The sequence below is a fragment of the Mytilus edulis genome, chromosome 7, assembly GCF_963676685.1.
Source record: "Mytilus edulis chromosome 7, xbMytEdul2.2, whole genome shotgun sequence".
Lineage (NCBI taxonomy): Eukaryota > Metazoa > Mollusca > Bivalvia > Mytilida > Mytilidae > Mytilus > Mytilus edulis.
Window position 1 is genome coordinate 21248104 of NC_092350.1, and position 121896 is coordinate 21369999.

General features: G+C 32.1%; 8 protein-coding genes across 12 annotated transcripts; 5 read left to right on the forward strand and 3 right to left on the reverse strand.

Moving 5' to 3' along the window:
- Positions 1-17077: 17077 nt before the first annotated feature.
- LOC139481017 (von Willebrand factor A domain-containing protein 7-like) lies at positions 17078-41023 on the reverse strand. Its single transcript, XM_071264041.1, has 19 exons — positions 40728-41023; positions 39930-40052; positions 39573-39684; positions 39139-39239; positions 38789-38977; positions 38159-38410; positions 36239-36358; positions 35039-35263; positions 34257-34363; positions 33198-33348; positions 32332-32405; positions 31258-31408; positions 30747-30916; positions 30057-30165; positions 27254-27446; positions 26458-26521; positions 23001-23206; positions 22339-22483; positions 17078-17340 (listed from the first exon to the last, which is right to left on the reverse strand). The coding sequence occupies exons 1-19, from the start codon at positions 40960-40962 to the stop codon at positions 17125-17127; spliced, it is 2943 nt and encodes a 980-aa protein (XP_071120142.1). The 5' UTR covers positions 40963-41023; the 3' UTR covers positions 17078-17124.
- A 9298-nt stretch (positions 41024-50321) lies between these two features.
- Positions 50322-69838, reverse strand: LOC139481018 (uncharacterized). 5 transcript variants are annotated; one of them, XM_071264043.1, is made up of 5 exons: positions 69716-69739; positions 57849-57918; positions 53853-54023; positions 52095-52464; positions 50322-50831 (listed from the first exon to the last, which is right to left on the reverse strand). In XM_071264043.1, exons 3-5 carry the CDS (start codon positions 54006-54008, stop codon positions 50614-50616), a joined length of 744 nt encoding a protein of 247 aa, XP_071120144.1. In that variant the 5' UTR covers positions 54009-54023; positions 57849-57918; positions 69716-69739; the 3' UTR covers positions 50322-50613. The 5 variants fall into 5 exon arrangements, with proteins under 5 accessions (XP_071120144.1, XP_071120143.1, XP_071120147.1 ...); XM_071264042.1 differs by lacking the exon at positions 69716-69739 and adding an exon at positions 63313-63465; XM_071264046.1 differs by lacking the exon at positions 57849-57918 and having other exon boundaries at positions 69716-69838.
- On the forward strand, positions 58692-60249 carry LOC139482809 (uncharacterized). Its single transcript, XM_071266860.1, has 2 exons — positions 58692-59163; positions 59501-60249. Exons 1-2 carry the CDS (start codon positions 58854-58856, stop codon positions 59503-59505), a joined length of 315 nt encoding a protein of 104 aa, XP_071122961.1. The 5' UTR covers positions 58692-58853; the 3' UTR covers positions 59506-60249.
- A 7231-nt stretch (positions 69839-77069) lies between the features above and the next one.
- LOC139481025 (uncharacterized) lies at positions 77070-79759 on the reverse strand. Its single transcript, XM_071264055.1, has 4 exons — positions 79664-79759; positions 79275-79439; positions 78170-78539; positions 77070-77533 (listed from the first exon to the last, which is right to left on the reverse strand). Exons 1-4 carry the CDS (start codon positions 79715-79717, stop codon positions 77223-77225), a joined length of 900 nt encoding a protein of 299 aa, XP_071120156.1. The 5' UTR covers positions 79718-79759; the 3' UTR covers positions 77070-77222.
- Positions 79760-86113: 6354 nt separating this feature from the next.
- LOC139481026 (uncharacterized) lies at positions 86114-88969 on the forward strand. Its single transcript, XM_071264056.1, has 4 exons — positions 86114-86181; positions 86959-87123; positions 87348-87717; positions 88514-88969. Exons 2-4 carry the CDS (start codon positions 86968-86970, stop codon positions 88816-88818), a joined length of 831 nt encoding a protein of 276 aa, XP_071120157.1. The 5' UTR covers positions 86114-86181; positions 86959-86967; the 3' UTR covers positions 88819-88969.
- A 1597-nt stretch (positions 88970-90566) lies between these two features.
- On the forward strand, positions 90567-93640 carry LOC139481027 (toll-like receptor 4). Its single transcript, XM_071264057.1, has one exon. The coding sequence runs from the start codon at positions 90830-90832 to the stop codon at positions 93341-93343; it is 2514 nt and encodes an 837-aa protein (XP_071120158.1). The 5' UTR covers positions 90567-90829; the 3' UTR covers positions 93344-93640.
- Positions 93641-101604: 7964 nt separating this feature from the next.
- LOC139481028 (uncharacterized) lies at positions 101605-104400 on the forward strand. The gene is made up of 4 exons (XM_071264058.1): positions 101605-101768; positions 102177-102341; positions 103036-103405; positions 103953-104400. The coding sequence occupies exons 2-4, from the start codon at positions 102186-102188 to the stop codon at positions 104255-104257; spliced, it is 831 nt and encodes a 276-aa protein (XP_071120159.1). The 5' UTR covers positions 101605-101768; positions 102177-102185; the 3' UTR covers positions 104258-104400.
- A 4688-nt stretch (positions 104401-109088) lies between these two features.
- On the forward strand, positions 109089-112173 carry LOC139481029 (toll-like receptor 4). Its single transcript, XM_071264059.1, has one exon. It carries the CDS (start codon positions 109374-109376, stop codon positions 111909-111911), a length of 2538 nt encoding a protein of 845 aa, XP_071120160.1. The 5' UTR covers positions 109089-109373; the 3' UTR covers positions 111912-112173.
- Positions 112174-121896: the final 9723 nt, after the last annotated feature.

Consider the following 121896-nt stretch of genomic DNA (forward strand, 5'->3'; position numbering starts at 1 on the left):
TCATTAACTTAGAAAAGGACATTTATGCTTTAGATAATGGTGGCGCATTTAAACTAATTTATTCTACATACACGTATTTGTGTACATAAACCTGTCTTAATTAAACATTAAAAGATAAAAAATAATTTATGAGCTGCTTATGATAAAAAAAAGCACATTTGTGACGTATTGTGCGTACTTTTAAGAATGTATTTCAATTAGGGATATAGCTTAAAATATTCATTTGTTTGATGTTTCTGTACACTTTTCAATTTGCAACTGAGTTACAGTCGGATGAAATATCCTATGCTAGTGCAATATATCTTGATTTATGAAAAAACATGTATTTAGAAACTCGCTGAAGTTGAAATAATCCATTCGAAAATTTAACGAACGCAATCACGAGCTGTTTGACAGTTATGGAAAATCTTTTTCACAGACGACAGATATGCTCCAATCGACGTGATACCAAATTTGATCTACCGAAAAAGACGTGTCCCCAAGTTTTTACTTACTTGAGCAACACAACAGGTGTCACATGTTGAACAGGATCTGCTTATAACATCAGAACACCTGATATAACACAGGGTTTTGTTTGTGTTCGTGCTGCCCAGTCAAATTTTTTTATAAATGTTTGCCGTTTGGTTTTGTGCCAGTTGTTGTCAATTTTTTTTAAATAGATAGATTCTTTGTCATATGTCTTATATTTACAAATCCTTCTATTTCGAAACTTGTGTCGATTTTGTAAAACGAAAAATATAATTCTTGACCATTACTACACATGAAATGAGATATTAATATGCTACAAAAGTACACTTCATGGACAGTACTAGTCGATCAACAATATCGTTATTAGTATCAAATAAGAAGATGTGGTATGATCGCCAATTACACTAGAAACAAAAGTACGATGATGCTAAAAAGCTGTAGGTGATCAAAGGGTATAAAAATGTTACTGTAAAGTATACTATCAAAAGTCCCGCATATAAAATTGCAAAATAATTATATAGCGAAAATTAAAAGATCTAAAAACAGTAAATGGCAATAAATGGAAAACAAGACTTTGATCTAAGGGAGGTGTATCCGTGTATGTAAAGAAAATACGTTCGGAGGACGTGTTTTTCAAAAAATGATCGGCAACTCCACGGGAACCAACTGTGCCCTTCTTTTTTCCAACCTGTTTCTTTCTTCATACGAGGCTGATTTTATGCTTCTTATGTAGAAAGAAAAAAAGTGAGCAGTATCATTAAACAACACTTTCCGCTATATAAATGATATTCTCTCAGTAAATAATTAAAAAATGTGGTGATTATGTTGAACGAATCAATCCTCTTGAACCTATTGAGATAAAGGATACAACAGATACAGGTAAGTATGTCTTATATCTTGACTAACATCTAGAAATTGACAAATAGTGTCGGTTGAAAACAAAACTTACATATTAACTACTGTCGCCTCAACTAACATTACCATTCATAATCCTTAAACATACACATTTTATAAGAATCGCCCCTTTTAACGGCGTTTAATGGACAAATGTCACCTTTTACCCTGCCTGATAATGTTTTTTCCTATTTAATTCAAAAATACACTGAATTAGAACAAAATCGAATGCCAGCATACGTAAAAACAAACTGTAGGTAACAACTGCCATATCCCTGATTTTGATACAGAACATCTTAAGAAAAAATGTGGATTGAACCTGGTTGAATGGCTAGCATATGGCTAGGCAAAAGATATGTTATGATTTTAAAAGGCAAACACAAATTAGTTAACTTAAAAAAGTAATGATAAACTCATTGTCAAATGAGCAAAATATGATCGGAAGACAATGGATGATTTTAAAGATAGAATATCTTAATATTCTTTTAATTGATACAACATATCGTGTCTGTTGTTGACTTGTTGTTATAAAATAAAGGTGTTTAGGGATTCCAACATTTTGTTGTCATACTGAGACTTTTATTTTTTATGAACTAAGTTTTTCTGTTAACAAAAATAAAACGAAAGATACAAAGTTACACATGTCGAATAAGGTAACTCACAAAATTGAAATGTACCGAGCTTGACCAAAACTCAAACATCAGTTTACAAAACACAACATAGAAAACTAAGAATTGAGCAATATGAATCCCACCAAAAACCGGGGATGATCTCATATGTATCGTAACGGTAAGCAAATCATTCACGTGTAGCTCCCGTCGTGTTGCTCGTGTAATCCGTATTTGATTTTAGTCTAATTCGAAAGAACACATGCGTAGTTTCACAATAGGACGGAATTGTGGAAACGACATTAAGAAAATATCAGTCATAATTGGGGAAACAGATATTCCATAACGGTCAAACATGTCGTAATGGGAAACTTTCTAGTTCGATGCATTTGCGTTAAAAACTTTGGTTTTAGTGAACATCATTCGTGCAGTTAGGGTCATCGTCACTTCCGTTCCAATGTTGAGCGAATGGTTGGAAAACTATGATGCTATATTGTACGAATTATTCGGGAAATTGAATTCTCATAATTGACAAACATCACTGCTGTCATTAGGGAATTGTGATTAAGTACCTAAAGAACAAACATTTCTATTTTATCCTCTACAATGACGATCACTTAGACCCCGTTCACACTAGGACATTTTTATCGATTTAAACTAGACCGGTTCACTTTAGATCGGTTAAAGGGCTAATGTGAACGCATTGAATCGATCTTCAATCGGTCTAAACTAAAACACCAAAAGAGGTAGTTTAGTTTGAATCGATCTAAAGTAAACCGATCTTACTTTAGATGTGAACGCAGAGATCGGTTTATACTAGTACGATTGAATCGAAAATAACGTATGCGCATGTAAAGCGGCAAAACTATCTCAGAGGTTAGTTGTTTAACCCATATTTCTCTGTTAAAAGACCTTTAAAACAAACTGGTTAAAATGTTGTCTTCGCCATAGCATAGATTTGCAAAATCTGTGTTTTCTTTTTTATGTTGATTTTTTTCTTTGCAGGAACCGCAGTATTTCCGGCATCGTGTTGTAAATTCGTTGCTACAGTTATTTTTTTCAAAATTAAAGAAAACACTAGTATCAAAATTTTAAATTGTGATTCAAGAGAAACAATAACTTTATCCAATTTTTTTTCCCAAGTGTGTGTATCAGTGTATCAGCACATGAATTTGATAAATCAGTTCTATTTATACACAATGTTTACAGTTTTACGGGCAAAAAGGTTAGATCGATTGCGTTTTTAATTGTAGTGTGAACGCAGTGGTTCATATTAGACCGATAGAAATCGATATGATTAAAGATAATGTGTACGCTAACTGGTTTTATTTAGATCGATTCAAATTAGATCGATAAAAAAAAAGGCTAGTGAGAACCTCGACCAAGGAAATTATGATAGGAAATGAAATATTGTTTTAATGAAGATATTCATACTCCATATGGAGGCGCTGCTGGAATATAGCTATATACAAAATAGATCTCTTGAGGAGTAAAGCTTTGAAAGATAATTTTTAGGGTTATCATGTTGGTTCGTACTTGTTTTGTTTTTCGGACTTTTTCATCTGGGCGTCGCTGGTTGGTCTTGTGTGGACGAAACGCACGTCTGGCGTGTTAAATTTTAAGCCTGGTACCTTTTGTTAGCTATTATTCGTGTGTTTCTCTGTCCTATATATTTTCCCATTTATTTGTATTGTAGTCCTGTCATGTAATGTTATAATTTTAATGTTATAGTTAACATTGCCATAAAAGCAGCTTGACATGCCACGAAACAAGGTTCAACAACCATTTTTCTTTCTAAAAACGTCCTGTACCAAGTCAGGAAAACGGCCATTATTATATTATAGTTATTTCTGTGTGTGTTACATTTTAATGTTGTGTTTCTGTTGTGTCGTAGTTCTCCTCTTATATTTGATGCGTTTCCCTCAGTTTTAGTTTGTAACCCGGATTTGTTTTTTTCTCAATCGATTTATGAATTTCGAACAACGGTATACTACTGTTGCCTTTATTTGCTCCTATGATAATTCTTTTATTCATAATAACTTTAAAATGAAGTGTATTTGGATGAGCTATAGATATAGGAAGATGTGGTATGAGTGCCAATGAGACAACTCTCCATCCAAATATAAAAGTAAATCATTATAGGTCAATGGACGGCCTTCAACACGGAGCCATTGCTCACACCGAACAATAGGCTATAAAGGGCCCCAAAATTACTAGTGTAAAACCATTCAAACGGGAAAACCAACGGTCTAATCTATTTAGAAAACGAAAAACGAGAAACACGTAAAAATTACATAAACAAACGGCAACTACTGTACATCAGATTATATATATTTTAATAAATAAACTCGTTTCTTTTCATACATGTAATACTTCGAAAAGAATGAAACTTAAAATACATGATACTGACACTAGTTTCTTCTACGTTTAAATAAAACAATATTTAAAGGGCATCATCAGCAATAAAAAATATGTCTTTTATATATCTATTTTCGACTACACATAACTAATTGCATTTCTGCCACGTCTATTTATGGTTTAACTTTATCGAAACCCATCAGCACAATACTTAACAAAAACGTTCACACCCACATGTTATTTTAAGGCTATTTTGTCAATTTTATCTAAAAAAATGTCGTTGAAAATAAGCACAAAAAAAATGCACTTCATCATGAGACATGGTAAAATCAAGTTGCAATATAGTTATTTTACTGAAGTATTTAACATAAAAAAAACAACTAGATACAATTCGTCCAAAAGAAGAACGCCATCATAAATTATGTGCAATCTTAATTGGAACCTCAGAAAAATATGAGTAACATTCTTCATGCAAAATTACCATTCATCTCGTTAAAAGAGCTATATTGTTGTATTAAGTATAATTTCTGCAAATTTGAGCTTATCAGAAAAGTAGTAATGCATAGCTGCATTTTATTTTGTCAAATTCAATAGTTGTAGTTGATTTAAGATTTAAGATTCAGACTGCATATTCATTTAACCACTTTAAATATGTTTTACGATCTCGATCATTTGAATATAAGGTTTCATCCTGAGGGGATGACATCAACGTATAATAATATCATTTGTTGGTATCCAGGATTCGATGGTATTTTTTTTTTTTCAATTTGTGTGAAACTAAAAAACTTTAAACGAACCAAGCACTGACACAGTTAGGTTTAAAAAAAACTACTATTAAAATTGTTTCTGTTCTAATTAACTTTGTTGTTTATCTTCAATGTCAGGTCGTACATTAAAGTGACAAAATACCCTTGAAATAACACATGCGTGTGTAAGGTTTTATTTAGTGATACTTTGATTGTCATCCAAGAAAAGAAAACAGACGTTGCAGAAACAAAACTTGTCATTGCTGTCTATATTTCGGTAGGTCAGTGACATTATATAGGACATATTTGTCATTATAAATGACTCTATCGAGTTTCTAAGTGTTTCATTTTTTGATAGAAGATGGAAATTAGCAACCATATAAAGCAATTCATTAAATGTTTAAAACAGCAACATAACAGAATTAGTTATTCAGAAATTGATATATGAAAAAAATAAAATCACAAAAATACTGAACTCCGATGAAAATTCAAAGCGGAAAGTCCTTTATTGCTAAGGTCTTTGGAAACAAAAATAATATATCATAAATAACATTGCAAAAGCGAAAGGTTTTATTTTCATACACTGAGAAGTGATAACATTTGTTTGTGTTATTAAATACAGTCATGATAAGAATGGACTTAAGTTCTTGGTAATCAATCATACAGGTTGTTAGATGTATTTCTACTTTGCATCTATGTGATGAGTTAAGCCATTGTCAACAGATTTTTACAATGCGATGACCGTAAGGCTATTCCAATGTATTGTTGCCAGAGCGATTTTCATTACGTAACTTGACTGGTATGCGATCTATAATCTATAGATAAGCGGACACCATCGAGTGCAAAATAAAATTCCTTTCTTTTTTAAATCCGTACATTAAAATCATTTTCAGATTTAAGATGTAAAATGTTTTCTTTAAGACAAGTTCTTGTGATCATCCACATAAACTTGGGGACATCAGATGTTCAGTAATTCAGTAGTTTGATTATAGTCTGTTCTTATGTTGTACTGTTATATCACTGTCCAAGGTTATGGGAAGGTAAACGCCTTCAAAATAAGTTAACCCCGCCTCATTCTTCATGAGCCTGTCATTCATTTGTTCTCATTTGAATTGTTTCACATTTGTCATTTGTGGATCTATTGTTGTTGATTTCGGTGTCATTGGTCTCTTGTGGAAAGTAGTTTCATTGGCAATCATACCACATCTTTTTATTTTCATATATATGTCTTCGTGTTATTCGAATGAAATCACTTGGCACGAAATATTCGGTACTATCATTCATTTAGATATTTGAAAGACTTGGTAGCTTCTTGTTGTCCGATTTGGGACTAAGGTTCTTGTTGCTCAATTTTTAAATAATTGTAAATTGTGTTGTTGACGGTTGTCTGTCGTTATATATTTTCTTTTTGGTGAACATAGAATTGAGTCGTACGAAGTTAGAAAAAAAGTCGGAAGTTGTCCTTTAACACTTAATCGAGACAACGTTGTTAAATCAATACCCTTTCAATTATGCAAACCGGTGCACATAAATTAAAGGGGACTTAGTGAACGTCAACGAAACACAAAAGCAAACGAGATTAGAAAAGATTAACTGACATTAAACAGACTATTTCGATCGTTTTAAGACTTACAAAAACACAAAATTATCTATATTACAAAACAATAAGACATGACAAAACAAAAATACTATTACGTAAAAAGACAAAAGACGTAGTTCCTGAGAAGGAGGCATGAACACGTGACGAGGTTGCCTAGAATCTCTGCATTCCCGCTTTTAATATCAAAATTATAAATATTGTATTTAATTCAGAGCTACCTTACAATCTTAAACCTATAAAAGTCTACATTATGCAACAAAATATTGTGTGCAGAAATTTTATAATCTGAACAAACTCTTAAAAAAGTAGAAGATATTTTAAACAACAACATATATATAATTGCAAGTAAATCTACATGATATATTTGCTTTTGACTTCATTATTAAGGAATTCAAAATATAGTAACCCGACCTTGATTCGTAAGTCATTAATCTTTGGGAATTCTTCAATATAGGGCAAACAAACAACATTTTAAAAACAAACAAATAAGTCCATAAATCAATCAAAAAGGCAATAAATGTGTCTTAAAAAGTAGACAAATATACACAATACAGGTTTAATTAGTAATTTTGAGCACCTAATAGAATTTTTAATATCTAAGAAAAAAGTCCCCTTATTAAAAAGTTGTAGTTTTAACAAGTTTTCAACCGCAATTGGTACTTAACGTCTGTTTTGTATGCTTTGAATGCCACCCAAAATTGTGTTCTAGTTAAAAATTCATAAAGCATTACACTTATTGAGGTTAAATATATAGAATATTCTGAAAGGCAATATATTTTAACTTTTTTTTTGGCATTAATTTTTACACATATTGATAACCTAATAAAATAATACGTTGTACCAAGATTACATGTAGGATTAACGAAATATAAAAACCAGAGTTTTGAAACACATAACTGTTAAACCCAAAACAGATAATAAAAATCATGCACAATAAAAAAAATAGTGTTAAGTAATAAAAGGTTTAACGACATCGCTTTTCGACAACTAATGTCTCTTTGGTGATGAAACATACCAACACCATAATGTTCAACTAGAATTTTTGTAAACGGTGGTTACTGACAACATTTATTTATTGATTTGAACCGATATAAACAGTCTAACCTGCTTAAGAGACAACCTGTATTAATCAAAAACCGGTGTTAAAAGACCGTCAATTACGTTTCATAAAATTGAACCTGTATTAAAAGACCACCTGTCTTATAAAAGACAACTTTTTTGCTCTCCCTTAAGTGGTCTCTTTAAACAGGTTTGACTGTAACTAATAAATCTACACAATTTTTTATCAAGTAAAACAACATTGACTGTCATGAATGCATTGTCAATTTTATTTTAAGAACATAAACATTTGAACAACCATAGTGTCATACCTATTCATATCGTTTTTGTTTGAAATAAGAAAACAAAATACAATTTATTAATAATGGAAATCATCACAATCATATAGGTTGCACATTCTGTCTATTTTTTTTAACGTTATGGCACCTCTGTCTCTACTGGAAAACGGCAACTGCGTAAAAGATAGATTATATTACGGGTAAAAAAACCCAGAGAAATGTTAACTCAGTGAGACAGTGAAACATCAACACCAAGGAAAGAAAAATAAGCAGTATGAAAGAAAATATCGTCACTTTTGTCATATTTCAAGAAACGATCACTAATAATATGACAAATCTGTATATCGACAGTCTATAACGTTGGATTTAGTAGAGTGATAAGAGCAAGTTAATTCAATTGATATAATTAGAAAAATCATGATTATTTACGAGAAGATGTTTTCTAAATATCTGCAGTTATTGAAAAAATAATATATCTGACAAGAGGTTAGTCGTTGTGATTTTATGAAGTCAAGTCACATTTGATATTTATAACAGAAAAGGAATAACTAGTATATAAGATTAACATAGCTAGCCCACACTTGAATACTAATCACAAGAAGATACATCTTATATTTAGGTCGAACATTGACCTGTTATTGTCACATCTTTGTCCTTCGATCTCTATGGACAGTCCTTATTCTAAAATGTATCTCTTAATGAAAATTGAATCATCAAGAAAACTCAGGCTTATACTATTTATTTGCATGTGCAATTTGTGTATTACAATAGATTCAATTGAACCCTGATTCATCGAAAAATTAAATTTCATTAAACTGTTTGATACGACTTTGTTGTGATGTTGAGCAAAGATAAAAAAAACCCCGATATAAACAGAGAGTATATTACAATCAAACGAATGTCAACTTATTAAAGACTCAGAAATGTTTATCCTCCGGAATTGAAATTTATGGAAACCAAGATATTACACAACATTTCGTTTGAGACAATTTCAACAACGCATAATACATCATTAAGATAACCTAACAGTTGGTGTAATTGCTTCTTAAACTATTAAGCATTTAAATTAAATATAAACCGTCATAATAAAATGTACCAAATCCGGGACTGATATGAACAAGAACAGTTCATTATAATTTATTTAGTTAAACCATGCAAGATGTTTATTAATATTTATTATACTAAAATATATTATATAAAATATTGTGGGCTATAAAGAACAAAATTTCTCCCTACACGCCTCAAAGCGATCGCAAAGGTACTAAAACAAGTTTAAACTGGTTGTTACAAGTCGTGTTAAAATATTTGATAACGATTTTCTTAGATTGACAGAGCACTAGTCAGAATAAGCGAACCTCAAATGTGTGTGTAGATTAACATTTAATGGATATTTATTATATTATTTAGGAAGTGAATCCTCAGTGTAAGCCTTATTATATTCGGAAAAAGTATTTTGTAGAGTTCTTAAGTCAGTATTCATCAGCGATTATTCCTCAGATAAAAATAGGTTATAAGCGTAGTTGAATTAGTTATTTAAGTTTAAAGTATTAGTTCACAAAATGTATATCAGTATATCTACCAACTTTTTGGCCTGCTTTGTCATAGATTAAAACCTCGTGTTTTCTGAGATAATGTATCCGCTTGATTAGTTTTACGTACAGATATCGATAAAAAAAAAGGCAACTTTCAAAATGTAAACACGAATACCATCAACTTAATATTCTCTTTGAAAGATTTAATTTACTTCTTTATCGGCTGCCTCTCTCTTATTAACACATGTTTGCATGAAGAAAATCGATAATACGTTGAGTAAATGAGCTGTCTTGGACAATGTTATGATGTTTTGCAACAACTATAAGGATCCTTTCTATTCGTAAAATGTTCACAGTTCTATGTGCTCGATTCAAAGGTTGGAAGCAATAAATGTAGAAAAAAGAGATGTGGTACGATTGTCAATGGGACAAATCTCCACCAGTGACCATATTAAAAAGTTTAATAAGGTAACAACTGTACGTCACATTACGGCCTTCAACAATGACATGATTTTATACTGCATACTCAGCTATAAAAGACTCAAAAATTACAAATGTTAACCAATTCTTACAAGAAAACCATCGGCCTCATTAAATTTTTATATTTTATGCATACGACAACCACTGAATTACAGGCCCTTGATTTTAGGGATGCACTTACACAATGTGGTGGGGTGTAACATATTTGAAGGCGCCCAATCCCTCCTTCCCATGACCTGATATAGTGGTGTTACAGCACAACATATGAACAAACTGTAAAAATGAGTTGGAAAGGCAACTAAAAGGACGTAACTCGTCAGATCGACAGAACGCTAATCAAAACAAATAACAAAAACACAGACTGAACTTGTCAGAATATTTATACATTCCTGTAATTGAAAAGAGACTATGTACAGATCTGAGAGTACAAGCAGTGTGTTCAATCACAATAACAACTAATAAACATTTCATGTATCTAAGACTAAACTATCAACCAAAACACATCCAACATCCAATGAATTAAGTGTAATTACGTCAATAACAGTCAAATACAATCATTACAGGGCTTTTTATAGGTGTAACGTATTAAGAATAATTCGGTTTTATCAGCTGATGATTGTTAACATTACAATTAATGAATCTCGGGATAAAATCAGGTCATTTATGAAAATATGTGAATTTGTATCAATGATGTTTGAAAATATTTCTTGCGTCTGTTTATATGAGAGAAAAAAAGTCATATGCTTTCGTTATATTAGCTGTCATGTTAACTTCTCGTTAATTGTTTTACCTCAATTTAGTTATCTCTAATGGATTGTTTCACATTTAGTTATGGCAGGGCCTTTTATAGCTTCCTGTTAAGTATGAGTTCTACTCATCGATGAATGCCGTATAGTGCCATATACTTCATTACAACCTCATCATTTTGTTATATTGTGGATATTTGTATCATTAGCAATCACACCACATATATTCATTTTCATATACTAAATCAAAGACAAATCGCAGCTGAAATGAAATCGTTAAACCCTTATGAACGATTCGAAAATACAGCATTGTAATACGAGATGACAGTGTCATAGCCTTTTTTTTCGTCTCTTGAATTTAGTATCGAAAAAAGACCCTGTTTTTTGGAACCGTATGGAATGAAAATTTCGTATAAGATCACATCTTAACAAATAATTCATAGCCAGATGTACTATAAAGTAACAAGTATAAAGATAGCAATGAATGATAAAATATAATTCAAAGAACGCACAGATGTTTTTGAAGTAATTATTACCGATTGTCATTCTGTTGTGCAAATATGCATGATGGCTCCCCATGTATTAAGTTCAGTATTTATTATCAATGGTTGATTTGTTGATTGCTGAAAATATACATGTCATCGACGTTCTTGTCCATTGGTCTTTGGTTGATAGTTGTCATAGCAATCATAAATCATCTCCTTATTTTAGTATAAGCAGGCTAAACCAAACAAAATAAGCTAATGTCCATCTACAACCATTATAATATATATAGATCCTCAATGATTGTTATCATCTGAAGGTTTGTCGGCGGTATCATTATCTTGTATACACATTAAGTGTTGGTGTTCCTCTTGTACTTTTGTTTTCCTCTTATAATGTTCACTTGGTTTTAGTTCGTTACCCGGGTTTGTTTTCTCTTATCGATTTATGACTTTTGAACACTGGTTTAATACTGTTGCCTTTATTTATACGCAGCGAAAGCATTAAATCCCTTATTAAAACCCACTTACTTTGATTTTGACTTTAACCAGGTTACAAATGTTATACATAAAGTGAAACCTGCAGTGTCTTGTTTTTCCTCTCTGAATTGTGAGGTTTGTTTGTTTACAATGTTGATTGGATCCTCAATGCTCTTCAACTTTGTACTTGTTTGGCTTTATAAATATTTTGATTTGAGCGTCACTGATGAGTCTTATGGAGACGAAACGCGCGTCTGGCGTACTAAATTATAATCCTGGTACCTTTGATAACTAATTATAAAGATAATATGCATTTTAAAATACTACAGACTTAGTTATTTGGATTTAATGTTAAGTTAACTGTTGCATTACTTATATGTGTATTAAGCTATATTTAATTTGAGTACATTAAATTCATTTTACAAAAATATTTGAATCAGACATCCTACTTTAATATCAATGTGCATATATAAAAGTGCACTCTCGTTTGAATACAAGCATTTTTACAAATTTTACTAAAGCACTCTCCTTTTGTGATTAATAGCTATAATTAGGAATGTAACATATACATATCAAAATAGTTTGAATATAAATGCCCCTTTTTGTTGAAAATCTGCATATGAATCTACGTAGGATTTAATAAGGAAATACTTTACATGTATGTTCTCATCACTTGTATTATGCAATATTTATTGCGCACTTGTATGACCGATTTTTTGCATTCATAATTTATATAGATGACTAATTAATGACCTTAGTATTTTTTTCAAATTATCCTGCAAATTAATTGTTTTATTAATTATGTAATCTTAAAATAAATACTGTCGTAAACATGGCTAATACCGACCTTACATCACGTACTGAATACTCCAACATAGGGTGGACAAAGAGAGATAACTCATCCTATTTGTTTTAACATCAACATAATTGGAAAAAATACTGAGCATATTATTTCTCTCACTATCAAGTCATGAAGAGTATGGAAAACAGTGAGTTCAACTATTTAAATAGTGTAACTTATCGATATCAACAGCTAACAATTCTAATGAGTGTAACAAGGTATCGGGTCTATGCTGCCATCTTGTCAATAAATAGAGTTTTATGCTACTGTCATACAAGTGAGTGGTTTATCTAGTTATAAAATCCACCACTTTCTACTCACGAAATGCCTGTATTAAGTACTAAATATGACAGTTGCTATCAATTCGTTTGATGTATTTGAGCTTTTGAATTTGTCATTTGATTAGGAACTTTCCGTTTTCAATTTTCCACGGAGATCAGTATTCATGTAATTTAACTTTTTAGATAGTAAATTAACGAAACACATTATGCCAAAATGTTGAAAAACATGCAATATTTGCTAGGATCGAAGAAAAAGATGTGTCTAATCTCCTTATTGCGACAGTTTGGACGATTTCCGAAAATTCAGTTTTTTATTTAACTTAAAATTGAGAATGGAAATGGGGAATGTTTCAAAGAAACAACAACCCGACCATAGTTATTTTTTCGTAGTTTATTAAACAAAAAAGGTGCCAATGTTAAATGTATGAAAAATATAGAGAGGACTTTTTCCTGCCAAATTTTCAATGGCTTATATCTCGAAAATAAGCACACGGACCCTCCATTTTTTTCTACTTTTTTAGTTTCTTTCTTTATATACTATCAATTTATAACAGTCTTTGAAAAAGCTTGTTATCTTTAAACAGAGTAGCGAACATTCTTAATGATATAGATATCAAGATCGAGGAAAGGGCAGTGGTCATTGTTAGTATTAGCTTTATTTAAAGTAAGTTCAACAGGATACATTTCTTTAGTATACATACTGAAGTCGTCATTATTGAGAGCCAAAATATCATTCAAATATCTAAGAGTATTATTAAATTTGTGTATCAGTTGCTGTTTCGATCGGTCTTTGCTGATTTTGGTCATAAATTGTAACTCAAAGCAATACAGAAACAGGTCCGCAATAAGTGGTGCAGTTAGTCTCCATTGGAATTCCGATAACCTGACGATATACGGAATCTCCAAAGCGAAAAAAATGTTATCTAGTAAAAATTCAAGGGCAGATATAGTATCAAAGCATGTCCAATTGACATAGTTTTTTTTTGTTTATTGCTACTAAAAAATGGCCTAAAAGAGTTTGAACATATATATTCACTTTCTGACTTTCTAAATGCCCATTTAATTAGGTGTGTGATTTTTGTCTTAATTATAATGTGAGACAATGTGGTATATAGGGTGAAAAATCAAAACTTTGAACAGATTCAAAATCACCAATATAAACGTGCAATTTATCAAGTACTTCCAACGAGTTCTTGACACTCCAAAAGTAATTAATTCCAATATAGTCGAAGGCCTTATTAGTACAATTTATTGTCAGGTTTTTGATTGAACCAAGTGTACTGGTAAGAAGAATAGACAATTTAGTAGTGGAACCATGGCTTGAAGACGAAATAAATCGATATTTGTAAGGTGTTTTGTGTAGCTTCGAAAGCCAATACATAGTTAGGACTTTCATTGTATTTGGTTCTGCTTGTAAAGCGGTAGCTAAAAGTTTATGTTTGTTACAGATGTCGGTTTCTGAAAATGGAGTCAGTTGGAATGTAGGTGAATTGGTGATTTCTTTTTGCAGAACCTTAATGTAAAATTTACGTCAAACAATAATTATATTATTAGCAGCTTTATCGGCCGGGACAAAAACAATTTCCTTTGCAAATTCTTTTAGTTTAACGAGAAATAAATTTTATTGTGGTTATTGTATAGAGTAAAATGTTCTTTAAAATGTTGAATACGTATATCAACTATGTTCATTACTGAATTAAAAAAAGAGTCCAAAGATTTTTTGTCCTCTTTTTCCCGTTTTATCCATTTCGAACAGTAAGTACGGAGTGAGTCGTGGTTGATATTACGACACTCAACTTGTCAACTGAGCCACTTACGAAGAAAAAACTCACATTATCTTATTTGATAAAATAATTCACAGTAAATTTACTAATTCTTTTGCTGCAACCAAGCACGTTTTGTAGCATACATTTTTATAATTATTGTATCAAAGTAAAAGTAAGAGCTAATTTCTTATATTGTTTAGTCTTTAGTTTTCTATGTTGTGTCTTGTGTACTATTATTAAATTTTGTCGGTTTATCTTTTTTCCATTTTGCCATTGCGTTGTCAGTTTATTTTGATCTATGAGTTTGTATGTCCCTCTGTTATCTTTCGCCCCTCCTTTGTCTTAATCCACTGTTTAGTTTTTCTTTCAAATCACAATATTCCATATATAATCATTGCAAAATCAGACACTATTATTTCCACAAATTGTGAAGCTTGAAAAAAAGTTTCATGACCTTTACTTATACTTAAATTAAAAGTTTAAAAAAAAAGATAAAAAGAAAACGGGATTCTGTCAAGAACGAACACATTCTAAAGTTTATATTCCCAATCTTCCTTAAGTCTTTTTAATTCATGGTTAGGGATCACGACTTCTGAAAAATTAGTGTATTTTACTGAAGTTAAGAGTAAGTGATGTATAAGGTCCAAAGGACTTTATAAATATAAGCCGTGTTAGTGAGTATACTGCGTTTACAAGTCTTCGAATGTAATATTTCCCAGAGGGAAAATGTTAGCAAAACATAACAAGTGAACATTTTCTGATTGCAGATATAAACATACGTTAGAGCGTTTAGTTGTGTAGTTAAGGTACGTAGCTAATACATAGCAATTTTAGATTAGACAAAGTTTTTTTTCGGGAAATGGGAAAAATGCATTGGCCGGAGTGTACTTCAAAATCCATTATTAAAAAAAAACGTTATTAAAGCAGAACAGATAACAGTCCACAAAATACAACACAGAAAACAAAATATTGAGCAATATGACCCTAATAAAAACAGTCCTCCGAACTTAGGAGTACGCAGTTCCTGTTTAACAATACAAAAAAAAAAGAAGGATGGGACAAGTAGAAAATATCCGTTGTCATCAGAAACTCAGATATTCAGCAATGGATAAATCAAAACAAATAATGGTGAAACTGTCAAGAGGCGACTTTATCTTCAACTTCTCTATCAGGAATAACCATGTGTTCAACGCATTACTTGTTAGAAGAAACACTACACGAAGGCAGTCTTAATAAAAAATGCAAGCCCTGGAATATTCAATACCGATTCGTATTAACTTTGCGATGTATATTCCATGCACATGTGCTTTTGGAATGATGCTGGCATGCAGGTGACATGTTTGGCTAGCTAAAAACAAGGTTTAATCCTTAATTTTCTACATAACAATTGCCTTTACCATGTCTGGAATATGACAATTGTTTAGAATTCGTTTGATGTGTTTGAGCTTTTGATTGTGGCATTTAAAAAGTCTTTCCTATTTGAATTTACCTAGTTCGGTATATTTGTTATTTTACTTTCTGGAACATAAAACTGTAAAAGCTGTAATAAATTTCTGTCGTTCATTAGCCAACCCTCGCTTTCAATGTCCAGATTAAAGACAAGATATGACACAAACCTAGACGTAAATAAAATATCATGCATTTCATGTGAACCTTAAGAGTAGACTTTGTTATTTTTTTGTTTGCATAATCTTTAGAAATAGTATAAAGCTATCCAAAATTTAGAAAAAGTTTAACAGAAGTTAAGCTTCTCTTTGATATGTTTGTCAACCAAATTGGGATATCACTTTTGTTAAGATCTTTGACTGACTTTCTAAGTAACCTATTTCAAGACAAACACCAGTATCGTATTTTGTTATGTAGAGTAATAACGTAATTGTTTCAAATATCGAATCAGTTTATATGATTTATGCATTTATTATAAATAGGGGATACAAATAAAACTTACATTATCAGCTTACTACTAATATGAATGTGATCATTTAAATGAAAATAATAGTTTATAAATTTGGTGTGTCAGAACGATTCCCTTTTCTGAATTCTACTTTACCAGGAAAAATCCCAATAAACATATTTTATGCCAAGGATATATCAAAACGTATAAACGTATAAGCGCTTTACAACAAAGAGAGATATTAAAAGAATGGCAAAATATTTATAAGAGAGTAGGGAATATCAGAATAGTAATAACTTCTAAATTTTTCAATCGAGTCTTTATAAAGGTTAGAATTAATCATCTTTAATGGAGCACCACATACTGTGCATGAGCTGATGCATTGAAACTAACCGCTAACCATAAGTGATATGGGCCCAGTGCAAGAGCAGGTAAAGAAAATAACCGATATATGTTTGGTAATATAATAATAAGATCATAGCTGAACTAAGATTTAATATAAAAATATAAATAGCTTTTGTAACATTGTGATCGTAACTGTAAAATCACATACATTTGTGACTAATTTTGTCAACACTTCAATACATAGTTTGAAACATTTGCAAACCTAGTCACTTATTATGGAACTGTTGAAGGTGCGATCTTGGAATTCTTGGTCGAGGATTTTCGACAACATCTTCAGATAAGTCCGTCATCTTCATATTTGAAACTTTAGAAACCACCTTTCCATTTACTTTAACAATGATCAAAATAATACCGACTGTTACCACACAAGCTGCTACCGCTCCACCAATACCATAATAGACGACAGATTTTGAATTTAATGTCTAAAATAATGTTACTAAAATAATTCTATGTGCAGATGTCATTAATATTGGTCCGTCAAAAACAAAACAATTTTTATTGCAAAATAAAGATTGTCGATAGACAGTAATGCAAACACTGTTAACATTTTATAGGGAGGGACACAGAGTAAAACAACAACAGATACATGTATGTATCACAAAGCTCTACTCAATGATATTCATCATGCAAACACTCGACTGAAAGATTATGCCAGAAAATCAGAATTTGTTGTAATGCTAGTGTAATATGTATAACTTAAGAACGGATAGTAAGGTCGTTATATCGAGGAGCGTTTAGTACAGTGATTTTGTCATAATTTGGTTAAGTTGATCATGGATAAGTTATGTAACTTCCCAAAACAATTGCCTCAGTTCTTCTCAAATTAGCAAATGAAAAGCAAATTAAATGTTTGAATCTATATTGTAAGTCAAACTATCTAACTTGAACTTGTTGTTTTTTAAGAAATTAACCAAGGATAACAAGATATCCAAATTGGTTGGTTTGGTTAAACGATTGACATGGTTAAGTTAAGAGTCTAGAAATTCGTCATGGTTTTGGTTACATTTGTCATGGTTTAGATCAAAATTAATACATCTTTGTGGCACCTTAATATTGATGGTTTGTTTGAATACGATTGTGAAAAATTAAAGTAACACAATTTACTAATTGACTAAAGAGGGAAAAAGTCTTTTGACCAAATTAGGTGGGCGTTAGCGACAAAAAGCCCGGGCAAATCGTACATTTATATATATTTTTTATCCCGCGTAACGCATTGCAGGGTCAATAAAAATATTTGGCGTTTGTATTTTCGTCCGTCCGTCTGTGCGTGCATCCGTCCGGTCTCACGTTAAGATTTTTTGCCGGATTTTTTTTATGAAACTTATGTCATATAGATGTTTTTATAACAGTTTTGTTCAAAATTGCATTGTTAACACTCTTAAATGTACAATTCTTGCCAGAATTTTATGGAACTTGCATCATAGATTTATATTAGCAATGTCTTGGATGAATTCAAAAATTAGTGCCGATAAACTTTTTATAGAGTGGTGTCTCTATTTTTGTGATTTTACTTTTTAGAAATATAATTATATTGAGAACTGCCTTTTAGGCGCTCTCATATGTACAATTCATACCCAAATTTTATGAAAGTTGAATTATAGGTTGATATAAGCGATTTTTTGGACTGATTTGAAAATTAGTACCGAAAGATTATTATTTTACTATCTAAAGCTGCGGTCACACCTACCGGATAGCTCTAACGGATGCCGAACTGATGAAAAAAAGATTTCCGTTGACAAAATTTGTATCCGTTCGGTGTCCGTTGGTATATTGACCAAATAAAAGGGATGGGTAACGAATGCCTAGAACGGACACTTACAGGATATGCAACGTACGAGAAACGGAAACGTACCGGACAGAACGCACGTCAAATGTACATCCAAACGGATAAAACGGACACCTAACGAAAGCGTTTCGGATAAAAAAAGATGAACAAGATACTATTAAGCGGAAAATTAAAGTGAGCGATAATCATAACACATATTTTGATGACTAAGCAATGATGTTGCTCACCTCCTTTGTCTTATCCTTCTTATCCTTTCGACAACTACATTTGTAATAGGTTTATATTTGAAACATTTGAATTCAGTCGGACCTGAATAAGAGATGCTCGACCGTGAAGACATGCTCTTACTCCAAGATCCAAGCATGAATAAAAGACATTCATGACACTCAGGAAATACGTTATACGTCCGGTAGAAGAGTGTTGGTGAATTGTCTACCGGACCTCCAACGAATCTATATCGGACAAGTAACGTATACAAAACGGAAACGAAAAGGACGAGTGCAGTACAAAACGGACGTCTACCGGAAGTTGAACGGACATTTCATCCGTTGGATGTCCGTTCAAAGTTTTGAACATGCTTAAAATTTTCCATCGGACATAACGGACGTCGACGGATAAAACTGACGGTAAGCGGACATGAACCAGATATGGACTGACGTCTAACGGACATAAACGGATAGAAAAAAATATCCGTTTGGCATCGATCCGTTCGAGCTATCCGTTTAGGTGTTACCGAGGCTTAACTGTTACGTTTTGCAATTCTAAGTAGACGTTACTAGTATTTCTCCCCGGCTGAATCCACCTACTTAGAAATGATACACGTACTGTTGTGCTTAGTACAAGTGCATTTAACTGTGTACAGCCTTATGTCTGACCCGACAAGGCGAGAATCCACAGACAATAAGATGAATATTGATAGCAGTATTCCATTCTGATAAAACCAAGTGCATATTCTGAATGACATTGTATAAAGTCTAAAGACTGTGATGCACTGGCTGTTGTTTTTTCCTGTACATTATATTTATTTTTTGGTTTTGTTCTTGAAATAAGTCGGGCTGTAAGTTTTCTTATTTGAATTGCAGTATCTTCAATTTTGTCGGAGTCTTTAATTACTTACTAAGAGGTATGATTTTTGTTAATTGTTGAAGGCCGTACGGTGACCTTACATTTACGTCATTTGCTCTACGGTGGATAGTTATCTCATTGGAAATCGTACTGTATTTACTTTTTGTATATTACTATGTGCTTTCTTATGTCATAGTGTATTCAGAATATACCAACTTTAAAAAAAAAATGCTATTATTGAAATTCATTTATTATATATTACTCTAGTGAACGCTTTATATATGCTTGTTCTATAATTATGATAATTATAATGATAAAATCTTAGTTTTACTTTTTTTTATTTTCTTATATGTGTATTTATGCGAGTAAAAGATCATATTTAATATGTAAAACTCAGATCTACTCGTCTGAGTACAAAACAATAACAAAGAAAATAGCGACACTATATCGACTCAAAATAGGATAGAATGGGTTAAACACGAAAACAATTACCAGCGAAAATCTTGTTTAACAGTATTTTGATACTTGTACATAATGTATGTTTATTTTAATCGTTACACTTCCATCATTCACGACAGGATTCACATAACTGAACCATGTCGAACATGAACTTAACCATGACACCGAATTTTCTGTAATCTTAAAATGTGTGCAAATGTAGGCTTTTTTAGGAATAATTGACGGCAGATTTATACCATAACGAAATATGGGATACAACAGACAGTAAAAAAATAACTCTACTTTATGCATTAGCAACGAACAACAACTTATAAATTTTGACATACGCAAGCTTTATTCGGTGTCAAATTATAACTATATGATAACAACGGTAATGTACTAACATATATGCAATAAAAAAAAGATTCTTACCAGCTAGAATTTTTTTTTTTATGTAGGTTCATTTAGCGAAAAATCCGAAAGTTTATAGTGTGTCATTGATTGTCAATAAAAACTCTTAACACAACCATGTCTAACTTAACCAAACTATGACAAAATCACTGTACTAATCGCCCATCGACATGACGACCTCACTACCCGTGTTAAGACTTGAAACTGTACTGTAAAGAACATTTCTTTTATGTGTGAAGCGTTCCTTTCCATTATGCAAAGACTACTTTTTGGTAAGGCCAGAAAAGTTTTAACTCCTTTTCATACTTTAAATCCAGAAGAGCACTTCGGACGCACGAAATTATTAAACGTGTTGCTTTCAATTTTTTACATTACTGGATTGATACCTCTGCTGGTGAACTATCAGTCCCCGAGGGTATCATCAGCTCAGTAGTTAGTATTTCGGTACTGACATGATTTTACAAAGTTTTTTAAAATTGTCCGTTTATAAATTATGAAATTCTTAAGAAACTAAGGTTTCAACTCCCTCAGGTAAAGTTGACTTTAGATGAATTTGGCTATTTATTTTAGGTATTTTTGACATATAGCTCTTCAACGATTTCGGTACGTATACATCCTCGGATTTCAAATGTTTGGCTATTAGCGTTCCTGATGAAGGTAAAACCAGAAAAGCGCTTCCGACGCATGAAATTATTAAACATGTTGTTTTCAAGTTTTTACATCATTGGATCGATACCTCTGCTGGTAGACAATCAGTTCCCGAGGGTATCATCAACTCAGTAGTTAGTATTTCGGTACTGACATGATTTTACAAACTTTTTTAAAATTGTCCGTTTATAAATTATGAAATTCTTAAGAAACTAAGGTTTCAACTCCCTCAGGTAAAGTTGACTTTAGATGAATTTGGCTATTTATTTTAGGTATTTTTGACATATAGCTCTTCAACGATTTCGGTACTTATACATCCTCGGATTTCAAATGTTTGGCTTTTAGCGTTCCTGATGAAGGTAAAACCAGAAAAGCGCTTCGGACGCATGACATTATTAAACATGTTGTTTTCAAGTTTTTACATCATTGGGTCGATATATCTGCTGGTAGACAATCAGTTCCCGAGGGTATCATCAGCTCAGTAGTTAGTATTTCGGTACTGACATGATTTTACAAACTTTTTAAAAATTGTCCGTTTATAAATTTTGAAATTCTTAAGAAACTAAGGTTTCAACTCCCTCAGGTAAAGTTGACTTTAGATGAATTTGGCTATTTATTTTAGGTATTTTTGACATATAGCTCTTCGACGATTTCGGTACTTATTCATCCTCGGATTTCAAATGTTTAGCTTTTAGCGTTCCTGATGAAGGTAAAACCAGAAAAGCGCTCCGGATGCATGCAATTATTAAACGTGTTGTTTTCAAGTTTTTACATCATTGGGTCGATACCTCTGCTATCAGTCCCCGAGGGTATCATCAGCTCAGTAGTTTTGGGAATATTAAACTGATATGTTTGGTTATGGTTTGGACATTTGTCTTTTGTTATAGGCCGCATGATGACCTTTAGTTGTAACTTGTATTCTGGAAAGTATGTTTGCTGTATGTTTGACGTATACCACACATAAACTCATTTACATTCATTATAACATTGAGTACTACTATATTGTTAAGAAAAGAGCATCTATCTAGGTATTTATTTATTATAAGGATATCTCTTAAATTATTCATCATACCTTGGTAACTTCTGTAAGATGAGACTCTTTCACTGGTATTACTGTTGAGAATGAATGCCCATTCGTAAAGTCAAAGGCTTTCTCTGTAACCTCTGAATCACTGTCTGATACAAACCAAGAAAATTTTGGACTGCAACAAGTTCCGCTGGAAAAAAAATAATATTCAGTTTCTTTTCCTAATCTATAAATACAGGCGGTTTCGTGTTGACGTCAATCTGTAACACATTTACACAATAACCAAAATATATGTTATTTACATGAAAATAATCCTGCCGAACTTGTGGCGTTCGTCGTGTTGCTTGCTCACGCTTGGTACAATTTCGGTGATGAGTCACATTTGGTTATGTCACATTTGTTTTTGTGGTTACGACAATTAGAACATACTGGTTTTGTGAAACACAAAGATATCAAATCAGCCTATTCAACTAAAACATAACGGTGTCCTTAAAACATTCGATGAGACGACTTTCCACTTTAAAAATTCCTTCATAGCATCCTTCTAAGAGGCAGCCCTTTATTAAGAACATCATGGTAGGAAACGCAAGCTCGGAGCATGCTTTTAGTGTTCAAATAAGTAATACTGTAAATCGGAGGCACACAAAACAGTGAGTGAATGTCAAACAAGAATAGCGTTAAAAAGCAAATTAAGTTCGAAATCTTACCTAAAAGAAAGGACGAATCTTCCACTGCTATTACTCATTTGTAGATCTAAACGTGGCTTACTATAGTACAAATTCAATGACAATGTTTCAACAATAGCTGTTATATTAATGAGTTCTTTTGAACAGTTGAAATAATTCAGAACAGAAGGAATGCAATCAGAACTTTTATAAGTAATAGTTATGGTTGGCGGAATTTTCGGTTTTACCTGAAAATAATTAGTAAAGACATTTATTTCTTGTAGAATATGGTTGAATTATATGGTAAAGATATTGAAATGTAATTTTGCTTTTCTTGTCTGAGTATGGCTATTTCTAACAATGCACTTAGAAAATGTGCATCAGAGGCGCACAATTTATAATCTGTTTATATATTTTTCTATTCTAAGACAAATAATACGTATACAGTAAATGAATAAAGTAAAAAGATCTTATAAGTAGTTACTACTGTAATCACTAGCTAGTCAACACTGAGGTTGTGAGTTCGAACCCCGCTCGTGTGTGTGCACTCGACTGCAATCATACTTGACTAGGATTGTCAGTTTTCCTATCAAAGGTCGGTGGGTTTCCCCGGGCATTCCGGCTTCTTCCATCAATAAGAACTGGCCGCCACCAAACAGCCCCAAAGAGGTGCTTAAAAGTGGCGTTAATACATCAAAAATCAAATCAAATCTTATATAGCTATAAATTTGTGTAAAACGAAGTATATACGTGATTTGTTACATCTTTTTTTTTAATCATTCGTATTTGATATATTGGAATGTCCAGTCATATAAACTTCGAAACCTGAATTTGAATTTTATTTGTTCTTGACTTTGCACTTCATACGGTTCAAACTTTTTTTTAATGTATAACACTGCCATTTACATATCCTATATGTTTGCAATCCCAATATCTTGTTTCCGATATATCATTTTGTGACTGGGGAAAAAAAGAAAGGGTCGATTATATGTTTCCCTCGACTAGAAAAGAAGATAATTGGGCTGGTTTCACACAACTTTTTTTAATAAAATTTGATTAGAAAAACACAATATGTCAGCCTACATGTATCATTTTATCATCATTAATTAATGTTGTGAAGTCTGTATCATAGACGTCCTCAGACAAACAAAATTTGTCGTTGTCTTCAGCTTTCATCGATTCGTCACTCGTCCGGATATCCCAAAAAGTATTTACCATAAACGTATTGATAAAAAGTTGAAGATCAATATCAATTTCTAAAAATCCATGAAAACTTACAAAATCAAACGTTTGATTTTATATCATCAAATGGAAAACAACTGATTTTCATGACTTGATACAGGTATGTTAACGGACGCCAATCAGAACGCGTTCCCAATGAAGAAACTTTAAAAAATTTGCTCTATTTACACACGAAATTGATAAAGCAGGATTTCTTATTCTTATTTGCTACCCGAATTAACTGAATGTTTTGCTAGGTATGATATGAGAGCTAACATTAAAAACAATCTATATAAAATATAAATCTGTGACTCCGCTGTAAAATAACCAGTAACGATAGATCTGCATTTTCATCAAATCGGAAATTCGTCCGAGGATCACCTACTAGTATTAAGATGGTATGTAGTTTAATAAGCAGCTTATGTTTCTGTCTTTAAAAACAAACTACTTGTGTTACGGAATAGCCTTTGTTATTCTTGCTACTGATTGATTTTGACAGCTTCTAACACATGTTCAGTTTCTACAATGAAAGCTTTTCGTCCTCATTTTATCACCTTATTAAAGGAATTAATTGTAAGAGTCTAATTCAACTTGCGGATTTAAAAAAAAAGTTGCATGTCACATCGAGCTCGTTAGGTTCATCCTGATATTATTCATAAAAACAAACAAGATTATGGAACGTACTAAAAATAATCATTATGGTTTAACAGACAAAAAGAAAATCAATATATGCTGTTGTTCATCTTTGCGTTTAGTTATTTTTGAACGGATATCATTAGGTTTATCTTATGAATAGGACAGCTGCCTTCCATTAGATTCGATGATGAAGATAGCAAAGCGTTTGGTTGTGTCGTATTCTATGGACTGCTCGAATTATGAATTTTAATTCATGAATAGATTAAAAATATTCTGTATAACTGAAATTGAATATTACAAGACCGATTCGTTCTGTATTGGATATGACGTTGCTGTAAAAGATATTTCTAGATATAATAGCCCATTTCAAGGTCTAAGAATGATGGCTTAATGCAGTAGGTTCAGTATTTTTAAATAGAAAAGAAGATATATGATGCAGTTAAGCTAAGAAACTTGAAGTAACATTCTTATACAAACTTGTTAAGGACTTTCGTATAGTTTGGTTCAAGCATGATTTGTTAAATAAATAGCATTTAGTTTGTTGATTCATGACACAAAACTCAAAACACATTTGACAAACCCGAAAGAAAATCCGATTTGTGTTTGCACTGCAGTTGTACATTCGATTGTCACACTAAAGCTTGTAACATACAGAAACAAAACTCTCTTGCTTTTTAATGACTACGAAATTTTTTATGATAATTATATTTCATCAATAATTGATTACCTTATTCTTTTGTTTTTGTCGCCTCATATATCGGTATTTAAAACACATTTTTATTGTACATTGTTCCCTATATATGTTGTTATCCCATTGATCGAGTTCAGAAAAACGAGCGCTTAATGCTCAACTTGTATAGAGTAACATTGCCACTTGTTATTTGAGGGGAAGAGAGGGGGTTGAAATCGGATGGATGATGTTGTCCTTTAAACTGATGAACATTTTTTGTGTACCTTGTACGATTTATAGTAATGTACATTGTATGGACATTAAGTGCATAAAATGACATGAGGACTCCTTGCTACCTTATGTTATTTCTAGTATCAGAAGGTGGTGAATGTCTTTTTGTCCTAAGCTAATGAATAAAAAAATTTCGCGGGGAAGCTATTTTTCACTTCTTAATATAGCAATCGGGGACAGAGAAATATTTATATCAGTTTTGAGTAAATTGTTTGAAAAATTGATATAGGGAAAACATACCTTGCGCACTAACCGCGAGTTCAATTGTGTTTCTTTTTGTTGTATGCGACACTTGGACATGTTACTTCCCCGTATTTATATGCAAACTGTCCGGATAGATTCAGAAAAAATATGAACAAAATCGAGTCATATGAAACATAAAACTCTTTCATTTAAAATAGACATAATGGTTATCAAAGGTACCAGGATAATAATTTAGTATGCCAGACGCGTGTTTCGTATACACAAGACTCACCAGTGACGCTCATATCAAAATGTTTATAAAGCCAAACAAGTACAATGTTGAAGAAAGTACATAAACCTATCATAGGAAGAGTTACTTATGTATAGATATATCGTAGTCAGTTCTTACACTGTGATGACAAGACCTGTTTTATATTACATTATTTTAAATATGAGGTAAAAAGAAATAAATCTGGTTAGGTATTATTTATTGTCTACCATGAATACGGTTTGCAGCTGTTGAATTTCCTTTCCTCCGAGCGAAAGACTTGTTGTTAGTATACTGAAATATGAAATTAACAAACATTCAATTAATATCGTAAACAAACGTATACTCATTGTAACATGAAGGGAAGAAAAATATTAAAATACTTGCCAAGATGATACCAACTACATTTTGGTCTTTTGTGGATAGTTGTCTCATTGGCAATCATATCACATCTTCTTTTTTATACGTAGTATACACATTTAAAAGTGTTTATTATATAAAAGAAGATATGGTATGATTGTCAATGAGATAACCTTTCACAAGAGACAAAATTACATAGTAGTTAATATCTATAGGTAACCATACAGCCTTCAACAATGGACAAAGTATTTACCACAAAGTCACCTATAAACTAACGGTCTGATTCATGTACAAAATAATGAACAAAAATAAAGCAAATGTGATATACAGCAACAAACGACACTGAGTATCAGACATGTGACAGACACATACAGAATGTTTGAAAAAAAATCCCAGTTTACCTGTTGAATAGGAGAAATGACACGTGGTTATGGTAAACAAACTCGATTACAGAATTATAAGCCTGTTAAACGTAAAAGCCTTTTTCTTTTGGGTTTTTAAAATTTTTATTATTTAAAAATTTCCAAAATAGAAGACTTTAAATTATCAAAATCTGAAACAAAGTATATTATTAGTTATTTAGAGCTTTCTTTCATGACTGACAACGTAGCAAGTCCCAATCAAGCAAACAATCTGGTTCTAGCATAAATAAATGCAACATCTTACGTGGTTTTTTGTGTTTTTCGTCCACGAAGATTCAAAGAAACGTTTTTCGACATTCCAGCTCCAACTGTAACAGATAGAGTAGAATCTGTGAATCCTGCAGTGTCAGTAAAGTGAACCTGGTACGTTTCATCAGTAGATCCTGTGTTTGTAACGTTACAGGTAACAGTTGTGTCTTTATCAATATACAGGTTTCCTAAATACAGGAAAGATATGTGATATTAAATACGTCACTTTCAACACTATTTTTTTATATTTAAGAATGGATATACGAGTCTATGTCAATTAGTTTTAAGACAGCTATTTGTATTAAAAAGCATCCCTTGTGTATTTAGGTGGAACATGACGCCTGTTTAGGATTCACAAACTCACCGATATAATTATAAGCCTGTTATTGTTGATGTCATAAACTAACTTACATTCATTGTAACAAAGAGGGACATATGTCGGAACTCATTTTTACATCGTTCATTCTGCATGTTGTTATTCCACTTATCAAGTTTAGGAACTTGAGCGTTGAAGGCTTACCTTGTTTGGAGTAACATCGTCACCTATCTCTAAGTGGTGATAAGTGGTGATTTTGAAGCAGATGAATGATGCGGTTCTTTAAACGTATGCCCAAGTTTTGTATATCTTGCACAATTTAAAGCAATGAAACGTCGCACGCTACTGGTGTTACTTTGGTAAAATCACGTACAAGACACATTCATCTTATTAATTTTTAAACATAAAAATTGATATTATAAAGTGTTGTATATCATTTTAAAGCTTTTAAACTCTTCTTTCAGATTATTGCAATTTTGTATATGTAACAGACCATTTTCATTAATTAAAACTCAATAAAACCTTTATTTTGCAATATGATTTCCTTGTCCCGCGTTACACTTTTAGTTTTGTGAAATTCTGAATACCGTAAACAACACATAAATTTTATTAACAAACAATATAAAAGTTTGTCTAGAACAAGCAATTCATAATTGCGCGATAACGTAATGTCGATTTTGTCTCTCGAAAAGACGGAAATATGAAAAAAAGGGATCAAGATGATACAAATTATGTGTCCCATGCACGAAAGGTTGCCGTAATTTTTGTTAAATTGTCCCAAAAAAGGGAATTCCAGAGCAATCCCCATGTCGAAAGTAAATAATTCTTATACTAGTATTTTGTACAAAGATCACACTTTCGCCTCATGCAATAATCAGGAATTTTTAAAATAAATTCTTATTATTCGAGTTGAATAGCAATGTCCGACATTTTGTCCCCTTCAAACCAAATTAAACGTAGGGTTACGTTTTCTGTTTTTTCATGATGTTTATTTAATACAGTGGCATTCGCTACATAAAAAAAATTATAATGGATAAAAGTACACAAAATTATCTCTATTTTGATATTAAATTCCCATAAATCAAATCTAATATACGAGATATCAGATAAAACTAAAATGTCCGATACAATGTCCCCACATACGATTTTGACGTTATTTAATAAAATATACTTCTAACGTTCCGTCTAATTGTCATTATTGCGGTTTTCACAGACGATTTGGAATACGGCTATTTTATTTTGTTGCTTAATAAGAAAACTTTAAAATTAATGTTTTATGTTGAAGCTCTACCGATTCATAGAGAAGGGGTTGGGAGAGATTTTCTCGCGAAACTGAAGTGTTTTCCGGACTATAATAGTCGGATCCACTATAATACAAATTAATAGAAAAAAAACAGCAATAATAATTATTCCCGCTAATTCCCTTGCATATATTTGTGCAGAACTGACATACTAGATATGCCGTAGTCCTTTCGCCTTGACATTCTGGAGTGCAAAGATGAGTGCATTTGCAGTGCATAGTTTATCCATAAAAAAAAGTAATCGATTACCTTTATAATTAAAATGTATATAAAACAAATGGTTTCAGTTAAAGTTACTTTTTTATTTTTTAATTTGTTAATAAAACAAAAGCTTAACATCTTTTATTTAAGAAAAAACAATTAATCCTTTCTTAGGAAAAAAAATCAATCCTTTAAAATTTATTATAAAAAGCCATCTGAACAACATGCATTCCAACGTTTTTATTTTGGCTTATGTCTTTGAGTGTGTAACGTTAGGTGACACCAGTATCGTGCGACGTGTCAATGCATATCGTATGGACACTATCAGGTATCTAAGTTAAGCCTCTACGATATACATTGCTATAAATTTGAAGGGAGAGAGATGCTGGATGTATCAGGACCTTAGAGACCTCTAAAAACGACTTATCTCTGCCACATATTCAGGTATCCGAATATCCGAAATATGAATATATTATTCATAGAAAGTTTTATATAGGTGAGAACAAAATATCGTACTTAATTTGTCTCTTTAAGTATTATGCACACTACGAAAAGTATGAGATATTGAACTTTTTCTTTCAAATGTAAACCTAAAGAAAGTTTGTATAGATATTTCTGATTTACATCATTGAACTATCATTGCTAAAAGTAAAAAAAAAATTATTTTAAAGTTTTAAAGATTTTTAATCTATTGCAAACTGTGTCGTAGTTCAAAGGACCAATCAATTAGTACAATGTATGTTAAAATATGACGCATAGTTTGTTCAAAAATGAAATTAACATTTTATAAATGCATGCACTAGGAGCGCTTTCCTGCATTAAACCTCGTCAGGAACACTAAATGCCAAATATTTGAAAGAAAATGATATATAAGAACCTAAAGGGTGAAGAGGAATATGAACAAAATGATCTCAGATAATATCAAATGTAGCATGCTTACGTCTTATGTACACTGATATAAATGTTATTTATCTAATTACCGTCACTCTGGATTATTTGAAGGGAGACAGATGCTGGATGTATCAGGTCTTTTGATTGACGCTTGAAAACATTGCCTTTCTCTGTGCCTTCTATTGCTATTTTAAAGGCCTGAAAATGATTGATGTCAGTAAATTGTTGGTTATATCTTAAGACAATTCAAATAATAAAGTGAAACAATAAAACAATCCATAAATCCATAACTCGAAAAATGGCTCTGAAATATTTAACGTTGAAGACTATATGTATTTGCCATACGTGAATCAAAGGTGAAGAGGGTTTATACCTCTAGAAACTTCTTTTATCTCGCAACATTTTCATATCACATATCTGTCTAGTGTGCTAAACCTCGGAATTTCACTACTATTAAATTTATTTTATTTTTTTTATTTTGAGAATTTGATATTGAAAGTCTCTGTTTAATCTATAATTATTTATTTTTAATGCTAGGGACGGTGAAAAGTTTGATATTTTGTATAATCAAGTATGTTTATAAAATTCACTAACTGGAATAAAATTTCATTCCGAAAAGTATATTGTATTTAATCTCAACCCTATAAGCTCATTGGTTTCTTAAGTTAATGATAATATTTTTAATATGTAAGTTATTCTGTTAAATTTTGCAAATCATATCGTGTCTAGTTGTAAAATAATTCCAACATTGAACATATCAAGAAGTTTTACCGTTATACCTTATTAGGAACATTGAATACTGCTATGCCTTTTCTCTTCCTGCCCTGTGGCGATTGAGCCAGACGCATGCGGGTAATTTCTGTTCCTGTTTCATCCAAGAGTATACCATAAACCAGAGAATCACTTGAGCTGAGATCGGTCACTTTCACAACAAGTGTAAGGGTTGATCCTTCAAAAACAAACACTTAAATAATATGTAAGAAAATGATTTCTCTTTTTGATTGATATAGAGCAGCTTTATGAGAAAAAAAACATAAAATCTTTCTTTAAATATACCTACTTGTCTGCCCAACGCTTTGTATGGTCTTTTACTTTAAACCTTATACTTGAAGACATTACTATGATATTCTCATTATGGTATAAAATCTGTTTTTGAATTCAGTAAGACTAATATGTTAATTATTACCCTTTTATTTAATCTACTCGTTCTTTTACAATCAATTAAAAAATCTTTTAAATTGAGCAATACGTTGCATCATGCAGAGACTGGTTCTTTGGTCATGCAATTACCTGCAAGTGGTGTTCCATGAATGGAAAGGATAGCACCGTGTACATCTTCCAGGAACTGGTAAGTAAATTCTATATCACCTTGTTGTTTAACAGTCACTGTCCACGTTTCTGAGTTCATATTTTTCAACATCCAAATTCCTGGCACTGGACTCTGAGCAAGGAAAAAAATCTTTATAAGGATTACAGGAATGTATAAAGTAAACTGGATTAATTATATTATTGATATTGTACAGGTGGATTACCTGTTAAAAATCGTAACTTTTATATTTTTGATGTATTTAAGAAAGCGCAGTTTTACCAATTTATGACATGGTTATGTATTTCCGTTTTAAATTTACTTCGAATTGCAGAATACATGTACTGCATATGGCTCTCGTTGAAATATGTGATGTCACTACAAACATGTTCGATCAGCTGTAACATGTTCATTTTACTCTATAAGAATTATTGATTTTCATAATGTCATTGCATGTACAATTTTTGCCACTATGGTTAGCTTATTTACCAAAAATAACAATAGGTTACAGTTAACAGTTCCACTCTGATTTTACAAAGTATTATTTCATTCTTATTTAGTAAAATTTGTATTTGATTATGTGGTAGTGTGATGCACAGAGTTGAGTTGAGAGCTGTAGCGTATAAAACTAATATAGGCTATTGACCCTCAAAGCAAATGCAGCGTACTAGTGACCTCAAAAGATTTTTTTTTAATAGTCCAGAACTATATAATACTGGCTTTACATAATGTTTGTCACAAATTTCCCTCACAAATTCCTATACGGTTTAAAAGTAACAAAATGAGAAACCGAACGAAAAGATTTTCAGGCTCACAACACTTGTTTCTAGAATAACCTTTATTAGTCAAGACTGAGACCATAAGTTTGGAAAGCCAAAAGTATAAACCGTTCGAGTCCAAACGTTATAAAAAGAATAATCAAAAGCATCGAAGGGTATATTCGCATGAAAGCATAAGATCAGAATGCACAAAACAGTTAGTTTTAGGTGGCATAACGGTAAGTCGATATCGAAAATGTCATTTTTATTCATTATCAATCGATTGACGCTCATACATACCACTATACTCATTATATAAGTGCTTCTTCCTATGTCATTAAAAGAACTTTTACCAGAAAATGTCTCTACTGTCCCTGAAACACACATTTTAGAGGAATGGTAAACAACATAAGGCGGCAGTAGGTTATCGATGTTCAAATCACTGCATAAACATACACAAATCAGGGTAACTAAAAAATATGTTGGAATAACAGGAATCTAAGAGGAGAGAGCCATGTCCGTCGACATGGTAAGCGTCTCCCGCTATGCATTTATATTTAAAACAATAAATGAATTAAAAAAAAAACCTTCAGTCAATTCTATGCTTCCTATGTTTGGTAGTTGAAAACTATACCGAATTGAAACAACAGGCTTTGCATCGATGACAAAAAAATTCATATGTGTACATTTCTGTGTTGATAATTTTGTAGTATTGGTTTTCTTTATTTTGGATCTTTCACTGTTGCATAGATTTTTGATATTTCGTTTTCCTTGCACCAACGTCGCTTCGGTTCTGTTCTAATACGTAATGATAAATATTAAGAATCTAAATCGTTGTCGAAACGAATCTGAAATTACTTTCTAAAACAAATGTTTGGTTTTAAAAGTTACGTGTAATTCTTTGGATTATATCGAAACTGACAATAGTTATTTTAGAATTTCATATTGGCCAAAGTGAAAAAAAGTATTCTGAACCAGCCCTGATATTCCCCAAAACATCATCTTATATCATACAACAATTATCATAAACGGTTGCCATTGAAAAAAAGATATCAAAAGTTAAGATTTTTAAAACTAACATTTGAATGAATATCTACAATCTACAGTCAATTTACAACTGTTGACAATAGTCTACGATCTGAAGACATGATGAATACATTACTTACCTATTGGTTTGTATAGTGCGGAGGAAGGCTTGGAAGATGCATCTTTTATTTCAACAGTAAACGCTGATATATGACTATCAACTGTGATATTAAGGCTCCGACTGGATATCTTTGTTGTGTAAATATTGACATATGTAATAGCCATGTTTTTCTAAAATACATGAAAAGTAATGAAAAAAAAAAAACAAATACAAAAAAATTGAAAACAATATCAATATTAAAAAAATTAGAAATAAAGCGAACTATGACAATTTGATATACATGTATCACGAGTCAAACAGTCATAATACTAGTAATAGAAAAGAAAAGTGGCAAAAGCCAAAGTCGGCATAATTATATCGGGAGGTAGCAAGGATTATTGTTTTTTTAAGTGAGGGCAGTATGTTTGTGTCTCCAAACTTTACATCCAAGACTTTTCGTATTTCGATATAGAAACTTTATAGCTACATTTTGACTTTTTAAATCCTCTTATTCTGACAATTGAACTTATGAAAAAAAGATGTGGTGTGATTGCCAATGAGACAACTCTTTACAAGCGACCAAATGATACAAAAAGTAACAGCTATAGATCACCGTACGACCTTCAATAATGAGCAAAGCCCAAGCAGCATAGTCAGCCATAAAAGGACAAAAAATGAGAAATATAAACCAATTCAGACGAAAAACTAACGTTTTTATTATGCCTTATTCATGTACAAAATATGAACAGAAAACAAAAATGTAACACAACAACAAACGAAAACCACGTAATTACAGGCTCCTGACTTGGGAAAGGTACATACAAACAAAGGCTTAACTCATCATTATGCTTTTCTTAATATATATATAATAATGCTTAGATTTTTTCAATTTCTATATATTTTGCAGGAAAAGATTTCACTATCCTATATTATAAAACAATAATTCTCTTATTGTCCAGACCTTTTTTCCTTCCGCGTAACATATGTTTCCAGAAATGAAATCGTAAAACTTTTCTACATTTGTATAATGTTTTGTTTGTGAAATTCATATATACTCCACTGATAAACATGCATTTTAATTCATTCATAAATAAAATACCTCTAAAAGAGTGTCAAGTGGTTTTGATATATCTCTGTCTTTTACCGGTATGTACGTGCCACCTAAACTTTGAAAGAAATTACCCCATCCTCTCTTCTTGCGATGACCTGTAAAGCAAATGACCAGTCTAATTTGGATATTACATAGTATAAGCCGGTTGGTGTCAAGTATAAAGATGATTTCTCATTGTGAAAAGATTTATTACATAGACTCTTTAAGAGTCTATGTAATAAATCTTTTTACCAAAAACAAAAACCTGAATTTCAAAGCAAATGAAATCATTGAAAGACTGAGTCTTTCAATGATTTCATTTGCTTTGAAATTCAGGTTTTTGTTTTTTTAGGTAAAAAAAAACCGTGTCGCTTTAAAATTTAAAATTCAGTAATGCAGTATACCATCACTTTAAGGTTTAAAAAAAATAAGGATAAGAAGCTAAAAGTACTTTTAATAGCTTCACGTTTCTAACTATCAAAGATATGTCACAAACACCAAATTATTTATATAACAAAACTATTTGTTTGCAGCACACAATTACTAGTACGGTCTTCACATGAACATATGGCTGGTGTAAGTAACTAGTACGGTCTTCACATGAACATATGGCGAGTGTAAGTAACTAGTACGGTCTTCACATGAACATATAGCGGGTGTAAGTAAATCTAGATTTTTTCATATCACAACCCCGCTTTTATAGAATATTGATCATCGGAATAGCTTCTATTCATAATACAGTTAGGATAAACCATGTACACAAAATGTACATAGAATTGATAGATATTTACCTTGAGATTTAGCAATACACCCAAGTGGTTCTCCTCCACTGTTTTGGGTTCCATTTTTCGAAGGTGAAGTCTGAAGTTGGCCATGACATTGTCCCGTAATGAAAGACACTAAATGTAGATCCTTAGTTCTGATGAGGTTGACAACTTCATTTCTTAACTCGGGATCTTTAGGATCAGCGTCAGTAAAAAAGAAAACACACGAACCATTCCGTGCATTCTCCATAGCTGAAGAGTGAGAAAAGATACAGTAAAGATTAAATGTATTTTAGTATGAAATTCAAAACAGTGTGGCTGTGGCCATTGATTGACACATTAAATTCATCCATTGACTGGGACAATTTACGTGAACGTTTGTCTGTAACGACGACTGTTCACGACGTACCTACGATAGACATTTAAACTGTGGGGTCACCAAAGGTTTCTTAACGCCTTTAATTATAAAGTAATTCGAAAAAATAATCAGGAATAATCTTTATGTTTTGATTTATATAATTGGTATAAATCAAAACATCGTGTTATTTCTGATTAATTTTTTCGAATTACTTTATTGAGGTGTTGAGAACCTTTGGTGACCCCATAGTTTAAGTGTCTTTAAAAAGTACATAGTGATCAGTGGTCGTTACATACAAACGTTCACCTAAATGATCCCAGTCAATGGATGAATTTAATGTGTCAATCAATAGCCACAGCCACACTGTTTTGAATTTCATTCTATGAAAGGTTAAAAAAAGTTAGGCAGCAACCATTTGATTTTCTGGGGGGGGGGGGGGGGGGGGGGGTGGGGGGGGGGGGGGGGGCTATGGTTTTTTTTTCTGTACAAACTTTTTTTTCGCCTGCGGCAAAAAACAATCTATTTTTTTCGCGACAAGTCGAAAACAATTTTTTTCTTTCAATTTTAGCATTACATATAGTGGCAGTTGAGGGTGAAACAAACAATTTTTTTTTTTCTCAGAATCAAAAACAAATTATTTTTTTCTCCAAAAACTGGAAACAAACTTTTTTTTCCAAAAAAAACCATAGCCCCCCCCCCCCCCCCCCCCCCCCCCCAGAAAATCAAATGGTTGCTGCCTTACTGTGTTACATTTCAATATATAACAAAAAAAGTTTGTTTTTTTTCGGTTAAATTATTTGAACGTTATAAACTTAATATCAAATGTGTATAAGATCAACAAGAATAATTCGATACTGTGCTACATATACCTGTTTTAATGCCAGACATTGCGTATTCTGGGCAATCACCGCCACCATCGACTGTTAAAGCAAACAACCACCGCTTGACTTCTTCTCCGTCCTTTGATACTCGATATGTAGTTTTTGACGCTAAAACAAAATTATAAAATTGTTTTAAAATAAAATAGAAACAACACGTTATCAATTTCATTCGTAAGAAGCGCTCTTCTGGGTTGATCTTTTCCCGGAACGCTCAAAGCCGAATATTTGAAAGCCAAGAATATAAATTATATGAATTTAACCCATTCAAGCAAAGTTTACCCTAGATGGGTTTTTTTTTTTTTTTATAAACTTGTTGGTTAAACCCTTAGTTTCCTTAAAATATGCAACTAATAAACAGACAATTTTAGAAAGTTTTGTAATAAATCACGGCAATACTCAAGTACTGACTACTAACCTTATGATACCCTCGGTGACGGATAGTCAAACATTTGTGATTTAAAGGTTTGTTCACCAGGAGCAAACATTTCCGATTTAAAGGTTTGTTCACCAAGAACAAACATTGGTGATTTAAAGATTTGTTCACCAGGAGCAAACAATGTTTACTATATATATTTCATAATATAAACAGAAGATGTGGTATGATGGCCCAAAAGATAACTATAACACAATAGACCAAATGACACAAAAGGTCACCGTACAGCCTTCAACAAAGTCATGCCGCATAGTCAGCTACAAAAGATCCCGAAATAACAAATGTAAAGCAATTCTATCGAGGAAAGACACGGCCTAATTAATGTTAAAATAATGAACGAAAAATTAAATATAGTTAACACAGCAACAAATGGCACCACTGAATTACTATGGATACGCACATACAGAATGTGGCATATTTTATCATGTAATCAGCACGATTCTATATTGATTTTAATCATCATACCTTCAAGGTTGGACTTTGTATGTATAGCTGTTTCACAAGTCACGCCTCTTTTGGGGAGATGTAATATTCATAGATACTTTGTTTTGTTTATTTACTGGTTCCCATATTTGATCTCTATGTTTTATCTCATAGAGACATAACTCTGGAGTATTACCAGTATAAAAACACATGATAGCGGCAAAAGATATCAAATGTACCAGGATTTCGTCTACATAAAACTCATCAGTGACTCTCTGATCAAAATAGTTGTAAAGCCAAACAAGTACAAAGTTGAAGAGCATTGAGGACTCAAAATTCCAAAAAGTTGTGCCAAATACGGCTAATGTAATCTATAACTCCTTGGATAAGAAAATCCTTATTTTTTTGGTAAAATTCAAAGTTTTGTAAACAGGAAATTAATAAAAATGACCATATAATTGATATTCATGTCAACACCGAAGTGCTGACTACTGGGCTGGTGAAACAATTGGGGACGAAACGTCCACCAGCAGTAGCATCGACCCAGTGGTGTAAATAGTTATCAAAGATACCAGGGTTATAATCTAATACACCAGACGCGCGTTTCGTCTACATACAAATAATAATAATTGAATTCTTAGAAAGGCTGAACGTGAAAATGGGAGTAGGACATAATTTTAGAATAAGTCTAAAACCTTAGAAGTTCGGGGCATATAAATGTTAAGAATATACCCCGCAGCTCTTTGTTTTACCTTTTGAATTAACAAGTAGAGCATATCAACTTTCCGTTCTATGATATGTTGTTTTACCAGACATTTTTCGCACAAAAAAGAAAATAAGGTGTCAACCGCAGATTACACATTTTATGGGCAATATGAGATAATGGTTGTATGTCAATAGAAGAGCAACCAAAAGACACAAAAAATACAAACCATGTAGCGGTAAACATACGGTCTCGAGCAATAAATAAATGTCTATACTATATGTCATTTTTTATCAGGCTTTCATTTAAACAAAACTTTTAACAAGTTAGTTTGTCTATTTTAACATACCAGGATCATTAAATGTCACCACAATATAGTTGAACGGAGAATATCCTGGCATCATTGCCTTAGTAACCATTTCAACAGCCTTTTGTCGAACTTGAAATATAGTAGATGCCATTGAACCGGTAGTGTCAATTACAAAGACAATAGACAAGGAAGGATCGTTGCAGTTAACACATTGACTTTGATGATTTTGCTCAGTAAGACCCAGTAGCTTGCCAAGTCGAACGTATCCTAGAGCTGTTAACAAGGAACTTTCTGAAATACAAAAATCAATACGTCAATACCGAATGCAAAAATTACAAACATTATATATTCAGTACAATTTAATATCGTAGGTAATTATGAAAAATATGTAATATCCGTATCAATATTGTCCTTTGGAACAATCATGTACTTTGACTATCAAAGGTTTACTTTTACAAATTGTGACTTGGATGGAGAGTTGTCTCATTGACACTCATACCTAAGAGTACAGAAAGTAAGCTGTGCTGCTCCAAATTTTAGAAAACATTGCCATGATGCAGAAATAAAAACTGTGAAAGAAATGCTTTAGTATCTCAATGTAAAAATATCTTCATCTTTGTTTTATAATATCAATTAATTTATACATTGTACTACATTACTTTTACTCACCATTTCTGATAAAGAAATCAGTTGTAGCATCGGTAGCCATTTTCCCAGCTTTAGAATGAAGATAGTAGTGTGGGGATAGAACTGTTGAAGTAGTTTCTTTATTGATTCCTCCTGTGGCTGGTAAATGTCTACTAGCATCGTATCGTCCGCCATGGCTACACTTACCTTCACCATTCCCCCACTGAGAATCTAGAAATCAAACATACGGGGTCTATCAGTTTGATTTGTCGTTATGAGTCCTTTATTTTGTGATTTCACAGACGTGTTTTCCATTGCTTTTTCTTTCATCCTTATTATATCTCGGACAATATTTCAAGTACAATGCCATGTCAAGATCTAGATTTACTTACTGAAAATTTTCAACCCGCCTTGTCCAGTTGAACTATGATCTATGTAACCACTGGTCAATACATGTCCTGCAATAATGTTACCATTACATGCTCCGTTCTGACTAAAAGAAAGATTATATTGTTTCGTTTACAGATTACATACATCTAGCATTATACTGCACTATATTTATTATAGAAATCTAGCTTGAATTGAAGGATTATATAAATATATTAATGATAATCATTCATTTATTGACCCATGGAAATACACAGGAAGACTATCTTTTTATATTTACAAATGTTCTACTTCCCAAACTTCTTTCTTTATGTCTTTCTTTTGAAAGCAATGCAATTAAAAATAAAACACCGCAATTGTGTTTCAAGTGCAGAATAATTATTTTTCATTTGCATTCGTTCAGTTTATGACATGTTTTGGGAATTTGTTCTATACATACGTTCCATTGTATGCATAATCTCCTACAACCATGCGTACAACTGGCCAGTTTGGACTGTGATCTTTACTAAGGCTTTCTACCTGGGACCGCTTGACATTCAAATACATATTTCCTGAAGAAAATAAATGATGAATTAATACGTAATATCAGTATTCAAACATAATTGAAAGCCGAACACTACCATATAATTGTTTACATCCTCGCTCTTTAGTCTCTGCTGGATAGTTGTCTCATTGGCAATCGTGTCACATCTCTTTATTTTAAAATTAATTTCAGGAATACATATAATTACTTCTTAAATAAACAGAAAAGTTCACAACAATTGACAGATTTAGTATCCTAAAAAAGACCCAATACCTTCAGCAATCATCTCATTGTTCATGCTGTATTTAGCTGACGTCCGTACTTTTAGTTGAGCACCTTCCAACCCTTTAACAATATCGTCAACAGCATTGTCGTAAATGTTACCAGCTGATGGCACTGAAATAAAAAAAAATAACACTTTATGATTTTTTTTTGTATTTGAAGCTCCTTTTACAATTTACCTTTATCAGGAAAGCTCACACCAAATCATTTGAAAGTCAGGGATGTAAAAAGTCATATTAATGATCATTGATACTGTTTTTTCTGCAACAACAATGACATTCAGAAATGGTTATATACTCAGTTTGTTCGTACATGTATCACCTGTTTTTCTCACGGACATGACATTTTGAAGAAGAAAAATCGGGACTAATTCTTATTATTTGTAAAAAAAGAAGACACAATTAATACCAACACTTATTCAAAAATATGATTATAATGAAATTGTTGTTAAACTTTATATTCTCATTTATAAATCCCTCTTATTACATCAAGAAAAGTGGTCAACACTAATTTCATCCCACTTATCTAAGGATGCAATACACAAGTATAATTCTTTCTTATTTTGTAATAATTTAGGACAAAATAAGAAAACAAAAATGTAGAAAAAAAATAAGATAGGCGAGAACGAAAAAACTATTCATTCCATTTTTTTTTTTAGTGATAATAAAAAAGGACGACGAGGATTTTATCAAATGAAACCGTTTAATTGAAATGACTCGTTTTTATAACGTTTTCTGTTTCTACTGTGATTTCTATATAGAATGAAAAATCAATTGTTTAAGATTTTACCTTCATCAAAGTACTGCTTTAAAATTTCATCCGTTGTCTGATTTTGTAAATCAAATTTCCCAGGTCTCAGTATTGTTGCTATATACATTGAAGCTACTCTATCAAGCGCACCTCGTGTGATGTTTTCGTGTGTATATCCAGTTGGATTTGAATACTCGTTGATAAAGAATCCAGAAGCAAAGTTTGAGAATGTCAGAAGAAAGAAAATAACACAGAAATGTAGGTAGAATGTCATCTCAAACACTGCTTACTTTTTGAAGTCTTTCGGAGTAACGTTATCTATATGCATATATAACCATGATAAGAGGGCAATCCGTCATGCGCATATAAGTCACAGTGCTTTCGAACTAGGATATCAGTTTTATAAGATAATAAATACTGCACAATCCGTTCGTCTGCATTTCTTGAAACCACTGCATTTCTTTTAAGAAACACTGAAACCGGTATTTCTTAAGTTTTCAATTGCAAAAAACCTTATTAATATCTATTCAGTCATTACACTAAGAAGTTGATTTTATATGAATCGAAGGGATTATTTATTATCTGTTTTCCAAGTAAGACTAAAAAATATGCTGTAATCGAAGTTGAATTTTGATGCACTTTTTAATTTTGTCATGGGATTTCTGTTCATCTTGTACTGTGTTTCCCTCTTATTATTCTATATTTAATGACTGTTAAATGTTTCAAACTTTAAAAAAAAAATCATTTTATTATGTTTTCCTGTTCAATCTATTATGTCTACCTTAAAAAAAACCAACAAGATATTCAGCACTAAGATAATAATAACTGCATCTGCCACCCCACCCCATCCATTGAAACATGACCTCCATTTCCTCGATTGAATCATGGTATCACATTTGTGAATTGTAAAATCACAAAAATACTGAAATTCGAGGAAAATTCAAGAAGGGAAAATTTATCTGTAAAAGCTACAATTTATATCATTTTATTTTGATAAATTATATCATCAAAAAGTCGCCGAAGTTCTGTTTGAAAGTGTTGAAACAGAAATGTGATTAAAACATCGTCAATAAGTTTACTTTTCTAATAAGGATTACTTCAAATTTTTAGGTTCTTGTATAGGTTCTTGTAGATATTTAAATATATTGATCTACTTTAATCCATTTATTGAAATATTAATGACATGTTGTCCTTAAAAAAGTTGTTTAAATATGTACTTTAAGTCTCCAGTTGGTAGAACGATTCTTGAATACTTAAAACACCTAAACAGCATAACACAAGCAAACGCACTTGGCTTAATACAAACAAAATAAGCATTTTGAAAAAGACTTTTGCACAATTAAATCAACTCAAAATCAACAAAAAAAAATAGTGACTCCACTTTACATTAATGTAAGTGAATATCAAAATTAAACTTTCTTAAATATGTGTCTTAAACTGTCTTTTTAAATCGTTGTGAATTGGATTGTTTGTGTTTGCTGGTTAAAAAACGATACAATTTAGATATTCTGAATTTTTTAAACAATGCAAAAGTAAGCCCCAAGTACTGCAATTACATGTAGCTATTGCTTAACTACAGATATGATTTTTAACGTTGTTTATAAAGTTAGATTAATTGTGTCTTTGATTGCTGTCTATCATATTTTTGTGTGTTTTTTATTGTTTAAACATCAATTGTCAATCATTCAACATCTTCGTATTTCTTATGCTGATGATAATAGAATGAAATTCAAAACAGTGTAGCTGTGGCCATTGATTGTCACATTAAATTCATCCATTGACTGGGACAATTTACGTGAACGTTTGTCTGTAACGACCACTGTTCACGACGTACCTACGATAGACATTTAAACTGTGGGGTCACCAAAGGTTTCTTAACGCCTCTAATTATAAAATAATTCGAAAAATTAATCAGGAATAACCTTTACGTTTTGATTTATATAATATATATAAATTAAAACATCGTGTTATTTCTGATTTATTTTTCGAATTACTTTATTTATGTGTTGAGAACCTTTGGTGACCCCATAGTTTAAGTGTCTTTAAAAAGTACATAGTGAGCAGTGGTCGTTACATACAAACGTTCACCTAAATTTTCCCAGTCAATGAATGAATTTAATGTATCAATCAATGGCCACAGCTACACTGTTTTGAATTTCATTCTATTTAAGATGAGTCTTAATTCATTTATATAGATATTTAACAGCAATATTTTTTTTTTGAAAAGGAACATTAATGCTATTTCAAATTGTAAAGATAGTAAAACTATTTGGAAGTATGTCAAAAGTCTGAATCCTAAAAAAGTACATAATAATATCACGCATTTAGAATATAAAAATAGTGTAATTCAAAATGATGTTGATATAGCAAATACATTTAATGTGCATTTCACAAATATTGCTGAAAGTATAGTTGATGACAAGTTATGTAATAATGATGATGGTGCCAGATTTGATGCACTCAATAAATTTGTAAAATCAAAGTTACAAACGGGTAGTGAAAAATTCATTATACCAGAAATGAGTATTTTAGATGTAAACATGTATTTAAAAAAACTTGACAAGTCTAAAGCAACTGGTTTAGATGATGTCGGACCAAATATTTTAAGTATGTGCAGCGATGTCATTGCACCAGCCTTGACATATATATTTAATCTAAGCATCAAAAGTGGTAAATTTCCAAGTATTTTTAAAACTGCAAGAGTTTGCCCAATTTTTAAAAGTGGCGATGCCTGTAATCCTGATAATTATAGACCAATAGCAGTTTTGCCTTGTCTCTCAAAAATCATAGAACGACATATAGCTAATAGTTTGTATATATTTTTAAATAGTAATGACCTTCTTAATACTACACAGTCAGGTTTCAGACCTAAACATTCGTGTACTACTGCACTTACTAAATTAGTAGATGAATGGTTGGCAAATATAGATAATGGAGAGATAAACGGAGTTATATTTTTAGATTTAAATATTTTTAGATTTAAAGAAAGCTTTTGATCTGGTTAATCATATAATTTTATTGAAAAAACTTGAATATTATAATGTTTCAAATTGTACACTAGACTGGTTTAAGTCATACTTGTTTGAACGAAGCCAACAAGTTAAGGTCAATAACGTCATGTCTAATACTAAATGCATAAAAACTGGGGTACCACAAGGTTCTATCCTGGGCCCTTTGTTATTTATTTTATATATCAATGATTTACCACTTAATATAGAACATTCATTAATAGATTTATATGCAGATGATTCTACATTACATTGTAAAGGTAATAATTTACTTCAGTTAACTTCTAACCTTCAAAATGATATTCATGTAATTGAAAACTGGTGTGCGCAAAATTGTATGAAATTAAATGCCAAAAAGTGTAAATCAATGATTGTTGGTTCAAAACAAAGACTTTGTTCAACTGGAAACAGTTTAGATATCAATATTTCAAATGAACAAATAGAAAATGTAGATTGTGAAAAACTTCTTGGTTTATATATTGACAAAAACCTAAATTGGAATCAGCAGATAGATAAAATGTCATGTACTATATCAAACAGAATCAATTTATTACAAAAGATAAGAAAATATTTACCTATGCATATACGTATTATCTATTTTAATGCTTATATTCTGCCATTATTTGATTATTGTTGCAATATATGGGGAAGCTGTTGTGAAAGTGGAATAAATAAACTTAATAAGTTATTAAAGAAATCTGCTAGGGTTATAGTAGAAGCTGACATAATGACATCATCCAGTTTATTGTTTAATAGTTTACGCTGGTTAAATGTGGAAAAACGCATTCAATACCAAAAGGCAATACTTGTATTTAAATCATTAAATGGTATGGTTCCTAACTATTTACAAGAAAATTTTCATTTTACTGATAATCAAAATTATAACTTACGTTCAGCTGATGAAAAAGTATTAAATCTTCCAAAACCAAAAACTAATTTTTTAAAGAAAACATTTACATATTCAGGTTCTCAAATATGGAACAGTTTACCAAATGAAATAAAAATGAGTAATACACTTGTATCTTTTAAAACAAAATGTTACAAATTTTTCATCAATTGTGCAAATTAATATGCTTTTTCATTATTATTTAAATACAATTGTATATTGTGTATAATATAACTTTATAATACTCTATGTACTTATAAATATGTTATTATTATTTTGAGGACTCTCAGGAAGATTAGTTTTAACTAATGGGATCATCCTCTTGAAATAAAGATTATTTATTTTTATTTATTTATTCAAATATACAGTGCTGAATGAAACACAGTATACATGCTTGTGATCCATACAGATATCATCATCTGAAAATCAGACCTTGCCTGGTACTTGTTCCTTATCAATTTTAGAAAACATTGGCGTAGTTTTGATGTGATAAATTTCAATTAGTTTGCTTGAACTGTTCTAATGGTGCTTTAGGGCATTTATACATACAACATTCACATAATCCATAAGTTTTAGAAATATAACACCATGTTCGGTACAAATCTGATGTTTCGTCAGTGATGACCGAGGACAAACTACCATATTTGAAAATCCAAAACAATAATGATACAAACTTTGAAAATCGGATGTCAAATCGTATAAAACATGTATTAGACATTTGACAATGCTTGAAATATTATGGGCCTTATTCTATTTCGTATAAAAAGAGATACAAAGGAATGCTCCAACTCCGTCCAATTAAAGCTTTCTTTGAAATTGAATACGAACTGACAATGCCATGGCAAAAAGTAAAAACGACCAAAAGACACACTTTAGTCTTTAAAACAAATCATGAAAAATTGAAGACCCACCACAATCTGGGATGATCGCCAGTTTTAAAAGGCAAATAGATCCTGCTCCTTAATTAAGTGGCATCCGTTACGTTGCTTATGAAATTACATTTCCGGTGACAAATCTTATTTGTTAGGTGACATTTGACGTTGCTGAACGTCCAGTTGCAAATATTTAATTCATGTTCAGGAAGGAAGTTCCGGTAAAAGAGGTCGTCCGGGATAAAGGTCTGAAATTTTTTATCTGCCACTGAAAAATGAGGATACATTGCATAGGGACAGACATTTTGCCTTGCGACAAGTCACTTACGGACCCCTAAAAGATTTTTAGCAAGGGTTCTTAACGTGAAAAAAAACAACGTGGCACTCTATTTAAACGGGATACGCAGGTTATATTTTATCATAGATTTCACGTAAATTTAAATTGAGAATGGATATGGGGAAGGTTAAATTCATGTGAATCTCATGTCAAATTCAAGTGAATTTCACCTCAAACGAGCTTAATTTATGCTCCCGATTCAACGTCCCCATTCTAACCAGATACAGGTCACATTCGGATAGTGGTTTCGACAATTAGAACATATCCGTCGTCATCTGTGCAACAGTTATTCCATAGCAGTCACTGCAACCAACTCGCGATGACTGTTAAATTTTGCAAATGGATGACTTCAACTTCAACACATGAAACTTTTGGCTGTCTTATTCTTGTAAGCAACGACCCCCTTTGAAAGGAATCATAATAGGGAATGCTAGCTTTGGAATATCGTATCAACTGGGAGATATAGATTATACTTTATGTGCAAGCCTTGCTGGATTGTTGCTTCATCTCTTATATCGTACAGTTTTGTTCTCAACTGAACCCCACTATCAATTTATAGATGAAAGTCAAGACATGTGACAGAATTACATTTATTTGATGTATCCTTTATATGAAGTTCAAGTGGATAGATGCGTCCAACATAGTCACTGAACTTTGCATTATTCAGATAGAGGACATCTTTTATTTAGCGAAAAGTGAAAATAATAAAGATGTCCTCTGATTGTATAATCTTCAGAAATTGCACGAAATTATTTTTTTCATTTGATGTCTCTGATTGTTTATCTACACTAAGCTTTGAAATTTACATAATAAGTTTTCAAAATCTTAATGTCTGTAATACGCAAACTCCATAAAGAACTATTGCCCTACGTAGCACAGAACTTACTTATGTTCTCATTCGCTTTGCTCGTACGAACATAAAAATTGCCTTAATGATGTGTAAATAAAACAACAACTAACGTTACCTTGATAACATTTTTTCTTTGAATTATCAAGAACTATACTGCTAAAAAAAATTGATATATGAAAATATTCTAAATATAAACAGCAACAACTGTCTTTTTTCTTGAATGTCCAATAAGACATATAGTAAACCCTATACAAAACGATCGATAAAATAGAAGATTTTTATGCCCCATCTACGATATTAGAGGGGCATTATGTTTTCTGGTCTGTGCCTCCGTTCGTCCGTCAGTCCCACTACAGGTTAAAGTTTTTGGTCAAGGTAGTTTTTAATGAAGTTGAAGTCAAATCAACTTGAAACTGCCCCATGATATGATCTTTCTAATTTTAATGCCAAATTATAGTTTTGACCCCAATTTCATGGTCCAGTGAACATAGAAAATGATAATGCGAAGTTCAGGTTAAAGTTTTGGTTAAAGTTTTTGGCCAAGGTAGTTTTTGATGAAGTTAAAGTCACATCAACTTGAAACTTAGTACACATGTTCCCTATGATATGATCTTTCTAATTTTAATTCCAACTTAAAGTTTTGATCTCAATTTCACAGTCCACTGAACATGGAAAATTATAGTGCGAGTTGGGCATCCGTGTACTATGGACACATTCTTATTTTATTGTAATTTCCATTTTTCTGTTCCTTTTGTCTCTTCTTACGGCAGGTACAATCTTCTAATATAGCTTTTGTATAAATAAGTAATTAACTTTATCAAGCCATAGGTTTTGTTACCACAAATAACTTGAACTTAACTAAGTAAAGCATTATAGATATATGTACAAAAATTTGACTAAAGTTCGGCTTTACCATAAAACACCTTAATACAAACAAGGTCAGCGGTATTGCATACCAGAGGTTCTTCAGTTCTATGTAAGACTTAATCAATGCATACAATGTAGATGCAATTTCTACGCTGAATTATTTTGAATTATTTCGTGGTCGCATGTCGTAAATAGCATTAAGAGCTTTTGAATAGAAACAATTGTTTTTAAAGTTGTATTACTTTACTTTACTTAATCATTATATTTTAAACACTCAGTAAATAGGTTGACACGTATTATTATGTACATATTTAAAATATAGAATACTTTTGTAAAAACAGGACAACTAAATGCAAACACCACTTGGTCCAAGTTAACCTATACAATCAATTTAGGGCGAAGACCACTTTTCGTGACGATGAACCTTGTGGTCCCAGTTTTTCTCATAAGTTTTGCAAATGTGCTTGTTTTTCTTCTACCACTGGACTCTTCTGATCGAGTTGGATATGCTGTTACAATAGTCCTCACCTTCACGGTCTTTATGACTATGGTCTCTGACCTACTTCCGGCTACGGACCCATTATCAAATTTCAACATATTGTTACTACTACAATTAACCTTTAGTACTGTCGTTACGTTGGGTGTTTTGCTCGTCCATTTCATTTACAACAAAAATCCTTCAGACAACGTTCCGCATTGGCTACGATACTTATGCTTACGAAAAACAAATCAGCAAGAGGAACCTATCTGCAAATTAGGTAAAGACAAATCGTATCCATGGACTGGTTGTAACAGCAAAATTTGGAAACACGTGGCAGGAATAATTAACAAATGCATTCTGTTCGTGTCAGTTGTCATCATTACCATCGAGGTCATTGTTTTCTATAGCTTAACTTGCACCTGAGAATAAAATCTTATAAACATTATGTTTTATATTGACTTGATTAACCGATAAATCGGAATATCTGCGCCATATTCTGACATTTGTAATTTACATATGCTGTATTCCAATTTCCGTATAGTTTTCTTGTTTGTGCATGGCACGTTTCTAATTTGCCAAAAAAAAAAAATCTTCTAGATAAAGATCGTTTGTAAAAGGGTTATTTCCTGTTTTCGATTTTAGTGCATTTGGTTTGGTTCTATAAACAAGTGTAACAAATTCAAAATCCAATCAACATTTTTCGGCGCACTGAAAAGTAACAAAAGACGTTTGGTAGAGTTCAAAAGTTTGTATTGTATTAAATACCAAAACTATTTCTATAGAGCTTTTTTCAGCTTTAAATCATCATTTTCTTTTACTTAGAAGTCCGGTAAATTGGCTTCTGTTGCAAAAAGGAAACGATATAGATAGTTTCCATACTAGAGCCGAAAACACACACTTTTGCAATAAAAAGAATCAAATAAAGATTTTAACGAATAGTTACAAAAATAACAAGGTATATGGTTGTACATGGCACGACTACTCACAGTATATATATTGTGTGTTTTAAGTAAAATTATGAATAAAAAAAAAATATTAGAATACTCGTGCTGTATATGGATATGGTATCAATATGAGTTTTGAATGTAATGGTATTTATATAGAATATACCTCAAATGTTATAGTATCCATAGAATTTACGTATGACGTTACATCCATCTATCTTTTATTTATATGTTGTTTTAATATTATTATTGTCTGTATTTCAGTGGATCACGCCTCTATTGTGCTCTTTCCAATAAATATTGAATTGAATTGAATATATATTATATATATATATTTATATATATTAGAAAGAGAAACTTTAAGATCTGTTACCAACATTACACCTATCAAAACCGAAAAATTACAGCAAGACTTAAGCTAACGAGGGCGAGCTTATTGATTGCCAAATGTATGTACACACGCACGTGAACATATCTCGGGTTAAAATATGTTTTTTTTAATACTCAACTCATTCTCGGTCGGTCATATAACAACATATACATAGAACATACTTCAATTATTTGTTCATTTCTGATTGTCTTGTTTATTAGTCCTTGAATTCTGGATTCCATTCTTTTTTTTGTATGGTATGATCTGTTTACACCTCACTGTTGCTTCAGTGACTTAAGGTTCAAGTATAAATAGTAACTTTTTCACAGGTTGCACAAGGTCATGTTTTCTTTGACTGTTAATGACACTAAATCCATTGAATGGTGGATGTGTACTAATTGATAGTTTAATCTAATTTTAGTGTTTTTTTTATTAGTTGTTTAAAATAACTGATCGTACTTTCAGATCTGTACTTTCCGGTTTTTTTTTTTGCTGTAGGGATGTATAAATTCCCTGTGAGCTTGTGTGTGTGTGTTTATTGTTTTTTTTCTGTTTTTTTTATCGATCTGGTCAACTAAGACCTTTCATTTGATTTTTTTTTATAGTTTAATCTTGTGTTGTAGTATTACACATCTGTCCAGATTAGAGTGATCATGGTTTGGCACTAGAAAAAAGATGTTATTTCTTTGGTGGATAGTTGTCTCATTGTCAATCATACCATATTTCTGTATTTTTATATTGACCCTGTCACGGTATGTATGTGCCTGTCACAAGTCGGGAGCCTGTTATTGAGTTGCTGTTGTTTGCTGTTGTTTTTATATGTTTTTTTTTCAATTAATTTGGTTCATAAATCATGCCGTTAGCTTTCTCGTTTGAATTGCTTTTGATATATGTCCTTTTGGGGTCTTTTAAAGCTGACCATGTGGTATGGGTTTTATTCAATGCTGAAGGCCCTACGGTGACCTATTGTTGCAAACTTCTATGTTCTTTCATTTTTGATGGAGAGTTAATTGTCTCATTTGTAATCGATCTAGATCTTTTTATTCAGTATCAATTCTGAAAACATATCCAAGGTACATGGCAATAAAAATAATAACACTGCTTGAACGGTATTTAACATAATATAAAACGAAACACGTTCTGTCATTAATATTGAATGATGTGCAACAGGTTTTATAACAAAGACGAACGTAGTCAACATTACAGATAAATCGATATATATACATGTAATAATAAAAATAATTTGTTTTTGAATATCAAATTCGTATGAGTATCAATGTTTTACAAGGTGTGCTGAAGTGTATTTCTGTTCAAAAATACAAATCATTAATCAGTATCTGGATGACAAGTATGTAAATTAAACACCAAGAGAAATTCTGGACGTGGTAGGAGGTTGCATGGTTAGTGTTGTCGGTAGCAGAAAATCCTGATGCAGGAGAAATAGCTATGTCGGCGCACCCATAAAACTGCTCCTGGGGACCACATCCAATACAACATGTGTTATTTTGATCACAGCCATACGAGTTACCTATAATAAAATAATACAATGTATGTCAGATACCCGTAAACTAAATCATTGAAATTAGAAACCAATAACAATGTAATTTTAAAAGATGTTCCGAGGGACCTGGATTGCTGAGTGGTCTAAATGGTTGAACCACTAAATCACTAGACTTGTAAACACTGAGGTTGTAAGTAAAAAGCTTGCACATGGTAAGTGCGCGATTCCAATCTTAATTGATTAACTTTGTCATTTATCCTACCGAATGTCGATGGTTTCCTCCATCTCCTGCTTCCTCCGCTAATAAAAACTGATTGCCTCAAAATAGCGTATAAACATCAATCAATCAATCAATCAATCAATCAATCAATCAATCAATCAATCAATCAATCAATCATTTAATCAATCAATCAATCAATCAATCAATCAATCAATCAATCAATCAATCAATCAATCAATCAATCAATCAATCAATCAATCATGAAGGTCTAACTTTAATCATCAGTGTGCTAAATTTGTATACTATAATAAGTATCGAATTATAGGCACTGAATGCTTATATTAACGAATGGTGATCCGTATACATGTATTTCCCATCAATGCCAGTTGGCTAAAATTGATATAAAAATTTTTATAGTATGTATTGTATATACTTCCCATGTGTTTTACGTATGTACTATGAAATAGTCGCAAATTAAAGTTTTACCATTATAGTTCTGTAGAATGTATCGTTTATTTGCTTCAGATCAGGAAACAATATGTACCCAACCTTTTTGGATTGGAATTATGATATTTTTTAAAATGTATAATCAGACCTAGAAAGAACTGAAATTGAAATGGAAAAATTAATACTCTGCAATACTATGTGCAGCCAATTGCAGAAAATACTTGTGTAAAAAATAAAGAAAATTAAATTTACGGATTTAAAAAAAAAATCAACTCTAACAAAAGGTGAATATAAACAATCGTAAGAAAAATGCCCTCTCTACCCGAATATCAAATATTCGACCCCAAATGTCTATCATGTTGGTTTGTTATTGTGACAGTTTTAAGTACTAGTATAAAGTACATATAATATTAGTACATATAATATTAACACATCTTGAAATAAAAAAAGAATATGCAGTATTTTAATGGAGATATTGACATGACATTTTTCATTCCAGATATATTATCTTCCCTCGGTCATTATCAGTACTCGAGTCATTGACCTCTGGTTCTTATCATGACGAAGGACGGAGAAAATATCTGCAATGTCACGTGATAATGACTTTATAATATGAGTTTTACCTGTATTCCATATCCATTGTAGCACACATTGTGTACATGATACATCTCGAGGAAGAACAAGTGTGACTGCATATGTCCCAACAGCTCCTGGCTCATCAAATTTAGTTTGCCCGTTAGGTTGATGGAGTATATGTGCATCAAAGCATGACTGAGTGGCTCGTACACTGGGGCTATTAACAGGACAAATACGAAATTCGTGAAAACCTTTATGAGAAGCTGTTATTTGTAGTTTCACTTCCATTGTGTTTCCGGCACTATAATTTCCTGCTATAGTGCCAGTCGCATATTTTCCTCCAGCCTCGTTCTCGCGTGTACCGTCCCATGGATCTCCACATAGTCCACACTTTCCTTTGTTTAAAGTCCATTGTTTCTGAAAGTACCATTTTATGTAAATTTATACGTTAATCTCTTTGCTTTACTATACATGCTATATGCAGTTGGTACATTTAAATTGTTATGAAGCCAAAATTATCAGCTCTATTTATATCATACGGTAATATCCTTCCAAATTAACTAATACTGTGCTTCTTGGTTGCCAAATTTTGAATTACAGTTACAGTATTTAACAGCCAATTTTATGGAAGCATTTACTATAGTAGGGGTTGCTAGCTATAAAACTTTATTAAACCTAGTATCCTTTTTGAAAGACTGTTCCAAAGTCAGAAATACTATAGTTGTTTTCTATTCGTTTTTTGGCTGATATAGTCGTAACGGTTGATTGCGGCAGGGTTTGTGTACTTCCCCCTTTTGAATTTACCTCCGAATCGATATTTTCATTAATACTTATTTGCATAGATTTATAAATGACTTTTAGAACCAACAAGTTATTTCGGCTTATGATATTCTGTACTCACAGGCAATTGTCTCAAAATAAAATAAAAAAAAAATCCTATATACCTTAATATAGTTATATTAAGATATATAGGAAATTTTTTTTTGAGACAAGTGTCTGTGTCTGTACTGTATTTAATTGAAATATTCATCTGAGAAAACGCGGGAAATACCCAAATATCAAGATTCGTTCAAGCGTTGTTATCTGTAAAGGTTTCGAGCTACTGAAAAGAGACACATTGATAGATAACTGATATCGTGTTGTCGTCGTCTGCGTTAGAAATTAATTCATAAAAGCCATAGATTTATTGAAATATTCACAAGGCCTCGGTTGTTACACAATTGAAGTTTATTCCAAAAATTATCGATTCAAAAATTTAAAAAAAAACAAACAAAAAATGTTATAGCCCCGACTTTATGAAGATGGCATCAAATCTTCAGCTTGCATGACTTATTTAGATTTTATTTGCCCAACTATGGAAATAACAAAAATAAAAATTTGCGCGCTGGTTTTCTTCACAGGGTTAAAGTTTTTCTACACATATTTCTTATTCAGAAATAATCTAATATTCGAAACATGATAATACATAAATCATTGAAACAAAGAAAATAAATCTTAAGGTACAAGTGTAACTCGACTCCATTAGTACGATGTCTTATTGTACTGTACACTACAGGCAACACCTCACAGTGTCACACCTTATACACAATAGTTAGTATATAGGATTATACATCGTGGCAGGGAGGAGTTTAGGAAAGATTGGCCGTACTAACATTTACGTGTGTTTGGTGTTTCAAACAATTTTGACTTTTACAAATATTTACGTCGCAACAAAACTACAGAAAGAAACACTAAACAAACATGAAATACTCAATTAAATAATAAAATGTAAAATAGACGAATAGAGAGATATCAAGTATACATACGTAAAAGCCGCCACATGAAACTTGGTTGTCGTTATAATTCTTAGGAGTGTTATATCCAAGCCGCCACATCGTGGATCTACCTGGAGGTAAAATTAGTCTTCCATGCCCATAAGTACTGGTAAATAACGATGCTAGTGTCAAAATTGTGATCATCATACTGCTTCACATAAACTGCACATGAAAAAAAAAAGTTTTTGATTTTGATTTTAATTTAATTTAAAGGGAGCTCAACTATTGAGATTAACTAAAAAAGCAAATTTAACAACTTGCCCTTGACTACATCTGTATGGTTATGGTATCTTATTTTCTTAAAAATACACAAACTATTTTATTCATTAAGACAAATAATAATTTGATATAATGAAACGGATAAAACAAAGGAATAAAGCAGATGAGTCAAGCAACTCACAGACAAACACATGTTTCGCTTTTGAATTGTATTATCAATTTGTAATGGAAAAGCCATTTCTAGCTTAGATGATTTGGGTCAGATCTTAATTTCTGACTGTTAATATATTGTTTTTTCGTAAATCATACCGTTTTATTTTTTTGTTTAAATTGTTCAATACAATTCGCCATTTCAGGAGATTCACTTGTTGTCGAGTATCGAGTTGCGAATTGCGATTATCGAGTTGCGAGTTACAAAAGTCGAGTTAAGAGTTAAGAAAGTCGAGTTGCGAGTTAAGAAAGTCGAGTTGCGAGATACAAAAGACGAGTTGCGAGTTAACAAAGTCGAGCTGCGAGTTAAGAAAGTCGAGTTGCGAGTTACAAAAGACGAGTTGCGAAAGTTGAGTTGCGAGTCACAAAAGTGGAATTGCGTAAAAATATGGAAATGAATCTTTTTTAATTTTTTTTTTGTGTAACTGTTTAACATTTTCGAATGATGATTGCTTATAGAATTTATATAGATTTTTTGTTGTTGTTTGGACCTCATCTGAGTCTCTTTTAAAAGTTAAATAGATTGCTTACATAATCACAACGTATAGTATTTTCTGAAGAAGCAGATAGCCTTTTGATGGCTTGCAGTTTAATTATTATTAAATTTCATAGATAGCACCGTCATATTAAACGTAAAGAGAGATAGCAACCAAACTATAGTACATATATGTAAAAGACCCCTCCTGCAGATTTCATTTAGAGTGGGCTTTTTGGGGCAGCTGCAGAGCCTGGCAATATTAGTTAGGGACCGCAAAATTTATTCTTTGGCAGTGACACTCAAAATTGTGGACGTTAACATTATATATGTCTACATGGGCTAGGGATGAAGGGGAAATGATTGGCGTGTATAAAACCAGTTTAAACCCGCCGCATTTTTGTGTCTGACCTAAGTCAAGAACCTTTAGCCTTTGTTACTCTTGTATATTTTTTGGTTCATCTTTATATTTAGAAGCATAGAATGGCGTCGATATTCTTGATCTAATGAACAACGGTTTTTAGGCCTGCTCGGAGCTCCCTCTAGGTGTATGATTTCTCGCTGCATTGACCGTTCGTTATTAAGCGATAGTCCACACACATGTCTTTGTTAAAAGGACTTGTGATGTATAAGAACCAAAAAAAAAAAAAAAAACAGATTAATAAATCCATACGAAATTCCAATGAGCAAACTATTTTCTCCATGATTTTGCAATGTATTATATATAGTCCGCGCGAGATGTAGAAATTCCTTTACTATTCTATTTTTAGGATTATTTGTTTACGAAATATAAGGTAATAATGTAATATTGGTCAGACCGGTTCTTTTTATGTGGTAGTGTTAACGCACTGGATTACATAAGATCGATCTCGTCCTTTAAGGAAACATTATTTTTTTTTTCCAAATACTTCCAGAACTTAACTTATATTAGATTTTTATAAAAAAAAATGTAACTCGCAACTCGACTTTCTTAACTCGCAACTCGACTTTCTTAACTCGCAACTCGACTTTCTTAACTCACAACTCGACTTTCTTAACTCGCAACTCGACTTTTGTAACACGCAACTCGACTTTAGTAACTTTCAACTCGACTCTTGTAACTTGCAACTCTACGATATAGCTTTTTATTCCAGAGTTTCATATAAATGTTTAAATATAATAAATAAAAAAGCTCAATGATATGCTTTATTTAAAATATATGTGTGTACAATAACGACCCGAAAGGTGGACACATGGGTCCTATTCAGTGTTCAAACATGTATCTGTGCTTCAACCAATTCGGACAGGCTTTCTGGGTCAGATTCAATTGTTCGTATTTGCTTTTCTTTGTATATACTTCTAGAATTCCCCTTTTCAATACACTTTAGTTGTAATCAGGTCTGATCCATGAGTTTTAAAAAGGAGAACGTACTAACAAAAAACGATATTTACTTTTTATACGATTTTATATAAAACAATGATTTTTTTTTCTATTCGTCATACGTGAGTTGAATCGTAAACATCGTTGACAGACATTATGGAACTACCTAATGAACTGAAAGCCCTATTGGTAACAATGGTTTTGGATGGAAAAGAGCCGGATTTGAAATTCACCGCCAGTTCTGACCAAGTCTCAGTTCAGTTTACTTGGATCAAGGTCAAGGAATCAGATACTTCTATGAAACCTGAGCCGGACCTGAAAAATGAGAACAAGCCACCATCTACCAGGAGATGCATGGCTAACCGTTACGACCAGTTGATGGCCACAAAACCGCCGTTGTATCCATTGCAGAACAACAACAAACCACAAGCTAAGACCACAACACTCAGACCGAAGCTAGAGACACCATAGTCGGTCAAGAACTAACACCAACAAAGTACAAAGGGAAACCAGTTGGAGTTGTAATAAACAGGGATATTGTCACCAGTCCTTATAACCGCAACAAGGTATGTCATCGCTGATCTACTACACCTCCACAACAAAAAACAACAACTCCATCAACGACCAAGACCTACTGCGCACACCACCACATACATCGCCCGTCAGCATAGAATCCAAAGAGGCAATACAAACAGCCATCAAAAACATTAAATAGGTATATTAGTCCGCAATATCCAGACAGGACAGGCAGACGGTAAAACACACACATAAAATTGAGAATGGATCATTATCGGAAGTGTGTGTGAAAAGACTCCTCGGAATTCGATCCCTCCATGGTTTCGAGTATGGATACCCGGTGTGCTATACACTCCCTCATTTCATTTTTTTATTCAACTTAAATTCCTCATTGTCGTTAAACAAAATACGGTCGTGTTATTTTTTACGACTATCACAAGTCACATGGAATTTCATTGATATTTTTAACCTAGATCGATTAATCTACGTTTTAAATAATGTTTGCGACAGCGTAATCTTAAAATATAAACAGAAACATTACCATATACGGAAACACATAATCCGAAAGTTATTTAAAAAGACCATATACGGAAACACGTAATTTGTCATTATTTTCATATTTCAGACAAAATTTCGATATTAAAAATTCAAGTTATGAGCTTGGTAAAAGAAGAGGGGGCGAAGATACCAGAGAGACGGTCGAAAATAATATTGTTCAAGTTAAATGCTTTAGAAAGGTTTAAAAATAACTAAGGTGGATTTGAATAACTTTTTTTTTTCTTTTTCTGCATACATTATTCTTTATACATCAACATACAAGAATTGTACTACACTTACTACACACTTGACACAATTGTTTTTATATTATCAATTTTTCTTTCCTTAATTGGGATGTTCAGCCCTTTTTTTTTCTATTTCTCAGTTGTTTAGATTATGTGAGTGCTGCAATGGCATCTCAAATTTTATTGAACAAAATAGTGTCATTTCAGTTATTTCACCAAAATCCTTAACAATTTGCGGATATTGAACATTATTCATTGGCTCATGATAGTTGTACAAATTCGAATATATAAAAAGTGATAAATTCAAAAAGTCATCATAAAAAGCAAAATAAATTAATTTTCAGCACCAAATTATATGAAAAAAGTACAAAAAATATTATTTGAATGTAAAATGTTCTACAAATTAAGGAAAAGCAAATTCTTACTTGTTTGTTCCTCTCACGCGTGTTGCTGTTTAATATTCTTGTGAAAACCAAGATAAATATGTTGACTCTTCTGAATCAGATATAGTAAAATAACAATGTTACTGAGGTATTATTATAAATAACTGATCTAATTACGTATCTTCCGTATCTTAATATTGTTTATAATTTGTCTTGGGGACACTGAATAATAAACCATTCCTTCCATTTGATAAAATATTATAACTACTGTATTAAAAGATTTAATTTGTTTGTTTATATAACGACACCGAAAATGACGATGATAGTTTCGAAGGTATGTAAACAGTCGTGAATCCTCAAACCAAATGTAACATAGTTTTGTAAAGAGAAAAAGTCATTATTTTGTATGAAATAGATGATATTAATTTAAGTAGGCGTTGTGGGTAAAAACACAGCGTTGACTAGATGTTGATATTGTAAAAGTATGCATTGATAAGAAATATGACTGTACCCATTTTTAAACCTTATATATTTGAATGTAGATTTTATGTATATATGTTACAGTGAATTTGCATAATCAGGGATTATGTAGAATCCCTAAAATTTTAAGGGATTATGTATAATCACTGGCTAGTTTAGGGATTATATATAATCACTAAAATTTTCAGGGATTATGTATAATCACTAGAAAAAACGTCAGGGATTATACAGAATAACTGAAATGATACTAAAATATATAAAGGTGTCTTCCCATTTATCCAACTTTTTAAATTTTTATTTTTGTAAATTATTGGGTTGTTTGTTTAGTAATCATAAGGTGTCTTTCTAAAATTTGACAGTAAATTTGTTCCTGTATGTTTTTATATTATTTAAAATACATATATGTTATAGTTATTGACCAAGCAAGTCGGTATATGGGATTTAATTTGCACAGCTCGAGTGACCCTGTTTAACCCGAACGACGAAGGAGTTCGGGTTAATGGGTCATCTCGTGCTGTGCAAATTAAAACATATACCGATTTGATTGGCCAATAACTGTTTTAACACATGACGTCAACAATTTTCCCGCATAAATCACATCCGCCCAACAAGACGTTGAAATGGATGGATTTCAATGAATTATCGGAGGATGATATGATCTTATCACAAGTATTAGAAACATTGGAGGATGAAATGGAACTGAGAAATGTAAATATAGAGGACTTTTTTGGAGAGTTTCCTAGTAATGTGATGGATGAGAATGCATCTGGAGATTTAATCAACACATCAGCTGTTTCATTTGACCTACATTGTAGGACTAGCCTTAGATCTATGGTTGCAAGTTCCTTCGGAAAACGGAAAGATCCAAAATGTCAAGGTACGTCTTTTTTTAGAATTATCTGCCACGCGCAGACCCATTATTGCATGATTTGAGGTGTGGACCCATAGACGGATCCAAGGGATGGAGTCCCGGGTCCCTCTTTTGTGGAAAAAAAATGGTTAATTATATATAGGGAATCACTGAAGCATGACCCGCGCCCCCTCCTTTTAGGTCTGTCAGCCCTCCCCCTTAAATAAAAAGTTCTGGATCTGCTTCTTAGACCCTTGATATAATCATTTGCGGAAACTTCCGACTAGTTTTATTGTTTAATTGTTCTCATCCGGAACATTCATGAAATATTTGTGTTAAATTATGTGATATTATCTTATTTTAGAATGAAGAACCTAAAGATCAGGAACAAGGAGTCGAATCAAGGTTTGCAGAAATGACAGACAATGAAATTGAGATACACTTATTGAAGATGCTGAGAACAAAAACCATAGAAAGCCACAAAATGGGCAGTTAATGTCTATGAAGACTGGAAGAATTCTAAAATTGGTAGTGGTTTAATTATACCAAACCTGAAGGATTTGTCTGTTCAAGATATTAACAGCATTTTAGGAAAATTAGGAAAAGGCTGTTCGTACCTACAAAAGACCTGCGGATTCTATGCTAAAAGATGTCTCTAACATTTTGAATCCATCTAATAAGCAGATAAAACTTGAGGATCCCAAACCATTAACCGATACTCGTGCAATCCTTCCTGAGCAAGTTAATATTGAAAATACAGAAAATGCATTTAATGTTTCAAAACCAGAAGGAAATTATCGGGGATTGCCAAGTAACAGCTCTTTTCAAAACTGCGTGTTCAATTTTGTAACGAAGATGTGAACCTCACAGATTTTGTTTTCAATTTTTAACACTGAATTGTTATTTTAAGTTGTTTTTAAGCCGTACATAGAAATATATGAAAAAGCGGGTTTTTTTTTTAGTTTTCATTGTGTCATGTTGTGACACTCATAACTTACATATCAAGACTATAATAGGAAGATGTCGATGATACTTTATTTTCATTTTTTTTAATGACAATTTTTTTTATATTGATGGAAACATAATTTTAGTATTAAATCAACCTGTGTTCTTTATCTTATTTAGACTTGTATTGTGTTGATTGTAATACTACTACATTTGTTTTGTATGTTTTCTATTCTGATGTTTTATCAAGTGACTGATTTTTATGTCCGAGTATAGATACATGTATCCACTTGATATTTCTTACAAAATGGAGAAAAACAAATATTTGTAGTAGCTATGGAATCAACAAACGCAAAGTACTGTACAATAAACATCTGTCAAGGACGTGAAGTTCACGTGACCTGTGCAATTATTGAAGTAGTTAATGCACACCTGACCCGTGCATTATCCAGATTATACCACAGTAAGATCAAAGGAATTTTTCCTCTGTCATGTGTTAAATATATATATTACATTAATGTACACATTCATAAGATTGTCAACTTATATTATTTCAAATATATATATATATTACATTAATGTAAACATTCATAAGATTGTCAATTCTATCCCGAATTTGTCAATTAAAACAGCAAAAGACGTAGAAATATCTGAAGTTTTTACCACAATATCAACATTTAAAAAACCTTGTCCTCCATATCCAATCATATTTTACGGCACGTCTCAGAGAAATAGAGTTTCAGCGCAAACATCTGAAGGTATCAATGAAGGGAAATCAGCAATCTCAAACTGATTTCTTCAATTTTCTTGAATTAATGATCCGAGCAGGAGTCCATTGGTATATGGCAAGGTTCTCCCTTTCCTGGAACCACTTGTGGAATGGTTTGAGATATATGTTGTTTTTCCTCTGCAATTTGCATTAACTTTTGAGCATACGTTTTCTTCAACCCAAGCAACACCTGTACCTGTGCCGAGCTTATTTGTTAGTAGAATAATGAGGTTCAACACTTGGATAAAATATAAAGGAAAAAACTCATCACTTAAGAATCAAATAGTATATCAGGAATGAAAACTGCATGTTTACTTAAATTTTCAAGGAATAAGAAAATAATGATAATTTGTCTATGTTAATTTGTTTCATCATCTTTGGAGCTTTTAATTATTGATAATCACTAAAATCATATTAGGGAATTTGTAGAATACTAATTAATATTATCAGTGATTATGTAAAATCACTGGTAATTTTCAGGGAATCTGTATAATCACTAAGGATTTTAGTGATTCTACATAATCCCTGAAAAATCAGGGATTCTACTTAATCACTGATTATACAAATTCACTGTAACATATATATTATATATATACGAATTTGAATGCGAGTGTATTAAAACTCGAATGAAACAGTTACGTTTTGAACCGACTGAGACAAAAATCCAAGTTGGTGTGTTTTAGTTACCGGTACTGAAAAATATAATTTCCCACAGTTTTAACAGTCTCTTAATGGATCTTAATGGGAACAAACTGACAAAACTCATGTTTACATTTGTTTATTTGTGAAGTACTAGCGTTTAGCTAGGTATAAATAAAGAAGTGACAAATATCAAACGAATAACTAAAATCAGTCTACGAAAAGCTAACTTTGCCATTGCAAAAACGAAAAAAAAAAAAAAAAAAATTGAAGAAAAGACCAAAAGCCTATACACGGTTAGTTGGTGCTCTGACATTGTGCTTTCGAACAACACGATGTTTTATTACACAATATTCTGTATGTTTTGATATACATATAAACCTGTACATTTAACAGAAGTTTGCTTTATAATTGGTTAAGACGTCGACACAAGTGCCTCAGGTAATTAAATATAAAAGCAAGACAAAGTAACGCTCACGTGGTTTATGAGAGATTAGTTCAGAAACACTAAGAAACACGAATTCGGGTGCACAACAAGTGTTTCTGAAATAAGCATAGTAGATCATGATTAAAACATTAAACACTGATTAATTTCAAACCGTCGTAACCTAGCTCTTCTTTTATAATTATCAGAATGTCGCTTAAATGCTGGTAGGAGCCTTCTCAATCTTGCAGTAAAGTGAGAGTTTTTTTTTTCTGTTACTCTGTGTTAAATACCTCACAGTGACTTTGAGATAAAGAACAATGATGAAAGTGCAATTTCTTTGCTTTTATGTGTGTTTTTGTTTTGTTTTTCATATACTGATTTTGTGTCATGGATGAATACTGAATAGCCAATATCCTTTATTTTTTCTACTTTTAAGCAGATCACATGGGTCAGTCAAACAAAAAGTCTACTAAATTCAACCAGCATAATATCAAAAATGAAATAAAACTAAATGACAATAAAATTGAGAATGGAAATGGGGAATGTGCCAAAGAGACAACAACCCAACCATAGAAAAAAACAACAGCAGAAGGTCACCAACAGGTCTTCAATGTAGCGAGAAATGTCCGCACCCGGAGGCGTCCTTCAACTGGCCCCTAAACAAATATATACTAGTTCAGTGATAATGAACGCCATACTAATTTCCAAATTGTACACAAGAAACTAAAATTAAAATAATACCAGACTAACAAAGGCCAGAGGCTCGTGACTTGGGACAGGCGCAAAAATGCGGCGGGGTTAAACATGTTTGTGAGATCTCAACCCTCCCCCTATACATCTAGCCAATGTAGAAAAGTAAACGCATAACAATACGCACATTAAAATTCAGTTCAAGAGAAGTCCGAGTCTGATGTCAGAAGATGTAACCAAAAAAAATAAACAAAAAGACAATAATACATAAATAACAACAGACTACTAGCAGTTAACTGACATGCAAGCTCCAGACTTCAATTAAACTGACTGATTATGATTTCATCATATGAACATCAGGCACAATCCTTCCCGTTAGGGGTTTAGTATCAATAACATACATTAAAGTAATGTACAGAAAAAAAACAATTAACTTTAGAGCAAAACAACATCTTCAAAATTGGAAGTGAATTTAGATATTCAACGAAGAAGTTTTCTGTGTTGACGACCCAAAATGATTTCTTGCCTTCGGCTGTTTTCTGCTCTATGTCCGGGTTGTTGTTTCTTTCAAACATTCCCCTTTTCCATTCTCAATTTAATTCTGCAAGGTTGTATGCAAATTTTCCCTTAGTGGTACATACGCAAATAAATGATTCTACAGTATAAATAGTTTTGACATTGTAAGTGAGAAAAATGTATGCCCTACCTATTTAAGTGTTTCTAATAATGAGAAAGATTTGTGTCCCTTTATCCTCTAAAATGAATGAATATATCTTTACTGTATGAACAATGCAATTATTCTAACTGAATTGTACGGAAACAGAGGTTGTCCCATATTGTAAATTGGTGATTCATTTTCAGAAGATGTAATCAAAGTTAAGGGTATATTTAATTATCAAATGACAGACAGGAAATCTATACTCTTATAAAGATGTCCTACTTACATTAGATCTTCTTCTACATATTTAACTAGTCCATACAAAAGTGTAAGTTTATAATCAGAAAATATGAAATTTCTCAAAAAATTAGAAATTTTGAAATAACTCGTAGAATGCGCTCAATTGTCTTGGAGACCTTTAAAATAATTAATAAAAAATGTCCTATATTTATTCAAGATTTAGTTGTAATAAAAAACAATTCATATAGTTTCAGGCATGTAAACACTGCAGAGGTACCTCGACCTAGAACCTCAAGCTATTGTAAAAGATCCTTTAGATTTGAGGCAGCACAAGTATGGAACTCACTTCCTAATGAGGCTAGACTCATGACTTCTTTTGACCAGTTTAGGAATCATATGCATTCCTGATGTGGGGGTCAAAAATGCTACTGCAGTTCATGTCGTTTCCACCCAGTGCTGTCTCAGAGCTGAAATTTCTTCCTTTCTTTTTATAATGGCCTTTTGCTCTGCTTTTTATGCATTTATTGAATATATCTACCATTAAATGCTAGTGCTTATATTTATTTATTTATTGTTTTCATGCTTTTAGTCTGTTTTATTTTATGATCTTCAAGTGATTTGCTGATTCCCCCGTTTCAATGCACATAGAGGGGCTTGCCACATGAACTTTGACTCTGGAGGCTCACAAATCAAATAGATTTGCTTTCATTATATTTTATGTCTTTTTAAAAAAAAATTTTGGTAGTATTTGCATGATGCTGCATGTTTATTTTTATGTGATAGTCGGTTAACGATCTCACCAGAGCTCATGTTTTGTCTGTTATTACAATGTATGTATATATATGCCGACTCTAAATAAAATTTACATACATACTTACTTACTTACGCAAAGATACTTGTAATTCGTTTATTGTACAAGAATCCTCGAGAAGTCAAGCGGAAAAATTTCCTTCAGTTAGAAATAAGATTCATTTATATATCATTTACCCACAATATAGCGTGTTGTCTTTATTGTATTTAAACATTTGTTAAACATTTTTATTGTGCATTTCAGTGTGAAGTTTTAAGTTAAAACGTACCGAAACTGGTGTTACATGAACATATTTACTCGTCTTTCTGTCTAATAAATACCACCTATATCTTATTATTTTGCAAGTTGCTTTTTTATTGATTTAAGCAGTTTTTTTTTTTATGTCAACCAATTTGAAACATCATCCCGAACAACTAATATAAAAAAAAGTCTTAGTCGTTGCAATACGGTCGTCATTAAAATAAAAATAAGTGCCCACAACGCATACATCAATCTCTGAATCGCCCCTGATATCATCTCGTGAATGAAAACTACAGTACCTACCATGAATTTGAACACCAAATCTTAAAAATAGACAGAATGCAAAGAGCTAACAATTAGTTGTGAGATTCCCGACTTCAAACGCAAGCAAATTCTTTTTACGGAGTGTTACTATATTATAACTACGTAATTATCGAAATTATGGTAAAAAAGACAGCGAAAACGTAGATTCAAACTGTTAGCAGAAAGCTACTTCAATAGACAATAATAGTGCATTGACTTGACATATCAACGATATAAGGATGAGGCTTAGAAACGGGGAAATGCGAGTCAATGCACTATTATTGTCTTTATACTGCAATCTAAAAAACATTTTCAATTGTTGTCTAATGCGTTAAGGTTATTTATTTGATTTAAATATTGGGGGAAATCCCCTTTAAAAAATCCTCATATCATGCTCGCGGAGAAATATACAACACAATGAAATGTACATTTACCTGTTGATACCCACACTCGATGGTGAACGAAATCGTTTGAGTATGGACTAAAATATCAACCATGAGCATAAAACATAATGATTTATAGGTTGCAAACAAAAAACATTAACAAATGAAATATGTTTTTCTCATAAATTCAAAATAAACAAGGTTAAGTCGTTCCACGCATCATTGTATCTGTGTATGCATTGGAAACAAAAACAGGTTGAAGAGGTCGTATGAATAATTAAATATTATTTTGGCAACTTCTATTTAAATATTTTCATGAGGAAAAGGGATATCGGTTCAGTGACCGTATATGACATCGAAATATACAGTCAACGCATTTTGACTGCTCAAATAGAACGAATGCAGTATAAAAATAAATAATGGAATAGCATTAGTGGCAAAACAGGCTTAATAACTATATATGTTTGACTTGAGCCATAGGTTTGACGCCCTGGGGCATTGGTTTGACGTTAGGATAGATTTTAACAAGTGCTAAATGCGAACGGTCTTTCTGTTTTTTCTTTTAGATGTATATACGATACACCGCCAAACAGGGTAAGAGTAAGGAATATACAGAAATGGAAACACTCAATGCTCATCATTTAAAGAAAACTATTTTTTTTCATCTCAGTCGACTTTTATGGCAGAGCCTGCTTATTGGATTTAATAACTGCTCTCGTCTTGATTATGCATGTTATATTTGCCGTTTCGGCATTAATCAAATAGCAAGCAAACAACCGATAAAATGAATCGGTCGCTGTTCAATCAGTCGACGAAAAGCTAACATTGCCATTGCAAAAACGAAAAAAATTGAAGAAAAGACCAAACGCCTATACACGGTTAGTTGGTGCTATGACATTGTGCTTTCGAACAACACGATGTTTTATTACACCGTATCCTGTTTGTTTTGATATACATACAAACCAGTACATTTAACAGAAGTTTGTTCCATAATTGGTTAAGACGTCGACACAAGTGCCTCTGGTAATCAAATATAAAAGCAAGACAAAGTAACGCTCACGTTTTTTATGAGCGATTAGTTCAGAAACACTATGAAACACGAATTCGGGTCACCACAAGTGTTTCTGAAACATTCATAGTAGACCATGCTTAAAACATTAAACACTGACTAATTTCAAACCGTTGTAACCTCAGCTCTTCTTTTATAGTTATCAGAATGTCGCTTAAATGCTGGTAGGGGCTGTCCAATCTTGCAGTAAAGTGAGAGTTTTTTTTTTTATGTTACTCTGTGTTAAAGACCTCACTGTGACTTTGAGATAAAGAACAATAATCAAAGCGCTATTTCTTTGCTGTTTGCTTTATGTGTGTGTTTTTTGTTGTTGCATATACTGATTTTGTGTCATGGATGTATAGCCCAAATCCTTTATTTTTTTCTACTTTTAAGGAAATCACAAGGGTCAATCAAACAACAAGTCTACTAAAGTCCAACAGCATAATATCAAAAATGAAATTACTTTAAAGACTTAATGACAATAACATGCATTCAATTAACTTGTGAGCAAAACAACAACTTCAATATTGGAAGTTAATTTCGATATTCAACCAAGAATTTTTCTGTGTTGACTGTTGACGACTCATAATAATTGCTGGACTTCGGTTGTTTTATGATCTTTGGTTGGGGTGTTGTTTCATTGAAACATTCGCAATTTAATTCTGCAAGATTGTATGCAGACTTTAGCAAAAACATGAAATCAAAAAAATATTTTTCATCAGTGGTACATACGCAAATAAATGATTGCACAGTATTAATTTTTTTTTTTAAAGTTTTGACATTGTAAGTGAAAATATGTATGCCCTAGCTATTTTAGTGTTTCTAATAATGAAAAAGATTTGTGTCCCTTTATCCTCTAAAATGAAGGAATATATCTTTACTGTATGAACAATGCAATCCTCTAACTGAATTGTACGGAAACAGAGGTTGTCCCATATTGTAAATTGGTGATTAATTTTCAGAAGATGTAATCAAAATTAAGGGTATATTTAATAATCAAATGACTGACAGGAAATCTGTACTCTTATAAAGATGTCCTACTTACATAAGATCTTCTTTTACATATTTAACTAGTCCATACAAAAGTGTTAATTTATAATCAGAAGAAATGAAATTTCTCAAAAAATTAGAAATTTTGAAATAAAAACCAGGAGGTTTTAACTCGTAGAATGCGCTCAATTGCCTTGGAGACCTTTAGAATAATTAATAAAAAATGTCCTTTATTTATTCAAGATTTATTTGTAATAAAAACAATTCATATAACTTCAGGTATGTAAACACTGCTAAGGTATCTAGACCTTAGTCCTAGAACCTCAAGCTATGGTAAAAGATCCTTTAAATTTGAGGCAGGACAAGTATGGAACTCACTTCATAATGAGGCTAGACTCATGACTTCTTTTGATCAGTTGAGGAACTATATGCATTCCTGGTGTGGGGGTCAAAAATGCTACTGCAGTTCATGTCGTTTCCACCCAGTGCTGTCTCAGTCGACTTTCATGGCAAAGCCTGCTTATTGGATTTATTAACTGCTCTCGTCTTGATTATGCATGTTATATTTGCCGTTTCGGCATTAATCAAATAGCAAGTAAACAACCGATTAAATGAATCGGTCGCTGTTCAATCAGTCGACGAAAAGCTAACATTGCCATTGCAAAAACGAAACATAAATTGAAAAAAAACCAAAAGCCTATACACGGTTAGTTGGTGCTCTGACATTGTGCTTTCGAACAACACGATGTTTTATTACACCATATTCTATTTGTTTTGATATACATATAAACTAGTACATTTAACTGAAGTTTGCTTCATAATTGCATGGTTAAGACGTCGACACAAGTGCCTCTGGTAATCAAATATAAAAGCAAGATATAGTAACGCTCATGTGTTTTCTGAGCGATTAGTTCAGAAACACTAAGAAACACGAATTCGGGTGCACCACAAGTGTTTCTGAAACATTCATAGTAGACCATGCTTAAAACATTAAGCGCTGACTAATTTCAAACCGTTGTAACCTCAGCTCTTCTTTTATAGTTATCAGAATGTCGCTTAAATGCTGGTAGGGGCTGTCGCAATCTTGCAGTAAAGTGAGAGTTTTTTTTTATGTTACTCTGTGTTAAAGACCTCACAGTGACTTTGAGATAAAGAACAATAATCAAAGCGCCATTTCTTTGCTTTTTGCTTTATGTGTTTTTGTTTTTGTTGTTGCATATACTGATTTTGTGTCATGGATGTATAGCCCAAATCCTTTATTTTTTTCTACTTTTAAGGAAATCACAAGGGTCAATCAAACAACAAGTCTACTAAAGTCCAACAGCATAATATCAAAAATGAAATTACTTTAAAGACTTAATGACAATAACATGCGTTCAATTAACTTGTGAGCAAAACAACAACTTCAATATTGGAAGTTAATTTCGATATTCAACCAAGAATTTTTCTGTGTTGACTGTTGACGACTCATAATAATTGCTGGACTTTGGTTGTTTTATGATCTTTGGTCGGGTTGTTGTTTCATTGAAACATCCCCCTTTTCGATTCGCAATTTAATTCTACAAGATTGTATGCAGACTTTAGCAAAAACATGCAATCAAAAAATGATTTTTCCTCAGTGGTACATACGCAAATAAATGATTTAAGAAATAATTCTATCCTGCCATGCTCTATGCTCATTTTAACATGGGTAGGCATTATATTTGTTAATATCTTAATACCGAGCGCTAGCGAGGTATTAAATGTTTACAAATATAATGCCTACCCATGTTAAAATGAGCATAGAGCATGGCAGGATAGAATTATTTCAATTCTAATAGGAATCTTTTAACTTTTTTTACTTCGAAGCGGACACTAAGAATGTCGCCATTTTGATTTCATGAACCAAAAACGTTATAGAAAATCAGCAGTTTATCAATAAAAAAGAACAGAAACATTTTAATTTACTTTTAGAATGTTTTTATTTAATTTCCTACCGAGCAACACCAACAAAAATGTCCATTTTGTTCTCTGGCGTTGTTCAAAATTCACCTGACGTTGCAATTCCAATTGTGACGTCAATCACGTGCAGCCCATGTTCTATTTGAATTAGAACATGGCTTTGTACCCAAAGCTTAAGAAGAACGTCATATTAGAATGCACAGTTTTAACTTTTTTAAAGTTTTGACATTGTTAGTGAAAATATGTATGCCCTTCCTATTTAAGTGTTTCTAGTAATGAGAAAGATGTGTGTCCCTTTATCCTCTAAAATGAATGACTATAACTTTATAGTATGAACAATGCAAAATTCTAACTGAATTGTACGGAAACAGAGGTTGTCCCATATTGTAAATTAGTGATTCATTTTCAGAAGATGTAATCAAAGTTAAAGGTATGATTAATTAACAAAGGACTGACAGGAAATATGTACTCTTATAAAGATGTCCTACTTACATTAGATCTTCTTCTACATATTTTAACTAGTCCACCAAAAAGTGTAAGTTTATAATTAGAAAATATGAAATTTCACAAAAAAGTAGAAAATTTGAAATAAAAACCAGGAAGTTTTAAAGATACTTTGTAATTCGTCTATTGTACAAAAACCCTCGAGAAGTCACGCGGAAAAATGTCCTCAATTAGATCTAATTCAGTCAGGTGTCGATTACCAATAATAAAACGTTTTGTCTTCAAATTAATGTCTCACTAAATATTTTTTATTCATTCCAAAAAAAAATGAAGTTAAAACTTACTGAAACAGCTAGTATTTAATGAACATATTTACTCCTCTATATACCATGCCTACTGTTGGTGATCCTCTGCTGTTGTTTTTTATTTGGTCGGGTTGTTGTCTCTTTGACACATTCCCCATTTCCATTCTTAATTTTAATTCTACTATATGGAAGTCTTTTAGGGCTATGCTAATTTACTTTTTACAATTTGATATAACAAATTATTAATTTGATATAACACATTACTATACCTCATTATTTTCCAAGTTGCTTTTGTATCGATTTAATCATTTTTTTTATGTCAACCACACATCATCCAGAACAACATAATGTCATAAAAAGTCTTAGTTATTGCCATACGGTCGTCATTCAAAAAAAAAAAAAAAAAAAAAAGTGCCAACAACGTATATATCAATCTCGGAATTGACCATGAAAACTACCAAACTCCGAAACAGTGGTGACGTTGCTTCGCTAAACTACCTTAACATTAATCTTGTTCAATTTTTTACATTGATCTTCCATAATAGGTCTTCAAATATTTCTTTAAAAAATATAAACATTCAGAGATATACAACTGCAAGTAATATTTTTTGTATGTAGAATCTGTTGGCCGTTTGCATGAACTAACCCCATTGGAAAAAATCTATAGAGCTTAATCATTATTATTATTATTATTATTATTATTCAGAAGCATACATTTTAGTAGCCCAGAGCCCCTATCAAATATGTGAGCTGTAGTCACAATAGTTGTCCATATTTTTGATTTATCATATTGATGATTCAAAATAAAATTTGCTTAGTTTCAAGATGTCCCCAAAATTGCTTGGTCTTGTGTAAGAGAGGTTGGCTGAATCGCTAAAATACCAAAGAGATAATAAAATTCCAACAATTCAAAAATGAACTGAAAATACAATGGCTAAAAACATGAAATGCAAAATTGACAAACAACAGTTACATGTATATCAAAAACACAAGATAGAACCTACACAGAACACCAGCCTAACAAAAACTGGGGGTGATCTAAGGTGCCCAGGAAAGGTAAGCAAATCCTGCTCCACATATGGCATCCAATGTGGTTATACTTGGATACAAACAAAAATATGGAAACAATTATTCAGTATATCTATCAAATAGTGTTACAGGAAGCACTTACAGTTAGGTGTGTACATGTATTTTCCAATTTTGACGCCTGTGGATTTTTGAAATAAGAGAGCAAGATGCAATAAAATTCTTGTTTGGATATATAGCTAAGGATTAATTTATATGAACATGAAGATTATGTAATGTATGTAATAGAGGCTGTTTCCTGTATGTCAGTCGGTATTTGCATATCCATACCAAACATTGGTCCAGCATATATTGTAACGTTCTTTTTCAATTTTTTTTGGGGGGAACAAACTTTGTGATTATACATGTATATTAAGAAAAATAATGAGGCGAAATAGACCCATTTTTTATTTGATCATGTCATAAAGTAGATTACTGTCAAGAGTTTCTGAAAAGGAAACGCTCAAAGGCATTGTAATTCTAGTTCAGTTCAAAATTGAAATTTTATGGGGGATATGTGACATTTTCACCCCCTTTTCGCAATATTCCATGGTAAATAAATGCAGAATGTTGCCATGAATACACATAGAGGAATTATTTTTCACCATTTTAACTTTTGAAAATCTTTGGAAGATACTCATTACATACATATGCACATGTATAAGCTTTCGGGTCGATCCGGGCCATATTTAAAGTCGATACGGCCCCTCAAGTTACAAGTGGCATTACCTTAGTTCACAATCATCAGACAATTGTTGAATAAACAAACCAATTATAGACTAATGATTTCGTTTATATATACTGTTCAAATTTGTCACAAATTCCTCCATATAGTGAATATAGTTTATTCATATTTTATTATCGGGCCGGATCGACGTGGGCCGGATCGACTTTGGGCCGGATTGACTTGAGGCCGGATCGGTTTGAGGCCGGAACGACCGGATACCCATGTATAACACAAACAGCTAGGTTAATGTATTAGAAAGCCAGGAATAGAGAATGATAAAAGATTTTGTGGTTCAATTTTAATTTTATTTTCCTACGGTGAATAGTGGAGTGCTACCATTATATAACTAAACCACAAATTAACAGGTTGGGAACAACCCTTCATATATATACTTCTTATATTTAGGGGTACATTTCAATTTTGTTGTAAAAACCCATTTTTGTTACAAAAGGGCACACATCTGTATTTTTGAAGATAAAATAGCCTTGCCCGTGTGACCTCACAATTATTTGAACTCATCTACATTGAATGTTTCCACATTTAAGTTATGTTTTTCTTTTTAATATATTATAAATGATCACTTGCAGACTTGGCCCTAGCTGCGGAACCGTAGCTCTTAGGTCCTTATGTTATTTTTGACTATTTGCGGACCATAGTCTATGGTCCGCAAATAGTCAAAAACTAACATAAGGACCTGGTCCGCAAATAGTCAAAAAATAACATAAGGACCTAAGAGCTACGGTTCCGCAGCTAACTTGGCCCTTGTCTGAGCCGAGGGACAGTGACTGATTTCAGGCCTGAGCGATTCTTTTTGTTAGGTGGTGTTCCGAACCCGATTTAGGACTGGACAAATATTTAAAAGAGCCGTCAAGATCGAATTATAATAAAATTTATAGTGTACAAAAATATATATTTCCACGATGTTTCATAATTTGTTTGATTAGTTCAATATAAATAGTTGATGGAATTAATATACTCACTGGGCAACAAATGGAATATTATACTCTTTCCAAACCCAACAGGCAGATTGACTATAATATTATTTCCCTGGAGAATGTTTTCTATGGAGGAAATTTGTTCATGTTTCAGTGTCAACTGTGGATACAGCTGACACTGTACGTTCCGTATCGTCTCTGTAACATCCATGTTGGATTTGACAAGGGTCAAATAAGTATACATACACCAAAATATATCTCCAGTTTAAAATATCATTTTCTAAAAATTACTGCTAGCTTATATTGTAGTCTTTAAAATCTGTATTCAATTATTAATATAGTATAAAATTCCATACAAATAAAAACAATTTGGACATATTTAAATTTTTTTTCAAGAATGTTGAAAAAAACCTACGCTAGCGTTAGGAGTTGGTGGCAGTGGTTAAAGTCAACGTAGCGTAGTAAAGAGGACGTAACCGTTGTTTCGGAGTTCGGAAAACTACAGTATCTACCATAAATTTGCCATACATTTGAACACCAAATGATAAAGAGACAGACTACAAAGAGATAACAATTAGTGGTGAGATTCCTGACGCAAACAAATTCTAATTAAAATATTACAATTACGTAATTAGCTAAATTATTGTAAAAAAAGATAGCGAAAACGTAGATTCAAACCGTTAGAAGAAAGCTACTTCAAAAATTGAAACACTCAATGCACATCGTTTCAAAGAAAATCATTTTTTTTTCATCTCAGTCGACTTTTATGGCCAAGCCTGCTTATTGGATTTATTAATTGCTCTCGTTTTGGTTATGCATGTCATATTTGCCGTTTCGTCATTAATCAAATAGCAAGCAAACAACCGATTAAATGAATCAACAACCGATTCAATGAATTGGTTGCTATTTCTTCGAAATGTATTTTAAATACCGATGTTATCTCTTTTGTTTTTATTCTAAGAAAACACGGTGTATTTCAAATTGTATATTTACAATACATAAAGAAAACTTACTAGTACACTTGGTACAATAAAAAACCTGATAATAAATTGTTCAAATAAGGCCTTTGAAAATAGTGGAATTAATTACTTTTGGAGTGTCAAAAACTCGTTGGAAGTACTTGATAAATTGCATGCATATATTGGTGATTTTGAATCTGTTCAAAGTTTTGATTTTTCTACCCTATATACCACTTTGCCTCATATTCTTATTAAGAAAAAATTCACATCCCTAATTAACTGGGCATTTAAAAAGTCGGAATGCGAGTACATATGTTCAAACTCTTTTAGATCATTTTTTAGTAGCAATAAACAAAAGAACTATGTCAATTGGACATGCTTTGATACTATTTATGCACTTGAATTTTTACTTGATAACATTTTTGTTCGCTTTGGAGATTCCGTATATCGTCAAGTTATTGGAATTCCAATGGGGACTAACTGTGCACCACTTATTGCGGACCTGTTTTTGTATTGTTATGAGTTACAATTTATGACTAAAATTAGCAAAGACCCATCAAAACAACATTTGATACAAAAATTTAACAATACTTTTAGATATTTGGATGATATATTGGCTCTAAATAATGACGACTTCAGTATGTATACTAAAGAAATTTATCCTGTAGAACTTACTTTAAATAAAGCTAATGATAACAATGACCACTGCCCTTTCCTCGATCTTGATATCTATATCATAAACGGGAAGCTTAATACAAAAATTTATGATAAAAGAGATGATTTTTCATTTCCTATTGTTAATTATCCATTTTTAGATGGTGACGTTCCCTTGTCACCATCTTATGGTGTTTATATATCTCAACTTGTACGATTCGCTCGTGTATGTAACAATGTATTAGATTTTAGCGAGAGAAATTTATGTATTACTGAAAAATTATTACACCAGGGTTTTCGATATCACAAACTGGTCAAAACATTTACTAAATTTTATCACCGGTATAAGGAAATAATTCGTAAATATAACTCAACATGCAGACATCTTATACGTTCAGGTATTTCACATCCAAAATTTTATGGAAATATTCTTTATAAAGCACAAAAATGTCAGTATTCTCCTCAGAAACTAACAAAACCTTTAAATAGACTTATTAAAAGGGGATATAGTTACGATACTGTTGTCAGGTCATTAAAGATTGCATATTTTGGCTTTAACATTGATTCACTGATAGGGTCTTTGCATCGGAACTAAACACATTTATTTCTAAAAAAACAGTTGTTGGCATGACACGGGTTATGTTCTTCTCATATATTTTATGATAGTATGATACTAAACCCCTAACGGGAGGGATTGTACCTGATATTCATATGATGAAGACATAATCTTTCAATCAGTTTAATTGAGGTCTGGAGCTGGCATGTCAGTTAACTGCTAGTAGTCTGTTGTTATTTATGTATTATTGTCATTTTATTTATTTTCTTTTGTTACATCTTTTGACATCAGACTCGGACTTCTCTTGAACTGAATTTTAATGTGCATATTGTTATTCTTTTACTTTTCTACATTGGCTAGAGGTATAGGGGGAGGGTTGAGATCTCATAAACATGTTTAACCCCGCCGCAATTTTGCGCCTGTCCCAAGTCAGGAGCCTCTGGCCTTTGTTAGTCTTGTATGATTTTAATTTTTAGTTTCTTGTGTATAATTCGGAGTTTAGTATGACGTCCATTATCACTGTACTATTATGCATATTTTAGGGGCCAGCTGAAGGACACCTACGGGTGCGGGAATTCTCGCTACATTGAAGACCCATTGGTTGCCTTCGGCTGTTGTTTGCTCTATGGTCGGGTGGTTGTCGCTTTGACATATTCACCATTTCCTTTCTCAATTTTATACAAACAAAGAAAAAGAACCAAACCACATTATGTTTTACAATAACAGATTAATTTTGGCACTCTTTTTACGTTTCTTTTGTCATATAGTTTCTATTGTATTTGTACATTTATGTCTTCGAATTGTTTTGGTGTGGGTGTTTCTAATAAATGTAATGTGCTTCGATCGCACGCTTTTTGTCATGTGTTATTTTCATTTAGTGAAATAATTAATAATCATCATAAGAAATATAAAAACAAAACTTGTAAATAAGTTAATCTACATGTACATTGTAGCAAGATAACAGCTGCCTTAATTTACAAATAAACGATAAAAAAGTAAAAGTTTGAAAGTTATACAATTGGTTCGTCCCTTCGACTCTTATCTGCTAGTACACAGAGGAAGAGAGCAAATCTTCATAAAAAAAGAGTCAGATACTCATTGCAATCAGGAAAAGGAGAAGTAACACCAGGAAAATAAAAGTCGTCCCGTTTGTCATACAGCTGGGAACTTTCTTTTTAAAAAACTCTTGCCTGATGTTTTCCGTGTTTCAGGGTTTTTTTTTTTAGTGTTCCTTGTTTTTAATGGGAATGAATCATGCAATGACTCTGATCATGAATACATATTATAAAAGAGGGACGAAAGATACCAAAGGGACAGTCAAACTCATAAAAATAAAACAAACTGACAACGCCATGACTAAAAATGACAAACAAAAAACAGCACACATGACACAACATAAACTAAAGAATAAACAATACGAACCCCACCAAAAACTAGGGATGATCTCAAGTGCTCCGGAAGGGTAAGCAGATCCTGCTCCACACGTGGCACCCGTCGTGTTGCTTATGTGATAACAAACGCGGTAAATAGTCTAATTCGGTAGGTCACATTCATGAAAAGGAAGGGGATTGTAGTTACGACATTAGGAACATATCCGATATCATTTGTGAAACGGTTATTCCATAACGGTCAACCAACTCGTGATGGCGTCCGTAAAATTTACGAAGAGATGATTTCATCTTCACCATTTGGAACTCTTGGCTTATTAGCTTCCTTGTGAGCTGCAACCCTCTATCAAGAAAATCATTATAGGAAATGCAAGCACGGGAATATCGTATCAATTGGGAGATATATACCCCGTATGCGGGTGCTGCTAGAATGTTGCTACTTAGAAATGGATAGTTCACAATTGGAAAGCTGAAATCATCTCTTTTGTCGTAAAGTTTTGTTTTCAACCGACCCTCATTGTCAATTTAAAGATGTAAGTCAAGATATGAGGCCGACTTCACTGTATCTGTGGTATCCTTTATCTCTAGCTCGATTATAAAATGCACTATTCAGTTTCTCTTTCGGATAGTTTCGAACTTTGTTATTCCGGAGTCTTATTATAGCGTACTATACAGTTTTGTGTTTTCTCATGGCTGATGTCACATGGTAAATGGTAGTTGTTTATATCCTTGTACTTCGGGCTTTAGTTGCAATGGCGATCATATCACATCCTGTCGTTTTATGTATTGTAACATGATAATTAACAACTTACAATTTCTTAAAGCTGTATTTATTATAAAAAAGAACAAAAATATTATGCAAAACAGTAAAAACATGTAGATAAATAAAAATGTAAAAAAAAAATAAAAAAAATCATGAAATACAACAGTAAAGCTCAGAGTATACAAAGTTTTGTTTATAACAAATCAATGTTTTCTACAAGCATCCGTGCAGTATGTACTTGGTGGACATTTATTTCGGTTGCATTGGGAGACACAAAATTGGTCGGCATACGGATTTCGACTCTTAAACAGCGGAGTTGCTTTGCATGTACCAATTTTATGACCTAAAATTGGTAGGAAGCTAAATGGGCGTCCTTGGTGAACACCGGTACCAGTACTAGAAGACTGACTGGTTCCTGACGATGAAATAGCTATATCTGCACAACCATAAAACTGTTCTTGTGGTCCGCAGCCAATACAACAGTTATGGTTGTTATCACAGTTATATGAGTTCCCTACAAAAAAAGATAATTGAAATTTTACTTTCATTTTTTCCTATCAATTTTACAAAAATATACTACACTGTACATGACAATTTGTCAAAACCAAACGATGACAAACCCCTGTGTTATAAATTAACCCAAAGTTCTTTGCTGTTTTCTTCTCTTTGGTCATGTTGTTGTCTCCTTGAAACATTCTCCATTCACGTTTTCTATTTTATTATCTACGCCAGTAAACTGTGTAAACCGAACACTTGTCTATATAAAACAACTTAATTAGTCTTATAGGGTTTGATTTCGAAAACTTTCACTGTAATTTTGTTACTCTATGACTATATCCTGCAATAAACCTATTCATGTAAGTTAATAACTCTCACTCATGATAACGTTTTAGAACACACAGAATTAAATATTGGAAATATACAAAAAAGAAATTACGAGTAATATGCAATAATGATCAGAATGAACCGAATGCTGACAACGAATGATAGCACATTGTCGTCTTTTACGTAATACATTTATTAATCAAATCATTGAGTTATTTTAAACAATCTAAAATATATATGTGGTATAATTGCCGATTTCATAGTATATATCTAAGTAGTTTGATTAAATTGCATTTTTAACGGTAGTAATTAGAGAATTCCTTACCTGTATTCCATTTCCATTGTAAAACGCACTGCTTGCATGACAACCCCCGAGGGAGTACCAAATGAATTGTATATGTACCAATTGCACCTGGTTCATAAAACGTAGTCTGACCACTAGGTTGTCGCAGTAGATATCTATCAAGACATGCTTGTGTAGCTGGTTGACGAGGGTTATTTACTGGACAGAGACGGAACTCAAAGTATCCAAGATGAGTGGCAGTGACTTGGACTTTTACCGCAATTGTCTGTCCTGATTTATAGTGTCCCGTAACAATACCGTTTGCATATTTACCTCCAGCCTCGTTATCATGAGCTTCATTCCAAGGGTCTCCGCATACCCCGCATTTTCCACCATTCACTGCCCATTGTTTCTGTAATATATAAGAAGGTGTTCAGGTACATTACAATAATGTACAATAAAAATATGGGATTGATTTGATGTACTCATAATAAAAACAGCAATGAAAGTTTAGTTTTCCTAAGAAAACAGATAAAGGATATCGAAAAACTTGGAAGAAGATGAAAGATAATTTGAATTTTAAAGCAACAAGTATTGAGTAATATGGTAAGCTACCGTAACATGATAATAACTATTTTCATTTGACAAAAATATAAGAAATTGAATACTGCCATTTTGTTTTATCAGAAACAGCAGTGAAGGTAATACTACTTCATCCATTATCCATTTATTCTCATTCATGAAAAAACATGTTAAATGTGCCATTTTCTTATTTATTCTAGACCAAATACAACGAGCGAAACTATAAAAAATATCAAAATGGCATAGTAATGTTCAACTACCGGAGGACATGACCCTAAAACAACCGGGTGCACTACTCCAACTTTCTAAAACGTACCCGTTCAATTTTTTCATGAAGATGTTGTAAGTTTCTTTTTAAAATAACACGGTATATTTTAATAATTATCCCTCAACTATTAAAACAGCATTTATGAAACTGCTCATAGTTAACACATTACTGATCCAAAGATTTGTCTAGTATAACTCAGATGAAACAGTTCGTTTGTACTGATTAGTTATTAATTTTCACTAACCAATTCCTGTACTTTGTATTGCATACTTTTGATATATTTGTCTTGATACTTACATTGAACCCACCACAATATAACTGGTTATCGTTGTAATTTTTAGGTGTATTGTATCCATAACGCCACATCGTAGATCTACCGGGAGGAGAAATTAGTCTTCCGTGTCCCAAAACGGATGCAATAAATGCGACCAGTACTGTGATTTGCAGCAACATATCGATATCCTGAAGAAAACCATGTAAAAGTAAATAAATACATTTTTTTCCATATTTAAAAAAAAAAAATCTGTGCATGTTCACTGTCAAGATAATTTACAAGTGTTGACAATGTCAAAACCTTTTCTTATGTATTCACTGATCTTCACGTCTAAAATGAATTTTGAATAAATGTTTATTGCGTTAAACACAATATTGCTTGTAAAAACGAAAACGTATATATTTTTACTTACTTCTGTTAAATGCTGAATATTGCAACTTTTAGCTGCTTGTATACAATGGTACATTTGCTTCCGTATTTATAGTAAAAAACACGGATAATCAAGATAATCAGTAAAGATTAATTAGTTTACTTTTAGATAATCCATACTTTAGTCTCTTCGAAACGTACGTATTTTTGGGAAAATAATTGATTGAACTTCTTTAGTGATCTGCACTTATATCTTTTCAAGGTTAAAGTGATCTCGGGCCATTATAATGGCGTATGTGACGTCCCATGCTTTGTGTTAACTTGAAACCGTTACGTTCATCGTATCACTGAACGTCACAAAACAAGGGATAAGCAATATACCCTTCCAAATTGAAGAAAAGAAAAGGAAAATGTTAAAGAAACACTCGGTTTAATTATATCATTTTAACTTTACTTTCTACTATATATAGATGATAATTCAAAATTTGGTGACTATGTTATACACATCTATTCCATCGAACTATAGATAAAAGACACAGCAGCTACAGTTAAGTCTGTCTCATGTCTTGATTTACATCTAGAAATTGACAATGAGGGTCGGTTGAAAACAAAGCTGTTCGACAAACGAGATGATTTCAACTTCCCAATTGTGAACTTTCAATTACTAATTAGCAACATTCCACAGTGCCTGCATATGGAGTATATATCTCCCGCTTGGTACGATATTCCCGCACTTGTATATCCTATTATGATTTCTTGATAGACGGTTGTTTCTAACAAGGAAACTATTAAACCAAGAGTTCCAAATGATTAAATTGAAATAATCCCTTCGTAAATTGTACGGACGACATCACGAGTTGGTTGACCGTTATGTAAATAAACGTTTCACAAATGTTATCGGATGTTTCTTACGTCGTAACTGGAATAGCCTACCCTTTTTGGTGAATGTGACCTACCGAATTAGACTATATATAGCTATTTACCGGGTTTGTAATAACATGTAAAGCAGGATCTGCTTCCCCTCCCGGGGCACGTGATATCACCCCAAGTTTTTGGTGGGGTTCGTGTAGCGAACATTCCAGAAGCACCTGTATATCGAGTATAAAACTCCTTGTTGATACAATTTACCATTTTTCGTCATTTTTCGTCGTTTTTTGTTTTTTGTTTTGTACTCCTTTCCCCCAATGAACTCTTATTGCCTTTTGATTGTATATCTTTAGGTTTTTATTTAGAAATTGGTTGTTTGTCACAATTCCCTTACGAGTAGGTTACAGTAGCAACTGAGGGGTTATCATCATCAACTATTTAAGAGACCAGTTCATATATGTACTCAAAAAGAAGATAATATTTTCCCCACTTGTATTGTTTTCTTCAGAATTGACGTTTTCTTAGTGATCTTGACTTAAGTTCTTTTTATTTATTTTTGGTATTGCTTGCCCGTTTTCAGTGGCATGCTTAAACGCGAATACGATTATGATAATTTACAAACAAATGGTAATCATTATATCTGCAATTGTTCGATATCTAATAAATTCAATTTCTGTCTAAATTGAAACAAAATTTAAAACTCTCTTGATGACAATAGAAAAGAAAGACAAACGGAAAAATAAACAAAATATAGAATTATTACGAAAGACTAAGTTATCAAACCCCATAATTAATTAACCGACCAAATGATTCAATTAATGACTGATAACCGCTTGTTTCATATTGTCTAAAAGAAAGGGAACTAGATTGTTTCTTGTGATCTGATCAGGATTAGGAAGTAAATATGTGTAAATCACAAACAAGATAAATAACAATTATCTCCTAATGATTTCTTCGCTCGTAGTCATTAAGAAATTTGTGTTAAAAACATGTCTGGATATGAAGAAATGAGGAAGTAATGTCCGACTTCTCGTTGAAATTTGAGACCAGATAATTTTGAGACCTCCTTTATTTTACTTTTCTGCTCTAAATCGTTATAAATAAACTCATCATAGATACCAGGATTACATTTTGTATTTACGCCAGACGCGCGTTTCGTCTACAAAAGACTCATCCGGTAACAAAATCTTTCAGCTTAAATTGGCATAAACATTCTTATATTGCAACAGCATGATAAATTTGTTCAAAGAGGATCATTATTCGGCAAAACAATGATTTTTACGGCCAGGCTTTCCTATAAAATCCACCAGGGATCTGCCAAATGAAGAAAATATCCAATGACTAGATGTTTACCCAGGAAGACAAACAAAAAGTAAAATCACAAAAATACTGAACTCCGAGAAAAATTCAAATGTTCAAAACGCAAAGTCCCTTATCAAATAGCAAAATCAAATGATAAAACCCATCAAACGAATGGACTACAACTGTCATATTCCTGACATGGTACAGAAATTTTCAAATGTTTGAACCTGGTTTAGGCACTCAATTGACCATATAGAATATCAAATCACAACACACATTATCACCAGATAAAAAAAAACTTTTTACTTATCAAAAATATCAGGTGTAAGATGAACGCTCTGACCTTCAGATCAATGAGTAATGCATGTAGACAATAATTCATCTGGGAAACAACGGAACTATGTTGCTTTGTGGATGATGCTAACAGGATTTGGAAGTACTTGTAACTACACAAATATAATAATTCTCCTTTATCTTAAAGTATATAAACTTTACTCTGAATCATTAAAAATCTGCACCAAGACAAGTTCACCTTGTACTTAGATAAATCTCTCAATACATCCAATATATACACATGGAAAAAAGTATTGCAACACCAAATTGAAATTGAAATTAAAAAACACTCTTTATTTTTTTGTGATATAATTTGGTAAAATAGAACTAGTTCAACATTTTTTAAGTATCACCTGAGTTTAATAAAAAAATATTGACTCGATAAGTTTTTATCTGCACATGCAGCTAATGTACCCGTAAACAGCAAAACAGATGTTTTTATCCTCATTGTTTTCAACACTTTAAATAACCAAGTTTTTAAAGTTATGTGATTGACACCTTGTAATGGGTCCTTGACAACTCTTAACTGCAGCAAGATGGCAGATTATCAGCATAAGAGAAGCAGGGATGTCGCTGTAACAACTGCACGTATTGTTGGTCATCACCATTCCACTATAAGTCGTTTTGAGAATAAAAATCAGGCAATACACGCTGTTAAAGACCTTCCGAGATAATGAGACCCCCTATACCATTTGCTAGGGAAAATCAAGCATAATGAAGGTTGGTCAGAAGGAAACCCATTGCATACAAGACAATCCTAAAAAGAGAGTGATGGCCATACAGGAGCCTTTTAACAAGAACTGTTCGAGATCGACTCATCGCTACTGGTTATCGTGCGATAAGACCATTTCGGAGACCTTTGCTATCGAAGAGACACACAGTTTTCCGTATCCAATGTAGTGCAGAGCTCGCCAAAGTTGGAAATAAGCATCGTGGAGGAAGATCCAATGTTCAAATGGAATTCGGTTCATCTTCCTTGGCCCGATCGTAGCCCGGATTTGAACCATATCGAGCATATTTGGGACACTATTTGGCGGAAAGTGCACGAAAGGACACCCCAGTTTAAACACATCATGAAATAAACAATGCCCTTCATCAGAAATGGTTGCTGCTACCTTAGCAACAAATAAGTCGATTGATGGCAGGAATCAGAAGACGTTTAGATGCGGTTATCCGTTTGAATGGAGGCTGCGCACAAAGTACTAATTCTTTGGCGTATAACGATCAACCATGAGGTGAACAGTCATCTGAAGATTAATTTTGAAATGTCTGACATTGTTAAGTTCGACTACAGTAAAAATTGTAAAATGCATTTTTTTGTACAAAAAACACTTCATTTTGTTATTAAAATTGTGGTTTTATAAATCATTTTTTTTTTCAAACATTTTTTGTTCGTTTCAATGCCAATGTTATCATAAACTATGTTTCAATAATATTATACACATATTTTATTATATTTTATCCAAAAAAAGAGGCTGATTTTTCAAGTTTTAAAAAATCAAGGTGTTGCAATACTTTTTCCCATGTGTATATATTAAATTAAGTAGTGCAAAGTTTAAGGGGGTTCCATGCATAAAAGCTTTTATGTGAAACAAACACAATTTACTTCGTTTCTTCGACTATTTTATTTTTCAATATTTAATGATATTAAAACTGACTGTTTATGTTTATTGTTAACAAAGAGCAACATGATTGGTGCAGCATGACTGATCACAACATTATCCATCCCATATTAAGTGCCATTTTGTATTACAGATTGCTTTTTAAATAAAATGTTGATAAAAACCACTTCATACCAATTAAATACTGTGTTTCCTGGCTAATAGGCTATAACAATTAGTCAAACCATATGTTGAAATCAAAAGCAATAAACAGTAGAGGTCAATCGGGCTTTCTCTGTTTTATTATAACATCAGGCCTGTTACGTCCAGACATTGATCAATGTGTTATTTTATACACAAATTATTTTCTACTTTTTAATATCGTCCTAAATATGAATGAAATAATTGCAATTTGACATTAAATAAGCAGCAGCATCTAAATTAATTGATCTCTTATTTCTCTTGTTGGGGCACCCAAAGTAGCGGAAGTATTTATACCCCTGAACTTACATCCTTGGAGTATTCCTCTTCCCTCTGACACGTCATAAGTCAGAAAAAACAAATATTTGACTGAAGAATACCAAATCATTTTATCGTTTAACCTTAGTAGTATTTAGCCATTCCTGTTTCTTTTTTAGGGCACATAGCTCCTTACGTGTTAAAGTACATTGTATACAGCCTTGGCTTTCACATGCTTCAGTTCCAGTGATCCCGATGAAAGGAAAACTACCTATGCAGCTACAACGCCCCCAATATACAAACTTGTTCTACATTTTCTAGCACTTTACTTGTAATACAGCTTTTGTATGACTGCTAGTTTCCGACAGTATCATCGACTAGGAAGTCAATGCTTTGATACAAATATGATTGATAAGATTTGTATTTTGTATTCTTCCTTTTTGAGTTGAGATTCTTTCCTCGTACAAAGTCTACCATACATTGATTTTGGTTACCTGTTCATGCCCCTTTTTTGGCACATCGCTCCTAAAGTATTCAAAAACTTATAAATCTGTATACATTTTTATATAAATGGCATTCAAATTTTATGATTTTGAGCGTTTGGACGAAGGTTTATCAAGAAAGTCCTTCGGATTACCTACATTTATAAAGTGTTATTTTAATTTTATTTAATCATACAAGTACAATTTGAACGAATCAGCAATATATTTTGTAAAGGGTTTTAGTACACAAACTAGCTATGAGTGTGCATAAATTCAGGATTTTTAATTTCTGTAAATATAACACAACGACATTTAATATGTAAGGGTGAAAGTATGCATCTGCAGGATATTTTTGTTTTTAAACTTAGACCTTAATACATATAGTTTGTTTATACTCATGATATGCATCTGGATTTCTGCAAGATGATGATATACTTTTATTTTACATATATGATACGATGTTGAACACAAAATGTTTTAGGATTTTTTTCAAAAGGAGAGCCAGTTTTGTTTGGTAAACATGAATTTACAACCTGGACCTGTTATATCAACTGAAAATTTAAAGATAAACTGCTGTACCCTATTTTCTTATATCTTCACCTATTATGTCTGTTTGTTTTGTTAACGTATTGTTGTCAATATAAAGGAATTTGATGCGACTGTCATACAAGTGAGAGGTTTATCTAGCTATAAAACCAGGTTCAATCCTCTATTTTCTACGTAATAAATGGCTATACCAAGTCCGGAATATGACAGTTGTTCAGAGGCAGTTACCGTATGGACAACACTACATTATTTTTTCTAGAAAGTCATTTATAGGGTATGCTCGAAAAACAAATTTTAAAAATACATAATTATACGAAGTATTACAATGACCTATTGAAATCAAAAAGCTTAAACTCGCATCTGATCAATTTTGCGTTAGGAAGTTGAATTAGTATACATTTTAATAGCCTTTTATCAATCAGTTATCACTCAATGAACCTTGTTTTACAATTCTTCTTCCACTTATATCATTTGATGTTATGACCATATTTGTAAATCTTATTTACAATTTAAATGTTTAGATAAGAAATTGAATGGTCGAAAATAAATCAGCAAATCGCAATATTTATTTGAAATTGATAAAGATAAAATAATGTAAATATTAAAACAAACAATAAAAACAATGGAAGTTATATGAACCACGTTAGTTTTCTTTTTGTGTTCAAAGCCTTTTGCGTATTTTCCCAGTCATAATACAATGACATGAAGGCGAACAAACGTCATACACCTGCTGGTCAACGACAGGGACTACCCTTTTACACCATTGTGGGATTAACAGATGTATAGGTCACTTATCAATACTCAACGCAGTTTTACATTTTAAATACGTATGTTGCGAAGAGATTACAGAATGTGTTATCTTATAGTAAACTTATTAATCCGCGTGTATTCACTGCTATATCCGTCACTTTTCCTATAAATATGGAAGCACATGTAACATTGTATACAAACAAAAGCACGTGGAGAACTAGGTAAGAAATACTAAGTTGATTTGCCTCTTAGCTTTATATATTACAATACAACATGTATTGTCATACTACAAGATCAAAAATTATATAATGTAAATAATTTTTTTTTAAATGTTTTTATATGTACGTTTGTTTTGCACAACGATGATATAAAGAAACTGGCATCCACGAATTAATCAAATTTATTTGTGCAACTTAGTTGACAAAAATATTTATGTGAACAACACATTATTAATAATATTTTATATACAGGTTAAGTACGCTTCGTATAGCTGAAATTTTCACTCATTCTTTATCTTCAAAATTAGCTGATATCTTTCCCAGTATTGATGTAGAGCTCGATATGTTGTAATTTTGACACATGTCTAATCTAAAAAGCCGTCTTTTGAAGTCTTGATGTCTTTATGTTTTTTTAGTGATGTTCGGTCGCTGTCCCATTATTGTATGACACACACGATCTTCTTTCATAATTGGTGTAATTAGGGCTAGCATTGGCTCAGGGTTTTAATTCGTAGTTTATCATTTTGCTCCACATAATTAGCTCCAGCCTCCTTTGAACAATAATTTTGTTCCGAATTCCACCAATAAGGCTTAGGGCTACAGAAGTTGTGATGATGGTTCGGAAAAATTTATTTGAGCCCAAAGGCAGCCATGTAACTACATATTATATGTTTTTCTTATGTTGCTTACTTCTTGTTGAAAACAACCAAAACTTAATATATTTACTTCTATAATGAATATGTAAGCATTTCATTTTATTTTATCACTTGTACTTTACAGGAAAAGAATATGTTGTGTCAGATTTTTACATTAGCTACATTAATTGCTGCCGTTTACGGGCACGGTAGGCTTATCTCCCCTCCTGGAAGATCCACAATGTGGCGGTATGGATACAACACACCTAAGAATTACAACGATAACCAGATGTCTTGTGGAGGGTTTTATGTAAGTTGTTATAGATATCTTATTTTTAAAACTAGAAATTAACCACAATTTAAACGAAGAATTAAGAAAGTTTTATTGTAACAATGTAAATATAAGAAAAATATTCCCTTCATACTTATAATAAGGAAAATGTGCATCGTTAATAAACTGGTAACTTCTGTTGAATGTTTATCAGCCTTGTCCATACACCAAGCATTTAATATACGTGTATTTCTTTCTTTCAGAAACAATGGACACTAAATGGAGGACAATGTGGAGTATGTGGTGACCCTTGGAACGAGGCTCATGACAACGAGGCTGGAGGAAAATATGCAACAGGCACCATTGTTAGTCAATATAAGACAGGACAAAATATTCAAGTTAAAGTTCAGATCACTGCTACTCATCGTGGATATTTTGAGTTCCGTCTTTGTCCGGTTGACAATCCACGTCAGACAGCCACTCAAGCTTGTCTAGATAGAAACGTGCTAAAGCAATCAAATGGACAGTCCAAATTTTATGAACCAGGAGCAATCGGAACATATACAGTGGATCTTATTCTACCTCAAGGTTTAACCTGTACGCAATGTGTATTACAGTGGAAATGGAATACAGGTTAGATAATTTGACTGAATTTGTGAACAGTTGTCTGATACATAAACATTAACTTTTTAATTTGATATATCTCTTGATTGTTCATAGAAAATTGCTGCTATTAAGTATTGAAATGTTTGACGATGGTAGATGTGCAAGAAGTTATAGCATGATGCCACAAAAATGTACACATACCGTGAGGTTAAGAGTTTCGTTAATACAGATATTGTATCTATTATGTAACAGCATAAAGGCTAAAATCACTATATTACAATCAAAATTGGGAATATATGTCCTTTCAATTTTTAACAATATTTTGACTAAGATCACACATCCATTAACGCAAAAAAAAAAACAGGCCTGCATTTACAGGTTTTGACAAATTTGAGTATTTATCTATCTCTTAAATATATAAGAAGAACAACGTTAATCGATATAAAATGCTATTGGTACTCATTTTAACGACTCAATTAAAGCGTTTAGTTGCCTTTTAATAACCTTATATTTATATATAACCTTGTCTGAAACACAAATATCTTTGTCTTAATGATATACAGTTGGTGCATATTAATCGCTGACGAGCGAATGTTTGCCTTTGTATTATTATATTTTGTTTCTGCAAATTCGGACTTTTGGTATTAATTATTATTTTTAAGTATGCAACAATACTATTAGAAATATGTAGAATCCTTAAGGTAACACCCAGAACTAATAAGTTACGTTTTGCTACCAATTACAATTATTTGGCATACTATAATGTGTTAGGATATGAAAATTGTTTTCCATACTTTAACAAATATTTATTTTCTTCTTGCAGGAAATTCATACAACTGTGATAACAACCATAACTGTTGTATTGGCTGCGGACCACAAGAACAGTTTTATGGTTGTGCAGATATAGCTATTTCATCGTCTGGGACAAGTCAGTTTTCGAATACTGGTGTTCACCAAGTACGCCCAGTGGGGTTTTTACCCATTTCAGGACAAAACGTTGGAACATGCCAGGCAACCCCACTGTTCAAAAGTCGTTATAGATATGCCGATCAATATTGTGTATCTCAATGCAACCAGAACAAATGTCCACCGCGCATATACTGCACCGATGCTTGTAGATCTCACTAAAAACTCTTTTTGCAAAATCTATACTCATTTTACTCAAATGTTATTTGATACAAACTATTTTTTTATAATTGTATATATTTCTATACAGATATTTATTTACTGTTATTGCATAATTATTGTGTGGTTTTTTTTTACATTAAAATCATAATTTTATAAACGCATTGTCTTTTTATATACTTTAGATAATTAGTTATTCTTTTTAAGTTTTCAGATATTTTGTTATTTACGTACATTGTATTGTCATCCATGAAAGCAGTTGAGATAAGAAAGACACATCTACAGTTCAGTTTGTATATTAACAACAAATGTATTTTACATTTTAATGTAAGTGTGCCAGAAATCATATCTGATATTCTTCCTCAGTCATAAAAACCTTCCATCATTACCGAACTGAACAAAGAAATAAATCGACGGGTGCCGTATACGGTGCAGGAAATGCTTACCCTTACGGTGCACCTTATTTCCCTCCCGGTTTTTAGTGGAGTTCGTGTTGTTTCTTATTTCTTATTTATAACTGTTGGTGTAAATGTCCCTTGGTTTTGTGAGTCCTTGTTTACTCCTTGGGTTTGACTGTTATTGTCTTATTACCGATTTCGTCAGATGGAATACAAAAAAAAAAATAATTCCAAAATCACAAAACCTTTTCATTATGATTTTTTTTGTCATGACGAAATATACATTAAAACCAAAAGATATAACAATGAAAGCAATGTTTTGTCGTCTAGGATATAAGACAAATATATTTGTTTATGTAATAACATTAGGGATCATGTAGATAAAAGTATAACATTCACCTACATATATTAAAAACAACTGCAACGTTGAATCAAAATATTAAGAGAACATATCCTATAACATAGTAAATGGATTATGATATGTCTGACTTATTTAAATTTGAGGAAATTTGGATTAAACCAGTTATAAAGTACTAAAATGTATCCAGTACGTACAATTGAAACCATTGTTTTATTAACACATCACCCATTATGCGAATATATACATAAGTGAAGGTTTACAATCGCACGAAATCACAACGCTGGTCACCGTAAAACTAATGTAGTAAGGATTGGAATCGTTTGTCCTTACAACTTTGTTGTGGCAGTTTTTGTGAAAAGAGCACGACCCTTTTACTGAAGTACATATAGTGGTTGCGTGCATCAGGGTAGCGTATTGTGATTACCAAACTTCATGCTCACTATCTAATATCAAAAATTGAAGATTTATTAGATTTTCGTTTGAAATCGTAAATCTGTGTGAATAACGAGGAAAACATCAAGGTTCTAGTTTCAGTAATATTTGTAATTTCAAGTTCACGGGGATATATGAGCTTGCACTTACTATAACCCACGCTCCATACACGATATTTAGCTCCAACAGTTTAACTAATTTCAATTTTAACCAAACTTTTCAAATGATTACTAGTACTCTATAGAATATGCTAATCTTGTAATCATTTGAAAAGTTTGGTTAAAATTGAAATTAGTTGTTTTTAAATTGTTGGAGCTAAATATCGTGTATGGAGCGTGGGTTATATTAAGTGCAAGCTTTAGATAGTAAACTTATTTCACAAACCTACAATTCAACTGTACAGCTTAAACTTATATCCGCGTAAACAAAGTGTATTCTCATTAAAATTTAGCTACGGACAAAACAATGTAATAAGAGTTTATTTTTAATTTTTATCATTTTTAAAATAGAATCGCACAAACGCTTGTCGACACGATATTACTTCAAACAAATAAAATTAATCAGAACAAATTTGGTTTTAAGTAATATTTTTGGCCGTCTCGATAGATGGTGTGCAGATAAATAGTTGTCATGATTAAATGTTAAAACCACAATAGTCTAAATTGATAATAAATAGAACAATAGCAGTCAATTCCACGTCCTTGAATAATCTATTGTTAGTGTATTGAATTAAAAAGACAGCAATATTCTTAAAAGTTTAAAGTATATACATGGTCGGAGTAACGTACAGTTTGTGTAATAAATATAAAAAAAGGTGATCAGTATGGATTACACAATTCTTCTGCTTGTGACATTTTGCATAATTAGCAAACTTGCATGTGCAGATTTATGTGAACTAAGTGCTTTATTTGCAAACTGCTCAAAGCGTGGTTTGTCGGAAGTTCCTCAGAATCTGCCGGATTATATAACTAACCTCAAATTATCAGACAATAACATTACAAAGATAGAACCAAAGGCATTTAAACGATATGGTAAGCTAGTAATTTTAGACTTAGCACACAACAAAATAAGTATCTTAGACAGTGATGCATTTATGGGCTTATGCGAATTAAAGGTGCTTTCTCTAACAGGAAATCGATTAGATCATACAAAATATCCGAACAATGTTTTCCGTCCACTAAAAAACATACAAGAACTTTATCTGAATCGAAACATGAGACGTACACCTCCGTCTAAGCAAGAACAAACTTGTAAATACTCCGACAAAGCCTTCAGCTGGATGGTTAATCTAAACATTCTGTCAATAGATTTATGTGGAAGCTCAGATTTTGGCATTGGATTTCTCAAATTGATACATTTGCAGAATCTTACATTTGATTATTGTCTAGCTTACAATTTAACTAAAAAAACCTTTAGTAATTTTCGAAATTCCAACGTCACTGTGCTGAATCTCAGTCGATGTGAACTGTATGAAATGAGTGAATCTATTGACGCTGGAATTTTAGATCCTTTTTCAAATGTGACAAGTCTGGATTTATCAAACTCATATTTTAGCCTGAAGCACGCCCTGAAGCTTTTGTTGCCATTCCGTAATAAGAAAATGGATATGATAAATTTTCATCGTGTAAGTCGGAATGATAGAAGCAGTCCAAATAATCCATTTAAAATTGTTATAACAAGTGAAATGATGCAGTTTCTTAGAACTATCTGTGTGAAATCTCTTATCCTGTCATACAATGGAATTGTAGATGCAAAACCCAACTCATTATTTGTTTTTGATCACCCAGAGTGCTTTGAGAATATTATAGTATCAGCAAATAGTTTATGGTTGGAATATCCTCTCCAATACATCGAGGTTCAAAAATTATTAAGAACTATGATTAATCTTCGACTATTCGATTATTCATACGTCCCGGTTAAGTTTACAGATATGAACTTTATACTCCCGTCAAATTCAGTGATCTCAAACAATCACATGTTATATACAGATAGGACCGTAACCAATGTAACGTTATATCTTCCACCTAAACTGGAACATGTGCGATTCAGTCATGTAATGGCGGCGTCCAAACTGTTCAGCGTGATAATTAGAAATACACTTGCACTGAAAATTTTAGATTTATCGTATGTTTCCTTCAAAGAATTTCCTGATATTTTCATGCCTGAAGGTAACGTTATAGAACAGCTAGATTTTTCAGGAATAGATTCTAGATTATATGTTGATAAAGGAGTAACTGAATTAATGGGAGAAGTAAAAACTCTCCTCGTACGTGATGCTAAATTAGACCTAACATTTAGAAAACGAAAAAATGTCTTTAAATATTTAAGAAATCGAACAATTAGTATTTATATTTCTCATAATCATATTTGGGCCCTTCCGAAAACATTTCGTGTCATGACCAATTTAGAACACATTGATTTATCTTATAACTCATTCCGAAGATTTCCGAAGATATTGACATCATTATATAATCTCAAAAAAGTAGATTTGAGATTTAACAAGTTACTAACCTTAGACAAAAAAGTTACACAGTGGGCTGACGATGTAAGCAAAAACCATAATTTTTCATTACTATTCGCAGGGAATGAATTTGCTTGTAGTTGTGAAAATCGACACTTTTTGAGGTGGTTAACACAAACCAAGGTTTCATTGGACAGAGACTGGCATTATCATTGCCGATTTCCTAATGGAACAAGAACAAATATTACTAATGTTATGGAACAATTCCATGAAACATTTTCAGATTGCGATGCAATCGCTTGGTTACGTATAGGCGTCATTTGCATCGTTTCGTCCTTTGTCATCATTTGTTTATCAGCTATACTTTATCAGTTTCGATGGAGAATGGCATATTTTTTCTATCGAAAACTAAAAATGAACTATTCAATTGAATCGGACGATGTTGAATTCAGGTATGACATCTTTGTTGCATATGCCTCAGATAGCTGCGAATGGCTTAAAGGTTCATTAATACCGATACTTGAACAAGAATGGAAATTGAGTGTTTGTGTGAAAGATCGTGATTTTCCGGTAGGGGAAGACCGAGCAGATACTGTCATCAACAGCATACGAAATAGTAAATTTATAATTTTTATAATTACACCAAAATTTATCAAAAGAAAATGGGGAAAATTCGAAATCGAAATAGCTAAATATGAAATGTTTGAACAAAGAAAACAGAAACACATTATTGTCATAATGAAAGACGGCACATCAAAAGAGGACGTTCCTATTGAATTTAGTCTTATATGGAAAGGTGTCATAATGATCGAATGGCCAAGTGATGATATGAATACCGAAAATGTGTTGTATGATCTAAAGTTACAATTGAGTTGAAATTGTGGTATCACTTTTAGGAAGTGGTGTAATAAACTGTAAGTTTGATAGAGCTATCTTACTAACATGTTCATTTATCAATGAAGAGTTATGAATATTGACATAAAGAGACGTTCAATTTACGTTTTGTCCTAACTTGACTGGTACAAAACTGAATTTATCTATTCTTTGCAAAACAATTGGGATATGTTTTCCTTCGATTAACTCTTTTTATAAAAGAGAGACGAAAGATATCAAAGACACATTCAAACTCATATATCGAAAATAAACTGACTACGACATGGCTAAAACGAAAAAGAATACCTTACAAATAATAGTACACAAGACACAAGAAGTAAACCTATATAGACTAAGCAACACGACCCCATCAAAAACTGGGGGGGGGGGATTTCATAATCATGTATAAACATCTCGACAAACCTTAGTATGCTTTAATTTTGATGTGCATGTGAATAGCTTCAAAATTCTCTTTTTAAATATTGAAATAGTTATTTTAACAATAATTTTATTTCCTGTTTATTGTGATTATTGTAATAACATATATCTATATCATGTTATTGTGCTATAGACATTCATTCATTTAGTTCATAAACATAGGTTAATGTAGTCATGTATAGCTTTGGTGCATTATGTATGTAAATACATAATGCAATATTGAAGACATTATTAAAACACAATAGATGCGCATTGTATCAATATACAAAGACATTGTATAAGATGTGACATGTGAATACAATTGCAAATGTATATCAATTTAATAAAACAAAATTTATCATTTATAACTTATGTAATGTAGTATTGTATGATGTCACGGTATTCCATTGACCTTGGATATAAACAGCGATGTATGTATTCTAGTTCCATGCCGATTGCAGATCCAGTTTACTCCTAGCTCACACTCCCATAACTTCCTAAAAAATAAAATGTTGAACTTCAGAACTTTTAGGAATAAATACAGTATTAAGATATACAACTACGAGTATTGATCGAGGATAGTCTTACAAGACAACGAACGTATCAACTTGACAATAGATGAAAATAACACAATATTTTTAATCAGCAGTGCAAATTTGACTTTTATTTATAATTTATGCAAATAATAATCTTATGAGTATACGTAATAAGGAAATAGTTTACAAATGATCTCTTCGCACAAGAAAACCCAAAAACCAAAAAAATTAAAAGGTCAAACTGCACTGAAGAAATTGTCATCGAATATAAAGTTTTTAATATAATGGAGAATGAAGATTACATTACTACATGTACTAGTATGATTTTCATAGTATAAACAGATATTTATAATTGTACGTATAGATAAATAAGTGTTAACATATACATTGATATACAGGTATAATGAATGAAAACACAAAAGATTAAAGGGTAAAATATTACATGAAATAATTGATTATTGGTAAATATTGAATCATTTAGCAAGAAATGAGCTAAAAGGTAAAATATTGCCGCATAATATCAATATCAGCTGATATAAAAACATATGTATTCGTATGAAATGTCGTATAAATAGTATCCACGATTACCATTAATACTGTAGTTTCCCCAGAAACTATTGATTCGTGAAAAATGATAAGTATCAACTTCTAAATGTACTTATGTATATGTATTGCAAAATAAGACTATTACTCACTAGTTCCGTTACAACATTCAACCCCACTTATAGCTGTAGTGTCGTGGGAAATTATTAGTATCCACCTAGAGACATTTATTATATTATAAGTACATATCAATAAATACTATAATGTCCTTATATTTCCAATAACTCAAAACGATAAGCATTAGGTGTTTTCAATTTCCGAATGCCATGTTTGCTTTAATTGATTCGATAGTCGATATTTTACCGCTGCAACTAACCCTTTGGGATAGTCACCATTCTGAAGTAGGGAAATATTTGATAATCCACATTCATTTAATATGCCATTTACATTTAACACCTTATTTATTTTCGTGGTTATTTGACGTGTTATAGTGAAGTGCTAGCCTGTAAGTTAAGATGGAAACCTTATCGTTGTTTGAAACCAGTTTACAATCATAAGAAATAATTCTATTTTTAATCGAAGTGATAATAGGTGACGTCCCTTTCCGTATAAAAAAATTTGGTTCTGAGTATTTGTGTTCTCTTTGAGAAAACTTTTCAAGTATTTCAAATGAACCTTTTCAATTATATAATTTTTCCCATATCCACAACAATAAAAGAGGATGGGCTTCAGAACCTAGTCAATAGGTCTATTTGACATTTAATAGACATTTTATGTGTTCCGTCCTTCTTCAGTCCACCATACATACATGTAGCTTTATTTGCTATTTGTGGCAATTTTCTATTGATTTGCTCGAATGGGGCATAGAATAACTGGCTGTAGTTTTGACTTTTACAATGCTTTGTCTTTTCCGCCACATCGTAGATAGTCCGTGTCCAACAGATACAATTCTTTGACTATTATGATTCGCAGCAACACATTATGTTATTTTTCTGCAAAAACGAAATATATCTGAAGTCTATTTTCACATTTCTGGCATCCCTCTCTCCGTAGTGTATTCATGATTCTAAGCATTTGTTTTAAAGTATACATGTCTGCCAAATATAGTTATTTGTTAAAAGTCGGATAATGTATAACTTTAAATTGTTATAAATAAACTGCTAAATTTTCAACTATTGCTGTGCATCACATAACTTTTAAAAAATAAAACACTTTATAAGTTTTGTTATTGTTTTGAAAGTCTAGTACTGTATAGCGGTTTTTTTTGCAGGGTGTACATTTCGCGGATAGAACAAATTCGCCAAAATAAATTCCGCCAATTTAAAATAGCACTTGCAAAGGTATTGATAAAAGTTTTGCAACCTACAAAATAATAACCGCCAAAATATTTCGTATACCTTATTTAATAGAAAATCGCGAAAATTACCCTCTATACGGTATATCAAAGTGTTTCTCTTTGTAAACAATGCACGGCATGCTTCTGAATGATAATTACGTTTTGTGAAAGTAAGTAACGTATATTCAAGATAATACTTAATATATGATGATTGATTAGTTTGTTTATAGGTATATCCTACCTTAATCTCTATGGCACATATATATTTTAGAATAAATAATTGATTTATCTTCGCTAGTGACCTGAACATATTACGTCTATAAGTATGTTAGATCAATATCTGGTCCTAGCAATTATGTATGTGTCGTTGCATAGAGTGTGTGAATGGGACTTAATTCCGTTCTTTATCCTAAACAAAATCAAAAGTAAAAGATTGAGTTACCGTGGAAAGCCAATGATCATCAATGAGGGGGTAACTCTTCAACATTTATTTATTAATATCAAATGAGTGTTAAAGATTATCTCCCGTATTGGTTTTCGCACATACTGACTAAAAGATTAAAAAGATCAAGTTTAAAAATCGAGTACAAGAAAGGCTAAAATCTCTTAATTATAGAAAAGGTGATGTGGTATTATTGCCAATGAGACAACTGTCCACAAGAGACCAAAATGTCACAGACATTAACAACTACAGGTCACCGTCCGGCGTCAACAATGAGCAAAGCCCATACCGCATAGTCAGCTATAAGAACAATCCAAGTGAGAGAACTAACGGCCTCATTTATGTAAAAATTATAAAAAATGAACGAAAAACAAATATTAAAAATAGTCGAATCAAGAAATAATCTATCAGTTTGTAAATAAACAAAATGTTTAGCTCACGGTACACAAAATGGTTAAAAAACTTTGTTTTACTTTTTGCAATCCATTTTCCTCATTAGCACAACAGAAAAATGCACTCTTTATTTTCATTGATTATTAAACTTTTAAAACATCTCAATACTCTAAATGTTGAAAAGCTAAAATGGTTCTGTATACAATTCGTTCCCATTTCTATTTAGTTTGACGCTGAACGGGGAATGGTCTAGGTAACAAATATAGAAACTCCACATAGTTAAAAAGTAAAATCATTAAAAAATCTAAAGATTGACAACATAAACGAACCAAAATCAAACCACCAAACAATTAATCGAAGACTTTCAAAAATTGTTCCATTTAACATATTACACGTTCACATAAACAAATCCGGATTGTATTGGAGAATATTAAGCGCATGCAATATTTTATCTAGAAGAATAGGAACTGTGGTCAGGATTAGGAAGTATATCATAAAATATAAACCATGGACACAATACCTCTTATATATCTCTTCATTTCTGTTTTGCTGTAATAGATAATTTGAACATTTTCTCTTGAAACTTGTCTGTGTTTGTGACAGGAACAAAAGAAAAAACAGCAGTTGATTACATTGAATGACAAGACTATGTTTAAGACATTTGCATTATGTAAAATGAAGTAAAATGAAATGGTAGCAAAAACTTTAAAAAAAACGGATCAAACTACTTATTGATAGCATTTAACTTGTATATGATTGCTATCATTATTCGGCACAGAAACACCTCCCCAGTGCTATTTCTTTTTACGGTCATTCTACTGTGGAAGATGTAATAATCTTCCAATCTGGTGCAATATATTTGATACATGTATTGTTATTCTAAATACAGATAGTATTAAAATGCATAATGTTTAAACAAAAGGATAAAACCAATTCACAAAATCTAATGGTGAACTCGATTGACCGAATTGGACGTTAAACAAGCAACCAAAATGTTACCAAGCTGACATCTTGAAAAAAATCATATAACAACATAAACAGGACGATGAACTCTATAACCTTCAATTCGGTGACTAGTACTAGCAAATATTATTTTATCTAGGAAACTGTGGAACCCGTGCTTTGTTTTGATGCTACCCGGATATGGAAAATGATTTTGCACGACAAAAGGAAGTCATTATCTAATATCTTATAATATATGTACTTTACTCAGAATCATTACCAAACAATCTACTATAAGTACATTTCAGTGTCTATTGGTTTTGTTTTTATCATAGCCTCCAATATAAGAGATGCATGCAAAAAGTATTCATAAAATGTGGCTGTCCTGTATACCTTCATAGGTCATTTAACATACAAGCAAGCGATTGGGATATTTTGATATAGTGTGTATTCGCAAGTCGGTTTATTAATTTTTCCAGAGGACGCTTGGTAGACATCCCATCAGTTTCACGGTTCGATCCACGAACGGTTGACCGATACGATCCACGAACGGTTGACCGATACGATCAGCCAAACTCAAATCACTAGCACATGTTTTTGCGGTATTAAATATTTGGATCCAAGTCATCTAATCTGTAAATTTAACCGCTGTTAAAAATTCGTATGATACATATATAAATATTGTGAACAAGAATGATTTCACATGGCCAGTAAAGCTTGCATAAAAGGAGACGCTTAGCCTGTCTTAGCACCATGTTGGGTTCGTTTAAATCCCTCAGTTTTTGTTTTTATTTTGATTTGTACCTCTTTGATGGATTTATAACATTTCAATATCAGTAAACTACTATTTTTGCTTATCATAACATTTCACTAAGTAGCATATTAAAATACCACTGATTTGTTCGGTTTGTTACAAGTATCGAGAAGTATGACAGCTGGGTCTGGTGTAGACTGTACCTTAATTCTAAGGTGATGGGTGCATTTTCGATTATAAGTGTGGTTGTGTATTCATAAAACACATTTTTATAAAAAAAAAAAAAAAAAAATGTAACAGATTTTTGGCACACAACCATCTATATATGATCCACAAATGATTTCTTTATTAGTAAAATTCGCAAATACTGGTAAATAGTTATCAAAGGTACCAAGATTATAATCTAGTACGCCAGATGCGCGTTTCGTCTATATAAGATTCAATAGTGATGCTCTCAGATCAAAATTGTTATAAAGCCAAATAAGTACAAAGTTGAAGAGCATTGACGACCAAACATTTCAAAAAGTTGGGCCAAGTTATCTAACAGGATATTTTTAAAAATGACCATATAATTGATATTCATGTCAATACTGAAGTTCTGACTACTGGGCTAGTGATACCCTTTGGGACGAAACGTCCACCAGCAGTGGCATCGACCCAGTGGTAAGTGCATACAGAAAAAAACCCACAAAAACCTCGCCACAAATTATTTGTGCATGTTCCTAGCCAGGAGCCTGTAATTTTTGCTGTTTCTCATAATTTGTTTATAGCTTATTGTTTTGCATTGTTTGTTATTTTATTTTGTCGTTACACCCTGTCCCAGTTAAAGGGGAGCGTTTGAAGTCAACATATTAGTTTGCTTCTTCATATTCTCTATGTGCATTTCTAAAGTCAGGAACCTATGATTTAGTGGTTGTCGTTTGTTGCTGTTTTATGATTTGTTTTTCGTTCATTATTTTTTTTTACAAACTAGGCCGTTGGTTTTTCTCGTTTGAATTCTTTTACATTTGTTGCCCCTTAGTTGTTAATTTCTTTGAGGAGAGTTGTCTCATTGGCAATCATACCACATCTTCTGTTTAGATTAAAGGTATAACTAATGCACTCTATATCATCTATTGGATACTTTCCATGAACATTTTTTACACGTAAGTTTTAATATGAGTACACAATTATTGCACCAGAAACTATCATTTCAATAGAACATGTACCAAACTGACAGACTATCAGCAGAAGTACCAGATTATAGTCCACTATCAGCAGGACCGATCCAATGGTGTGTACCGGACCTATAGTTCTTCAGAAGTATACCTTGTAAATGATACGTATCGAACAGATAGTCCATCAGCTACAGCAACGACCCAAAGATTTACCGAACTAAAAGGCCACCAGAAGTAGTATCGAACGATAGTATACCGATCTGAATATGAACATTCGATGATACCGAACAATGTTAAATTGATCATACATCGATTATAGTGCATACAACATGTTGTTCTAAAAAAAAAATCGATCAGTCACAAGGAAGCTATTAAACCAAGAGTTCCAAATGGTGAAGTTGAAATCATCCCTTCGAAAATTTTACGGACGCCATCACGAGTTGGTTCACCGTTATGGATTAACTGTTTCACAAATGATATCGGATATGTTTCTTACGTCGTAACTACAATCCCCTTCCTTTCATGAATGTAACCTACCGAATTTGACTATTTACCGAATTTGTTATCACATAAGCAACACGACGGGTGCCACATGTGGAGCAGGATCTGCTTACCCTTCCGGAGCACCTGAGATCACCCCTAGTTTTTGATGGGGTTCGTGTTGCTTATTCTTTAGTTTGTGTCATGTGTACTATTGTTTGTCTGTTTGTCTTTTTCATTTTTAGCCATGGCGTTGTCAGTTTGTTTTCGATTTATGAGTTTGACTGTCCCTTTGGTATATTTCCTCCCTCTTTTGCAGTAGAGATTAAAACTTTAAACAGCAAAACATTAAAAAAAAAACACCAAATGGGCCTTTATAGATAGGCTAGATCAGTTTTTATGTAATATAGAGTTGAAATGATACTTAGAATACTATTGCATAATAGATTATTTTATTTCTAGACAAAATGTGTATGTATCAATCAGTAATATCAGTTGTTAAAACATTCAGCACCGATTGTAGGGTAAACATAGTCCATCAGGAACAGTTTTGAATCATTGGTAGAAATTTTATGAACTGTACATTTTCAGACAAAATGCATCCTTACAATGAGTGCTAGTAAATCAATTTGAGGTCAATTTTGAAAGATGGAATATCGCTTTTAAAATATATCCTTTGAAAAATTGATTCATTACTTTATGTCGATTGCTAAGGCATATTTCTTAATAAGATTAAATAATTAGTGATTTATTGAACATCGAGAAACCACTTCGAGCTAATTATTACTAAGAATATCGTCAAAGACTGAGGACTTTGTACCCCAGGAATAGAATATTTGGTAGGAAATTACGAAAATTTGAATCCTCCATAATCATCAATTTCACACCTAAATTGATATTTTTGACCTTAGATTCGAGCGTCATAGATTAGTCTTTTGTAGACAAACATCGAGTCTGGTGAGAAAAATTTAAACCATTGAAAGCAGAATGAGTTTAATAAACAAATTGATAAAGCGGACTTAATGTAAATTATAAACGCAACATTCATAACAATGTACCTTATAACCACGTAAATGTTTGTTATTTTTCTTAACCTTTTGCGTATTTCTTTAAACGAAAAACAATGAAAGTCAAAAATATGGAGGCGAACAAACGTCATAAGCGTCATGGTCATCGACTGGTATTTCCCTTTTTATTAATAGTAGGATTATCAAATGTACAGGCATTTTTCACTTATCAAAACAACATTCGAATTATTACATACGAATCATACGTATGTTGCGAAGAGATTAAGGAATGTGTTATCTAAATGTAAACGTATTAATCCTAGTCCATTCATTGTAATATCCGTCTCTTCTCCTATAAATATGGAAGCACATGTAAAATTGTATACAAACAAAAGCACGTGGAGAAACAACTTCAAAATAGGTAAGAAATATTAGTTTATTTTCACCGTAACTAAATCTTTAGACATATACATTTTTGTCATAATATTTGTAAGTTTTGATATAAATTCTTAAGATTTTACGGCATCAATCATATTAAAATGTTATATTTGAGTGGTGTGTTTTGGATGTGCAATTGAAAATAATTACGTTATTTGGAAATTAGGCATTGCTTGTAAACCTTCAATTGTCCCATTCCAAATATATTTAGACTCATTGATTGATAGATATTAAAATAGTGTATAGACACCTATATATTGTTTAGGTATGATTTTTCCCATCTTCTTAACCAGAACTGCTTGATTCTAAAATATTGATATTTTACTTTACGTGTATATGAACTAATTATTTAATTTACTATTCTTTATAACACATTATTTGGAATTCACAGGAAAACAATATGTTGACACAGATTTATACAGTATGTACATTTATTGCTGTGGTCTTTGCGCACGGTAGACTTATATCCCCTCCTGGTAGATCCTCAATGTGGCGTTATGGGTACAACACACCGAAGAATTACAACGATAACCAGATGTCTTGTGGAGGATTTTATGTAAGTATTCATACATACCTTAGATATAATTAGGAAAGGTTTCAAGTTGAATTAATGAAAACATAATGGTGTATTGTACGACGAGATCTTAGAAACTCAGAACTGTCATTTACATTACAAGAAGGTAATAAATGTGCAGCTTTAATATACTAGAATACACGTATATCTTTGAAATATGCATACTTATATCATTTATTGATGGTTTCCATCACAGTGCAAAGCTATTTGTTTTATTCGATATGCACGCCATATTGACTTCACAAATTCTATAGACCAACTTATTTTCGTGAGCAACTTATTTTCGCGGCTTTTACCAGTAAAAAATTTAACACGGATATAAATTGTCGCGAATATGTCATTTAAATAAAGTAAACGTAAGAAAACCGCGAAATTGAAAAAAAAAACTGCGAAAAAGGCAAGAAAGAGCTCATCGCGTCATAAAGTATCCAAGAAAAAAGTAACAATTATTAGAGGTTGCCTCATGATTTGGCTAACGCTCTTTTATTAGATTCAGATATTGAATTCGGCACAAGTTCAGGACGGAGGACGATTTTGAATAAGTACATTAATGATGTAGTATGGCTAATTCAGACCCGATAAACAACATAAGCTTCATGGTCACGTAGTTTGTGAATCTGATACTGCGCATTAACTTTTGAGAAAAATTAAACTTCCATTTCCTATAATTTTTCAGAAACAATGGACAGTTAATGGAGGAAAATGTGGCGTATGCGGTGACCCATGGAACGAGGCTCATGAGAACGAAGCTGGAGGAAAATATGCAACAGGAACCATCGTTAGTCAATTTAAGACAGGACAAAGTATTCAGGTTAAAGTTCAGATAACTGCTACTCATCGTGGATATTTTGAGTTCCGTCTTTGTCCGGTTAACAATCCACGTCAGCCAGCCACTCAAGCGTGTCTAGATAGGAACCTACTCAAACAACATAATGGTCAGTCGAAGTTCTATGAACCAGGAGTAATCGGAACATATACAGTTGATCTTGTTCTTCCTCAAGGTTTAACATGTACACAGTGTGTATTGCAGTGGAAATGGAATACAGGTAAGAAACATTATCTTATTTCAATCTATACAAATAACTAGAGATAAACAATTTTACAACTTTTACTGATAATCATAGTGATAATATAAAATTGAGAATGGAAATGAGAATGTGTCAACGAGACAACAACCCGACCATAGAGAAGACAACAGACGAAGGCCACCAATGGGTCTTCAATGCAGCGAGAAACTCAATATGTATGAAAACAATTTGAATCATTCAGAATATGTCTCCGTAAATCAATCCTGGTCTTTATCCACCTTTAAAAATGAAATACCACACTTTCCTATTATATATTGTGGCCTTAACTGCTCATGTGAAATGATCTGAAATATTGATTTCTGTCAATGTCACATATTTTCAACAATTCACGTAATAGATAATAATTATTGTATGTATATATTTGAGTTATTCGTAGCACCAGGAACTAATAACGTACCTATTTCTATCAATTACAATAAGTTTGTCATATGCGTTCTGAACAGTTAAAAGCTTGCTCTGCTTGTTTATTATGTCTATTATTATCTGATATTGTTTATTCTTTCAGGGAACTCATACAACTGTGATAATAACCATAACTGTTGTATTGGTTGTGGGCCACAAGAACAGTTTTATGGCTGTTCAGATATAGCTATTTCGTCGTCTGGAACAAGTCAATTTTCTCATACTGGTGTTCAACAAGGACACCCAGTCGGATTTTTACCCATTTCAGGACACAATGGTAGAACATGCCAGGCAACACCACTTTTCAGAAGTCGGTATCCTTATGCAGACAGATATTGTTTATTACAATGCAACCAGAATAAATGTCCACCAAGTATATACTGCACTGATGCTTGTAGAATCCACTGAATGTGGACACATTTTACAAAATGTATACTCATTTACCTATATTTCATTTGATACACACTTTATTTTGTTTACAATGTTTTTATAAATGTATTTATTGCTATTGCATAATTGTCGTTTTTTATAAATAAAATCGTTTATTGATAGATTTAGTTTTTTTCCAAACAAAAACAACTAATTAACGGTCTGCAGGGGCGGTAAAGAGCTATTAATATGACAAACGAGATGGATAGATAGATATTTTATTCTCTTAAAGTTACAAGTTTAGATAGTAATATGAGGCAGGCATTACCCGTATAAGGGGACGAAATCTGTATAAATTTATTTTTTTAAGTCCAACATATTTTAACTCAAAATCTGTCAAAAAAGAAACGGTAATACCGTAACGATTCTAATTTGATTTTGGTTCTGTTGTTAGGGATTTTAGTTGTGACGTTATTTTAGTAATGACGTCATATTCAATGTTAACAAAGAAACGCTATCATCAGGTAACGTTTTTTTTTATATCAAAGATTATATCATGACGTCCTTCAAACGCTTTGAGTACACACCCGTGGTAAAATATGAATATATTGTCAGGGCTGTCCCAATCGTACTCCAACGTCATATGCTTTTTTTATGAATACGATATACGACGTCATAGAACGATGACGTAAGAATATAAGCATTTTACGGGTAAAAAACGCTTGCCAAACCAAAAATCATCACAACAAGGATGAGGGAAACGTAAACAAACGAGGCTAAAATGTGGTATAAGCAATACATAAGACATTATAAGGAATTCTAATATGACGTTCTTCTTGAGCTTTGGGTACAAAACCATGTTCTAATTTAAATAGAACATGGGCTGCACGTTATTGACGTCACAATTGAAATTACAACGTCAGATGAATTTTGAACAACGCCAGAGATCAAAATGGACATTTTTGTTGGTGTTGCTCGCTAGGAAATTAAATAAAAACATTCTAAAAGTAAGTTTAAATGTTTCTGTTATTTTTTTTATTGATAAACTGCTGATTTTCTATAACGGTTTTGGTTCATGAAATCAAAATGGCGACATTCCGAGCGTCTACTATAGGTCCGCTTCGAAGTGAAAAAGTTCAAATATTCCTGTTAGAATCGAAATAATTCTATCCTGCCATGATCTAAGCTCATTTCAACATGGGTAGGCATTATATTTGTAAACATTTAATACCTCGCTGACGCTCGGTATTAAAATATTAACAAATATAATGCCTACCCACGTTAAAATGAGCATAGAGCATGGCAGAATAGAATTATTTCTTAAATTATCATTTGAATTCATCCAAAACTATCTAAATACGTTATTGGAATACCTCAAGCGTGTCACTAATTCAGTTTGCTCCGTTCTTTTTACGCCAATTTAATAGTGTGTTTATTTATGAGAACTGCAAATAGTGCCTCCACCTAGAGCGTTTCGATCCAAAAGAATTGCCAAATTTGTCCTATCGCTCAGGGTAAAATATTTGTCATAAAGGGCCAACCCGTGGTAAAATGACGATATATTGAAGCCCCAATGAATTATTTCTTAAATAATTAAAAATGAAACTGTTATTGTGTTCCTTCCTATATTTTACTGGACTGATTAATATATATTTCACTCAAAGTCTCATAACAAACGAGACAGAAAGAAAAAAGTAGATTTCTGCGCAAATGCGGGAATTAGAAAAAGTTAACGATTTTAAGTTCATTAGTACAATGAAAATTTCGGGAAACTTTCCCGATTTTAATTTTAATTTTTTTTTAATTTTTCTACTGTTATAGGGGACTTCGTCCCTTTAATACACTGTATCCATGAAAATAGAATACCCTTTAGAGCGTTTTGCAACACTTCCATCGAGATTGATTGGGGTCAAACTTAGAGTGCCCTTATATTTGATGAAATTGCACAAAAGGAACTAAAAAATTAACAGCATGCATGTGTGAATTGTTTAAAGATTTGATTAAAGAAATAAAACGAAATATTTATAACACAAAACTGGGGTGGAAATTGCCTTTCCCAATCATTTCTTTTTCCGAGGAAATATTAGTTTCTATTGAAGTGTAATTAATTGAATAATCAGATTCAATTCTTTGTCAGTTTTGTGCAGTGCATGCATTTTTAACTTGATCATGTGCAAAATTTGTTAACATTAGGACTTTCTATAATCACATTTTCTTTCAAAGTTTTTTTCCATTCGTTAGATGTGTTTTATCATTTAATTCTGCCATTTGATTAGAGACTTTCCGTTTTGAATTTTCCTCGGAGATCAATATTTTTGTATTTTTTATTTTTTTGTCAACAATTTAGCTATCTAATATTTGACCATAATAACTATTTTACTTTTGAATTCACAAAAAGTAAAATCACAAAATACTGAACTTAGAGGAAAATCAATTTGGAAAGTCCATAATCACATGGCAAAATCAAATAACAAAACGCATCAAAAACGAATGGACAAGAACTGTCATATTCCTGACTTAGTACAGGCATTTTCAAATGAAGAAAATGGTGGATTAAACCAGTTTCTATAGCGCTAACCCTCTCACTTTAATGACAGTCTCACAAATGATAGAAGAATAAGAATATACAAACTGAAAATTTAAATCAATATTTAGTTTGTCTTTATATTCAATCAGATTGTGTGTTGTTTAAGTTGTTTTGAGTGGTATTCAGTCGAATTGTAGGTATACTTCTTTTTGTTACAGCTGATCAACAAGGTTACCAATTAACAAGCCATCGGGGTTGAAGTGTGTTACTACCTTAAATTGAGACGGCAACGGCATGTATAATGAACGTACAATACGTTAATACGATAAAATAAAGAAGTATGAATAAAAGTGCCACTTCGGTTTGAACAAAATTTATTTGTTTAAATTAAATGTACATGGAATCTGTTGTTCTAGCCCGATATAACCTCTATTTGATATTTGAATGAGAATATCAAAAGTAGATTTGTCAGATTTATACACGTATCTATCTATTTGATACCATCAAAAGCAATATGTATGAAAATAATTCGATTAATCTACACGTATGCATCAACACTAAAGTACCGCCTTCGATACTGACAGTTTACTAAACTAGATTAGTTTTGATAAGAACAAAAAAATAAAACATAAATCAACTAGGTAGGTGGATTTTGATAAAAGCTTGACCGATAAAAAGTTATGTATCCAAACTGTATTTGCTTAAATTATTTATCAGGTTAGTAATAAGGAAATCGTTTTATCTCATTTGTTTCCAAACAAGGTTATATCTAAATAGTTCAGAGATGGAGAAGATCAATGATCTTTAACCTAAATGTGGTATCTTATTATTACGGATTTAAATACAGTTTCAAGAAAACTCGAAATCTTCTTGATGTATTATGTTAAGACTTTGAACTTAGTGAAGTATGTCAAAAGATTCGAACAAGAAAGACAACATTTCAGTTACTTATTAGTAATGCATATATTCAATGGTGCAAAAAGTAAAATCACAAACAAACAAAAAGAACTCCGAGGAAAATTTAAAACTAGTCCCTAGTCAAATGGCAAAATCAAAATTTATGACACATCAAACGAATGGATAGCAACTGTTATATTCTGACTTGGAACAGAAAATGGTGGATTGAATATAAAATAAGGAGGTGTGGCTTGCTACCATTGAGACAATTAACTCCTCAGTTATTGCATATGCAACTAAAAACATTTACTAACGCACATACTGTAAAGTAAACTATGGTATGTCCCAACATAATAAAAGATAAAAAAAAAATGCTTTAAAGAAAAACATACTGCTGGATTGAATGATGATAAAATAATCTATGAAAAACATAGAAGAAAAGGAGAAATCAACGAAAAAAACTAAATCCCAGGTTTCCTGGTTTCAGCTTTTTGGAAAAGGCGTGTATAGAATGTGATGAGGTTAATCATGTTTTGGAGCAATAAAACCATTTATCCTTTAACCAAGTCTTACCTAATGGAATTCTCCTTTAGACCCTCAACTACGACATATTGAAAAAAAAAAAAAAAACATGAGCAAAAATACTTGAAGAACCCGAGTCAAATTCAAATCCATTTAAACTGTCAGGTAATTACTAATTTAAACTTTTAATCATTTTTCTATGTTGTCTTAAAGAAAGACATATAAAGAGAAACTGTCACAACATGCCAGTTCATATTTTCAATGTGAATTACTTGGTTGACTGTAAAAAAAATGGTTATTTTGGCAGCTTTTGTTTTCATGTAAGTTTACCTTCATTTGGACATTAATATCAATTTGGCTTGTTTTGTCAGATGAGCGATTGAGTCCTGGTGGGTAGAATTGCTCATCCTTCTTAGCTATACATTAACTTTACCTTTTACGATCATGTCTGTACATAAAATTTTATATATGCATTTTGAAATTGTCTGGACGCTTTTGTTTGCTGCGAATCTTAATTTAAAAATAACTTAATTTATTAAAACCACAGGTGTTTTATCTCGTTTAAAGGAAAAACAGGATTCATCAGAGAGGTAAACAGTTAAATGTAATTTCTATACTTAGATATTTATGTATATTAAATATATTTTACAAAATGAATTAAGGCAAAAAGTGTAAAGCACAAATGAATGTTCATAGCATCACAAATCGAACTGTCTATTGGCTATTTTTTCCCATATTGTCTTCACGTATTTTGTTTTGTAGAATATTCGTGTCGTTTGAGGCATACATCACCTAAATCTATTAAAAAAATCATTAATTATGCCTTCCATATCTAACAAAACGTTTTATTTCCTGATTGATAATTACTATACTCAAACATAAAAATAAAATTTTAATTGATAAGAGTGTTCGGACATAATCTACATGAATAGTTCAACTTTTGATGATATGGATTTTTACAACGTAAAACACTGTTATGTTGAGATATTTAATACATAGTTCAAATTGCCAAGATAAAATGTTTACTACACAAGCTTAAAATAATATCCGAAATTGAATCGTAGATAAAACTGTAGTACTTACACCAGTGTCCTAAAATAGGCTATTTTAAGTGTGGTGACATGCAACCGCAATTTTCTAAAATAGTAAAGTATAAATATAGTGAGGATGTAGTTTCCTGCTGTTGTAGTATCAAATAACTCTAGGAGTATGGATGGGAGATTGTATTTAATTGTGACAGTGACATTTTGTATGATAGCCAGATTAGCATTTGCTCAGTTTTGTGATCTACATGATTTATTTGCCAATTGTTCAAAGCGTGATTTATCAAACATTCCTCAGAATCTTCCTAAAAATATAACAGAACTTGATTTATCGGAAAATGTCATAACCGAAATAGGAGCCAGAACATTCAACAGATATAGTAAGCTATTACATTTAAACCTTGCAAACAATAAAATAAACTTCTTGAACAGTGATGCTTTTTCAGGCTTAAACGAAACAAAGGTGCTTATTCTAACTGGAAATCGATTAGATCATACAAAATATCCAAACAATGTTTTTCGTCCGCTCAAGAACATACAAGAACTTTACTTAAATCGCAACATGAGGAAACCTTCGCCGTTCGAACCATTTTGCCATGGCAATCCTTGCAGATATTCCGATAAAGCGTTTAGCTGGTTGGTCAATCTGAATGTTCTGTCAATAGATTTATGTGAAAATCCAGAGTTTGGCGATGGTTTTCTAAATATGAAAAATTTGCAGAATCTTACATTTGATTATTGCTTAGTTTGTGAACTAAGTAATAAAACATTTAGCAACTTTAAATACTCAAACGTCAAGGTATTGAGCCTTAGTAGATGCGAACTATATAAAATGAGTGCGTCTATTGAAGCTGGAATATTCAATCCGTTTTCAAATGTTACAAGTCTAGATTTATCAAACTCGTACTTCAGCTTGAAGCACGCCCTGAAGCTCTTGTTTCCATTCCGCAATAAAACAATGGACATGATAAATATCCATCGTGTAAGTCGAGGATCTAGAACCATTTCAGAAAATCCATTTAAAATTGTTATTACAAGTGATATGATGCAATATTTAAAAACTATATGTGTGAAAACTATTATCTTGTCATACAATGGAATTGTTGATGTTAAACCTAACTCATTATTTGTACATGATCACCCAGAGTGCTTTGAAAATATCATATTGTCAGCAAATAGTTTTTCAGTGGAATATAATCAACAATATATAGAGGTTATTAAATTATCAAACGCCGTCAAAAATCTGCGTCTCTTCGATTATTCGTACGTTCCGCTTCAGTTTTCAAACATGAAATTTATTCTCCCGCCAAATTCAATGATCGTAAACAATCATTTCCCGTCACTTTATACAGAAACAAAACACCCAACCAATATGACGTTTATACTGCCACCAAAACTAGAAATTTTGCGTTTCAGTTATGTTATGACAGGGTCCAGTTTGTTTAGTTTGGTATTAAAAAATACAAAGGCACTGAAATACTTAGATTTATCACATTTTGCCTTTCAAGAATTTCCTGATATTTTTATGCCCGAAGGTAACGTGTTAGAACACGTAGATTTTTCAGGAATAGATTCAAGACTGTATGTAGATAAGGGAGTAATTGAACTAATGCGAGACGTAAAAACTATCCTCTTGCGTGACGCAAACTTAGATCTCACATTTAGAGAACGGAAAAATGTCTTTAAGTATTTTGGAAACAGTACAATTAATATTGATATTTCTTATAATCATCTAGTGACCCTTCCGAAGACATTTGGTGTGATATCGAATTTAGAACACCTCAATTTATCTTTCAACTCATTTCGAAATTTTCCGAAGTCTTTGACATCACTATATAATCTCAAAATTGTAGACTTGAGATTTAATCAGTTGCTCACTCTCAACAAAATGGTTACACAATGGGCGGACAATGTTTTCCAAAAAACGAATTTATCATTACTGTTAAAAGGAAATGAATTTGCTTGCTCTTGTGAAAACCGGGACTTTTTGAAATGGCTAACGCAAACCAAGGTTTTGTTGGATACAAATAGAACTTATTATTGTCAATTTGCCAATGGAACGAGGACAACTACTAGATTCGTTGTAGAACGATTCCATGATACATTTTCAGATTGCGATGCAATCGCTTGGTTACGCATAGGCGTCATTTGCATCGTTTCGTCCTTTGTCATCATTTGTTTATCAGCTATACTTTATCAGTTTCGATGGAGAATGGCATATTTTTTCTATCGAAAACTAAAAATGAACTATTTAATCGAATCGGACGAGGTTGAATTTCAGTATGACATTTTCGTTGCATATGCATCCGATTGCTGTGAATGGCTAATAGGTTCACTCCTACCGATAATAGAAGAGGAATGGAAATTGAGTGTCTGTGTGAAAGATCGAGATTTCCCGGTAGGGGTAGATCGAGCAGATACTGTCATCAACAGTATGCGAAATAGTAAATTTATCATTTTTTTAATTACACCAGGATTCATCAAAAGGAAATGGGGAAAGTTCGAGATTGAAATGGCTAAATATGAAATGTTCGAGCAAGGAAAACAAAAGCGCATTATTGTCATAATGAAAGATGGCACGTCAAAAGAAGACGTTCCTATTGAATTTAGTATTATGTGGAAAGATGTGATTATGATCGAATGGCCTGGTGATGACATGAACACAGAGAATGTGTGGTATGATTTAAAATTGCAATTAGGTTGATTGTAGTATTAGGTTTTTAACACCTTTCGAAAACGTATCTGTATCTTTTATTGTTAGCGTGTAGATACTGCTATCAGAATTGGGGATTTTGACGCTTAAACAGAAGGTTACAGACATATTGTTATATTATTTAATTTAAACTGATTTAAAGGCATAAGTCACTAGTTCATTACAAATAGGATTTTAACTTGAATGATTATATGAATGATAAATGTTTTCACATTCGAGAGTCAAATAATGTTAAATAAAAGAATGCTATTTGTTTCTTATTGCGCTATCTTTAACCTTATCTTATGATCATTAGATGAGAAAATCCAAGAATGAGAAGAGTTAGTACTTGTACATTAAATCAAATCTCAAAAGTTGTTATTGCCATGTCTCCTCGTTTGTTAGTTTAAATTTGACCAAGTTTTTATTTGCCAAACTTTATTTATCCTATCCTTAATATCATTCCCAGTGTTAACTACTTTGATGAGGGTACCTTTTTTTCCAAGAATAAGTATTTCAGAAATATATGACACTTGATAATTCATCTTTTCACTTTCTTGACACATGTTTTTTTCTGTAAAATATGTTTGCTAAAAAACAATATTGCCCAGAAACTATCTTATTATTAAATGGTCTCATAAAAGATACTGTACCTTTCACCTTCTTGCAAAAGGTTTTTTTTTAGAAATCTTGTTCTTCAAATGGTTTAATCAAACTAAAATTGGTTATGGCTAATTTTATTGTTAAAAATGTATCATCTGAAATAATTAAGTTTGGCCACAATGTTAGTCTATCAACTGCTGACCTGGATTAACCTTCATCAGAACGCTCAAAACCAACTATTTGACCTTTTCTATCAATTGCATCTTAATCAAAGTTAGTTTGGTAAAACAATTGTTCTAGGCTCGAAAGATTTTGTTTTGGAAAAGAAAATGATGCACAGAGAGCATTGATGATATAATTAAAAGCAATGGTTGATTGAATGGCAACTCGACTAAAAATAGGCTACAAGGACAATTACTCTTATGAACAGTCAATTTTCAGTTTATATACATCCATGGTCAATGCAACACATTTTTTTTTATCGTTTTTTAATTATCAATGAATACATATATCTATCAAGAGGAAAGAAAATGAAATGAGGTTAAAATCACTCAAATATTTATTATATAAAATATGAACACATTAAAACATGGCATCACATAAGCTATTCCTGTCATACATAAAGAAATTATAAAATGTCAATCCAGTTTTGCATAATATTGATACAGAATTATATCGATGAACAATTAAATCACCAACATTATAAACAAAAAGACATATGAGAAATTAATCAAAGAGCAGATTGCTCTGAGGGATACGATTGCCATTGTTTTCATTGACACATGTATACATGTAGCTGGATAATATTATTTTCAAAACTAGTTCAACTGAACATGTAAAATGTAATTTACGTAATCTGAATAGTAACAAAATAGCCAATCCCGGTTAAAAGTGTATGAACAATGTACTTAGGCCTATTGTGTTTTATTTTTGTACTATCAATTCCAAGTTAACTTTCCACAACAGTCACTGAGACTCAGAGTGAGAGAAGTATTTCACTTCGTATCTTATCACCTATTTTCCTACGTTAATTCTAGGAGGAACCCCATTCCTAACTCTTTAAATATTTAATTTCCTTTGGGTCAGTGATCATGACTCCTTTCCGTACACATTCCTCGGTTTAAATTGCGATCGTTTTTAATATAATACGACGTTTATCGACAGAACGAGTTAATTTTTCTCAACGTAATGTTCTGATTCAGAATTCACGGAAGTGACTTCCGGAAGGGAGACAACTCGAAACGATTATATGGAAGACTCCATTTTGCCTAAAGGGGTGTTGAAAATAACCTTAACGATGTGGACTAATTTATTTTAATTTAAATAATGCATATGATATAAAATTATGCAACAACAATAACCCTCAATAGCAGACAAACTTAGAAAGGACCCATGAGTTACAAATTAATCAATTGAGTGGGGAATCCACAGCAACCATTTAACCTAGTACCCCTTGAAGTCAAGAAAACTATACGCATGCGCATAATTACCTAAACAACCCCTGTAGTAAGAACGTATATTATGCAATAATAATGGTTCTGTATTTTTCATGGCAGTACAATATCAAATATTAGTTTAAAAAATAACGGTGACATATAAGTAAAACTCCACTTCAGTTCTTATATGACAGAAATAGATTTATCGGAATTCAGAGAATTCTCGCATTTTATCACAACTGGGGAGTTCACTCTGACGTGTTTCTAAATCTATAAAAAAACACTAAATATAAATACTGCTTGATTCTGATTTTCCGTGTTGTTAAAAACACGCATATAAGTCAAGGGAAATATCAAACATGAAGATTATAAAAAGAATATTATAGGAAAATTGTTTAAGTTCAATCCCTTTGTTTGTTTTTACCTTTTAAACCAAGACAATCATAAGAATCTGAGATGGTCCTTAATGTTTAGAATAAAACGTTTGACGTGAGGGCATTGTCCTGAGCCACTGGTATAAGTCTACAGATTGCTTGAAAGCCATCGTATCCCAAAAACCAATTGTTCAGAGTTTATTTGAAGGTCTTTCAACATCAATTTAAAAGTTGTTGATGAAAATCTACTTTCCGTTTACTCAAAGTTACCATTGGCGTCCAAGCATAGTTTTCTTCACACTGATTTGATAAAAACCAAGAATGTGGCCAAAGTACATGCCCCACTCGCACTATCCTTTTCCATGTTCCATAGACCGTGAAATTGGATAATAATCTAGTCTGGCATTACAATTAGAAAGATTATACTACAGAGAACATATGTACTAAGTTTCAATTTGATTGGACTTCAATTTCATCAAAAACTACCTTGACCAAAAACTTTAACCTGAAACTCCCACTTTCATTTTCAATGTTTAGTGAACCGTATAATTGGGGTCAAAAGTCTTATTTTTTAATTAGAATCTTTACAATTAGAAAGATCATATCATAAACAACAAGTGTACTAAGTTTCAAGTTGATTGGACCAAAAACTTTAACCTGAAACTCCCCCTTTCATTTTCTATGTTCAGTGGAATGAAATTATTCAAGTTGATTGGACTTCAGCTTCATCAAAAACTACCTTGACCAAAAACTTTAACCTGAAACTCCCACTTTCATTTTCTATGTTTAGTGAACCGTGAAATTGGGGTCAAAAGGTCTTATTTTTTAATTAGAATCTTTACAATTAGAAAGATCATATCATAGGCAACAAGTGTACAAAGTTCAAGTTGATTGGACTTAAGCTTCAAAAACTTTAATCGAACGGACGCACAGACGAACGGATGGACGAACGAATTTAACGAACGGGGCTACAGACCAGAAAAAATAATGCCCCTCTACTATCGTAGGTGGGGCATAAAAATTATAGTTTTCAACGTACTGCCATGAAATAAGTGCAAAAAAAACTACTTCCGGTTTACTCAAGTTCACTTCCGGTTGATTATTTTCAATGTCTCATTTTGACCAACAGTGTGCAATAGACCCTAAGCTTTATTACGTACCAAGTTGGAGTAATAATCAATTAATCACTTCAGGTCCAATAACTCTTAAGATATCATTGGATTGTTCAGACCAAATGTATCATACCTCAATCCCAATTAGGTAAACATTTTGCACTAGTTCGTTTATACACATCTTTTTGCACTAGTTCTTTTATACATATCTTTAAAAGTGACAGAGATCAAAGAACAAGGAAAACTCAAAATTAAGAATTTGACCTTGACCTAATTTTCTATACTTCTATCACTTAATATGGTTTTCCAGTTTGAAAGGCATATCACTTATTTCAAATGCATTAGGGGTATATCTCTAATATGGATTCTTGGTATCGCTTCCGTCAAAATTGGACAAAACATCCTTCAGGTATAGGGAGCAATTTAGTTAAATAAATTTGTCAGTTATTTTTATTGTTAGGGAGGAGATCTCACCACAAAGAAAACAGTGTTTGGGGAGGTAACCCTTACAATAAAAAGACTTTGACTAAACAGGTTCAGTTTCAAAAGCGCAACCAAAAGCACAATAACTGTTCGATATCATATGAAAAAAAACTAAGCAACATCTTGCGAAACCACAAATAGGTCACGTAACTTTAGCAGAAGGGGAAAAAATCAAAATTTCCACAGAATAGTCGAAAGACCTAATAACACAGAAATCTCATGTTGAACAGGGAAATATTGCAGCTAGACTATACAACTTTTACCAAATGTCAACAAGATATTTTTCATTAAAAGAGGTTGAATAAATAACCCCAGTTTACATTAGCAATTAGAATGCCTAAAAATACAAAAATTGTTTTTTTTACACTCCTAACAACATCAAATTTTGTGACATTTTTTTTTAATTTGTGATCAACTCATCACATAAAACACAAATTTTTCCTGAATGTTTTTCATCTCAAGACTTATACTTAAGTTTGACAAAATTCAGCACTTCTGTAAAAATAATATTACAAAAAATATAAGCTATTTCATATTGTGTAAATCTATAAACATGACAAAACAATCAAATCTTCAGAAAAATACAGTGGAACTATTGTTTTCAAAATTAAATAATTTTCATGAATTTTGAACGTAGAAACATATAAAATATTTGGGAACTCACAAAATATATATCTAAAATTGCACTGAATAAACTCATCATAGATACCAGGACTAAATTTTATATATACGCCAGACGCGCGTTTTGTCTACAAAAGACTCATCAGTGACGCTCGATTCAAAAAAGTTAATAAAAGTCAAATAAAGTACGAAGTTGAAGAGCATTGAGATTCAAAATTCCTACAAATGTTGCCAAATACAGCTAAGGTAACCTATGTCTGAGGTAGAAAAGCCTTAGTATTTAAAAAAATTCTAAATTTTGTAAACAGTTAAGTTATTATAGATATTTCATATCTCTTGGATAGTTTTGTGGTGTATCGTAAATTATACCATAGCTTTTGTTGAAACTCACGGCAATAACCTCACGAGACGAAGTCGAGTGAGGTTGCCGAGGGGTTTCAACAAAAGCTATGGTATAATTTATGAAACACCACAAAACTATCCAAAATATATGAAATATCTGTTTTAACCTATCGCATATATTGCTGTTTAAAAAATTTAATGTGTATTTCATATATTTTTGTTAGTTTACTTTAAAAATACTTTAAAGGGAAAATTCACGATTTTTTACTTAGGGTTTAAATATGTTCATTATGACCTAATATATATATTCACAAAGTTTTATCGCTATATGTGCAGTAATAAAGGAGAAATTCAATAATTAATGAAAAAATATCAACTACTTCCTGTAGGTCGTGACGTTTTCTCCTGATTTTTGCATGCCGGGATTTAAAATACAATCATTAAAAGTCTTGGTTTTTAATCATATTTTAACGTAATCGTAAGCGCGCCGATGACTTATGCTTTATCTAATAACCATCCGATAATAAGAAGATAAAACGCACAGACGTTCAATTGTACTCATTCGTGAGATAAATTATCTATGTTAAACGTATATATTCGAATTATTTTTGTAGACAACACAAAAAGTTATAAATTTATTTTTAATAAATGCATTTTCGGACTGATAAGGTGAACAAATTAAAGTACAATAATCTGTAAAGACAATATGTTGGTGTACTATTATTGTCCTTTTACTATCTCTGCTATGACTAGGGTTATACGATGTGTGTATTCACGGTTCTGTGGCAATACTCGTAGATGGCTTGTTGAAAGGTAAATTGTTATTTGCACTTCGGTATATAATCACGCCTCTAGGGCACACCTTGCCAGGTGTGACTGTCTATTCGGATCAGTGGGAGCATTTAATACACACATTAAAAATACATATTCAAGTTGGTGACAAATAAAAATTGGTCGCCGTGGAATTATTTAATTATATTTGGTGCTATTATTTATTTGAATTCAAATAAGTTAATTTACTAAGAAATACACAATTTTCGGTTAAAGACGGGAAACTTAATGCATATGTCAGAATGAAATGATATACAAGTCTTGTCCTTGATTTATGTCTCATAAAAAAGGGGGACTTAGAAATTAGAAATAGCTTTACTAAATCATTTTTATTTGTCTTTATTAGGCGAAAAAATGTACGAGAACACTTACATTTAGACTTTTGAAAGCCATGTATTAATTAATATATGAAACTATCTAAAGATAACTCTACCGAAGCGGAATATAATATGTACGAATAAAGAAAAAATACTTTTGTATTGGAATGGAATCGAAAAATTACGAATAGATATTCTTTTCAAGTGTGAAAAACGTCAACCAAATTTATTCATAATCGGGAACGTCCTTATTAAAATCTGAGACTACTATAATAATCGTCGTCTCCCAACGTATATATATATTTAAATAACTATTTGACCAACGATGTTTAAAATTAAAAGACAACGAATTTAATGTTATCTTTCCCTATTTTTGAATGTTATTATAAGTCTGTTCAACTTGCAAGAATACCCCTAAAGCGGACAAATATCCGACAAGCAGTTTATTCTTTAAATTGCTGTCATTGAATATCAAGAAAGAAAATAAATCCCGAAATTGATACTCAATAGTTTTCCTAGAAAATATTCACATCCCTTGGGGATTATTAGTGTACGTCCAGTTGCATATATTTTACATGAATGTTGGAACAATTGTGATGAAGACGAATTTCGTCCTTTATTCGAGAACAATCTAATTGATATATAAATCTGTGAGTTTACTATGTTCTTAACTTCGATGAACCAAAGCAAGTTATAAATTGACCTGTATTTAAATCAAATTGTTTCTTTTTTTTTTTCTTCTTCTTCTTTTGGTATACAATAGTCTATCGAATTCGTTGATTACATACTGTTGGCATACGTGGACTAGTCTATTTACAAAACTTTTACCACAATTTACACAAAATGTATGTTTCTTTCTTATGTTCAATGTATACATGATCGTCGAAAAGTGCGCACATTTTTTTTAAATCAATAATTCTGGTATGTTCCAATCTGTCCTAAACTATTGACAACGAGTATATATTACATTTTCCCAAATTAACCCTTGGAAAAATATGTAAATAGATTTGTATTTCTTCAATTTTTTTTTTGTATTATTTTTTTTTTATAAATAATATTCTTTACACCAGAAATGTTATTTATAAACAAGCGTATGAGTTCAGTAATGACTAGTATATTATATCACTTTCGGACACGCAAGACAAAAATGTATATTATACATGCACCTGATAGTTCAAAATGGAAAGTTATAAGTAACGGTCGTGTACACTGATCAATACCTACAGAAGTGAAACTATGCATGAACTTGCAAGCCCGCCGGACAGGAAATCGATTGAATACCTGGACGTGTCACCTTACACCCCTTCCAATACCTTTGGGAGTACTACCTTTAGCCATGCTGGTGATCAGATGAGGGAAGATCCGAATTTATTTAAATAAAGTTTATTACTTGAAAGAATTATGAACGAATTAGATTTTCGAAAACAATTTCCACGGAACACTTATTTATGATTTGAACTTTGACTTTTTAACTAATTACAATATTATCAGTTTAAAAATAACAGACTATATGGTTATTTAAAAATATAAGACCATTTTCCGTATCAAGTTAGTCAGTCAGATAAAACAACCGTACGATTGACAAGATATCGACACGCAATTACGACTACATCGTTTACTGTAGTTTTGTTCCTTTGCGGTTTATAGACATATCGGGATTTTTCATCGGAGAAGGTGACAAGATGGCGGAGAGCAAAGAACTGATACACAAAATTTAAAATTGATGGTGATCTCTTATTTAGCGGAATAAAACTTTAATATCTATAAATTTGATCATTTTTATACAGAATGGACATAATATCAATTTTTGATTTTTTTGCGAAGTTTCCCTTTAATAAGAATCAGTCAAATTACCCTTTTTGGACCTTACACATTAAGCTCTGCCTACTTTCTGAAATAAGCACGGGCTTCTGAAACAGCGGGAACATCAGTTAGACAAGGTTTTTCGACAGCGATGGATGCACATCTACAGTGGTGACGGGTAATGTTACAGACAAAAGAAATTGGATGTTCTGCATATGACTGCAAGAGATATTTTAAAAGTTTTCATGGAACCCCAGATTAAAATGTGAACTGCAAAAGGTGAGTGTATTTTTTTATTTTATTAAAATGTTAAATGTTCGAAATGTTTAAATTTTTATTGGTCAAACTTGATTAATTTTATAATTCTGTGGAAATTTAAATCTCAAGAATCTTTTAGTGAGTTTGGATGAATAATTCCACGTTTTAATTTGTACCAGAAGCCCAGACGCATTAATTAACAGGGAATTCAAAATGTCCACGATTAAAATCGCATGCGATGTATATTCTAGATGAATTAAAACAAAATGTTCAGCTTCATTTAAAGGAACCTATCTATTTTAATTCTCAAACATAATTGTTATTACTTAAGCAACCTCGTTAACAGTTTAGATTTATATCAAATCGGATGAGAATCAAGGATTTTTAAAGGGGGGGCCAAGGGGTCTAGCAAGTCAACATTTAAGGTAAAACTATATTTAAAAAAAACTACGCATCTACATGAAGCTCCTTGAAAAGGGCGTGCCTTCCGCTACTTTCTCCCCCCAAAAATGTGCCTCGGCAATTTTAAACCCTTTTACCCAATATATTCATGTAACTGTACAATGGAGGCTATGGGACTACAATCTAAGTACACGTCAGATTCTGAATCACCGAAGATCAACTTTTAGAATGAAATTCAAAACAGTGTGGCTGTGGCCATTGATTGACACATTAAATTCATCCATTGACTGGGACAATTTAGGTGAACGTTTGTATGTAACGACCACTGCTCACTATGTACTTTTTAAAGACACTTAAACTATGGGGTCACCAAAGGTTCTCAACACCTTAATAAAGTAATTCGAAAAATAAATCAGAAATAACACGATGTTTTGATTTATATCAATTATATAAATCAAAACATAAAGGTTATTTCTGATTATTTTTTCGAATTATTTTATAATTAAAGGCGTTAAGAAACCTTTGGTAACCCCACAGTTTAAATGTCTATTGTATGTACGTCATGAACAGTGGTCGTTACAGACAAACGTTCACGTAAATTATCCCACTCAATGAATGAATTTAATGTGTCAATCAATGGCCACAGCCACACTGTTTTGAATTTCATTCTATTTTCATGTATAATTTGATAATTAAATTTTAACACATTTTTACCTTTTCTTAAATTTGCTCTTGACAATTTTTTGTTCATTTAAAAATATAGGGACAACGGAGTTGGTGTACCTGGGTTCGATTCCCACCCTAGGCATTTTATATCGGCTGGTGCAAAGCGGGCAGTTTAGCTTAGTGGCCCCACATTGACTATGTTGTTCATGTGTCAATTTAAAAATTCAGGCGGCCTCCTTTAGGTCTTGCCATCTTTGTTTTTCTTTTCGAAAATCATACACAACAAAACCATGGTATAATTGTGAAAATTATACCATAGATAGCTATGGTATAATTTTCGGTTATTGAGATTTATACTCTTGTTGCATTCCCATAGGTTACATTGTACAGCTATAGGTTAATTTATAAATATAACAATATCAATGATAATTCATGTCATCATAAAAAGTGAAAGGAGCAAGTTTTAAAACATAATGAATCATTGAACATTTATATAAAACAATGAAAATACTATACATTTTAAATTTTAAATAGCCTAATTTTTAAATCTTCCCATCATAGTAATTCTATTTTGACCTTGAGTAACCTCTAATAGAATTTCCATATCAATCAATATCAAGTATGACAGTCATTATCTAATCACTCACTGTCTATATTTAGACAAGATGGTTTCCTTTGAATTTTAACACTGTAAAATTGAACGAAACTAAAATAGTCATCAATAGAAAGAGAATTAAAAGCAGGAAATG

Bases quoted from the DNA above. Each gene is read 5' to 3' on its own strand.
- LOC139481017 (XM_071264041.1), bottom strand. From the start codon at position 40,962: ATGACATTCTACCTACATTTCTGTGTTATTTTCTTTCTTCTGACATTC. The intron at 35,264-36,238 runs GTATATGTAGCA...CTCACTCTTCAG, and splicing joins AATGTCTGGCATTAAAACAG to CTATGGAGAATGCACGGAAT. The intron at 32,406-33,197 runs GTAAGTAATGTA...TGTGTGTTTCAG, and splicing joins CGCACTATACAAACCAATAG to GGACAGTAGAGACATTTTCT.
- LOC139481018 (XM_071264046.1), bottom strand. From the start codon at position 54,008: ATGATGATCACAATTTTGACACTAGCATCGTTATTTACCAGTACTTAT. The intron at 52,465-53,852 runs GTATGTATACTT...TGGTACTTTCAG, and splicing joins TTTCATGTGGCGGCTTTTAC to AAACAATGGACTTTAAACAA. The intron at 50,832-52,094 runs GTAAAACTCATA...ATTTTATTATAG, and splicing joins ACAATGGATATGGAATACAG to GTAACTCGTATGGCTGTGAT.
- LOC139482809 (XM_071266860.1), top strand. From the start codon at position 58,854: ATGACGTCAACAATTTTCCCGCATAAATCACATCCGCCCAACAAGACG.
- LOC139481025 (XM_071264055.1), bottom strand. From the start codon at position 79,717: ATGTACCATTGTATACAAGCAGCTAAAAGTTGCAATATTCAGCATTTA. The intron at 79,440-79,663 runs GTAAGTAAAAAT...GGTTTTCTTCAG, and splicing joins ATATTCAGCATTTAACAGAA to GATATCGATATGTTGCTGCA. The intron at 78,540-79,274 runs GTAAGTATCAAG...TATATATTACAG, and splicing joins TATATTGTGGTGGGTTCAAT to AAACAATGGGCAGTGAATGG.
- LOC139481026 (XM_071264056.1), top strand. From the start codon at position 86,968: ATGTTGTGTCAGATTTTTACATTAGCTACATTAATTGCTGCCGTTTAC. The intron at 87,124-87,347 runs GTAAGTTGTTAT...TCTTTCTTTCAG, and splicing joins TGTCTTGTGGAGGGTTTTAT to AAACAATGGACACTAAATGG. The intron at 87,718-88,513 runs GTTAGATAATTT...TTCTTCTTGCAG, and splicing joins ACAGTGGAAATGGAATACAG to GAAATTCATACAACTGTGAT.
- LOC139481027 (XM_071264057.1), top strand. From the start codon at position 90,830: ATGGATTACACAATTCTTCTGCTTGTGACATTTTGCATAATTAGCAAA.
- LOC139481028 (XM_071264058.1), top strand. From the start codon at position 102,186: ATGTTGACACAGATTTATACAGTATGTACATTTATTGCTGTGGTCTTT. The intron at 102,342-103,035 runs GTAAGTATTCAT...ATAATTTTTCAG, and splicing joins TGTCTTGTGGAGGATTTTAT to AAACAATGGACAGTTAATGG. The intron at 103,406-103,952 runs GTAAGAAACATT...TTATTCTTTCAG, and splicing joins GCAGTGGAAATGGAATACAG to GGAACTCATACAACTGTGAT.
- LOC139481029 (XM_071264059.1), top strand. From the start codon at position 109,374: ATGGATGGGAGATTGTATTTAATTGTGACAGTGACATTTTGTATGATA.